Here is a 115,330-nt window from a genome sequence, read left to right as displayed (position 1 = left end):
CGTCTTTGTCTTTTCCGCTACCACGCACGTACGAATGGACTCTAGACCATCACTGACGCGCAATTCACTGATTGCCCCTGGAAGCCGGCTTCTTACAGAAACACAGCTTCCCTATCATCAAACGTCACGGCACACCACTGTTCCGAAGGAATGCGGTATGCGTATTTAGGGACTGGTTCAGCCCCCACCTAGAGTCTAGACCAGGAGTGGCCAACCTTTTTGGGAAGAGTGCCACTATCTGAAAGAAAAGAATTATGCGTGTCACTTCCAACTTTTTCAACATACTAAACATTTTTTCACCTTTATATATTTTTATGTATTGACCGTGTCTATAAGTAAACAAAGCCTGAGGCGAGTCACGTGTTTGGACCTTCTTTAACTTCGGTAGAAGGTGGAAGTTGTGTTAATAGTTAATGCGAAAAACATCGTGTGTATCGTTTCTTTAAATAACTATATTGTCTCATAAAATTATTGTTAGGATATATTATTGTTTATACATAAAACTGAATTTAATTCGACTTTCTTCTCCATTTCTTTGACGCTTTTTTTTTTAGAGAAGAAATGCAACATTCCTTTCTGCTTTGTTTACTCAATGCTCTCCGGAAGTGTCTATAATTACTCAAAAAACTCTTATTTATATTTAAATTAAATATTTTCAATTTTTTAAAAATTTTCTTTAGGGTATATGCCGATTTTATACGCCTTCTCCCCCGATAAAGGTGTACTTTAGATTACCACCTATGAAATTTCGGGACTTTGAGTATATATTTGAACTCAGAGGACCGAGACGAGTTCAACAGTACTCTACTTTTGGGCCGGAGGCAAAAAATAAGAAAGTTATCATACTTTTTTCGGCGATCGCGCGATGATCGGGAATCGCATCGCTCTCTCCGCTAAGCCTATTGCGCAGTGGCGTGCCGTCATTGGAAGCGATGGAAGCGCCGCTTCCACCTTCCAATGACCTTCCCTTGTATTTTATAAAATATAAATTTTCATATTTTAACGTATTTTGAATTAATTAAAATTAATATTTTATTATAACTGCATTATGTATCTTTTACAAATTTCTATACTACATGTGAAAAAAAACGATAAAATTGCTATTGTATATTCGAATAATTCGGTGGCGGAAGTAATGTCGAAACCGGGTCAGTTTCTAATCAGCCAGATTATATAGGCATTAGCACATGCGGTTTACAGTGCACCAACCTCACCCGGTTTAGCTGGTAGAAGCAACACACGCATAAAGAGTCCGACTTTATATCCCGGAGCGGTTGTGGGCTGTTAGCCGCCTGCTAGATATTCGGCCACCCTCGCCTGATTATGTGAATCACGAGCAGACTAGATCAACGGCAGGCAACCCGCGGGCCAGCTACGGCTGGCGAAAAGTTTCTATCAGGCCCGCGAGATCTTTAATAGATTATTAAATTGGAAAAATAACTAATTAATAGTTATTTTTCCAATTCTTTGTAATTTTCGAAAACGATAAGAGAAATAAATGTAGTAATTAACTTTTTATTTATTTATTTCATATTTGCAGACTAAAAAAATTACGAGTCGCAAGAAGGCGTTAATTAACTACTACGGCCCGCGGAAAAAAACGTAAAATTTATTCTGGCCCATGTTATAAAAAGGTTGCCCACCCTAGACTAGATTTATAACTTAACCCAACCGATAGGAGTTTACTGGCATGTTTTAATGATAGTTCTGTATAGTTTTTTTTTTTTTTTTTAACTCTTTTCGCCCAGTGGGCACTAAGAGGGCCTCTTATAGCAAGCCCATTATGGGTTCGGCCAAGCCCACAATGGGGCGGCCGGGTGGTGAGGGACGGGGACCGACATATCCGGACGGACCACCCCCCGAAAAATTCCTGTTGACAGGAGTTTTAAAAAAATCCATTAAAATATTTGATATATTTATTCTGCGTTTATTCTGCTTTCCCATCTTATATTACTTACGGATTTCAATGTTAAACCGGTGATATTACGATTTAGTACGTCCCATCTGTAAGGGAATGCAGAAAAAACGTGTACAATTCTAGTACAGTGTTAAAAAATTAACTGTTACTTTGGCAGCATCATTTACAACCAAATTTAATGAATGAGACGTACAATGGTACAAAAAAAGCTCTAGAATTTATTTTCCTTAAATTTACGATTTATGTATCGGTTGTCATAAAAATTTCTATCCACTTCTTTCCCAAGACTACAGATATTCGAGTACAAAGTAACCGGTTTCGACTTATTTCTACTTAAGAAGTAGTTAAATAATTAAGCGATTAAGGAACTAGAAACATAAATAAAACCCCGATGAAAGAGCCGAAATTTTACTTAAACAGAAGCTTAACCGAACCAATCTCTTGCCGAGTACAGTGGGGTCTGTTCTCTTCATAATATTAGATGTAATAAAGACAGAAATTTTTCCACTTCAAGGAGAGTGACCGAAAAGTTGTAAATTTTGGAGATTTCCGTGAACACTTGTTCCTAAAACGAATTCGTTAGAAAACGAACGACGGACAATCTGTTAAGTTTAACATATTTAGGTTTTTACAGCTATGGTGAGAAACGTTTAAAATCTACAACAACCCTGTCGCGTCCTTTGATATGTACTAGTGATGCGACAAAAGAGGCATTTGACATTGACCGGTATCGGCACCCTCGGGATTTGGCACGCACACACCTACCTGGACCGGCTCCGATTCCATTCATTAGCCACTCGTACGGAGCTATTTCACTAAGTGGATTGTTTTAAGATTTAAAAAGTAAAGAATATTTTGTTATTTTTACATACGTTTCTTCACACAGTTATATTTAATTATAAGTTTCATTAAAAGTATATTCATACAATTGAAGAATTTTTTGTACTAGGTATGTATATTTGTCACACATTTTGTTTTACCAAGTAAGTTTTTCTGATAATTTTAATTTTAGCCCTTATATCGTGGCTAGTGATTCAAAAATTTATTTTAAAAAAGTTTTGGCTCGAGACCGTATAATGAAAAAGAAAACATTATTAAAAGAGAACGACCAATGCCTAAATTAAATATAAATACGTCAACAAAAAATTTCGACATTTTGACCATAAAATTTATGACGAATGACGATTCTTTCGTAAAATTGAAGCAATTTGGAATCAAAGCGGAATAGAATTTAACATTGGTAGACAATATAAAATAAATATTGAAAATTATAACGAGATAATTACGATTAATAGGTATATCTAAATTAATAGATGTTATATGTTTTTTCTCAAAGCAAGAATTGGCATTTAGAGGGCGTAGGAAATTTATTGAATCTAATACGGAGGTAATTATATTGAACTTTCTTATTTATTAAGTACGTCAGATAGTCTATAAAAAATACATTTAAAGAAGTATACGGTTTTTACTAGCTTATCGAACAAACGAATACGAACGGGCCCTGACGCGCAATTAATTGATTGCCCCTGAAAGTCGGCTTCTTACAGAAACACAGCTTCCCTATCATCAAATGTCACAGCACGCCACTGGATCTTAGTGCTAACAGGGCGAAAAGAGTTTTAAAAAATCCTCATCGAGAGTTCGGCTATATCCGGAATGAACCACTGAAGAAAAATTTCAGGGATTATCTGCCTGGATTCGATCCTATTATGAGGTCGTAATCGCTTTGGCATTTTGCAATAGTTGGCCACCATTTTAAGATTAGACGTAATCTGGCATTAGTAACTAATCCACCAAATTCGGGCAATTACTGTACTAATCTCGGCAAACATGGCGGAAGATTTGTGTTACTTTGCAGAGTACGTGTATACGTTGTTTTAATTCTTTAATGCCCACGCGTTAAACAATTGATATGTTTAAGGTGTAACTAGGATAGTAATTGTAACTAGTTATCTTTGTAAGCCTGGCCGAACCTATAATGAGCTTGAAAAAGACCCTCTTAATACTCTATGGGCGATAAAAAGAGTCTGTTTTTACGCTACATTTTTACACGAAGAAACTGTTATGCCGTGAAATGTTAAAATTATTTGTATCTGAAAAATATTTAAAAATTAAAAACACGTTTTTCCCCTCTCAAAAAATATATCCCTTAATATGATAAACAATTTGGCAAACCTATTATGAGTTCGGCCAGGCTTACAACGGGGAGAGCGGGTGGTGAAAACGGGCCCGATACATCCAGACGGAGCACTCCCTGAAAAATTAGACTAATCAGGATCAGTCCCGGGAACCCTAGAGCAGTAGACTGACATCGTAACCTCTCGGCCATCCGGCCGTCGAAACTTTTAATATTATGATATATAAATAAAATGTATTGCAATATATAAAAATAATTTTTTAATTTTATTTTTAAAAAATCAACAGAATATTTATGATCTGGATGTCATTGACTTTTTTAGAAGTTTTTATTATTTCTTCGTTTGAATTTTGTTCGGGCACGATTGTTTTGGGACCGCATTTTTTGAATATGCAAATATTAGAGCCATGTTGTATTAGAGCGAGTTTTCTTTAAACTTTTTTATATTCCAATCGTAAATCCTGTCAAATTGGTTACCATTCTGTTCAAAGGCACTTTGTAAAAGCCTTTTCAGGTACTGGTAATCAGGTTTATCTTCGAAACTTAATCCACGACAGTATTTCATGTATGTTGCAATTTGTTCCGGGTGGTTCTTACATAATTCTTCGATGGAACAAACTTTCTTTAAGTGAGCAATCTCTTCGTACTTCTGTTGTTTAGTAGGTTTTTTCACACTCTGCCAAGGAAGAGTACCTGTCAGAAAGTAGATGATGACGTATCCGAGAGATTCCATGTCATCTCTTCGACTTTGTTCTATTCCTTCGTGAGTATTAATGCTGGCATATCTCGCAGTACCTGTTAATCCTTTGCCATCTTGGCACAGTATATGCCTCTTTGTATGAGGATCGATGTATTTCTTGGCTAAACCAAAATCAATCATGTAAACAGTTTTACTTTTTCTTCCCCAACCCATAAGAAAATTTTCCGGTTTGATGTCTCGATGAATATAATGTTTACTGTGTAAATATTCGATTCTATTAAGCATGTCTACCGCCAGCATTAATGTCGTTTTTAGCGTGAATTGGCGACCGCAATATTCGAATAACTCTTCCAAACTTGGACCCAATAAGTCGGTTATCAAAAAACTGTAATTTCGATCTGTTCCATAACAAATTAATTTCGGAAATCCGTCTGTTTCTTTGATTGCATCGTAGACTTGCTTTTCATTTTGCAATTGTGGTCGCATCGTGTTGATATCCTCCACTTTTATGGCTACGTCTTCGCCCGTAATTCTATCACTGGCTTCAATTACTCGACCGAACGAACCGAGACCGATTATTCTTTTTATCTGATAAAGACGTTCGATGTCCATAATCATTTTATTTTTTCAACATACACGGCCAGTGAATTTCTGTGAAACAATGGACCCGTCTATTAATTTCAATTGTTTTCAATATACCGTATTATCATTCAAGATCCATTATTACAACAAAAATTACCGAAATTAAACGAAACAATTTAATTCAATATTTAAATCAAAAAGTCTCTTGAATTGTACTATGAATTAATAAATATCTTTCCGAAATGAATTCAAGAGTTCCAGTAGGGAGAATTGAAGAGCCGCCTTATCTGTCTTTTGGCCAAAATATTCTAACCAAAGTGCTCTCTCCCAAATTATCCGAATTGAAAGCATCAGCGAGTTGAGCCACCGGCTGCACATTCTTCTTTTCCGTGGAATCTTCGGTCATCAGACAAGCCTCGGAAGCAGGGGCGGACTGGCCACGTGGAAAATGTGGAAAATTCCACATGGCCGTAAACATGGGCCGTTTTTCTAAATATGTATGTACTGTACATAATATACTGTTTTGTTCGATTTTATTTTTAAAAAATTTCGTTTATTTATTTTTTCGTTAAGTAAGATAAATTTCAATTTTTAGGTGTAATATAGATATATGTGTAGGCCTTTATCGTTTTACCCGGCCCTACCCGAGTCCGAAGTTAAATTAATCCAGCCGACCCGAGTCCAACACTACATTGGCCCGACTCGGCCCAAATACAAAGCATCCTAGGAAAAAAATAATAAAAACTGACAAAATTAGTCATTTGTTTACGTTGCTAGAAACTATTGACCACTCCTGTTAATCTTAATGCTAAACTTTGAAAGCCCGAGTTATTAGTTTTCCACCCAGCCACCACAACGCTGGTTGTAGTAATAACAGATTTAATGGCCAATTATATCATTTCCTTTATTTTAAGTAAGTAAAAAATGTTATTCAGTAATAATTTCTCTATATTCCAAACGATTTAATTAAAAATAATATATTTTTTAGATTCGGCTAACTAATTTTTAGTTTGCCATTCACTTACGATGGCGTTGATTGTAGATGAGCAACCTGCGGCGTCGCACAGTATATTACAAAACAATATAACGCTATATAAAATAAAAATTTTAAATACTGACATCTAGTCGTTCGTTTGTAATCGTACTAAATACCAAGTGCCCGCTTCGTATATATATATATATATATATATATTGGATACAACTAGAGTTGGCCCTTGGGTTGGTTCATTTTTGCGTCTTTAAAGGACGATAGAATTGCGTACAAATGCACATATACTTTCGAAAACTGTCCATACGCACTTGACCCCTTTTCAAGACTAAATGCAGCCCGAGAGAGTATATGCACATTCGTAAACAATTCTATCATTCATTGAATTTTCGTCCGATGGAGAAAAAATTTTTTTAAAAATTAGAATAAAGACTAAGTCTGCCCAAAATGGGATCACCTTTTTTATTTTGTGTTCCAAGACAAACACTTTTCGGCGACTGACCTTCCTTTTTAGGTTACTTGTCGCCGGAAGGTTATTAAAAAGTTTTTTTAAAACACATAAACGTCCAATTAAAATTACAAAGAATTTCTTAAAAAGAAACTGGTGACATAAAATGACGAAAACTCTACAAATATCGTCGCCAGGGGTCAGCTGTCTCATCTACATTTTTCAGCGCCTGTTCCCAGTGGATAAAAGCAGCCAAGACACCCAAAAAAAGGCAAGATGGATGTAAGCAAGACGTCTGTTTTATGTCACCAGTTCCTTTTTAAGAAATTTTTTGTAATTTTAATTGGACGTTTATGTGTTTTAAAAGGACTTTTTAATAACCTTCCGGCGACAAGTAACCTAAAAAGGAAGGTCAGTCGCCGAAAAGTGTTTGTCTTGGAACACAAAATAAAAAAGGTGATCGTATTTTGGGCAGACTTAGTCATTGATAGAATTTTTAAAAAAATTAGAATATTCTTTAATTAAAGACGCAAAAATAAACCAACCCAACGGCCAACCCTAATTGCAAGGACTATCTGGTAATTTAACCCGACTTTGCTGCACATTTGATATAGAGCTGTAAAATCCAATACAACTGTAAAGTTTTACCAACGCTTTATATCGTCGCATTCACTTTTTTTGTTTTTTGTTTTTTTGCAAATTTTTACTATTAATCTACTGTGGTTTGTCCAAATTATAGAAAAAGGTATGGTAAATATTTGAAATTTTGCGGAAATAGAATTTTTAATGTAGAAATTCGAATTTTAAATATTTAAGTTAGAATTTCTGTTTAACAGTGGTGTGCCGTCATTGGAAGCGATGGAAGCGCCGCTTCCCTTGTATTTTCTAAAATATAAATTTTCATATTTTAACGTACTTTGAATTAATTAAAATTAATATTTTATTATAACTGCATTATGTATCTTATTAAAAAATTCTATACTACATGTGAAAAAACGATAAGATTGCTATTGTATATTCGAATGTCAGTGGCGGAATGGAAGCGCTTACGAGACAGCTTTCAAGGCGAGAATAACTGAATGGTGTAAAGCAGCCAGAGGGCATTGGCGCATGCGCTTTACAGAGCACCAACCTCAGTCGGTTTAGCTGGTGGAAGCTACACACGTGTAACGCTTTCAACGATTGTATCCCTTATCCACTGGTAGGAGCTATCTGACTGAGTGAATTGTTTTAAGATTTAAAAAGTAAGGAGTATTCAATGTTATTTTTATGTACAGTACGTTTCTTTGCAAAGTTATATTTAATTATAATTTTCTTTTAATTATACTGTAATTATATTGACAGATTTTCAGGCATAAAATCTTTAGAATTTTTATCACTTTTAGATGTTAATAATTTTAATATTATGAAAAACAATTTTTTCAAGCGTGTTTTAATTCTATAAATTAAGTAAATTTTATGAAAAATTTTTTGATTTATCTAAATTACGTAGCGAATCGCAATATTTATATTCGTGGCCGGACTATATTAACAAGTAACTCTTAGACATAAAACATATAATTAATGTCGATCCGAACAAAGACGTACTAAAAGAATTATATGATTTAATATCATTAATTTTTATGGTACCATCTACCAGTGCCTCTGTTGAGCGCAGTTTTTCGACCACGAAGGGAATTCATACATTGGCCAGGAACACTCGGTCGGAGGAAAAATTGTGGTCGCTAGCGTTGCTTTCGATAGAAAAAGAGCTTTTAAAAACGTCGATGGAGTCGACGACCAGCGACTTTTACGATAAAGTAATTAACGACTTGGCGGAAAAAATCGCCGAATAGAGTTAGTTTATAAAAAATTAATAAAACAAGTTTTTCTGTCATTGTTTGTATCGTATCAATTTGTATCATGTATGTATTATTTGTATTTTAGAACTAAAATACATAAATTGTTTATTTTTATCATTTCCAGTATTTTTTTAAAACTTTTACGGAAATGTGAGGTACCGGACGGGTCTGACCCGTCACGAAAGACGCGAAAAAACGGATAATTTAGAGAAAAATGTATTAGTTTAAAAAAACATAGGTAAAAGTCGTTTGTAGTCGGACACCCATTGTTTATATCAAACTGCCAGGTAGAAACCATAAATCGCGGAAGGAAGTCCTCCTATGATCGGTGGAAGGTCGAATTCGTCTTCGATTTTGACTTTTCTCGCGCTCCAGGTAAGAGTCTCGTTACGTTTAGTAACGAGGGACCAACCACTCGGGAAGCATGATTCAGGGGAACGACCAATTGAAATGGATGAAAGAAAGAACGGAGATTGATATACTCTCCGACAATCGAGGACACCTGACACTCGGTTAACGTTCTGAATAACCAAAACGTCGTGTGTAAATGCGCAAAAAAAAAAAAAAAAAAAAAAAAAACAATTTCTCGTCTATTGTGCCAACCTGTAACCCGTGCCACTCCGGACTTACTCGACGAAGGCTCCCCGTGCCTTACAGACTTGTCGACGTCACTGTCCCGGGGCCACTTTCGATCGACCATCGAAGAACCACATCGTTGCCCAGGACGTCCGAACAGTTGATTGTCCTAAAGCACACAATTTCGTACATAGTGTATGTTTATTTATGTTAAAATAAACGGTTTTTGTCAGATACTTGTCGTCTTTGTCTCTTCCGCCACCACGCACGTACGAATGGACCCTAGACCATTACTGACGCGCAATTAACCGATTGTCCCTGGAAGTCGGCTTTTTACAAAAACACAGCTTCCCTATCATCACATGTTACGGCACGCCACTGCTATCGCGTGTTTAAACAGGCAGTCCGGCAAGTCGGCCATATATACCTTCAACAAAGGCAGATGTTGATCCACGAGCACACTGATCGTCTACAATTCGAGTTAAGTCCTTTTTGCACACCCTCGCGCTCGTCGACCTCGGGGGCTACGGCTCCTCAGTCTCGCTATCGCACGCGGTCGGCTAGTACTACGAGTCGACTGCGCTATCGCGATCGGGAGTCGCGATGCTTTAACAAAAGGAAAAAAAGGAACTGGCGTTCGACTGTTCGTGCTCCCGACGGACTCCCACGGGAGGGGAGCCGCCAATTGTTTAACGTCACTAGTTATTGCTTCTCGGTAGTTCTTGAACAAAAGGGAAGAAAAGGAAGTGCGTTCGACTGTTCGTACAATTTCTTGCCTTTCAGAGTGCTTTTTTTAAAAATTTGTTTGCAGACTTTACCGCGAGATGGCAGCACTAGCAACTACGGTGCCGTCTGTATGAAAGCATTAAAGTATATAACTTTAAAACTATGATAACTTTCTTATTTTTCGTCTCCGGTCTAAAAGTAGGGTATCGTTGCACTCGTCTCGGTCCCCTCAGTTCAGATATATACTCAAACTCTCGAAATTTCATAAGTGGTAATCTATAGTATCCCCGAAGAATAATATCTCCATACAAAATAATTTTGAAATATATTTTATATATATAACCTATATTCTAAAGAGATCCTATGTATAGAATTTTATAAAGGGAAAAAAACTTATAAAATTGTTTTAAAATAATTTATTTAAACTTTAAATGGTTCTAGAAAATTATACAGTGAATGGCTAGCCAAAGATGGAATTACTGCTCCTAAAAAATTAATTTTAATTAAAAAAAATGAAAAATGAACAAAAACAACTTTATCATCAATTTTAATTTAAATATAACACTGTTTTAAACTAATATTTACTCTAAAAATCTTAATGTCAGTCAAATATAACAACATTTATGCCACTGAAAGAAGCCATATTGCATGTTTACATCTTCAATACACTATTATACAGTATACATGTACAGTACAGTACATAACAAAATTATAACCTACAAAGCAAGAATAAGACAGGAATGTTGCACTTTCTTCTCTAAAAAAGGCGTCAAAGAAATGGAGGAAAAAGTCGAATTAAATTCAGTTTTATGTATAAACAATAATATATCCTAACAATAATTTTATGAGACAATATAGTTATTTAAAGAAACGATACACACGATGTTTTTCGCATTAACTATTAACACAACTTCCACGTTCTACCGGAAGTTGAAGAAGATCCAATCACGTGACTTGCGTCAGGTTTTGTTTACTTTTAGGCACGGCCAACTGAGCCAGACAGCCAGTGTGTCCACTCGCTCTCGCTCGAAAACGGACAACTGTAGCCAAGGTCTGTATAAGAAGGTCAGGACACGCGTGACCTACTTCTCGAGCCGCCATTTTGGGGTATTTTGGGTCGCATGTTTTAAGCAAACTTGTACGAGCAGTCAGTTTTATACGACATTAATTAAATTAAAATTGCATAAATCCAGTGATTTCCAGTCAAAATTATAATAATAATTTCGGATGATTATGCATCCCCAATTTTATGTAACTTTTCGATCAAATAGTTTAAAAGAAACAATCATCCACATCACTCGCTGTCGTGAATGAAACTAATTAAATAGGTGCTAAAACTGATGCAATTACGTATATAAGCGCTTGGTTAAGTAATGCAATAACATAAGTTATCCAAAATTTTATTTTAAGGCATTTACCAATGCAATATTAATGCATTAAAAAATAAATACTGGACTAACGTTTAATTAATGAACATTTTTGGCTTTACAAAGGCTTAAACGTCATATTTTCCTAATTATATAAAATTTAATCAGAAAGGATAATATTAAACACAATTTGATGATATTTTTAACAGAGCTTATCTGAGACATAACTTCTTTCTCTGTAAACACACAATACAAATATAATAAAATACCATTTTCGGAAGTCGGCAGAAGTACGCATAAATGAGTTTTTGCTTCCATACAGCTTTTTTACATTCAAAGTACAGTCAAACCTGTTTTTATGCGGGGGATAGGGACCGCATTAAAAAAAACGCATATAAAAAAATCTCACGAAACTTCACGAATGGCTGTAAATAATAGTTTTCGCGACACAATTAAAAAATATTTTTTATGCGGTCCCTGTTGACCGCATAAAAAAAGTCTCACATAGAAAATAACTCAAAACCGTACGAAATAGAATTTATTGACAACAGATGTCAGCACTTGACTGCATCGTCTGGTCTATCGTCTGTTTTACATATTTTTGTCCAGGTGGTGTTTTGTTGACTTAAAAAGTAAATTATTTCATTTTTCGCATATTCATGCAATAATATTACTATAATAAGTGCATTTATGCTATAATAAGTTTATTTAGCTATAATAAGTCAACGTGAGACATGACGAATCGCACGAGACTAGTCGCCAACTATACCGCACAAATTAAAAATTCGCATTAAAAAAATCGCACAAATAAAAATCGCACATAAAAAGAGCGCATAAAAACAGGTTTGACTGTACTGTTCATATCTCTGGCAAAAATATGTAATCTCACTGACAGAAAAGTTGAGATTAACAGTTCTAACTGAGATTCTTCGAAATGAAGCTGAACAACAAATAATTTAATGTGAGCTCACGTATACACTCAAACCTGTTTTTGTGCGATTTTATTGCGATTTTGTGCGGTATATGAAAATTTCAATCAAATTGGAACATAATTGACTCCTGTAAAATTTTTTAAAACTCTATTGGATGTTTTCTATGACATCAGCAGGTTTTTTCATTTTTTATTCAGTAAAATTTTTTTCTCATACGTTTTTTTCATTTTAATAGCATAAAAATCATAAATATTATGTTATATTAGAACAGATGGGGCAAGTTAGCTCCCCTCCAGCTTTAGACTGCACGTGTGAAATTTCACGCCTTGTTAAGTGAAATAACACTTTCTGCAGCTATATTTATCAAATAAAATCATTTTTTAACGATTATTTTTAACTTTTTAATGTTAGATTGGTATTTAAGTGGAAATAATTAATTAACATAAAAAATAAAATTCTTAGAGGATTTTTTCCCATTAGGGATTGCAGAAAAAGGCCCAAGGAGTTAATATTTTTGCATTTTCAAAGCATTCCAATGTAATGGGTCTGTGATAATTCGGCACTTCAGGTTCCCATTTTAGAGTGGTTCCAGATTCGGTGGCCGAAAACGGAAGACAGAAAAAGAAGTAAGTATAGGAAGTTCGTAATTAGAGTTTACCTTTCGAAAAAATGTAACTGGAGATGTAATCGACGAAATGACGTCACGTTTCGCATGTTACAGTAATGGAATTTCATTGAAACAAAAAAGTTAGTTACAAAAATATCTTCTAGGGCAGTAAATGGCCACAACACCGTAGTGGATAACTGGGAATGTTTGGAAACTTACGGCACGCACTGTACACTGCTATGTTTTATCGGTTACACCCAAAATGGATCGTTGTGTAGCCTATATATTATCAGGCACAATAGGTAGACTGGGTTTTAATTATTACTTTTCCGGCCCTATTACAATGGCGTAGCTAGGGGGTGCCGTAGGTGCGGTGCCCACCGGGTCCCTAGAAAGCGATAGGCCCATGGGGACACAAAATCACAGGGAAAAAAGACTTGAAAATTTTTTTACGTCAACCACAACAAAGCAAAATTTGGCATTTGACTGCTCGAGCTGCTGGGGCCCCTATTACATAGAAAAAACAGCAATTCAACTCTACTCTAGTTATACACAATAGGCCTATAAACCACTTCACAAAAATAATTTAGTCCGTTTACGTAAAGAAAACAAAAAAATACCTAACGCATCATTCATCAAACGAAATAAATACGCCTTCTTAACGCCCGCAATTTTGCTGGATCCTGTTTCGAAGTGGACCTTGAAATCGCTCCGGAAGAAATCGACAAAAAAGAATTTGCTCTTGAACGAAAACTGCTTCAAGACTTCGTTGCTTATCTTCGGAACTTAACTTGATTTGTCAAGGTGGACCAATGGAGCTTGTGAATTTTATTCATCGATACAAATTGATCGATTCGGTACCGATTATAGAAATCGATCTCCGAATCTTCTTAACGAGCGGAGTTAGTGTTGCAATTTGTGAGATTCAAGCTTTTCCAATGAGCAACCTGAGATTGACGAACCTTGGCATTTTATCCATTGAACGTGAAGTTACTGATTCCGTCGATTTCGATTCTGTTATTTCTGATTTTGCTTGTCAGAGAGCTCGTAAAGTGAGTTTTTAAAATTTAAATGTATCCTAATATTATTTGTTTTACCTCGCACATAACGGAATAAATAAATTCAAAAGCCGAAATTTACAGAAAAAAATTACTTGTTTTTGTTTGGACGTTTGCGATTACCATTACCGAAAAAGGACACCGCTGCCGAAATTTTTTTTCGGGGACCCACAAATCTGGTTCCGCACCGGGACCGGAGAACCCTAGCTACGCCGCTGCCCTATTATATATAACAGAGAGAAAGTATGGCCCTCGGTAGAAAAATCACACCCAAGATTTTTACATTTTTTGGACACAGGCCTAAAACGTCGAGGAGTGCAAAAAATTCGGGTTTTTTTCCTGTATGTATGGATGTTAGTGTGGGGGCACGATTTTCTTCATCCACTTTGAAGCTTAATAACTCCCGTGTTTTTTGTCGAAAATTTCTGAAATTTTGCAGGTAGGTTTGTGTATTAGGCGGATCGATGCTATTAAATTTTGGTAGTTAAAGGTCGAGAGGGTGGTAATCTTGTGTCGTATCTCCAGTAGGGTCGGACTTGATGACGGTTTTACTAGTTATTAGCATTTACAACTTTCTATAAAACTCATCCCTACCCTCGAAATTAAGCTTCTTGGCATTTTATAATAATTAAAAATATAAAAAGTTTTAACAATAAAATATGATAACAGATGGCGCCACCAAAATTTTAAACGTTGCCTGGAAAGTTGAGTAACTCGTTGCTGCTTTCCTTTCACGTAAATTTGACGTAGTTATTTAGAATTTCTTATTGTAAAACCGAAGAGATGGCGTCAAATCGACGTAAAAAAGTGAATTAATTTGAAAAGTTATTATGTTCAAATTTTGGGCCGAAACAAAATGGAAATTTTTCAAGTTATATCAACGCTTTAAGGGATTAAATTTTGAGATTTATTAGTCTTTTTATTGTTGTTTTTTCAATTACCGGGTCATTTGCCGATCGGAGGGGAGGAAAATGACTGGAGAATTGCAAGAATTGGAGAAAGGATTTGTCATAATCATAAATGATGGATACAGAATTGCCCAAACATTTGCATCTTTACGTCGCGAGTGGACGTAAACCAAAATGGCCTCTCATAAATTTCGCTTTCTCTTTTACTTTTCACTTAAATTTCGCTCGATTTCCTTTGTTTTACGTGTTACAAAATTTCGTTTTAATAAAACTTGGCTTAATCGAAATTTGTGTTATCGATTTTTAATAAGATAACTTAGATTAATCATTCTTCTCAAAGTCGGTGACGTCAGATTTTTCGGGGAATTTCCGATTAGGGAAAGGAATCGATTTTTCCACGTGCAGACATTTAATGTCGCATTTTTCTTTATTTTTCCCCTCTGTTGTCTGGTATTGTTTTCTGTTAGTTTTTAAAACTGGAATTGTTACGTGTGTCGTGACGTCATACGTGGAGAAGTGGAGATTGGAGGCGCTGCGTGCGTTCGCTCACAGATTGATCAGAGATAGACAGATCAAGATGGCGGTGGATTTTGCTGCAACCTACAAGATTCTAGTTTTAGGTGATAGCAACGTAGGTAAAACGTGTATTGTACATCGGTTCTGTGACGAAAGATTTTACGACACTTACATTTCCACGATCGGTGAGTTTACACGCCTTTATATACGGTCTATAATATCTTAAAAAACGATTAACACTATTATCTGATGTATAGAAATACGAAAGGAAGATCTTCCTATCCGTATTATTATAACAAGCTGCTATATAAAAACCTTTAAAGTGAAGGTTTCATTGAGCATTTTCTTCCTAAATCTTCCCTTGAAAGAATTATATTCTCGTAGTTAATTACATAAACGACTCTTAATTATTAAAAATTGCTTATACTTTTAATTATAACAGAGATTATTATTAGATTTATGGTAATTTTTCGACGAATTGCCTGTAAAGGGTACTTCTCCGCACGACATTATGCATTGAGGTGAAGACGAACTTCGTAATTGCTTGTCAGTAAAACGTCATCGCACTCGTGTGTCGCTTCGAATATTGCATCTTAACGCTTAAAATAATTCATATTAACTCTAATTTTTTAAAAATTAAGCTGATTTACCACGGAAATTTTGTTAAAATGATAAATTGCTTCCTCTTCTAATGAAAATGTATCCATCTAATGGATTAGTGTATCAAAGTTTTATCGAGTATACTTAATATTCTAGCTGTATACATACGAGTAAGTGCGGTTATTTATTTAAAGATAGGACCCGAGTAATAATTAAATTGGGAATTTCTCAAGTACAAAGAACTCGTGGAAGTATTTTTGGAATCAATGGGAAATTATGAGATGCTTAGAATTCTCTCATTGTTTTTGTCCCATTTTATTACCGAAAAGAAAGGGACAAAACCGTTCATTCACACGAATGATAAGTCAATTATTCCATTATTCAAGATGATGCACTTTGAACCGGGTTTTATATTAATATTCTGCAATTGCAGTGCATCGAACTAGATTTAATTTCTTAACTTTGTTCTCGGTAAAATTAATTAAAATCCTCCAGAGAACGACTCCAAGACAAATTTCGGACCCTAAAGAAATGCCATCAAATGAAAGAATTTATATATTTTATTATTATTATTATTATTATTATTATTATTTTGTGAATTAATTTTAAATTGGAAAGTTCGAAATGCTGGAAATTTGTTTCCATTAATTTATTCAATTATGTCCGAAAAGAAAAAAAAATTAATTTAGTTAAATGCGATGTAAAAATATGACTTTTCTTTTGTGTTTTTTTCTCTTCAAAAAGTAAAGATAATTACGGATTTTTTCCCCAATAAATTAATTTTTGAATTTTACAGGAATCGATTTTAAACAGAAAATAATCAACTTGGATGGAATGCCCGTTAAATTGCAAATTTGGTAAGTAAATTAAATTAAATATCCATAATTAGAAAATAGAGAGACCATTGAGGAATTTCCTATCAGAATTTGAACGTTTTAATACGATCGATGGGCAATTTTTGTGGATTTATTTCGAGTTTCGGGCAGAGAATAATTGATTCAAACACCACTTTACATACATCATTTACAACTTTAACGATTTATCCATTAATTTAACTTTTATTGACGTTCGTGTCATCGTTCGTTGGAGTAAATTTCCCGTTAATTGTTTCCATTATTAAAAATATTGTAATATCTTGAAAAATTTATAAGCAGATCGATTGTTTGAATGTGGGTCAACAAAACAAATTTCGAGTGACTACAAGACGTGGAAACTGAGGAAAAAATCACTTACTATACAATTTTCGGATCAAACAATAAATATAATTTAAACACGATGGATCGATCGAAAGTTCAAATTTGGGAAGCAATTTTTGTTACCATCCTCTAAGATAATAATATCATTTGTTTGTGGTCGTTGAAATTTATATTCAGAAATATTTGTCTGTATAATTAAATTACGAGATAAAAGACATTTTCTACGTTAAAAAAAATATATTGAAATGCCAAAATCGGTGACAGAATAACTAAAGTAGTAATATAAATTACCGAACTAAAAGAAAAAATAACAATAATTTGCTGATTTTTGGTTCCGATTCAATTGTAAGAGTCAATATCCTATATTAATCTATGGGCAAAAAGGGCAATCGGCTGGGGTCCCCGTCAGCAGGGGGCCCAAATAAATCTTTTATAAGAAAACATTAACCCCAAAAAATGTCTGAAATCAACAGTATATGTGGGGTTCCTAATTTAAATTCGCCAGGGTCCCACGAAGCTATTACTGGCATTACTCTTTCTTTTTTAAACGATTAAGTACAAAACTTACGTCAAATCGTGGCCTAGCGATTCCTAAATCGATTCGTAAATACGCACGTAAGTAAATAAAATTTTCAAGTGTGTAGTAAACAATGCGTACACGTCAACACTTGTAGTTTTCTCAACAGTCATCGATGCCTGCCGGTGGTCGTTGGTTCGAGCCCCGGGAACTGGCCAACCACGTGGCGTTTCCCGGCTTTTCTTTACATTAGTAACGCCTAAATAGAGGGCCAGCTTTCCTTAGAAAGTCCTCCCCCGTGGAGAAAGTTCGATCACGTGTTCAGTTGCCGTATACAAACAAACTAGAGTCATTGATAAATATAACAAATAACTCGACTCTTTCGGGACGTTATCCTACAGGCAAAATGGGGGCCCACACTAACGGGGGGACCCAAACCATTCTTTTATAATAAAACATTTTCCCCAAAAAAATTCCTCCGAAGAAAAATCGACACTGTACGTAGGGCCCCCAATTCAGATTCGCCCGGGCCCCGCTAAGCTATAAAGCACCACCGTTTTGGGAGGGCCCGATCCGGAGTTTTCTTCGGGGCCCCAAATTAAATTTCGCGTTTGGAACTCGTCTCCGTTGAGAGTAGGCCCCCAATGACGTTGGTGAGGAAAACAGGACACGCGAATTAAGGCCTTAACTCATACTAAAATTCGAATAGTTAATTTTAATAAAATATACGAATGAAAGTACCATTCTACACTCATTTAATAAATATAAAATTGCTTAATAAACCGAAATTGGTACGTCAAAGTCCATCCGGGAATAGGAGAGGGATAGTTCTTTATTTAATAAACGTCAATTTTAAACACTGGAATCGATCGCCCTCGGCTGGCTTATTTACACACAAACAGGGAAATTTAATCAGATATTTCTATATTAATTATTACGTACGTTCTGTAGTTCTGTACGTTATTTTAATCTGGTATCCGCCTTCCGTTGGATCGATAACGGTTGTGGGACGTCACGTGATTTTCCGTCAACCGCGAAAATTAGCGAAATTTATTTAGGAATTTAATTAATCCCCCCATTCGAATTTTTTTTTAATTTTGTCGGTTTAACTCGAACGACGTCCGCCTGTCTGTCCTTAATCTCGAGAAGGGTTTAAGACAAACTAGAGTCGAGATCGGATGCAGGAAAGGAGGTTCCGGTTAACTGTATACGAACTTCCGGTTTGCACCGGAAGACACGTGATTTCAATTCAAAATCATCTAAATAAAATTTTAATTATTATCCTGATAGTTGTAGGAAATTCTGGAATTCTCTTCTCACTCACTCTTAAACACATGATTCAATCGTCTTAGTCTACGCTGTTTACCTAACTATTTATAACCGGGGTTATTCCCGTTCCCTTAATTTAGTACGTTTCCGTTCGTTAATCCGGCAGTTTTACATCAATCTCTTCTAGAGCTTTTTTGATTGTGTTCTTACGTGAAATAGCCAAGAGTTTCTTTAGTTTTTATATTAAATTTCCTACCTGAAATCTATATAATTGATTTAAATACCTACGTCGCCATATTTTAAGACAGGTTGGGTTTACTCGTTTACGGCCACGCGACAGGTGAGCGATCTATCGAAAGGGGGTGCCACTCGGGAGGAATTTCTATGAGAAATTGGCCCTGTATTTAGGTATTACTAACGTAAAGAAAACCCGAAAAACGCTACGTGGAAGGCCGTTGGCCGGGTGCGAACCCACGACATCACCAGTTTTGGGTGTTTTTATCCACTCGGTTACTTTGTGGGCTATTTTAAGGTGTATTATACGGTAATTTTAATTTCGTTGCGGCAATATTTAGCAAAGATCTATAATAAAATCTTTACTTTGTAAGTAATTTACGTCGATTGTTTTGCAGTCTTCTCTCATTTTGCACGTCATTATTATTTTCTAGGGACACGGCCGGGCAGGAAAGATTTCGAACTCTGACGACGGCTTATTATCGTGGTGCTATGGTAATGTTAAATATGTCTACAGGTTTACGTGTATACGGTACTTAAGATAACGTTACACAGTTTAATATTTTCGAATAGGGTATACTCCTCATGTACGATGTCACTAACATGGACTCCTTTAATCACCTATCTTATTGGTTTCGTAACGTTAAAGAGGTGAATTTTAACACCGAGTTTTAATTATTCTTTTGTCTTTTCTTTTTTTAGTCTGAATGACACTTATACAAATTTGTATTATAGAATGCAGCTCCGGATGTGGTTCGTGTTTTGGCTGGAAACAAATGCGATGCCGAACATCTTAGGGTCGTCGATTACGAACAAGGAAAAAAGGTTAATTCTCTGTTATTTTCGTGTGTTTTTGTTGATAGTAGTGTGTTTAGGAGTGGATTGTAACGGCCTGATGGCCGAGCGGTCAAGGTGACAAACTACCGCTCTGGGGGCCTGGTTTCGTAATCCGAACGGGTCGGAACATCCCCAGGAATTTTTAGGGGGGTCCCAGTGGCGTAGCTAGGGTTCTCTGGGCCCCGAAAAAAGTTTTTCGGCAGGGGTGTCCTTTTTCCGTAATCAGGAACGTCCAAACAAAAACAAGTAATTTTTTCTGTAAATTTCAGCTTTTGAATTTATTTATTCCGTTAAAAACATTGCGTTTAGACGTTCAATTTCTTTTGTTTGATAAATGATGCGTTAGGTATTTTTTTTGTTTTGTTACGTAAACGGACTAAAATATTTTTGTATAGTGATTTATATAGTGTATAACTAGATTACAGTTGAGTTGCTGGTTTTCCTGTGTAATAGGGGCCCCAGCAGCTCGAGCAGCCAAATGCCAAATTTTGCTTTGTTCTGAAATTTTGCGGTGAAAAATTTTTCGGGTCTTTTTTTCCTGCGATTTTGGGCCCCCATGAGCCTATCGCTTTCCAGGGGCCCGGTTAGGACCGCACCTTCCGCACCCCTAGCTACGCCAGTGGGTGGTCCGTTCGGATACGTCTGGCCTGTCCCTCGCCTCACGGCCACCTCATTGTGGACCGGGCCGAACCCATAATAGGCTTGCAAAAAGAGGCCCTCTTAGTGCCCACAGGGCGGAAAGAGTTAGAAAAAAAAGATAGTGTATTATCTATCACCCCACGCGTGGGAAAGTTCGAAGACTAATACGTAAAATCTACTCTAAAACGGTGCAAATTATTGATGCGTGTAAAGGTTATCTCAAAAGTCCGGTTCCTTGAGCGAAAATGTTTAGCCACACTCGCTGATACCAGACCATTGAACGTTTCTTAACGTAACACAAGTACTTTTGTTACGTTCGGAGACGATTTTCTTCTTTAATTCGACAGTTGTTTTGGGTCTATTCCGATAGACGACTTTATTGACCACAAAGAAAAAAAAATCTAGCAACGAGTTGCTCAACTTTCCGGGAAACGTTTGGTGCGTCATCTGTTATCATAACTTTTATATTTTTAACTATTATAAAATGCCAAAAAGCTTAATTTCGAGGGTAGGGATGGGTTTTATAGAAAGTTATAAATGCTAATAACCAATAAAATCGTCATTAAGTCCGACCCTACTGGAGATATACACGACCCCCGTTATCTCCTCAACCCGTTAACCATCAAAATTTAATAGCATCGATTCCTCTAATATACAAACCTCCCTGTAAAATTTCAGAAAATTTCGACAAAAAGCACGGGAGTTATTAAGCTTCGAAAATGGTGAACAAAATCGTGTCTTCCCACACTAACATCCATACATACAGAAAAAAAAATCGAATTTTTTGCATTTCTCGACGTTTTGAGGCCCCCGGGTCCAAAAATGTAAGAATCTTGGGGGGGGGGGTCATTTTTTGACCGATGGCCATACTTTCTGTTATATATAACAGCCAAGAAAGCAATACATTACTTTATGCACTGTAGACAAAAAGAGCAATTGCCTGGGGTACCCACCGACGGGGTGCTCCAAACCTATCTTTTATAAGAAAATATCCCCCGAAGTCAGCACTGTACGTGGGGTCTCCTAATTCAAATCCGCCCGGGCCCCACGAAGCTATGACGCCCCACTGGTAAAGAAATCGTGTGGTGTTTCGCCATTGTACAGTACACTGTAACGACCTAAGGAAAATTGCAATTAAATATATGCTTTACGAAAGTTAAATATATAAACGCGTGTAAATTAAACTCACATAATATATTGAAATGCAAATTAATTTTTAATGTCGATGCAATTCACTCGCCACTCTCGTATAATTATTAAGGAAAGGCGAATTAATCGCTCCGCTGATCTCCAAATAAACGAGAATTTTAAATTATAATTATTAATACAATTTAGTACTTTTTTATTTTTGTGTTAGAAGCACTTCCTCTTCCGACTTCATTAATACCTTAAGTATCGAATTGATTGGCTGCGGTTTGAATTAAGGTTTAAATCAATGATGCATTTACCTTTTTCTAAATTAATAAATAAATACTGTAAGTTATTTTTCAGATTGCAGACAGCTTCGAAATTCCTTTCTTCGAATGCAGTTGTAAGCAAAATATCAATATTAACGAGGCCTTCATAGCTCTAGCTCGTAAAATAAGAGAACAAAGAGAAAGAAGAGTAAGTATACAAGACTTATTTTTTCTTCATACCAGGCAGTTCTAACCACTAACAATTAATGGAAATTCCCTCAGGCTAGCAGATTCGACGAGATCGAACGTCAGGAATGGGAAAAGACGGTGCTTCATCAGACACAACAAGTAGCAGCAGGCAGCTATCGCTGTAACTGTTAGCCCCTCTTTTATCCGGGAATAACGGAAAAGAAATTTATCTAAAATTTAACTAAAAACTAAAAAAAACCACACAAAAAAAATAAACATTAAAAATCTATAAGGCATGTGTGAACTACTAGATTTGTTTTCACCGGGGTCAAAAGCAATTTCTGCATGCATTATTTAAAGGCGCCATTTTGAATGCACTCCGATGCATACAACACTGCTTGTGTTGGTGGCTAAATTATGTTGCCTTTCTCCTAATTATTCTGGCGGCGTGGACCAGTCGGGAGGGACGAAAGAAAAAAAAAAGGAAAAATAACGAACGCTTAAAACTGTTTTTTTATAACATTTGCTAAGTTGTCCAAAGGGGCCATGACCCCCAAGAGGTCGCAAGCGCTTGAGAAGCTATCTCCAAAGTCTGTGATTTCCAGGTATTAATACTTGTAAAAATATACATATTATATATAACTGTGCATATGTTTGGATCGTAGCTTCGAATGCATACTTTTGCTAAAAATAGTGATATTTCCCCGTTTTCTTCCTTTCAAACTAAGCTCGTGACCCGCGTTAAGTCATACAATTGTATATACATATGTTACCGGCAAAACTCGATTTTACGCCAAACTAGTTTTGCCTAGGCCAAACTAGTTTGGCGTAAGCGTGTCAGGCCAAACTAGTTTAGAATTATTATTCAAGTATATTAATGGTTAATTTATGTTCATCATAAAACACAAATAAGTTCATTTTTAATTTTAGTTTGATTTTAAAAGTTATTTTTATTATTTCGTTTGAATTTTTGAAAATATTTTCGAAAGTTAATTACTTTTAAAAGTGCATGGCTTAATAAAAAAAAAAAATACAAACTGATAAGTACTGATTAGCTTATTTTTATTTTATAGTTTTGTACAAGTGTTGTGTCACTCCTAATCAATACCATTTTTGGTTAATGTTACCCTAGGTATCTAAGATGGCAGCTCGTCTCCTATTCGAGCAATCAGAAGACAGGGAACAGTGGGGACGCGCCTAACCTAACCTAACCTATTCTAATAAATTACCATAATTATTAGAATAGGTTAGGTTAGGTTAGAACGTGCGTCCCCACTGTTCCCTGTCTTCTGATTGCTGGAATTGGAGACGAGCCGCCACCTTCGATATCTAGAGTGTACATTAACCCCGTTTTTTATAATTAAGTAGACTATGTTTGAATAAATATTGTTCATCTAATTGATTGCCTTTTAATTTTATTTTAACCATTAATATACTTGAATAATAATTCTAAACTAGTTTGGCCTGACACGCTTACGCCAAACTAGTTTGGCCTAGGCAAAACTAGTTTGGCGTAAAATCGGGTTTTGCCGGTAACATATACAAACACACACACAGACACACATACACACACATATATAAATATATATTGTGAGAGTAATATCCGAACTTTCAGTCTTTAATTCGAATAATTGAAAATGAACCAAAGTAAATTTGTCAAAAACGTGTCTATCGAACGTCCTACTGTCAGTTCTTATGTATTTTTCTTTTGTTAATAAAGTCTAACTAACAATGATTGTTTTCTGTTGATACTAATTTTTGACGTCACACTGATATTCGGTGCGTGTAACACTACCGATATTCTACCGGATAATGAATGTTTTATGTTTTATTTTCAAGAACAAATGGGAAATTTTGAATATAACAAAACTTATTTACAGTAAAAACAGTACGTAAAACACAAAAAAAGTTATTTTGGGGACCAAAAATTGCCTCTTTTAAAAAAGTGTGCACTATAATTGGGCTGCAATTTGAAAAAAAATTGTAGACCTTACCGTTTGTCTGTCTTTCCTTAATCTCGAGAACTGTGCTAGATAGATGAAAGTCGAGAATGAATATGGAAACCTTAGGGGCAGGAGACCCCGATTAACTATATAATAGAGCGGAAGTCACGTGATTTTTCATTACAGATTATTCTCGTAAGCTCTAACAGTAGCGTGTTATGTCCCTTTGAGGCCATAGGCACAGTTTTTTTAAAGACTCTTTATGTAAAAGTGTTCTATTTTTATATTAAAAAGACAATATAATCCATAAATAACAACAATTTTGTAGAGGCATACTAGCTTTATGCTATGTAATTTTTGAGGCCTATCGAGACGAGGATGCCTTATTACTCCTTATTACGTAATCCGCTACTGAGTTCTACCGAGTAATATGGAAATTATATTAATACATGTATATTGAACTTCGTGTTATCCATAGCTCTGATCAGTCTTGCTCTCCAAATACAGTACTTTTTATTATATATACAAAAAAGAATGGAACATGAATTTTTATATAAAATACTCTGTTAAAATTAATTAACTAATTAACATACAAATAAATTCAATTAATTTAGCTATTTAAGAATCTTTTCCGATAAAGATATTACAAATGGCAGGGTTCACTTAATTAATGAAGAATCAAGTTGTTATTACTCATTGCATCTTATGCTGTGGATTCGATTCCTCCCTTAAAGACATTTATCTATTTATAGCATGCATTTATTATTAAGAAATGTCCATGACAGAGTCTCCGTTGTGCCCATAATTATGAAAGAACACGGAAGCCGCACGAAGAAGAGCTTTCACGATTATGCTTCTTCCTTCCTTTTCGGGCTGGCATTTATTTTTATACTTTAATTACTTTTACTGTTAATTAATTGAACAAGTAAACATTTTTTTTTTTAAATTTTAAACTATTTTCTATGAAATTAAACTGGGAGGGAAACATTGTTCGTAAGCCGCCATTTTTGATAACCGGCACATTAAATTTTCGGAAAAATTCGAAAGTTTCTTGGTTAATTTTTAGATAAAACAACTGGAAAGGCCAAAAACGCGTGGTGACTGAAGTAAGTCGCCTACTAGTCTGCACCTCGACTGACTTAATTAGTTTAATGGACGACATCCTGTCAATAAAAACAGCTTCCATGTTGGTTGTCGACCTTCTTCCGTGACGTCCATGCATTCGCTTATTCCGAATATCGCTCCTTCACGTGAATCGCACGTATTTACGAAGGTAAGTGTCGTTTGTTGGACCGATTCGTCGCATTTACCGATTGAATTTTATGCAAATGAGTTTTTCGATCCTTAATAAATGAAACTTTTAAACGTTTATTAACCGCGACGATCCGTGAAGCAGTCCGATCGAAGGGATGACTCACCAAAAAATTGACTCGTTAATCTATTAAATCATTTTCTAGTTTAACTTTTGTTTATTTTATAAAAATATATAATGTATATTTTATAATTTAACCCCAAAAAACTGATTTTGCGCCGCCGTTTTTCGGTACAGCCATTAAAAATCGGGCGGAATTCGAACCACGTGCGTGATTGTTTTTGTTTTTAAATTTATAAGTCAAAATTAAAATAAATAAATTTTAAAATTTTTAAAATTAAATTAGTAGAATAAATATAAACAAATTAATTAAGAAGCAATTACGATTTTAATATTTAATTAATGGGAAATTTAAAAAAAATTAAAATAGAAACAAGAATTTAGTCACTGTGGGGCGCTGTTTTCTCTCCCCGAAGTCAAGTAGGAATATGTACGAGCATATTTTAAATATAGAAATATCTTAGTAGTAACTTTACTTGAGGAAATATGAGATTTGGAAACCACCTGTAGCAAGATTATCTGTTTTATATAATAAGATGTGAGTAATATTAACCGGTTTGTAAGTTTATCACGGTTAAATGCTTAGACGAAATCGTTAATTTCATATTTACATGTGATGAATGTGATTTTCATAACATTCTTCCAGTTGTGTAAGGCAATGTCATTGGTATCAAACGTTAATTATATAAGAATTTGTACTTTATAAGTCATATTGTGGACGCTTTTATCTTACTATAAAGTTATGAATTATGCCAAGTGATAATAAACATCAATGGATGAATCAGATAAAAGGGAAAACTCCATCAACAATGGTCCATTCCAAAATGCGTTAATAGACTCCTAAAGGTGCAATTGGAGCTCTGAATGAGGAGGTTGGGACTCCAATAAGGTCCCAACCACCTCGTTCCTGTAATTACTCCTATAAATTATACTTCCATAAATATGCAGATCATAGTTATGGGAGTAAAAAGGTTAGAAGGAACTATTGATATGCACGTGACTCTTTGCAAGATATAGTCTTCTGAAATCTGTCTGTCTGGAATATTGGGGACCCTCAAAAATGCAGTAAGAAAATCTAGAACTATTTCTCAAAACTATGAAAAATCTACCATTTTCCACTTTGTTAGAGATGGCTAAAAATATGAAAATATTCCATCGTGATGAGTACTTCCGTAGCGTGATTGGAGAAATGCCGAATCTATCGCGTATTTAACGGAGGTTCGGTCAGTAGGCTATGTCTCGTAATGAGTGGCGTGTAGCTCGGTACTGTACCTTTGACTTTTTTACTTCTATATGTATGGTCTGTAACTCTGATAACGTTTTGACACCTGATTCGTAGCTGCAATTGTGCTAGTTCTGAAGTCTAAGTCTTGAATCCTGGGTCCTGTTGTATAAAAATTTTGTTAAAAGTATCAAGATTTATAATATGTAAAACCTGCCAAACCAGAAAAAATATTTGGTACCATATGAGTCCAGTTTACACAGGTTTTAGTGTATTTGAAGCTTTTTACAGATTATAAGTAATTTTACACAATCAAAAATGCTTATGAATAGTAGCTTGTAACTTGTTACAAAACTTTATTCAACACATTTTTCTTGTAACAACTAGAAGTGTTTTATGCAACAATGTCTTGTCAAGACCTGAAGGCAAAAAGATTTATTTTTGGCTTTGATAGGACTGTAATCAGATAAGTTAAACTAATTACTTCAGTTCCTGGTACTTAAATAAATGAATTAAAACAGTTCTATTTAGTTTTGTCAAAGTTGAATGTGTATTTTCTAATTATGATCTCTCAAAATCCATTTTGCGAGATTGTACCTGTCTTGAATAGAAAACTATCTTGGATAGAGGGCCAGCTAAAAAAAACAACTGAAATGGCCCTATAATCAAGATGAGAACAATATGTGTCTATCTGTCACTCTGGAGTACACTGGAATCTGATTCAGATCCAGGCCTGACTTAAACGTGTAATAACTTACAGTAGAGCATCGATTATCCGACCCCCGATCAACCGTCACATCGGTTAACCGACCGTGTTTTAGTCGGCAAATTCAAATGTCTGCTAGTGATGTGGCGCTACAATATTTGACTATGTCTTGGCTACTTTAATATTATTTTTGCGTGTTTTAGCTGGAAACACTGGCTCGACCATGAAAGGGAGACCAGTATTTAAACCAGGCTTAAGTTTCAATTTTTTCCTTTAGTTTTGTATTTATTTTGTGCAAAATAAAGAAATCATTTTTAACAATACAATAGCGATGATCATTGTTTAAAAAAATTTGTTAGGCTTAACATTGATGAAAATGCAACACGAAGTAGGTTAATAACAATATACTAATATACTAATTAAATGGGATATACTAATATACTATACTTATAATGTATTTTTTAATACTTTTTGGTTATCCGACCAACCCCAGTCCCCAATTGAGTCAGATAATCGATGCTCAACTGCAGTGTTTTGCAACCGGTGTGCCGTCACGAGGTGAAAGGTGTAACGTGAACTTTTACATATTCTATTAATTGTCGAGTTTTATTTATATATTTTTATCACAGTTGCTGTGTTTCTTATGCTTGTATTTCATTCTCTGATGCATCACTGGTGAAATATGATGATATTTGTTTATTCTTTATTACAAACCACTCATTTTTATGTATTCTAAGAAATTAAATATAAAATAAATTTGCTCACAGGTGTTTTGTTACCCTTGCCAATTGTTCTGTGTATGTGCTTCTCCCAAAAGTGCTGGGATTAGCCCTGTCCTTTATTACTTTATTTTGGTACTTGTCCCTGTTTGTTAGTGCTTCCTCAACTTTATTACATTCCTATACCGATTCACCAACCCATTGTTAGACTTTCCTTTGAAGAATATAGGTCCCGCGTCTTGCAAATATTTCAGTTATATCTTAGCTGTGCTCTGTAGTAGTCCAAAAATTGTGATTGCTAGTCAGTCTTATTTTTTTCTATTATTTTTAGACTATTTAATTTTTTCTAAGATGGACAAATTCCTTGTACGGAGTCTTCTTTCGACGAGTAGAAGTAGTGATAGCATTGAGTCCGCAAAAAAGAAACAAAAATTAGTGCGCCAGCAGTATAGTGATAATTATTTATCTTGCGGTTTTTTCTTGGTATGGTGATAAAACATGCCCAATCCCCGAGTGTATTGTTTGTGGTGAAAAACTTACTAATGCTGCTATGGTGCCCAGTAAATTGAAACAACATTTGTCAACAAAACATTCTTCTCTGTTAAACGAAGATGTCAATTATTTTCGTCGGTTGTTGGAACAAAACCGAAAACAAGCAGCATTCATGACTACAACAGTATGTGTTTCGGACAAAGTACAGGAAGCTAGCTATAAGGTAGCCGAACTTATCGTAAAGGCCAAAAAACCACATACAATAGCTGAAACGTTATTAATGCCTGCTTGTAAAGAGATGGTGAAAATAGTCCTGGGTTCAGAAGCTGCTAGTGAAATATCAAAAATTCCTCTTTCTGATGACACGATCAGTCGCCCAGTTATTGAGATGTCCGGTGACATTGAAGACATTATGAAGGAGAAAATCAACAGCAGTCAAAAGTTCTCACTTCAGATCGACGAGTCCACCGATATTAGCAGCCACGCACAACTTCTTTCTTATATTCGGCACATCGATGGTAATGTAATTGCAACTAATTTCTTTTTTTGCAAACAACTTCCTGAGCGAGCCACTGGTGAAGAAATATTTCGTGTAACTAACGAATATGTGCTCCAAAATGAATTAAAATGGAAGGACTGTGTTAGTGTTTGTACAGACAGAGCCGCAGCTATGACAGGCCGAGTGAAAGGATTTGTAGCTCAAGTACGTGGAATTAATCCTAACATACGATGCGATCATTGTCTTATTCACCGCGAAGCCATTGTTGCTAAATCTTTGTCACCTTCTCTGAAAGCTGTGCTGGACAAAGTAGTAAAAGTCGTAAACCTTGTCAAATCGCGACCCCTAAATTCGTGTCTATTTTCCGTTTTGTGTCAGGAAATGGAATCAGAACACACCACACTCCTGCTACATACAGAAGTATGGTGGTTATCAAGAGGAAAAGTGTTAACGCAAATATTGGAACTTAAAGGCGAGGTACATGTATTTTTGACTGTCGAGGGGCACGAGTACGCGAATTTATTTGCAGATGATGAATGGGTATGTAAGTTGGCCTATCTTTCTGATATTTTCGTACAATTGAATGAGCTGAACAGAAAAATGCAAGGTAGGAACGAAAATATTCTTACTAGTATGGATAAGATTCAAGGATTTGTGAATAAGCTAAATTTGTGGATACAGAGAATTGAAAATGGTTCGTTTGAAACGTTCTTGACTGTATGGTCACTTGCTTCCGGTAATAAAATGATAATGATCTAATTAAAGAACATTTACAAATCCTGCAGCAGAGGTTCAAGAAGTATTTTGGAGACAGTGTTGAAGATATCGACTGGGTTCGTAACCCATTCGTTGCGATTTTAGAGTCTCTACCTATTCATTTACAAGAGGAACTCGCGGAATTAAAAGCAGACAGAACATTGAAATTAAAACTCCTCGAAGTGCCTTTGGATACATTTTGGTTGACAATAAAAAGTGAATACCCGGCTATATCCGAGATGGCAGTTAATATGTTGCCATTTTCAACTAAGTATTCGTGTAAACTGGGCTTCTCGACGTTGACTGAAATTAAAACATCAAATAATAATAATAATAATAATAACTCTCCCATGGTCACCACCTGGTCGTGGTGGGAGAGCCCAGTAATTTTACTGATCCATAGGGCAATGCAGGCTGGAGCACAAGCTCCTGGTAGGGACACCCATGCCAGTAAGGTCTATGGGGAGAAATGAAGCTAAGAGTGACCACACACCCACATTCTGTGGAGATATGTATCATGGTAGTAACCAGATCTAAATGTGATACCGGCTCGGACGTCGCCCGGGTTAACAAGGTCCGTGTTCGTGAGTTAGGCAGAGGCTCACGTTCGAAAAATAGGCCACAGTCTCCCTTGGTTACCGGTGGCGAAAGCAGCACCGGCCCAAGCATGGCTACTGCAATGCCCTCAACAGATGTGAGGAACCAACCCAGCCTTGGTGTTTCTGTGGCAATGCATCCACAGACCACAAAGGCTGGAAAACCACGCCAACGGATAAAATGGACGGTAGAAATGAATGAGTTTATCATCCGTACTTACTACACGATCACAAAACTCGAAACAAACATGACAGCATACAGACAACAACTACACCTTAGATTCACACAACAGTATCCTCATCTCACTGTCACCGAACAAAGGGTTGTTGATCAAAAAAGAACAATTATACACAACAACCTTATTCCACAAACAACACTTGAACTTATCAAACAACAAGTTGCTGATCAAATACATCAACAGACAGAAACATCTAACATTAATGAAGATCATGTAACCTGTCAGGATAATCCAGGAACAAGCATTGATAATAACACACACACAACAATTACCACTAATGATACTACAGACACTTCCTCATCCATCACTGATAACATAGACATGGATTTAGTTAATACGCTCTCACTTATATTTCAGGAAACACTCACTAAATATACAGGTACAGATCCCACACAAAGACCACGAATACCAAAAATCAACACGTTGAAGGAAGTAGGAAAAACACTAAATTATGTAAACACTCACTTACTACCACACTACATTCATTCAATTTCTACACTCTCAGACATTCATACATTAGTTTATGCTGGGGCAGTCACAGTAGTGACACAACATGGACTGAAAGTACAATCACAGACAAATACACAGAAAACACAATTCTATCACAAACTTGCCTGGCAGAGAAGAATAGAAACACAAATAAATGACATAAGACAGCAATTAGGCAGGCTGACACAATACACTAAAAACAACATAACACCCAAATTAAGGAAACAACTCAAAAACATTTTCAAGAAAATAAAAACACACACAAAACATGAACATCACAACACACACATTACAGAATACATTGATACACTAAAACAAAAACTTGCTGCCAAAGCACGTAGACTCAAACGATACAAAACATGTACACTACGAAAACAACAAAATAAATTATTTACAAACAATGAAAAACTCTTTTACAGACAAATTAATAACAAAGCAAACACTGATACACAGCACAGTGGCACACCAACAGAAGAAGAACTCACAACATATTGGTCTTCTCTTTGGTCCAGTGCTGTCACGCACAATGCTGATGCAGGCTGGATCGAGGAGGAGAACAGAAACTTGCACAACATACCAACTATGCCCTGTGTTGAAATAAACATACATGATTTCCAATACACTGTTAACAGAACACACAACTGGAAGACACCTGGTGTAGACAACATTCACAATTTCTGGTACAAAAAGTTTACATCACTGCACCAGGAACTAGCTAAACACCTAACACACATCATCATCAATCCACAAGACATGCCAAATTTTCTTACTCAGGGCATCACCTACATGAAACCTAAAAACAACAATACCACAGACCCCACACAATACAGACCAATTACATGTCTTCCAACACTCTACAAATTATTGACATCCTGTATTGCAAACAAAATATACAAACATGTTGAAGAACACGACATTCTAACAGAACAACAAAAAGGTTGTCGTAGAAATCACAGGGGATGCAAAGAACAGTTACTCATAGATTCAGTCATTGTACGGCAAGCACACAGACAACACAGAAACATACACATGGCATATATAGACTACAGAAAAGCATTCGACAGTGTTCCACACAGTTGGCTGCTACATATCCTACACATGTACAAAATACATCCATCACTCATTGCATTCTTTCAAAACACTATGCAGCACTGGAGAACAACACTACATCTCAGGGTTCATAACACTTCCATACAAACAAACCAAATCTTTATTAGGCGAGGAATTTTTCAAGGAGATTCCTTGAGTCCTCTCTGGTTCTGCCTAGCCTTGAATCCATTATTCAACATGTTAAACAACACACAATATGGCTACAATATCAGGCATGAAAAAACAACACAGTATACACTGTCACATCTCATGTACTGTATGTACATGGATGACATAAAACTTTATGCATTCACACAAAAACAACTTCATCAACTCCTACAAATCACACATTCATACACCAAGGACATACAAATGGAATTTGGCCTAGATAAATGCAAAACACTTCACATAGAAAAAGGAATCCTGAAGAAAGAAGATTTTGCACTTGGAAATGGAGACATTATTGAATCCATGGAAGAGGGCGAGTTCTACAAGTATTTAGGATTCCAACAGGCCAAACTAACAGAACATGCACAAATAAAGCAAAGATTAATTAAAGAATACCAAAGTAGGTTAAATGCTATTCTCAGAACACAGTTAAATGCAAAACACACAGTTAAAGCAATAAACACGTATGTCATCCCAGTACTCACATATTCTTTTGGAGTTATACATTGGACTCACACAGATCTTGAGCAACTCCAAAGGAAAACAAGAACTACACTTACTAAGCATAAACAACATCATCCTAAATCTGCCACAGAAAGATTAACCCTTCCACGTAAAGATGGCGGACGTGGCCTGATTGACATAGTTAACCTTCACTACAAACAAATACAGTCACTGCAAGAGTTTTTCTACAAAAAACAAGAAACATCACAATTACATAAAGCAGTAACTCTAGCAGACTCGAATAACACACCATTAAACTTACACTCACATCATATGGACGCAACACAACATATAAAAAGCATAGATACCATTAAGCAATCGTGGGCTCGAAAGGCACTCCATGGCAGGCATCCTTACGACCTGGCCCAGGATTTTGTTGACAAAACTGCGTCAAACAGCTGGTTAGCTCGGGGATGCCTCTTTGGGGAGACGGAAGGATTCATGATTGCCATACAGGATCAGGTCATAAATACTAAAAACTACAGAAAACACATACTCAAAGATGCAACACTCACAAATGACACATGCAGAAAATGTCACATCATGCCAGAAACTATACAACACATCACCTCTGGTTGCAAGCTCTTGGCACAGACAGATTATTTACACAGACATAATCAAGTAGCAAATATAATACACCAAGAGCTTGCAAAGAAACACAAATTAGTAGACATCCACGAACCATATTACAAATACATTCCACAGACAGTATTGGAAAACAACACGCACAAAATGTACTATGACAGAGCCATAATCACAGATAAAACAATTTACCACAACAGACCAGACATCACACTCATTGACAAACACAATAAAATCACATACATTATAGACATATCCATTCCAAACACTCACAATATACAAAACGCATGCACTGAAAAAATTAGCAAGTACACAGAACTCGCCCAGGAAATAAGTCATCTTTGGAAGATGGATGGGTGCTTATTGTACCTGTTGTTCTCTCCTCTACAGGTGTGATACCACACACACTACACAAAAGCCTGGGCACATTACAATTGAGTAGAAACACATACATCACACTACAGAAGGCCACTATATTGAATACATGTCATATTGTGAGAAAGTTCCTGAACACAGACGCGCACACTGATACACTTCTTTAATTTCTGTCTTGGTTACTATGCCTTGACTTTGGTCCGGCATAGTACACAGCCACCGGTGTTAACCGAGTATATCTCACTTAACACAACAATAATAATAATAATAGGTTAGTGGCATAACGTAATTCTATTAATAGTATAATATATACGTTTTTAAGGGGAATAACATTTTGGTGTGCTGTGTTGAGTCGTGTTGAGTCATAGGTGTGTTGCGAGTAGAAAAAGGTTGCAAAACACTGCTCTACTATATTTATTGTTATTAAGCTATATCTATTGTCAGCATAGCCAAAACTGCAATAAATATAAAGGCTCTATTGGTGTGTATATTAGGAGAAATTTTTATAAAAATAAATATAGATAGATTCTTCAGATCTGAAAGCATTACTATTGTATTCTAGAAGGTCTTACCATTAAAGTATTTAGGAATGGATTGTTCATTATTTTAATACCATTAATTGTTTTGATATTCTCATTATTAATACTGTGTTTCCCTGAAAATAAGACTAGGTCTTATATTAGTTTTTGCTTCAAAAGATGCATTAGGTCTTATTATATAATATTTAGTTCATTGTAATAAATAGAGTTTTTATCAAAAATTTATTATTTTGCAAAAAACCTATACGTGATGAAATGTTACAGAAGTCATTTTTAGAATCTCCAATCTTTAAAACATATAATTCAGCAAAAATATCCCATGCAGCTGGAAAAAAATTTTTTTGCAGGCCTGTGTTATAATTCTAAATACAGTAGGACTCAGCCATATGTGGAGTTGCCATGCTTGGTTTTAGGTTTACACTTTTGGCAATCCAGAAAAATTGGAAAATATATAAAATAAAACTTCTCAATTGAACTTCTCAATTGCATGCTAAATTCATGCCACTTTTTTAAGGTACACATAGTTAAATGTTGACTCATTTCTAAGGTGACCAACTATTTTTTGTTCAAAAAGAGTACACTTTGCAAGTATTTCATAGGTGAAAAAAAAGAAGAAAAAACGATAAAAACTTTATTTTCTTTTAAAAACATATTTTTCTTCGGAGTGGATTTTTTTTGCTAAATGAGGATGTTCATCTAATAATGTAGCCGCATCCGAACAACTTTCATTTTGCATATTAAATTTGACTGTTAAGACAGCAGATAATGTTTTTACAGAAAGTTGCGACTTCTCACTGCTCCAATAATCATTCCCTAGTGAAAATACCCTTTCAACAGCAGCATTAGTGCCTGGACAACATAAGGAAATTTCTATTAAAACTTTTAAATTTTCATGTGGGATATGTTCTACTCTAAAATGCCGAAAGATTTCTACCCATCTTTTGTCAAGTTCTATTTTCTCATCGTTCCATTTCTTCAATTTTTCTTCATTTAAATATAAATTTACTCTTCGAATTTCTTCAAAGAGAAAATTGTCATTAATAACAATATCTTTTACTTCCTTCATTACAAATTCGACTGCTGAAGAAACTTCTTTCCATTCAATTTTACTATTTAGAAGGGTCCATTTGAAACAATTTAATGCTCTAAAGTTCACTATCCATTCTTTGATATATTCATAGCAAATTTTATAAAAATTTTTAACTTCTTTTAAAAATTCATTTTTTATTCCGGGATTGGAATCTTCCAAAACGGTCAGTTTATTCTTTAGAATTAGTGGTAAAAATCCATCATTAAATCTTGATTTACATTGCAGTATGAAATCGTTTAATATAATACAAACTTCTGCTGCTGAAATTTTATCTCCTTCAATTTGTAGAGTAATTTTATGAAACAACGACGCCTGACTGTGAATAAAATAAAGCATAGGTTCTGACATATCGTTTTGAAAGAATTTCTCCAAAATTGTAGGACATTTGTCAAGGCTTAAAAAATATGAACGTAGTGGATCATATAACTGCAAAACGCGTTCTAATGCTGGAGTTAAAGCAAGCCATCTGACTTTGGAATAACCAAGCAGTTTTTTGTATTGAACACCAGCCTCTTCACAAAATTCTTTCAAACTTGCTACCCGTACTGTAAACCGATTGAAATATAAATATATATTTGTAATAATTACTTTCACATCTATTGACATTGAACTTGATGCTGTATTGATGGCATTTGATATAATGTGAGCATTACAACCAATTCCCAAAATATTTTGTTTCAGAAGATCTTGTAATTTTGTGTACACATTATTGACACCTTTACGGGTGCGTCCTCCAAAATTAGTATTTGTGTTATCAGCCGAGAGCGCCAAAATTTTCTTATTCAAATTGTTGTCTGTTATAACTCGAAATAAGTGATTAGACAAAATGTCTGATGTTTCCCCTTCGATTGATTCCAAATTTAAAATCTTAATTTGAATACCGTTCTTAATATCGAAATACCTTACTAAAATTGGATAAAGTTTTATTTCATTGTGATTCGATGCGTCTGATAGAATAGATATATATGATACAGAATCCAGATTTTCTGATAGCATTTTCTTGCAGTATTCATTAAATACGCTGGTTACGATAGACTCACATTTTGTTCGCGCACAAGAAAATTTTTCGTCACAAAATTTTTTTAATAATTTAGTAGTGCAGTCCATGCTGCGAAAACTTTGATTATGGATTATTGTGTGAAAAGCGAAAGTACCCTCCATAACTGCCAATTTTTTTTCATTAGTTCCAAAAGTATTCCCTTTAAAAAATGTTGTCAGTTTGGATGTTGACGCTGCTGTGTCATGAGACGTTTTATGTACTTTAGTTTCAATGTGTGCCGTTATTGCACTACGTCCATGAATTGCAATTGAAAATTCCCTATTGCAGATTGTGCATTTAACCAAGGAGTCATCATTTCGATTTTTAACTACAATGAACGGAAACTCTTTTTTTAAATTTTCGTTTAAACGATTTTTCCTTCTTTTGTTATCGCTCATATTTGAATTAATAATCTAAAAATTATATTAGTAATATATTTTTTATTTTGATTTTAAATAAATATTATAATCTGATATTATTTAAGTAAAATGAAAATGAAACTATAATATTAATACTTACATGCAACTTCACCTTCACTAGATAAATAAAATAAAATTTTATTTTGTTTTGTACCCCTCAAATCTTGTTAACTTGAACAAAAAGTACGAAATTGTTGGTTTTCTCTAACCTCAAATTAATTAAACAGAAAGGGAATTCCCATAAAACTTTGCCGTACATACTACGCATGCTCGTGTCTGGTGTTTGCCCTGTCCTCTGACGTGCCGGAAACGGCAAGCAATATGCGCGCGTGAAATTCAAATCACTGTCAAAATAATTTTAAATATTTAATTAATAAAATTGAAATAAAATAATCTAAAAAAATGTTTTAGAAATACAAATGAGTATAAAATTATACAAATGAGTACTTTCAGAGTACAGGATTTGAAAAGAGTACGGTTTGCGAAAAAAGAGTACAAAACTCAGTAAATGAGTATAGTTGGTCACCTTACTCATTTCTTTGTTTTGCACTAAAGACTAGGACTCTCATCATTCTTTGTCTGGAGTTCTTGCTTGTAACATGTCCATCAGTGTTTCTATTGTTTCACTTATGTTAATTACTTTGCAGACTGGCTCCAAAATACAAGTGTTGTGATGCTTGTAGCTCTGATAAGACAAAGAAAAGCCATAAATTAGAGGAAAAAATAAGATTTTAGATGTAGTGCGAAAAGAAAAAAATCTGCTTTCAAAAATTTTTGAAGTTTTTATGATTTATGGTATCATGCTATTCATTTTTAATTGTGTTTATTTGCTTTATTTACACTGAATAATTCAATTATTCAACATGGGTGTGCACAGAAAAGAGGGATAATCCAATAGCCCTCTAAACTATATATATATAAAACTAGAGGTCTTAAATAAACTACAGTATATATACAGTTTAACTTTGATAGATGCAAGTGAAAGTTCCAAGTTTCATAAGCTGAAATGTATATTTAGTCTGTAAACATAAAATGTAGATATCTTCTATTTTCAAAAATATCATGTAGAAATTTAAATTTTACATTTCTACATATAATTCTTGCATTTTTTTCCCAAATTACTGTGTTATTATTTTAGAACTAGTCAGATATTTTTTCAAATCTGTTGCATATAGTACCAACTTTGCTTACTGCAAAATTACATTCCAGGGCTAATGAATCTACTCACTTCTATCCCTTAGAATTGACAGTTGAGGGAGGAAAGAAAAGCTGAATGTTGCTTATGATACTTTGTCATTTTACAATAATTCCGATATTTTGATGATGTGTGGATAATTGGGAGTTTGGTGTGTATAAAAGAGATGGGTGATAAGTATGTTAGTAGAGGAAATACCTAATTATTAATGGAGCTTGCTATTTTAAATGAATTTTTACTTATGCAGGGGATCTTGGAACATATTGGTCACTTATGGCAGGGCTCTACTGTATTCATTACATTAATAGGTATTATTCATCATAATTAGCAGTTTATATAATAACAATAATAATCAGTTAAAAGATACAGCAGATTACACACACACACACAAATTGATTGATTTAGGTTAAAATCCTTTATTCTGTATTTAAAAAAAAAAGAAAAAAATTGGCAAATAATAATAAACATAAAAAAGTATTTACTAAAATTACTGTTAAAAAGAAAATACAGTAGAGCATCGATTATCCGACCCCCGATTAACCGACTTATCGGTTAACCAACCGTGTTCTAGTCGGCAAATTCAAATGTTCGCTAGTGATGTGGCGCTACAATATTTGGTTATGTCTTGGCTACTTTAATATTATTTTTGTTAAATTTTTGCATGTTTTAGCTGGCAGCACTGGCTCGACCATGAAAGGGAGGCTAGTATTTAAACCAGGCCTAATACACTATACTAATAATGTATTTTTTCATACTTTTCGGTTATCCGACTTTTCAGTTATCCGACCAACCCCAGTCCCCAATTGAGTCGGATAATCAATGCTCTACTGTATTGTTAAGTCTTGATTTCACAGACCAAAATACAACAGATATTGAGGACAATGGACCAAATCCATTTGTTCCAAGGCAGTTGTCACAGTGTAAATACATTGTAGAGAATATCAGACTGACTGTTGCATGTGTAATCTTAGCTAGGCAATGCATTGACAGCTATTGTTTACATTCTTCCTTAGAAGTATAGTGTTTGTTTCCCTCATATTCACCACAATACAGGGTAACAATAATTAACCCGTACAAAGTTTGTAGCAATGCTGCACCTGAACTTTTTTACTGTCACCAATTTACATAATATTGTTTAATTCTCCATGATTTCCTGCCCGTGTAGATATACTTTCGATGTAATAAGGGTTAGTTCTTTATTTTTTTAATGGTGTCGAACAAATGTTGTGCAATTTTGGAGCTATTCCGGCAAGGAAAGCATCAATGTGAAATTGTTCGTCTGCTCGGTGTTCCAAAAATGACAGTCTCAGATGCAGTTTGGCGATTCAAGGAGCTTGGCCACAATGGTGACCGTCCCGGACGTGGAAGAAAGCGCACTGTCAACACGTCTAGGAACCGCAAGATCATCACAAAGTGAGTTGACTGACATGCGAAGGTCTCCATGAGAAAAATTGCTCGTGAGATCAGAATCAATCGCAAATCGGTGCGGTTAATGGCGAAAAAGGAACTCGTACTCAAGCCCTACAAGTTCCAAAAGATTCAGCTCCTCACCGATGAAAACAAGTGCGTGAGACTCCAAAGATCCCGTTAACTCAAGCGTCGGGCCGCAGGTCGACAATGGGAGTGCATTCTCTTCACAGACGAGAAGCTTTTCTCCGTACAACCATCAAAACGACAGGAACTGGTCCGCGGGGGCTCCTGGACGCTCAGCCGTCATCGAACATCACAAAATCCAATGTCAGTCATGGTTTGGGGCGGAATTTGTGCGAGCGGCAAGACACCCCTTGTTTTCGTCGATCAAGGGGCCAAAGTCAATCAAGATGTGTACCACCATGACATTCTCGAGGCTGTGGTACTTCTGTGGGCTCAGCAGCATTTTGGCAGTGCGAAATGGACGTTTCAGCAGGACTCGGCGCCGACACACAGGGCGAAGAAGACTCAGGAGTGTGCAAGGCTCATTTTCCCGATTTCATCTCGTCTGCGGAATGGCCACCGTACTCGCCGAATCTGAACCCAATGGACTACAGTGTGTGGTCCATTTTGGAGGCCAGGGTCTGTTCTAAGCGCCATGAAAGTTTGGAGTCGCTGAAGCAATCCTTGCGCTGGGAGTGAGACAAACTGTCTCCAGAAGAGCGCGGCCCATCGCTGAGAATTTCAAAACGCGTTTGGGGCTCTGCATCAAAGCAAAAGGAGGCCACTTTGAAACTGGCTGAATATCTGATTAATACGTAAAGTATTGTCACTGTTATATGCTGTTGTTTTGCTAATTTTCATTTCTTTAATAAATTTATGATACAAAAACTTGTACGGGTTAATTATTGTCACCCTGTATATACTGTTTGTGTCTTATTGTATCTCATATAAAGTTCGTTTTGTAATTGACTATGATGAATGCAAGACACAATTCCCCCATTAATCTGTTAGTTCAAGAGTCAACAATAATTACAAAATTTTAAAAAGTTTTATATGAATTAATTTCAATAAACATTTTTTGTGAAAAATTATCATGAAATTTCTGTTTAAAGAATTTCAATAAGTGATTTATATAAATTAAAAATTATACTTAGTATGAGTAGACTTCGAGTGTTGTTGGTAATTTCTAAACACTATATTATAAAATTAAATAAGTAATTTTTTAGTATTAAAATATTTAAGCTTGCATTTTATTTGTTTGATTCTTTAAATATTGTTTTTATTCAATGAACATTCAAACAGATTCATATAACAATAAGAATGAGTCAGTTAAGTTTATTATTGGACTGCCTTTGTAATAATAATTTTATCATTGTGACAAAATTAATTTGTTCTGCTTTGAACAAAAATTAACATATTTTATTAAATCATAATATCGAAAGATTCAATTTCTCTTCATGTTCTCCTTTTAAAAATATTTACAAAAATAAAAAGTAATATAGAAATGAGAAAGTGGAAGAATTTAATTGTTGCAAATAGATAAAAATATGAAATATTAAAAATTAAATATACTAAAAATGTTTTGTAGATGGCCAAGTGACTAAAGCATCTAAGATGATCTGTTTTGCCCATCTAGACAAGTAGCATCTCGGATTTGAATTTGGGTCCTTGGCTTTGTAGAATTTGAGTTGGATCCTAAGAAATTTTTACCAGAAGTCTGACCTTGGTAAATTGGATGTGAGATGGCCCCAGTTTCTCCACACTTGGCTGTGCCATCGTGGGTCTGGTCAAAATCATGACAAGGAAGGAAAAGACTCTCTTAATGCCCACAGGAAAAAAAATAATAAAGAAAAAGTTATAAAATTTTGATGTTTTTACGATATGAGTGATAAAAATTAATTTAATGATGAAAATAATAGTTGTGTTGATGTCCGAGCAGTTGAGACAAGCAGGATCACTGGGAAACTCGGGATTGAATCTGGATGGGTCAAAAAATCTCAGAATTTTTTGGAAGGTGGACAGTCAGGATATGTCAGGCCCTGTTTCTCATCACCTGTCTACCCCATTGTGGACCTGGTCTAATCCATAATGGGCTTGCTAAAAAAGGCTCAAATATTTTCATTACAAAAGTCTAGTTGTAATACCTTTGAAAAAAAATTTCATTTTAAATAGAATTGCACAAATGGAATATTTTTAAATTTACTAAAATTCAAAACAAAATGTTACATTGTATTTTAATGAATTATTTCCTGAAGATGAAATTGTTATAACAGAAATAGTATTGAACCATTAAAATCTGTTCTTATTTTGGATGTAATACGATGATGATGAACACAGTAAGAGAGGTTATTTTCACTAGCTTATGATTCACAAAAAAATCAATTTATTAGAATGTACTAAAATTAGTTTTCAATGGCTTTGGCCTATCTAAGTTTCTTGGACATTATCAAAATGAACTGATTTTTAAAAAGTCCTTAAACAGTTTAATAAAGGATCTGTTTTGTACAAATGTAAGATGTTAAACTGCATTCAAGCATCAATTCATATTTTAAGGAGAGCTAAGAAATTAATGCAGAAAAATCAATGTTGTCAAAGCATAATTTTAGCAGTTTTGTGGATAATCTTCTGAAAGTTTAATTTTTAGACAAAAATTAAATTTAAACTTGTTTCATAAAATGAATTTTGACACTAATTATCTGACATTATCTTCCTGAATGTCATCAATGCCTGCTACCACTCTTTCTTCTCTCAGAACTATTCTCTTGTTTGCCAACCTTCTATGCTGTAAGAGAATGCTTTGAATTTTGCTAATTTAGTGAAGAAATTTTTTCTTTGTAAAATAAATTACTTAAAAACTCCAAATATTTGATTTGATTTCATTGTATTTTTATAAGTAGATTAATAATAGATTAATCTACACAAAAATATGAATTTATTTGTGAAATTATTAAAATTAATTTTATGAAATATATTATTTAGATAACATTACAAAAAATTCAAATTTATTTTATTCAAGAATAATAAGTGTCTTGTAATTCAAGTTATTAATTAGAAAACTATTAAATAGTATGATTAATATGGAAAAATTAGATTATTGTGACAATTGATTGCCAATATTTTCTATATTTATTCTCCTCAGTAAAATACAAACTAGGCCTAGCATGTCACATTTTTATTTTAAATGTTTAAAAAATTAACATTTTAACTTGAAAAATTTAGTTTGTAACCAAAGTATATGCACAATGACAAAGGACATTCACAATGACATGATGAATTCCTGCTAGGTTGCCCTTTTTTCCTCCCCATTCTGCCCTATGGGCACTAAAAGGGCTTGTTTTAATCATACCCGTTGTGGGTATGATTAAATTTGAATTTTGTAATATTCATTGTTGAACACATGCACATTCTGATATAGAATGTAAAGTTGTAGCATTGACCTTTTGCTGGTCTATTAATAGATCAAAAATGTTTTTCTTATACATTAAATGTTCTGCTGATTTCAGAGTAAGATTGTTGTGATTATTTGTTTCATCCAGTTTCAAATGAGTAGTATTCTTATGGCGAACCCATTGTGGATTTGGCCAGGAGCACATGGGGCTACAGGGTAGTGAGGGACATTCCTGAAGTATCGAATACATTGCCCGTGAAAAATTCCCAGAGTTGTTTGCTCAGATTTTATTGCAGGTCTCGAGAGCAATAACCTGACTCCTTAACTGTCTCGGCCATCTGGCTGTCTCGTCATCATCATGAAAGAAAGGAAAAAATGTTCTCAAGTCTGTAGGAGGGAGATTTTCTTGTGCTCATTGTCTACAAGTGACCGAGTAGATAAAACCACCGAACACTGGTAGATGGTCATGAGTTTGCATCTTACCAACAAGTTAGCCGTGTAGAATTTTCCAGGTTTTGTTTATGTGACTAACACCTATGTAGGAGTCAGTTTTTTTTTATAAAAATCCTTCCGGGAGTATCCCCTCAAGGCAGATCACCCACATGTTGCCTTGTTGTATCCTACCAAATCAAAACTAAAATATTTTGCTCATCGCTTTTTTCAAGGTTGGTTCTTTTTACACCCCTGAAAATTGTTGCTTTGAAAGTTAACAACCCTATTTTAAGTTGTTTGTAATTTTTATTTTCCTATATTAGTAAGTTGTAGCAGTGGCGTGCCGTCATTGGAAGCAGTGGAAGCGCCGCATCCACCTTCCAATGACCTTCCCTTGTATTTTCTAAAATATAAATTTTCATATTTTAACATACTTTGGATTAATTAAAATTAATATTTTATTATAACTGCATTATGTATCTTATTAAAAAATTCTATACTACATGTGAAAAAACGATAAGATTGCTATTGTATATTCGAATGTCAGTGGCGGAATAAAAGCACTTCCGAGACAGCTTTCACGGCGAGAATAACTGAATGGTGTAAAGCAGCCAGAGGGCATTGGCGCATGCGCTTTACAGAGCACCAACCTCAGCTGGGTTAGCTGGTGGAACCTACACACGCGTAACGCTTCCAACGATTCTATCCCTTATCCACTGGTAGGAGCTATCTGACTAAGTGAATTGTTTAAGATTTAAAAAGTAGAGAGTATTCAATGTTATTTTTATGTACTTTTTTTGCAAAGTTATATTTAATTACAGTATAATTAAAAGAAAATTATAATTATATTGACAGATTTTCAGATATAAAATCTTTAGAATTTTATATCTAATGATATAAACAGTATTCATTTCCAGACTTCAACAGCGGAAAATATCATACTGATAGTCAATTATTCAGTAATATCAAACATCACTAGTCCAGATTGTAATTTCAGAAATTTTTGTAAGTTATTTCACATGAATAAGTTGGACCCTAACTGTCCCATTGTGTGTCCAATTGAACCTATTTTAAGCACAAAATTAAGGCCCTCTTAATACTTACGGGATGGCAAGAGCTTATTAAAACAAAAGAATTAATAAAAAAGATATAAAAGCATTAAAACTGCTTTTGGTTACCAAAGATTATTTATTTAAAAAGTTTTTGGTTATACTTGAGCTATCGTCAGTTAATTAATTTGATTAAAATTAAAAATTCGCTATTCTTTTCGGAATAACTTTTAGAACAAATTTTCAAATATAAGTTTTGAAAATCTGTTCTAAGTTGCTCTAAAAGAGCAAATTTGTAAGTTTAAACTGATAATGGCTCAAGTAGAGCCAAAAATGTTATTTAAATAAATAAATCTTTGGTATTTTTAAAAAAACGTTTAAAATGTATTTGAGATATAATGTATTACTATTTTTGTCCGTTCGTTTTATAATCTTTGGTAACCAAAGAAACAGTTATAGTCTATTTAAATGTCAATATGGTAGACCTACCAACTTTCATTAATTTAAAAGCAACATTCAAATTCTCTGATTCGGCTTATTTATAAACTTATGTATTACTTTAAGACAAATTATTGCATATTTTTTAATTTAAAAAATTTTTTAAACTTAATTTTGATATTAGATTTAATAGAAATGTTTTAAAATATATCGTATAAATGAAAAATTTCCCATATGAGTTTGAAAATGTATTTTTTGGTTAATTTTGCAAATATTTTAAAATGAAATTATTTAAATAATGAACTGAATAGATATTTATGATTAATTTAATAATGGATCCGTTCATTTGCTGATATATAAAATTTTCACGATGAACCCGAGATGATAGCAACTCGACATTTTGAAAATAAATTTTAGATTAAATTTCAATCCCAAAAATAAAGAGTTTTCTTCGGGAAAAATTATATAAGTAAAATTTCGTCGTAATCAATGCTTACAGATTATCGAGGAAGACATTATCTAATCAGTGATAAATTAATACTGTGACATGCACGACTTTCCGTGTTGCTGCTTAATTAACACTTAATTAGCAGGAAGAGAATATTATTAAAAAATTAAAATGAAAAATAATGTTCTAAAATTAAATATTTATTTTATTTGAAAATATATTGGAAATGACTTCACACATTATGTGACAATGTATGTTTTTAGAAAAGATTTTATTATTATTATATACAGATGATGTCACTAGGATAATAATTGCTACCCCCAATAAAACAAACAAATGAATTTCATTAAAATATATACTGAAATACAAGATGATAGTATTAAATATAAAAAAAATAGTAGATTACCGTATATCTCGGCAGATAAGACGATAGTTGAATCATAAAAAAAGGCCCCCAAAATCCGGGGTCGTCTTATAGGACAGATACAAAAAAATTATATTGAAATTTATATAAATTAAAAATCATTATAAAAAAGCGGACAAACCGTAATTATTTACTAATAGAGAGTAGAGTATGTCCACAACATAGAATAGGCCATATGATGTTTTTGTGAATAGTCAAGGTCATTACTCGAATGTCCGAATCAGTGTGAATGTTTGCAACAATCACAAGGCAGTGCTGCCAGATGCAAGGAAATAAAATTTGATGTCCTTTCAAAAAATTACGAATAGGACATAATTCCGTGTACGCTATACAGTGTTGTTATTCAGTGATGATCGTTGCTCTAAACGAAATTCACAGGCCATTGATAGTTTGGGGGTCGTCTTATAGGACAGATATATGCTAAAACTATAAAACTTTGACGAAAATTTATACCTCGTCTTATCTGAAGGTCGTCTTATCCACCGAGATATACGGTAATTAAAATATGGGGTAATGAATTAAGCAGAATAAAGCATTTTTTACAAATTGATTTATATATGTAGTAACTTGTTCTCTACTTTGCTGACCGATTTGTAACTACTAAAGAAAAGTTCTAGAACTATATTAAAGTATAGAAATCATTTAAAATATTATCATTTTATCTATAAATACCTTGTTTTTTATATGTAGTTTTGTAGTCAGTTAAAGGGGGAAAAAATTAAGTTTTATTCTGAGTATAATCATCACGTTAGCATTATTGAAAAGTTAGTTTATCAACTTACTTTTACTGTATAAAAAATTTAATTAATATTAATATTAAAATTTGAATATATTATGTGATATTACAAAATATAAATGTGGTATTTATTTATATGTTACATACCAAAATAAAACAATAGAATAATTGAAAGTACTTCAGACTTGTGGAGAATGCTGAAACTCTACGTGGATCGTTGCCAAAGTGTTTATATTGTTCCATTTAGTGTTAGATACGTTCGGTGCTTTCATTTTAAGGTGTTGTCGAGCTTTAATTATCTCTGATCAAAACTTTTTATTTATACGATAACTTCATTACTTAATTAACCTATTTTATCATTTGGTTTAAAGCAAAAGACTCAATTTTACTTACAGATGCATTAATGCAGCATAAAAAAAAGTGATACAGATAATAGCTTTAATCATAACACATTTATTATTTATCTAATAAATCAATGTATGCATGAATATAAAAGAACAAATTACTTTAATGTTTGATGACAACATTTTCAGTTTGTAATTATAATAATTCATATATTGTAAATTTATTCACATTTAAAAATGCATTTTTTTAAAATTAGATTGTAGAAAAAAACTTTTCTAAGAGATTTGATCTAGATAAATTAGATTATTTTCCTTCCTGTTAAGAATAGTGCGTGTGAATTCTTGGAAATATGTTCCTTCAAAATGGAAATTATTGTAATTTATACATTTCTAAATATTTAAAAATGTATGCTGTTTAAGCTTAAACTAAAGAAGTGTTTAATATTTTATATAAGAAATTTGATATTTCACATTCCTATAAATTTTAATACACCGAATTTGTAGTGACTGTTTTTTTTTTTCTATTTGTTTTGCTATTAAGCTGGATTTTTTAAGGTTTTTATTATTATTTTGGTTATTTGTTTTGTGTTGTTACATACAACAACTTTTTAATGTTGTTAATGTTGAGTTTTGTATTTACTTATTGGTTGTTTTAATGTGTTGCTTTGTATATTTTTGTTTTTTCCCATTCATATGGGCTTCTACCTTGTATTACTAAATAAATAAATATGTATAACTTGCATGTAGCTTATTCAAATATTGAATTTATTTTTTTATAAATTTGTTAAATGAGTAATTATAGAACATTTTATAGTATAGATAAAATCAAGGATATTTTTGTGTGATGAATAAAATATGAGAGACGATTTATTTGGAAGTTGATATGACAATAAACTAATATAGGTAAAATAGTTCTTTGGTAAATTTTTATAATCAATTTGAAAAATTTTTATAGTTGCGTCAAAATATATTAATTTTATTGGACTGCAATTTGAAAAAAATTAGATCTATCAATTCCCCTGTCATCTGTCTGTCCTTAATCTCAAGAATGGAGTCAGATGAATGAAAATCAAGACCAGATATGGATTAGTTGTGGAAGGCCCAATTAACTATATAAAAATCTTTTGATCTATACCAAAAGTCATGTTATTTTAATTCAAAAATTTTCCCAGGATGGAGTTAGTTAGACGACTGGCATGAGTATACTGTTATCAGCAATAGTATGATGGATAGGGGTCCTTGGATAATGAGTATTCATTATCCGAGTCTTCATAGTTATGTGGTTAAAAAATTGCAGAACATAATTTAAAAATTCCCTGCACTTATGAGGTTTTCCTGACAGATGGTAACTTTCTCTTGCACCACACGATCTACGTGTGCATTGATACGTATCAACATACTCAAAATGCATTAGTATGCATGCATTTGTCATTTCAGTTTCAGTTCTGGTCAGTTTTTCTGTTTTGTTTTTTGATTTTCTTATCGAAATTATGTCAATGAAGCTTAGCAAAACTGATAATGGAGTTCCTAAAAGGAAACGTGCTTCATACAGTCTAGATGATAAAATAGACATAATCAAAAGAAGGAAGGAGAACATATAATTGATATTTCTCATGCCTTTAACATTTCTAAGACTACAGTTCACACAATTGATAAGGAAGCCTCGGATTTGGAAGCCAAAGCTAAAACTAGCCTATCGCATTTTGAAGTGAAATGAACACAACTGGGAAATGATGTAATGGAAATAATGGAAAAGCATCTAGTAACATTAGGGTTTCTAAAATTTGATCCCAGGATCCCAGTTGTTCTTCTAACCAGGAAATATCCTAGGAAATTCTTCTCATCCTGGGAAATCCCGCAAGTTCACTTTTTTCTTATTTTATGTTAAGGTTGTGGAAATTTTGCCAATAGAAAGTATAATAAACTCATAAACTGTCAGAATACATTTGTATTGATTAATTTTAAACCTACTTATTAGTTTTTTTTTTAATTTTTCCTCGTTATGGCATGTCATAGATTGTCAATCAATACATAGTCTATTTGTGACAGGACTCTGAAAATTCTTTACTTGTCAGAACCTGTAATATCTGGAATAATTGTGCTTACGCTGTCTTAATTTTAAACCGTGCCCAGTAGCTTCAATAACTGCGTAGCTGTAACGCCAGGTTGGGTAAATTGGGCAAGGATACAAACGAGTATAAAGTCTGCAAGTATGAAGTTTTTTTTCATAAACGTAATTATTAAAGCCAAACCAATTGCCGAATTATCGGGCTGTAAGCTCGATGCAGCTATTAAAGCAGCTGAAGCAGACAAATCAAGAATACTAGAGAGCAAAAGAATCTTCACAGGATCCCGGGAAACCGTTCACTTTTATCCCAGAATCCCGGGACAAGCAAAGGACCAGGAAATGAGAAACCCTAAATAACATGGATTGAAGATCTCTATCAACAACATATACCTATATGCTTAACCCTAATCTACAAAAAAGCTGTATCTTTGTATGAAGATATTCGAAAGGAGGTGGAAAAGGAAGAGGAAGAGGCAGCAAAAGCTAAGAATTTTTTGGCATCAAAAGGCTGGTTTTTCTGTTTTCAAAAATGTTGTGGATTTAAGAATGACTTTAGATTTGTTTTTCATATATAAAAACTCAGCAATCAGCAAAAATGAAACACAACCAGGCCCTTCTAAACTTCAGTTATAAATAATTTCTAATATTTTAAGCAGGTGTAAATAGGGATAATAAAGATTTCTTTTACATTTTTCATTTGGTTTTGCTTTATTGAAGTCCCAATTAAACATTTTTGATGTGATTTTCTATGAATTTATGATTCCTGCACTTTATGTAGATTCACTTAAAGTGGTAACTTTTTGATCCTAGTTAGTCATGTTAAACGAGGACTCCTGTACAGGGGCAAGGCTTTACTAAAATGGAAAGAGCATGTATTTTAAATTTAAACAAATTTAAAAAATTGCAGCCCGGTGTTGTGATGATGTCATAATAAATAATTGTTTATGATATTTAGATTATTAAAGTTTTAAAACTATCTATTATGTACGTTGTGTAAGTAATCAATCTTAGTATTTGTAAGACTGAATCAAATTATACAAAATAATGTTTGGATATTTATTTCATTCAATTTGTTGTTAAATATTGATGTCATAATATAAATTTCAACCAGTAATGAAATTTAAGTAATTAATTTTTATATTATCTTGTTATAGTGGAACCTCGCTTAACGAGCATAATTCATTCCAGAATCGTACTCGTAATGCAAAACACTCGTTAAGCAAAACAATTTTTCCCATATAAATGAATGTAAAATATGATAATGCGTTTCACGCCAAAAAAAATACTTAAATATTTTATGTATAATGTTTATTCAAAGAAAATTATACAATATACGTTGTTAAGGAGCGTGAATCGTCATCTTTTCTTCTAGCGTGGAATGAACCAACCTGGAATGTGAATTTGATTTGCAGAAAACAAAAAAAAGAGAAAAAACATGTCTCATAAACAGCCAAACGATATGCCAAATTTTTGGGCTATGTAAATGCTATAATTAAATATTAGAAATTAATTAATTTGACTAGAGGTAGGCAGTTATGTTTCCATCTCGTATTAAATTTAATAATTATAAATAAATAATTTTTAATTTAGACATTTCTAAAATTTAATTTACCCCCAAATTGTTCTTTTACATGCAAAATTTAGACCTTTGTACGTTTCAACCAATAAACAAAATTTGACCTGTCACGTGATAATTCTTTTTTTACAAGTTTTGGTTTCGGCAACAGCAGAAACATATCCAAAAAGCAAATTTTTGTTTTCCATTTTCTGTTTGTTTAAAATGATAAAATTATAAATTAATGTTTTATACATTGTTATATTCACTGTAAACGAGCAATATTTATCGTGACCATGTCACGATACCAGACTGCAATTTTTAATCATATTTTTAATTAATTTCATTGAAAATATATGCTCTCCACCTCAAATTAGTAGTGGCTTGCTCCCATACGTCATACTTTACCTTTAACAATAGAGTTGTGCCTAACACCTTACGGGGGAAAATTTTTGAATTGAAATAATGTAACTTCCAGTTTGCGTTGGAAGTTCGTATATAGTTAATCGAGGCCTCCTGCTTCTAAAGTTTCCGTATCTGGTCTCGTCTTTCACCTATCTAATTCCATTCTTGAGATTGAGGAAAGATGGACAGATGGACAAACGACAATGGGAATTTATAGGTCTACAAATTTTCAAATTGCAGCCCAAGTAAAATTTTTCTGTCTTAACAAGTAATTTTACAATTTCTTTTCATCACACTCTTAGAACCGCACTCCTTTATAACATGCAACTCTTATTACTTTTGGCCATTTGACTTCTGTGTGCAATTTTAGGAATGTGTTATTTCTGAAAGTCAGAGATTTCCTATATATAATTTTGGAATTTGAAGGATGGGTAAAAATAATACAAGATATAAGTACAGTAGACCCCCGTATAACACAGTAGATACATTTTGTGTTGTACGAGTCACTTAAATACATGAGCCAATCACAGCCCGGCACTTGTGCAGTTTAGGGGCTATGGCTGTTTGAAAGGTTTTCTTCCATAAAATTAACAGATTCTAGACTAATTTGACTCAACATTTCCAAATCACGTATAATTTTTTGGGAATAATCCATATAGACTATGCTATAAACAAAAAATTGTAGAATTACTTACTGAGTGTGCACCGTTCAATGTTGCCATTGCTTAAGCTTGCTTAAGACTCATCGAACAGCGGGCATGTGTTTCCTGATAAGTTATTTTTCTATGAAAAATTTGCTGAACTTTGGAGACATCATTAATAGAAATATAATTTTTATGGCTGTTGAATAATAAATAGTTTTTAATAGGTCCTCTGCTCATTTAAACTCAACAGTTTGTGCAATATCTGCTATTGGTCCATATTCGACCAATCCTGTCGCGACACGAATCGGCAATGACGTTTTACCGTGTTATACGAGTCTCTTTTAGCGTGTTATGCAAACAAAATCGCAAGTTTTTTGCCGTGTTAGATGAATCCGTGTTATACGAACCCATGTTATACGAACCCGTGTTATAGGGGAGTCTACTGTAATGTCCATTTTATAAATTTTTCATCTTGTAATTTGCTTGTTTTGTAAATGACAACTTTGATCCAATAACCTGGATAATAAGGACTTTCTGAGGAAACAAATCAAACCACAAAAATGTTTTTTATTTATTTAAAAAATTTTATAATGAAAATTTATCTGAGTTTTCAAGTAAATAAAGGAAGTTATTTAATTAAAGATGCATTTATTCATTATTACTATTTGGTAGGAGTAGCATTCTCTAATTTCAGTTCAAAGCATTTACTAGATTATCAGAACACAGAAGTAGTTTAAAAATAAGAAAACATTGCATTAAAATACAATGATTACTTGGTTTACAGAATTTATTGATCTCGCATGTGATTATTATTACAGGTATACCTCGAGTTACGTCGTTCCCGATTATACGTCATTTGTCGGAAAAATAAAAATCAAGTTTAAGTCAGTTTATTCGACTTTAAATCTGTCCGCCATAAACATTGAAGTCATAATATCACTAGAAAAGCGTTGAAAGCACATAAAATCATATTAAAATATGTACATTTACAGTAAATGTTAATATAATCATCATAAATCCTAGGGAACGAACCATGAAAACATCTGTGTTTCTGTGTTGTCATCTTATTTAGCAGTCTTTAAGTGCTCATTATTGGCGTTTAGTTACGACGTAAGTCGAAACTACGACTTACGTCGTAACTACACAAGTAAATTCGACTTACGTCGTTTTTCGACTTACATCGCCTCTCCTGGAACCAATTACCGACGTAAGACGAGGTATACCTGTATAAGGAGATGATGGTTTAGCTTAAGTTCTTCACATTGTCCTTGTAAAGTCTCCTATCTCAACATAAAAAAGGATTTAAACACATACAAGACACCTACACCAGCATACCTGGAATTACTAATGTTTACTAATGTTTTCATCTGTATATAAGAGAGATCTTCAGGTGCATATAATGCAGAACAAAATGGACAGAAAACAAATTAAAAATAGATTTTAATGTGTGTGTTTTGTTCTGCATTATATACACCTGAAGATGTCTGTTATATACAAATGAAAACATTAGTAAAAATTAGTAATTTGTGGTATGCTAGTATAAGTGTCTTGTATATGTTTACATTAATATATACCAGTTTTTGATAGTTATTTAGAAAGTTATTGAATAAAAAGGGATATTTACAGTTTGGGGAATTGTAATTAATAATTGAAAAATTTTGGTGGTTTGATGGTGGCACAAATATCTACCTTTTGGTCAAATACTGATTATTAATTAATTAAATTAGCCTTAATATAGCTCAAAAACAACTTTGCAGTTTAGTGTCATGTTGGCGGATTGTTAATCCTGTTCAAAATCACCAAAATTCAGTTCGGAAAATAGATTTTATATGGAAAAAATGAAAATTAAACATTGAAAGAATAGTTTCAAATATCTTTAATTGTCTTTAGGAGAAAATATACTCATAATATTTATGCATGTATTCAACTATTATTTGATATTTTCTCCTGAAGAAGAGCCAAAAGAGAAGGCAATCTCAGGTTTTTCTTATGCTTTATATTTTAACACACTAAAATCGCACCTTTCACACACTTTCTGGCTTATTAAACATTTATTGCTGGAAAGTGTGGACGGCTTAATTTTCGTGCATTATACATAAATTCCAGCTTATTTGGTAAGTTCAACTTTACATTTTCTTTAAATGTGGTATATTGTGAATCAAATTACTGGCATAAATGCATTTATTAATATATTTAATATAATTTTAATTTGAATAAGCTGCTATAAAATAATTACAAATAATTAAATTAATTTAATTTCAGATGTGGTAACCCTGGTAGCCTGACTCTTGCCAAATTGCTTAATAATTATTTATTCTTAATAGTCCAATAAAGAGTCCAGCTGTTTTTGTTGTTTGAAATAATTATTTGGTTAAGTTGTATCACACGTTGTGCTGGGTTAAAACAAGCCAACTGAGAGCCACGGAAAGCCATGGGTGCTAAGTTGCCCCTTTCGGCACCGTGAGTGATTGATATGATTAATTTAAATGATTTAATTAGACCGGACGTGAAGATCAGATGGAGGTGCAGTTAGTGTAACTGGCAATGCATCTGCACAATAAGGCCACGACTCCACTAGCGTAAAAACGACCGTAAAACCCCTCGCCGTAAAAGCTTTTAATCACGTGACCACGATATTTTACGCCTGAGCAGATCGTAAAACCAACGTAAAAGCGAGTTGAGCAGTGTTCAACTTTCGAAGCGAATACGGTTGTAAAACGGTACCATCCACCAATCAGAAGTCAGTGAAATCTAGGTCATTGTGACACGGTGTGAAAATGGCAGAAAACAAGCTTTTGTGTACGTTCTCTCGTGGCTACTTGGAAAAGAACTAGAATAGATCCGGAAAGAATTATCAAAAACATCCAAAAGTATTCATATATCTATGACAAGAGGTATCCCAATTATAATAATGAATGCCTAAAACACGAGATATGGACGGCCAAAGGAAAATCGTTCATTTAGAGGAGTATATAATAAAAAAGCTAAGCTTATAAGTGCTGTATGTTATCTTAATAATATAATAATAAAAGTTAATATATGAAAGTAAAGATATTATTTGTACTACATTTGTAATTATTGTACAGAAAAAACTCGTAGAATATAATCATTCATTGTCTTTATATCGATATATCACGTATACAATCGTAATAGTACCGTCGCCGTAAAAAGCTCCGCTAGCCGGACTTCCACTGTAATCCGAGCGCAAACGCAAATAGGTCACGTGATTAAAAGTTTTTACGACGAGGGGTTCTATGGTCGTTTTTACGCTAGTGGAGTCGCGGCCTAAGCAGGAATTATGGCTTTGAGTCTCGCTCCAGGCCAATCTTTTCTTCTAGAATATTCTAAAATTAAGTTATTGTAATTTACAATAATAATTAAGTTTGTAATTTAAAATTTTATAATAAATTACAAAACTTTTTATATTTTCAGAATCTCCGTAGAATTGTACTTTAATAAATATGATGTCTTGTTTTAAATGCACTGATTTTTGGCATGATACTAACTTTGGGTAATTATGAATGTTTGATTTAACTTTAAATTAAAAATTTTTAACAATTGCATGTGTATTTTTATTGACAAATAAAACTATTAATTTTTATGTAAATAAAATGTTTCAGTTTGAAATTTATTTTGATTCGAATGGAAATTAGCACAGTTTTTTCAGGAACGAAGAGAAATATTTAAGAAAACAAATACTTTTTATTCAATTTTTCAAAATAAATTATTTGGGAGAGTAAATGTACAGGGAATTATCCCTAGATGAATATGATTTAAATATATTTAAACAAGTTAAGATTTAAAAAAATCCAGACAAAACTGATAAATTGTTCATAAGAATCCACAATTTAGTCGGCTTTTTCTAACACAAACAGAAAACATCATCAAGATTATGATTATTAAAAAAATAAAATGGCGGAACTAACTATAATTTACTAAAGTTCTAGAACTGATAGAAATTTCCGATTGTTTGCCATTTAATATTTATAGAACATTCAATGGTTAAAAATATTTCACATATTGAATTTATAAGAAGAGTTTTATTTTAAAAAAGAAGTTACAACTTCTGTAATTTGAATTTAGCTAATTAATTTCAATAAGGAAGTTGGAAGTGAAACTTTTATTACTAATTGTTAATTTAGTGTATTCTTAAGAGTTTATGAACTTACACCTCATGAGAAAAGTAATGTTAAAATTAAAGTAAGTAACATTTAAATTCTGTAATAAGTTCTACAAATAATTTCTTTAAAAAAAGTGTGTTTTTTAAAAAAGTTATATAAGAATTAACGATTAAAATTTACAAATTGTCTTTTTCTATTTTTACGAGAAATTCAGACTTTGCAAAACAATTTTGTGTACCGTACACATTATGCCGAATTTGGGAACGTTGCTCATTTCGTGAAATAGGCGAAAAAATTGTGAAAATTTAATTAATGGCAGAATATTAAATGAATATTTAAATAATGGAAATACATTGGAAAACAAGTTTAAGGACCAATTTAGTAGATTGTAAATATTTTTTTCGAATTCCAAAAATTGACAGTTGTGTCCAGTGATATTCGCGCAGCATTGTGGTAAATCTGTACAAATTTTTTGCGTATTTCACGAAATGTGCAACATTCCTGGATTTCATCTAACACACACAAATATATATATAAAATTGTAACTCTGTTAACATACAAAATTATTTGTTTATAAGATTTGATGTATTTCAAATTTTACAGTATTATTTCAGACTGTTTGCTTGCTTGAACAACTAGAACCAGGTTACATTTGGGCTATAATAAGATTAATTAACAAATGATTAAACAGCATAATTTGGTCTAAACATATGTAGTTATTCACTGTCTTGTATTAAATTTGAATTAAATGAATTAATACAGATGGATTCAGAAGAAAAGATTGGCCAAAAACAACTTACATTATCAGCTCTGCTACCCAGACCTTCACTGACTATATTAAATTAGATCAGTGATTCCCAAAGTGGGTGCTATCACTCCTTTGAGGGCAGTAGAAGGTTCAAGAGATCTTGGATAGAGGGGAGACAAAAATTTGTATTGAGATGAAAAAATTTGTGTGTATGTATGTATATATACAGTCGAGTCTCGCATAAGTCAACATAGGTATAACTCGACACTGTCAGTTAAGTAGTCAGTTTTCTGTGGTCCCGGCCGACTTACATAGGCATTAATATCAAAAAACTCTGGTTTACTCTACACCGTTTAACTCGTCACCACTGGATAAGCTGACATACTTTTGCCGTCTCAAACTCGTTTAGACATCCGATAAGATCCCCTCTTGAAAAAAATGAGTTCACACCGCACTGTGCGGTGTAAACTCATTTTTTTCAGGCGGGAAGTCAACTTATTTATTAATATATACATATTAATAAAAATGCCTTTAAAATTTTATGTATTTTTATATATAAAACAATAACAGATAAACAAAATATACAATTTATATCAACGTCACAGCAGATCTGATTTTGCATTTTCTCATGTAGGCATTATTTGTAGCACGTGTTTTACATTTCTGTTAGAAATGAGTGTCCAAAAGCTAACAATGCTTCCGCTAAAGGAAAAATATGAACTTGTTTCTGAATTTGAATGTAAGAAAACTTTGCAATCCGAATTTGCAAAACAAAGAAAACCTTCCAAAAACAACATTGGTGGGAATTCTCAAGAAAAAAGAGGAAATTAAGAAACTTTTTCTTGGATTTTCGTCGCGGCTGTCTTGAAAACGCCAGAGAGAATTGCTGTACAAAGATGTCAAAGAGTTTCTCGTACATTGGTTAAGAAAATTCATTCATCGAATCTTCCTGTTTCGGGCCCAATACTGAAACAAAAGGCAATGGAAATTGCTGGGGTATTTGGAGTAGAAACCAACTTTAGTGCCAGTGATGGATGGTCAGGAAGATACATTGCGCTACTGTATTTTCCTAATTGTAGTATTGTGGTTTTTTTCAACTTTGCTTTAGTCGTCATATCGGATAACTCGACACATTTTCACTTCCCCTTGGGGTGTCGACTTATGCGGATTTGACTGTGTATTATTTAACGAGCACCTCGCATAATGAACAAAAATAAATTAAATGACTCACTTAATGAGCGATGTTTCGCATAACGAGTGACGAGGAGAGGGAAAGTCCCGGATTGTTTGCATGCTCATCAGTCTGTGTTTAGCACTTGTTCTGCTAGCATCTTAGTGTTGCTCGTGATCACACATTTTTCCAACCTGGACTTCACACACATTATGTATAAATATCAACAACCATAGCTTGTTATATAATAAACATGCCAAACAATATGCCAAATTCTTGATCTATGTAAAAGTTATAATTAAATATTAGAATTGATTAATTTGACTAGAGATAGGCATTTAGGCTGCCATTTTGTACTAAATTTAATGACCAATTCCAAATTAAATTTTAAAAATGTCTAAATTATAAATTAATTATTTATAATTATTAAATTTAATACAAGATGGCATACAAACATGTACCTCTAGTCAAATTAATTAATTATAGCCTTTACATAGCCTAAGAATTTGGCATATCATTCGGCATCTTCATCAGTCATATTACCTGTAATTTTTTTTTTTTTTTTTTGTTTCTGCAAATTGAATTTGCATTTTAGGTTGGTTCATTGTATGCTAAAAGAAAAATGATGATGATTCATGCTCCTTAACAATGTATATTGTATAATTTTCTTTGAATAAACATTATACAGTACATAAAATATTTGAGTATTTTTCTCGGCATAGAACACATTATCGTATTTTACATTAATTTATATGGGAAAAACTGTTTCGCTTAACAAGTGTTTTGCATTACGAGTAAGATTCTGGAACAAATTATGCTCATTAAGCGAGGTTAAAAGGCAGTAGTCCTGAAAAGTTGTAACAAGGAAATGATGATGGCTTAATCGTCATCTTAAGGACAAAATGCATTGTTTAATCAAATATTAATTAACCTTGTTACTGTCTGAATGTAATCTGGTTCTAGTTTTAGTAATTTTAATTTATCAAATAAATTTTATGATTTTTATTCATTTATCTTGAGCATAAAATTGCTTGCCTGAAAATTTGAATAATTTTTTATTAAAGATACTTAAGTGTAAGGCTTTTGGCTTTATATATTTTCTTTGATTATATTTATCTAATATTAAAGCATGCTTACGAAAAGTGCATCAATTTTAGGATGTTAAATTACTCTGCATGTTGCTGGCATGGCCTTTTTCATTGTAAGAATAATACATGCTTAAATATTGGCATATGGTACAAACTGAGAGATAAAATTAAGTGATGTTCGTAATGAAAAAAGTAAGTTGTATACGTTTGTTAATAACTTTAATATACTTAATTATCTTCTTGACCTGTATGTGGCATGTTTATTGCTTTTCTTTATGTCTAATTATATTTAAAGTGCATAAGGCTAATTTGAACTTAAAAGGATTGAAATGACTTATGTATGCTATTTAACGTAGAGCCATGGGTTTCGGAAGCGACGTTCGTACCAAATCTTCTCACGAAGCTTTAGTCACACTGCAGGATGCAGAAATTCGTCTTCTGGAGAACATGAAGAGGTGCCTCGCTCTTCGAATAAAATGCGATCGAGAGTATGCGATAGGTCTGAATTCTGTCTATATTCATACTCAAAAAATAGATAAAACATCTGAAATGCTTGGAAACAGCATGATAACAAGGGTAAGTTATTAAATAATGTATAGAGTTCTTCACTGAATAATTATTTATATACAGGGAAGCTATGCAAAATATACAATAAAATACAAATGTTTCACAAGATAAAATATGTATAGAAATATAATACATTATCAAGTAGTCAAATGAAAATTGTACTCAATAGAAGGTGGCTTACCCAGCACCATGAGATAGCCATGCTTGTTATGACACATTGCAGTAAATGCTTAAATAATGAACATTTATTTACTACAGACTTAACACTTGTATCTCCAAATCTACTTTTCACAAGGAAACTTTTCATTTGATCACTTTGTATGAGGTGTGTGTATATGTAATATTGTGTGTCTAACTTGTCTAATCCATTATTATGTTCAGACTACTATAAAAGGGTGACACAAGGGAAGTCAAAAAATTTATGTTGAAGATGTGTTCACAAGTATATCTTCCTTCAACTATTGTAAATTAAGAATGTGTTAGCTATAAAATTATAAAAAACAAGGAAATTAAATTAATAGCAATTGTTAAATTTGTGTAAAATTATTGTAAATTTTTAAAGTTCTTTAAACTTTTTTATATATAGTGCAGTAGAACTCCAATTATCCAAGGTTTCACATTATATGAGCCAAATCTGTGAGTGAATATGCTACTATTCTTACAACTTATAAAAACTTTGCTGTGAATGAACCAAGTGTATAAATATGTAATAAATATTTGAACCTCATATAAATATTTGAACCTCAAATGTGTGGAGTTAGTGACTTTTTTAAAACTCTGCCCTGTGGCACTAAGAGGGCCTTTTTTCATGCCCATTGCAGATTCAGCAAGACTTGAAATGAGGGTGGTTAGGTGGCGAGGTACAGCCTTCAATATATTTGGGAAAGACTGCCTATGAGAAATAATGTTGAGATGACTACAGAACATTGCGGCAAAGAAGAGAGGAACAAAAAATCTAAAGGACTTTTTAAAGGAAGTTTGAAACAAAAGTGTGTATTACAAAATGATTTGTTTCTGCTATCTTTTATCATTTGACTTCAATGTGAGTCAAATGATTTGTATTAAAATTTAACTACAGTAATACACGTTTTTTTCTTAAAACTATTTTATGTATTAACTGCATAATAAATGATGTAAAAAATGATGTTCTTATATGTATGTGATTAAATTCACTAAGGTATAAAAAGATGCTCAAAAGTGATACCATATAAATCTTTTATGATCTTTTGTAATTTTTACTCTAAAATGACTGGCCATCCATTTTACCCAAGTTTTAGGTTATTCAAAGTTAGCATTGGTTCACTTTACCTCAGATAATCAGGGTTCTACTGCATTTATTTGAAAAAATATACCGTATTTTACGGACTATAAGACGCACTTTTTTCTTTGAAAAATTGCCTCCAAAATTCAGGTGTGTCTGTAGCGTCTTACAGTCTGTAAAATACGGTAAATTATTTGGGAATTGTGTTTGAATGAGTCTGCTGTCAGAACCTTTGTCAAACACTATGAAAAAACTGGTTTTATCATGCAATGGCAGATTGCCAATGACTACTATCAGGAAAAACCAAATTTCAAATTGGCTTGTCGTGAAATATTACCCTAGTACATTTTTGGAAGCTGCAGAACTATGGAGCGAACAAATAGGTCAACTTGTGTCTTGACAAACTGCTAGCAAGAGGTTACGTGATAGGTTATGGTTTGTACAAGAGTAAGTGAAAGCCTGTGTTGACACCAGTGCAGTGAAAGAAGTAGTTTGTATGGGCTAGGGACCACCTATCTTAGACAGAAACTCAATGGCAGAGGGTTATTTAGTCTGAAGAGTTGTCCTTTCCAGTTCTATATGGAAATATCAGACTGTCATCTGCTGGCTGAATGAAGAACTCATTCAAAACTCTGTGAAGCAGGAAGTCAACTTTTCAAGCATGGTTCAAGGGTGAGGATATTTTGGGTATTCTGGCATTTGTGATTTGATTTCTTTTTGATGGGATTGTCAATATGCAATGCTACCAGACAATTTTTCAACAGCATTTACTGCCTTCCATAGCCTGTCTTTGGCTGCAGGGACATACAAGAATGCTTTCAGGAAAATATGGAGACACCTGTTACAATGGCTGAGCCAATTTTTTTTGTAAACTGGCTCAAGTAGAGTAATTTATTTATTAAACAAATTTTGTTTCAAATGCAAATGACAATCACTTTCCAGTTTTCCTACCATTTATGACAATCACTAATGGGGTGCACATACTGTATATTTATTGGCATTGGGAAGGTGTATAATATAATAATATACAGTATATATATATATATCATGGAATGTTAATACAGGATGTTTTAAAATTGTCATTACAACTTTGTAGGAGAATAAAAATTTATTCAAAGGACATGCACAAATTTAATCATATACATCAAGTTTCATTTACATAAACTTCTACACCAAAAACTCCACTGCAGCGTGATCAGCCAGTATGAAGATGGCTGCTTTCACAGGTATGGAGTGAGCTTGTATATTTTGGTTTGAAGAAAAAAGTCTACTACACAAGTTCAAAAGAATTTCTGTACAAGGATTGCATAATGAAGATGCCGTGGAACACATTGAGCCATAAATAAACTGATGGATGTGAAACGTGAACTGTTTGACTACATTTCAATGTTTTAAAATTATGTTTCTTCTATCAGTTCACCAATATTTTGTCTTCAAGTTGTAAAGCTATTTTTGAAACATCCTATATAAGTAGACAGAATTTACATACTATTTTAAATGTTAGCAGTTGCATTTCTTTGTCTTTAACTAATGTATAAAACTATTAGGAGATATTTTTTTATTAATCTGCTTATAGTTTTTGTTATAAATTATGATTTTAAAATATTATAAAAAAATAGTTCTGATGATATTCAAAATTCTTTGAAGACTTGGAATGTTATAGCAGAAGAAACTGGAGCCTTAAGTAGACTGATGAAACTGAATGCCGACTATTTAGCATCGAATACAACCGAAGCATTAAATAATTTCATTACAGAAAAACAAGCTTTGAAAAAATTGTATGTCGACGAACACTCGCGAATGCACGGCGAACTTCAAAGAGTGAGGTTTTCTTTGATAAAGATTTTTATCAGAAAGATTCATATAATATCTATTAAATTATGAATTCAATGTATTTTTACAGATGCAAGATGGAGTTATCAAAACCAAGAACAACTATGAAAAGTATATAGATTTATGGAGAATTGCTAAGAAGAAGTATGAAGAACAATTTTCAAAAAGTAAATAAAATAATGTTTATATTTAATATTTGATGAAGTAAAATTAATCGAAAGTATGGTAATTTTTTAACGAATAATGTAATACTTAGCATTGGTATGTATGTACATTCCAGTATGCATCAGTCTTGCCCACAACTGACGTACTGGTGAATAATTTGATAAACTTTTATCAGAATATCTGGAAACCTAACAACATGGTGGAAGCAAAGATGCTATATTGGCATTTGCAGACTTATTTTGTCAAAATAACTTTGGGTTGATATGGATGAGTAGTAAAAATGGTGTTAAAAATGTAATCATGGATGAGGCCTTATGCCTCATCAGAGATTACCATATCTGCAGCCTTACGAGCGGAATGTGCATTGGTTGCTGCACTGACAAACTCGTCAGTGAATATTGGAACAAACTTTTGTACGTTGCAGTTCACCGATACGCTGTTTGATGCATACTGGAATGTACCCATTACCATTTCCATCAGTATATCATTTGCTTTTTTAATATACTTTAATATAAATTATACAAATTTTTTCTGTCAGAATGAAAATAGTTGCATATTTTAATATAATTATGTATTAAACACACCAATTGGTAAGAGGATAAGGAATCTTTTCATTAGATAAGATAAAATGTTTTTTGAGACTCTTGAATGTTTTAAAATTTTTGTTATGCCAGGAATAGCTATGGAATATATGTTTAAGTTAAAACATTTTAAGAGATCCAACGACGAGACTGTCTCGGAAAACATTTATCTTAAAAGGGCTCTTAGTCATTAGTATGTTTAATTTTTTCCCTGTGGAGTCAGTAGATGAGCCTAGAGCAGTAATAGCTAAAAGGAGGCATAAAATAGCTTTTTAAATAATTATACATTTACACAGAATTGACAAAAAATTTGTAAAACATTTTTTTCATAACATCATTTAGTTTTTTGTAATATTTACACTTTTTTAGTTCTTGATTTATGTAAGTTAACTGGAAAAAGTATAAATACAAACAGGACATTCCAATTCTCAACTTGAGTGTCGAGTGTTGAAACTGACAATTTGACGTCATCAATGACGTTTCAACTTGAGTACGAAGTGCTTAGTTCCCATAATTCCATTCTTAGCAAGATGGATTCCATTCAAATGTTGCACCAATTACCTACAATTCATTAGAAAGTAGTGGTCAACACATCTGTTGAGTGCTGAGTGTCTTGAGTCAGCACTGACAACAGTGCCACTTCGACGTTGAAAAAAGGAACGATTTTTAACGAACGTTGAGATCAGTACTGAGTTAGCATTGAAAATTGGAATGTCCCAAAACTAAAGCATTTTATATTTAAGTATTAATTATTATACAAATTTATATATAAATGTTGTGATAATGAAAGTATACTGCAAACGAAATTCTTATTACTAGTACAGTATTATAGCAATAACATAATGGTTAAAATTAACAAATATTAGATTATACAATGAAGAGTCTTCTATGTCCTTGTTTAAACCTGTTATATTCTTGAGCTGTGAACAAGGAGATAAGATTCTTCATTGTATAGTCTAATATTTGTTAATTTTTACAATTTTATTTGTCCTGGCATTTTTTTTTTTATCAAATAACTTAATGATTGTTAAAATGTGAATTATTTTTAAATAAAAAAAAAAAAACACATTTATTTCTCTTATACCCTATTCACATTGTATATTTTAAGCCAGCAAAAACGAGTCAGCTTAAGCAACACAATGTGTATGAAACTGACTTAAAGGTTAATTCAACTTGAATTTGAAAAAGTGAATCAGTTTAATTTGCTTTCCAGAATGAGCTTAATTAACTTGATTTTTGACATCATGTTAGATAAAACATCAATTAGAAATTATTTGTATTTTAAATTACTTAAAGTGAATTAATCTATAATAATTTTTCAAAAATAAGCAAAACTTATTTAAAATGTAATGTAGAGCGCGACTACTCTTGACAGCTGTGCAAAACGAGTCTCTTTAAGTGTGAACAAATAGTTAATCTTGTTACTAACTCACAGCCGCTGTGTAAAGTAACAAACACACTCAATCAAACAACCTTAAAACACAGCAAAAGTTTTAATAACTGAAACATTTTCAATCGTTAATCTTGCTTTCGGTAATGCAGCTTAATTTAATTCTGCTTAAATATTAATCCTACATAAAGTTTACAGTGTGAATAGTATTCACTCATTTGTCATTTTTAAAAATGACAAACGAGTAAGAGAATTTTGCAAATGTTTAATTTGTTAATTTTGAAAATAAAGTTTTATTTACTGATTTCTTTTTTATGAAGTTGCAAACGAGGATTTTTAAAATGGTAAGATATTTGTTTATTTGTAGTTAGATTGTAATACTAAACTAATCTAGTTTAGTAAGAAAACACAAGTTGTCATTATACACAAATTTAAAAATTATTTTCTTTAAATATAACATATTAGATGATTTTAAAAGTTCCTATAGATAGATCATTATAATTAATTTGTGTATGCTTTTAATTTTATTGGAACAAAATCAATTCATTGTATTAGAATGTTTGAGAAAGAATATGATTTTCTTTTGTTACCTGTTGTATAGTCAAAATGGTCAAGGTTGTGTACGCTTTTGTACGAGTTTACATTTTGATGTACAATACAGTACACCACTGTTTTCTTTGGTATCCATTGCCAATTGGCTTTAGATCTTCGTTTGGTTTTTTCCATTGAATTTCTGAGATTATGCCCCTCAAAAGATACCACACTTTATTTATTTTAATTATTCACATATATTTTATTAAAATAAAGTTTTTCTAATTTAAAAATAAAGTTGTAGCATCATTTTCAAATTATATATTGATATTTAAATGCGATGTCTTGAAAAGCATGTATAGTTTTTGCTGACTTAATCACACAATATTTGGTTACAGAAGCCAAACTTAAGACAACTAGATTTATTTTTTGAAGTAAATAAAAATTATTACAATTTTACTTTATGGTTAAAAGTTTTAAAAAATTTCTTACTAAGTATTCATAAGACTATTTGATATGACTTTCTCGTACAGTCTCGATATTTAAATGGAAATGTAAGAAAAACTTCAAAGGAGTAAAAAATTGGTAAAATTAACTAACTAAATAATCAAATTTCAAATTGAGCTTACAAACGTATAAAGCTTATATATGTATGTATGTATATATATATATATCTATACTATATATATATATATATATATATATAGGGGTCAGCATGGCATTTTTATAGCAGTCGTCAATCTATTCAATAAAATAAGAAGTCACATTTGTATATATATATTTAAAACTAGTAAAACGGCGAAGCCATTCTTGGGACGAGACTGTCTTGGAGAGCACGTGCAACGCATGCGCAAATCTCGCACTCGTGCCTGTTTGTAGAAACAGTCTCAGCATTTTGTATTTTATTTTGATCCTGTTCTCCATCCCCTGACTGCCTACAAATCTGGTTTATTTTATGTGCGCATGATTTGGACACCAAATACTCTGTGCCAAATTGCAACTCCTGACATGTACTCCTTCATACCTCTAAGGCAGTGATTCTTAACCTTTTTATACTCGCAGCCCACCAAATATTTCGTAATTTTTTGTGACCCCCATTTTTTTTTAATAATAATTTATATTTGTTAAATTATCTATAATAAATTGATTTTTTTTGTTATTGCTTTATTTTTTATATAATAAATGTAAATCATAACTTTATTATTTCATTATCTATTTAAATAACATTCAAACTTCACAATTAAACATGAAAAATCGTTAATTTCTAACAAAAAATAAAATAAGAAACATGTCGATAAATCGATCCAGAGTCGATGCTAAAACTAAACTAAAACTAAAACACCCACAACTTGTGGTAAGGATTTTGCAAATCTTTTGCAAAAATATTTAAATTTTCAAAGCCTACTATTTTTCCTAATTATTTTTAAAATTCCAAGCATTAATAGTTTGTTAGAATTGCTTTGGAATAAAAAAAAGTAAATACTGCGGTGTAAGTAGCATATTTGCATTTATTTCTTCTGTATTAACCAAGTTGTATGTAAGAAGAACTAAAAAATAAATAAAAAAACTAAATAGGAAAACTTTATCTTTCTTATTTTGCTTTTCAATATGATATTTGGTTATACATCAATTTTCTTTTTATTATATTCCGAAGGAAATTTTGCATAATTTGGTGGCCCCCGACAAACTTCTTATGGACCCCAGGGAGCCGCGGCCCCCCTGTTAAGAATCACTGCTCTAAGGTGTGCAGCCGTTGACAGCAGTGCAATTTTAGAGATGAGATACAGTCTCGTCAACAAAATTTCCTTTAAAAATATTACTGAAAGCTGTATGTATTAATTACAGTTAATATAAAATACAATGAACATATACAAATAATATAAAATTTTTCTTGTACTTGGAAATGTTAATAGTTTCTTAACACTTAATTTTAATTTAGCATAATTTTAAATTAGAAAATATGCTTAAATTTAGATACTTAAGTTTAAAATCCAAATCAAAGTTATTTTAAATGTATATTTGAGGAATGTGGCATCTTTCGTAATACAGTAAACTTTTGTCAGATTAATTTGTTTATTATTATTATTATTATTATTCTACATAGGTAAAGTGGGTAAAAAATTGGATGAAGCTCGTGAAAGATATTACAAAATTGCCAAAGAGCTGCATCGCCTGCATAACGATTACGTTTTGATGATACGTGAAGGGATAGAGTACGAACGGCAACTAAAAACAGTTTTGCTTCCCAGTTTATTTGAATATCATTATACTGTATTGCAAGAATCTGTAGATACATGGTAAGTTTCTGTTTAGGTTGCAATTAATAATCATAAAAATTATTTATAAAATGTTTTTATTCTTTTATATAGGAAAAATATTTTAATGGAATTTGCTCAATACACAGATTTTTCCAATGAAACTTTCCAATCTATTCACATCAAAATTCAAAAATCCATTGAGTCGTTATCAGGAGAGGATGAATATAAAGATCTTGGAAATAAATTACAGTAAGTTCCTGCTTCTTTTTTTTCTGTAAAAAAAAAAATTGTAAGTAAATGTAATGAAATGTAATTTGATATATTTTTTCTCAAATTATTATAGAAAACATCTAAAAATAAGTTGATTCTGATGGTTATTTAGCTTTGAAGATCTGTCACTTGTGTCTGTATACTGTGAGGATGGATATGTTTACAGTTAAAAGTGTTAATTATTTGTTATAATGTGACTTCCAAATCTTGTTAGTAATCTTGTTAATCATGTCTATCCTTGACATGACAGTCCTTCATGTATATTTTCCGTCAAATTACTGATTGATATGCACTCTTTACTTATCTGCTTTGATACGATATTCAATTATGACTTATTCTGTTATGACTTATAATTAAACACTATATGATACTGATAATTTTCCATTCAATGTGATAACTTTATCTATCTATACACTATAGTTGACAACAATAAGTGAAGACAGCTCATTGGTTTAGAGAATAGACTTTGTGAACGGTCTGTTTTTATTTATATTTCTCTGGATTATTAAAGACCCTTATTAGGCCATTAAAAACTCATATCACTTTTATGTTTTGGTTTAAAAGCACAAGCATTTCTAGTTTTTTCTCTGATTAAATGAGTGTGTTGTCTATGATAATGATAATTTTCCTATAACAATAGCAATAGGGAACATTTTGTTCCCTATTGCTAAATAACCACTCTGGTGGGGATACTAGAGGTGGCATAGACAGGTATTTTCTTTCCTGCACTTTAATTGGATTATCTTTGTGAGTGCCATTTCTTTTTCTGAAACAGTATATTGGAAGCAGGTTTCCTCATGCAATCCTTTACTATCTCTAGTTTCTCACAAAGCAGCACCCACCAAAAGCAACAACAGCTATACGTCACGTGGCCATGAGTAGCAAACGATGTGGAAAGATGTTCTGTCCACTTAGGGTTACTTCTACAGCCCAGTATGACCAGTGCTCTGTTTGAATGTCTGCCAGAAGATCAATGTGAAAGATGCATATTAAAAAAAAAGATTAGAGCATTAGTTTGTAAAGCAAACTGATTCTGATGTATCAGTTGTCTTGACTTCTTACAACAGTGCTTCAATAACTTGAGTTTTATGAATATTCCTCTAGTGAAGTTACTAATGTTGAGAGCATTTTTATCCATTTTATATGAGTCCATTGATGGCAAACATTAATGATATATTGTAATTCTAGTTTTCTGTGTATATTGTCAATGCTTTATACAGTGGTGTCTTGTATTTCAAATTTAATTAATTTCAGAAGGCTGTTTAAACTCTGAATTGATTGAAGTCTGAAGCAATTTTTCCCATTAGAAATAATGGAAAGTGAATTATCTATTTTCAGATCATAAACAATAAATATTTTGACAAACTTAAATAGCAAATATACATAATTTAAAGTAAAAATAACAGTTTAATGGCCTAAATAATAAAGTAAACATGAAGAATAAATAAAATACATAAATACTGTATTAGTAAAATGAAAATTGCATTTAATGGTCACACACCATCAACTTTGACATCTTAAACATCGCTGCCAGATCTGTCATACATGTAGTACTACTATTGTGCTTTGTAATAAGTTCCTTAATTGTCAATAATATAACCTTCTCATTAGGCTATGTTTCTTCCACAGTTTTTTGGATGCCATGATTAATGGGGTTATCTACACAAACGCACCAAAAATAAAGCAAGAAAAGCATTGAAAATACTTTAGCATAATGCAAGAGATGCTTTGACAGCAAGCACAGGAGACATCTTGGGTACAGAATAGATGGCATTTACACAGTGAGTGCATTTTTTCACTGTGCACACAATTCAAACATAGAAGCATCGTTCAAACTCTGGATCAAATTTCTCTCAAAGTTAGCACTTGAACTCTGGAACATTTGAAGTATAAGGAACCACCATATATTATTTTCATGAGTTTTATATCATATGCTCTGAGGAATAGTAAATTTTCTAATTTTTTGTAAAAATCAGAAAATGTACCATTTCTCAGAAAATTGTATATTCAATACTGAAGTTAAATTAGTAAAATTGTAATTGAAGGGCCTAATTTAAAAAAACTACACTAAGTTACATTTTCCTATTTTCGAGACGATTGATTTGAAATGTTTCCCGAAATAATTCCATTGTAGATTTTAAAACAGCGAAGATAAAAGTTATAGAATGTGTTTTTGTTCTTTATTTTGTACTGTTGAACATTAGTTAATCATACATAATTGTTTTGTATACAAAAAAAAAAATGTGATTTAAGAATTTTTTTTCAGTTCAGCAGTTCATTAAAGTTTACATTCTGTTGTTTTAATAAATGAAACTAATAAAGAAAATGTGTTACATGTATATTTTTCTCAAATACGGATGCCTACGAGTGTTGACAATCATTACAAGTACTACTGTCACCCATCATCCATTACATGGGTATCTGCATTTTTGTCCGATGTTTCTTGCAGTACACTGTAATACCGTCTTTCAGATTCTAGTACATACTGTAATAAGTAACTTGAAGATAGAGTAAGAAGGCTGTCTGCAGACTTTGCCTTGAATGGAAGAGGAGGGGTTACGAAGTAAGGATTGGGGTGAGGGGAAGAGGTGGGAGGATAGTTGATAGGGATAGAGTGTGAAGGGAAGATAGTGTAGTGGGAACACATTGGCGTCTTGCACCGCAATTATTAAGTAATAAAAACAAATAGAAGATAATACAGCATGCCAATTTGGCGACGATGAGTACAATATACAAGGTGAAAATATACATGAAAGGCAGTGAATGGAAATACAATAAGCAGTTTACAATAAATAATAACAGAAGCAGAACCCGTGGTTCTGGAGCCTTACGTTGTAAGGCTATTCTTGAGGATGTCACAATTGGACGCAAAAGTCATTAGGTGTTTAAAGCAGTCCTTATTGGAGCAGAACACCTTCCAGTCAGGTGGCCAAGCATGTCCATTAGATAGACAGTAGAGGATCAGTTGCCTGCGTTCTATGTCATAGGTCTTGCAATCCAGTAGAATATGCTGGGCGTTGCCTATAGCAGCGCTATCGCAGTTGCACACATCGTCATTTCGCTTTTTTATTCTGTTCAGGTAACTAGGGAAATTCCCATGGCCGGTGAGCAGTTGCGTAAGATTGAATGAAGGAGTAAGGTAGTTCATTTTTTGGCGTTCGACTATGGATGGTAAGAAAAGGTACGTGAGTCTGCCCGTGGTGGACGAAGACCATTCGGTCTGCCACAGGTTAGTTGCCATGACGTAGGTGAGATTGTGGATGTAGGTGAAGGGAAGTGAGTTGAAAGCCGTTTCAAGATTACTGCCGGCAGCACGTTTGGCTAATTCGTCCGCTCTCTCGTTTCCGCCGACTCCCTGATGACCTGGCACCCAGCAAAACGAGACGGCCTTTCTTTTGCTAAGACTGTTGGCCAGATGAACAACTTTTACACCTGTGGCGGTGCTCTTTCTGCTGCCGCTGATGATCCGGAGAACGTAGCGGCTATCCGTGAAGAAGGTAGCTGACCCTTTGAGTTTCTGATTGTTAGTTGTAAAGTAAACAAGGGCCTTATACATGGCCCATAATTCAGCCTGGTTATTAGTACATTTGGAATTAAGTTTATAGTACTCTTCGTGTACCACAGAATTATCGACACCGTTGTAGACCACCAGGGCCGCACCAGTTCCCTTCTCATTTCTGGCACCATCAGTGTAAATATGCCAGTTTGTGCTTGGATTAGTAGTATCTCTCTCAAATTTGATCAAGACATTGTTCCTTTCAGCTGGGTGGAAGTTCTTAGTCGGGTCATTGTAGTAATTGTCTATATCATAGGATTTGATTTGCTTTAGCGTTTGGATTCCATCTGGAGGATATTTGTTTTCTGCAGCTATAGTCTTCAAATCGTCCTCACTACAGTTTTGCAGGTCGGTTGTTGTAAGATTCCAAGTCCAGACCAGATTTTTAATTTTGATGTGAATAGGCATTAGATTAGCGACTGTCAGAAGAGCATCTGTAGGGGCCGTGCGGTACGCCCTGCAAATGCGAATAGCGAAGGTACGCTGGACAGACAGGATTTTTCGCTTATTATGGACAATGTCCACCCGATGTCCCCAGATTTGAGCCGCATACAGCAAAGCCGGCTCAATTGCACCTTTGTAGATAAGTCTACAGTGCTTCGGGCCTAGACCCCATGTGTTCCTAGCAATGTGGTAAATCATGTTTGCCTTCTGGCTTACCTTTTTGCACAGTTCATCAATATGAGTTGACCAACTCAGAGTTGGGTCCAGTATTACACCAAGATACTTCATATGCGACGTTATCTTGATTTTATGGTTATTAATGTACAAACACAGGGGCCTCTGTAATTGTTTTCTATTAGACTTTTTCGTGCACACGAGTGCCTCACATTTTTGATGGTTTATTGGGAGTTTGTTGTCTATACTCCATTGGTTGATGTCGTTGAGGACCTCATTGCCTATCCTTTGAAGGACATTACAGTTCTGGTGTTGTATCATGACAATGGTGTCGTCTGCGAATCCTTGTATCTTAACATGATCAGTTGTTGGAAGCAGGTTGAGTAGGTTGTTATACATTAGGTTCCACAGCCCAGGCCCGCTGCGTGAACCTTGGGGGCAACCTCTTTCTATATTTTTAATAATATTTATATTGTTGGATAGGCAGCCAGCTTTCCTATTGGTCAGGTAATTATCCAGCAGCTGATAGATATTTTGCGGACATTTCATTTCCCTTAAACTATATTTAAGCACCGGCCACCAGAGGTGGTCGAACGCCTTCTTGAAGTCGATGCTAATGAGGAGTGCGTGACGGTCTTTATCCCATGCAGTTTTTATGAAAGTTGTTACGTTTCCAATAGCAGTAATTGTGGATCTACCTGGTCTGAACCCATGCTGGTTGGTATTTAGTATATTATTTTTTTCAACATGCCAATTGATTCTATCTATCATCAGCCCGTCGAGTACTTTACCCATAACTGGGAGCAGGCTTATTGGCCTATAGTCTTTTCTTTCCACTGGGTTAACTGTTTTCGGGATGAATTTTACGTTAGCTATTTTCCATGAATCGGGAAAGTAGCCCACCCTTAGGCACCCATTGTAAAGAATGACGAAAGCTATTGGGATTTCAGCAAACGCCTCTTTTACCACCTCCGCAGTAATACCGTCATGCCCTGGGGCTTTTTTATTAGCCAGGGAGCGGATCGCTTGTTGCACCTCTTTAAAAGAAAACCATTTATCGTTGGTTTCGCTGTAAATGTCCTCGAGATTTATACGTATTCGTTGGTGAGTAGGTGAGTCATCTGTTTGACTGTCGTTGGGGAAATGGAAATCAAGAAGCTTCTGTAGATTACTGCTAATTGAATAGTTATTGGTTTGAGGATTGGTGTCAGTAACATTCGGCAGGGTTGCCTTCCTTTTATTTTTGAACGCGATCTTATAGGGCTCGCCCCAGGGGTCCACCGTTGATCTTCCGCAAAATTCCCGCCACGCCGTCGTTCTTGCTTTGTTAATATTAGCTTTGTAAGTCCGTAGAGCATTGGCATAATCCCTACTTTGCTGTTCTCTTCGTTCTGTGTTTCGTTCTTTTAACCATTTCTTTCTTAATCTTTTGATTTTCCTCTTTTCACGGTCTAAATCATCGTTCCACCAGTGCGTACGGTTTTTCTTTAATTTCTGTCTGGAAGAAATCTTGAGGGCTTCGACAATAGATTGTGTCATATGGTTCACATAATTGTCAATCCTTTCATGGGTGTTTAGTTCTGTAAATTGAAAGTTCCTCCATTTTTCTGCGAAAGAGGCCCGGAAGTATTCCCAGTTAGTTATAGTGCTATAATAGTTAGTGACATGATCCTTAATTTGCTGGTGATGTTGTAGAGTAGTCAGAATATATCGGTGATCACTCGCCGAATCTTTCGATAAAGTTGTACAATCTTTCACGATACTACCCACTTCCGTGGGCGCCAAACAAACGTCGGTCCAGCCTCTCGCCCTTGTCGTTTGGAAGGTTGGTAAATCTGAGGTGTTCAGCGATATACCGTCAATCTCATTAAGGAGTTCCTGTATGAGCCTTCCCCTCTTGTCCTCAGTCTCGTGGTACCAGAGGGGGGATTTGGCATTGCAGTCACCTGCAATGAGATACGATTTGTCTCCTAGTTTCCTTATAACACTAGATAGCTCGTCTATGCAGTCCTCGTCATTATCAAATGGCGAGAAATATATACAGAGAATAAAGTCTATGGGGCCTTGGTCAATCGTGACGGTTGTGACTCGATTAGAGCTTAGCTCAGGAATTAATGCAGCATTAACATTGGGATTCCTTATTATTATACCACATTTGGAACGTTCATCTGGGGTTGTTTTATTCAGAACTTGCCACGAGCCAAATCTAACAATGTTATTTTTGACAGTATACGGTTCCTGTATAAGGATTACATCCACGTCCAGATCGTTCGCTGTCTTAATAACAAGCGACGAGGCAGCTTGGCTTTTCTGGGCGTTGAGTTGAAGAATTTTGAACGTTGTGTTTGCCATTATGAAGGTTTTATTACACAGGAATATGAGGACATACAGACTATTATTCGTATATGGTTTGCCTTACCAAGAGTCTCTTGTAATTTTTTAAGACTGGGCATTGTGCAGAGAATGCATTGTGGTCTGTTTGATACTTTGGGCCATCGGGTTGTTCCTTATTTATTTTGGTGCAGTTAGTGCATTTAGGGGTTTCATTGGTGTTAGTGCACTCTTTATATTTGTGTCTTTTGGTGCAGTGGCTGCACCTTTCCCTATGATCACAGGAGGCCGCCTTATGGCCGAAGCCCGTACACCGAAAGCATCTAATAATGGGAATATAATCGTCAGCTATCAAAGTACCCCATTCATAACTTATCCGTTTCGTGGTTATTATCAGATTTCGGATTGCAGGAGAGACTGACATCACCACGTGTCGGCAGTCAGGCTTAGTTTTTGAAGGTATCATATGAGTGATTCTTGTTTCTCTGTGGAAAGCTTCCTTCGTAAGTTTCCTATTAATCTCGCTGTTTTGATCGTAGATTTTCTCGACAAGTTCCACCTTCTCCTCCTCCTGAGGCACGTTAAGCAGTATAACTCGAGGTTTCCGGCGTTTTGGTCGTATCATTTTAACTCTTTCGTTTAATTCCGGCAATTTCCCAATTGCCTCCTGTAAGTTCTGAACATCTTGCTCAGTTTTAAGTCTAATTTTTACACCTTTTCCCGGCACCGCTGTTATATTGCGTGTGCCTATTTTCAAGCTTGCAGGATCTATCTTAGTTTGGATCTCATTGAGCATTTCCTCTGGACAGAGGGTTTCACCATCCTCTGTAGTCGTAGTCTCAATAATGAGGTCCTGTGGTTTCACTTGTGTTTTATTATCAGCTATAGCTTCGGCTATAATATGTGTGGTACGACTCCCGCTGATCCTTCCCTTCCTTACTGCATCGGCGTAGGTACCCTTCCCTTCCTGCTCAGTTGAGCGGAGTGCTAATACTATTCCAAATAAGTTATTCGCAGCTGCGTGCATGTCAAGCGCCGCCTGTCTCACACTTTTCCTATTAGCAACCGAAACCGAGCCATAGGAATTTGCTGGGAGAGCTTGCATAATACAGTCAAGTCCTCTGGAAATTACAGCTAGTAACTTCCTTTCCGGCACGTCCGCCAAGGTATCCATGAGAACGATTGACAGAAGAGTATAGAGTCCAAGAAACCAAGTTTGTAGCCCGCACAGACGCGCACACACGAAAACAAGTAAAAACGCCGAACAGCGCAAAAACACGCTACCCGGCTACAGCTCGCCAAACGGCTCGGATACGCCGAACGGCTGAGACCAGAAAAACACGTGGAGAACAGTTCTTTGTTACAGAGATGACAACTAAGTAGCGATAACTTAATAACTAACAGAGTAATATTAACTAAATTTATACAGTATACAGAGCGCGTAATGGGCTAACAAAGCCCGTCGAAGAAAAGTCCGATTACACAAGGGGGGGCCGATGGGGCCCGAGAAAGAACGTAACTACAGACGGCTGTAACTCGCCAACCGCGAGACGTAGAACAAAATTAAAACACTCACGGCTTCCTTACAATTAGTTCTTCCCAACGGTGTATAATATCCATAGGAGAAATCACTAAATCCAAAGTTACAGCAGTCGGAAAGCAGAGCACACTTACTTCACGACTATAAGGATTGGCGACTTTTCTCGATCCATCTGTAATAAGTAACTGATATCCTTCAGTTCTATATTGTCAAAGTGAGTAGTAAATTTGAACCAATTTTATCAATGATTTTTTGAAATTAAATGTATGAATGACTGCCAACATGAAAGTGTTAAATGTAGGGCTTGAATGTTTTCTGGTCAATAAACCATTGTTAATACAATGACTATCAAAAACTATGTAAGATGGTGTAGTTATTGCAGAAATCATAAAAATGGAATTTCTTAAGTTGGGTCCTTTAACTGTTTTTCTTTACAGAACAAACTATTTTAATAATAATAATAAAAAATAGCAATAAAATTGCATAAAAATTTCATATAATTAAGAAATTTACTCAATTTATATTATTTCAAAACTAGTAAATATTTGTTACTCAAACATTTTCATTATTACATTGCAATATAATTAAAGATTTTACAGAAAAACCTTTGTTAACTATATTTTTGAATTTTGTCTTTGCTTAAACTGTAAAACTATATAATATCAAATGAACAATTATTCATTTGATATATCAAATGAACAATAATTCATTTGATATTATCATCTAATTTTAGAATTTACTTGAATTTAGTAGAAAAATTTAATGGTTATTTTAATCTTTTGCATGTATTTTAGATCGCATGTAATATTTCCAACCGATTTTAATTTTGATGTAAAATTATTAGAAGATTACAATGGAACACTGCAAACAGATAAAATTGCCGTCGACGATCTAACATTAGAAATATTAAATAAAAAGTGAGTCTGTTAGAATAATTATTTTTGTGTTTTAATTTAACATTTACTTATTTGAAATAACAAGAAAATTTATTGTCAGATTGGAAGATCTTAGGTCTAAATTATTACAATGTCAAACCGAACTCAAGGAAAAATACTTGGAACTCGAACAGTATGAATCCGAGACTGCAGTTCTGAGGAGCACGGGAGAAACTAAATTGTAATAATATAACAAATGCATTTTGATCGGTATATATTTCTATCCGCATTGAATATTTTGCTAACATCTTTGATTTAGACTTCTGGTAAAAAAACGAGCAATGGACATTCTCAAGAAGTCTATTGGCGAATTAAATTGTCGACAGAAGAGACTGCAAGAAATGTGTCAGTTGTTAGATGCCCCGTTGTCTATGGTTGGTTCAGCAGGACCCATGCCTGGAATAGAATTAGACGAAAAGGTGACGATTGAAGAACATTCTGTAAGTATCAAATTTTTTATTTTTATCAAATTGACATGTTCATTGATTCATGAAAGATTGAATTTTCCTGATATTACCTGTCTGTCTAGGCTGAAATTTTAAATTTTTTTATTTAAAAAAAAGAATTATTTTATAAAAAAGTAACAAATAAGCCTCTTTTTTTTCTTTCTAATATGATTGTGAAAGTAAGAACAAATATTTATAAGTTTTTGATTCGTAGTTTCATTTTCAAATATCCTAGACCTGATTGGATTAATTTGATGACTATTCGATCTCCACTAAATTACTGGTATACAACAAAATAAAACATGTAATTACCAATAACCAGCAAGAAATTAGATTTAACTAATCCCAAACAAACAATTTCGCCTGTTTTCAACAGTCAACCTCGGGTTTCGAAATAATGGAATGCTTGTTAAAAGAACGCAAATTTCAAAAATTTTTTAAAAATTTGCATGTTATGAAAATATGTACGTGCTCAATGTTGTATTTAACAAGGTTCTTCAAACTGGATTACAATTTTAAAAATAATAGGTTTATATAAAACGTAAAATCCAAACTTAAACTCAAGATTTATTGTACGTCAAATCACGCCTTCCATGTGGTTGCTAATGAGTCCATCTTTTAAAAATTAATTGCTGTCCCTCTCTTAAATGCTTTGAATATTTCCAGTCATCAAGATATTTCAGTTTGGCCAGGTCATCGCAATGCTGTAGTAAATGGGTGTCATCAAATTTAACCTGGACATCGCTATCAACAGCGAAAGAAGTTAATGCAGTAGTGGTTCTGTAGTGGTTAGACCTTTCTGAATTGTGTATTTAGACTCCCTGATCCTCATTCTTAGACCACATGCAGTAGCTCCAATGTATTCATGTGGACAGTTGACCCTATGATCGTTTAGAGCCGTGGTTCTCAATCTGTGATCCACAGAACACGGGTGCTCCATGAAGCCACTTCAAGTGTTCCACGAAAAATCAAATATACAATTAAAAATTGTTGCAAAAGGAAAATCAATACAATGTAAAATAATTTTTGTATGGGAATGTAATCAGCAAATGTCAATGTTGTCATCTACTGGACTGAGTGTGCTTTATTTCAAAAAGATTTGCCACCCTGCTTTAAAGCTGATGTATTGCAAGTGTTCTGCAGAAAAAAAATTTCAAAGTTTAGTGTTTCCCAACTTCAAAAAGATTGAGAACCACTGGTTTAGAGGGATAGTATAGACTCCTGGGATACAATTTCAGTCCAATTAGTTGTTATTGTTTCTAATACTAGAAAAAACAGTAGGAGATCTTATATAAGCGATCCTGTTACTCGTAAAGCAGGATATTTCCTCATAGATGTTGGCAAGGACCTTATTATAAATAACAGGTACAAAGGATCTGTTCTTTGATTGTAATGTTTCTGTTAGATGCTCCTGGCATACAAGAGCAGTGAGAAGGTATGCAGGAAATCCATGCTGCCTGGATACACTTGAAATGTAATCCAGTTCTATTTTCTCATCTTCTGCCATTGAACAATGGGTGTAAGCCCTTCTTACAAGGTCCTTAAAAGCAGAGATCTTATAATTGAAAGGATCATGTGATTTTGCATGGATGAAGAGCATAGCATATGAGGTCTTGTAGAACACCTCATTCTCAACTGGCCTTGTTGTAATGTGATGTCTATGTCAAGAAAGTGTACTCGGGTGCAATTTTGTTGTTCTACCCGCAAAGAGAGGCCATAAGTGTTGTCATTGAAAGCCTTGATGAATGCAGACAAGTTCGGTTTTTTCTTCAAAATATTCAACACATCATCAACATATCTCACGTATAACATAATGTTACTGCTATCATCAAGTAAGACACGTTGCTGAAGGCACCTGACCACCAATTCACAAAGCATTTCTGAGATGGGACTACCCATAGGTACTCCTCTTCCCTGGAGGAAAGTATCCTTTTTAAATACGAAAAAGGCTGAGTGACATATAAGGTATGCTAACTCCAAAATGTTGGAAATGTGTTTAGGGAGGCCACGATGATGGGCCATCATGACCAATACAATGTCCTGGAAACATTGCATTAAGCCTCTCCCAAACAGATAAGGCAGAGTGTAATTACCCCCATTTGACAAGCAACTTTTTGGACACACTGTGTACATGACTTGCAAATTGTTTGTACAGATACATTTGTCTGTCTTGCTTCATATCTATTTGCAATATAATTTTGTTTGAAGTAAAACTTAGGTTTAATTTTTAGTAAGTTTTTTTTAATTGTTAATAACAATATTGAAAAATATATTCAATAAAATTGGTTTTCCTAAAAATAAGATTTTTATTTGATAGAAAATAAAAGAAAGCAGCACTTCTAGTTTGAATATTATTGGAAAGAAATCGGCCAAGTTATTCGTCGAGAAATTAAAGCAACCATTTCATTCCTTCCATAAAAAATCTGTGAGAATCTTTTTGCTTTTAATGTATTAATTAATAAAATTAATTTTACTGAATAATTTATTAGTAAAAATTCTAAGTAGATATTTCCTTGGTCTTTATGACTTTATATTATGTATATATCTTATGATTATATCAAATTCTATAACAAAGATATGTCTTTCCTTTAAGGTAGTCAAAAATCTTCCTATTTTATAGAAGTTTTTAATTTAAAAACTAATTGCTGAGAGCCTCAAAGTACTGTATGTTCCTACTAATTTAGAAGAAGAAATATTAGACATTTAACTTATTTGTTAGAACATTTTATAGAATTTTTAGTTTATACAGGTATACCTCGAGTTACATCTTTCTTGATTATATGTTGATTTTTATTTTTCCATATACTTTTTTGACAAACAAGTTTTAGTCATTTTATTCGACTTATTTTATTGACATCCGTCTGCCACAAATATTGAAGTCATAATATCACTCACTAGAAAAGTGTTAAAAGCACATAAAATCGTATTAAAATATGTACATTTATAGTAAATGTTAATATAATCATCATAAATCCTAGAGAACAAAACATGAAAACATCTGTATATCTGTGTCATCTTATTTAGCAGTCTTATTATTGGCATTTTTCACAGTAGTTCCAATATCTACCATTTGGCGTTGTTGTCAGCGCCACTTGATATTGGTAAATTTAACATAAATTAGTTTATTTTCTACTATTGCAAAATAATTTTAATAACTGTATTTGTTATTTAACCTTAAAAAATCATCTTATTTTATAATGTCTTAGAGAAACCACATTCACAAATAAAGAGTCTGCGATGTACTGTAAACATCACCAAATTGTAAACATGTACTGTACATACAGGTATTTGTAAATTTAGATTACTTTTTTTCCTGTACTGTATTAAAAACTAAAATTTATTTGTTTGTAAGCTTAAAATAGATTCTTATTAACCATATATTATTAAAAATGCATTTATAAATAAAATACAGAACTGGGAATGGTAATTTGTGGTTTAGCCTAGTGACAAGTAAATTCGACTTACGTCGCCTCACCTGGAACCAATTACCGATGTAAGGTGAGGTTTACCTGTACACATAATATAAAGAACAAATTTAGATTTCTTAAAAGACAGTTAAGAAATCTAAATCATAAAAAATTAGATAAGAAAAGGTGTACCATAAAAAGGAAGTACTTGGAAGTAGATAGTGTCTCATATTGTCATAGTATTTCATACTAGTAGCCCGGGACACCCCCTAGTGGGCATTCTAGCAGTGTTACAAATTCCTATGAGGCACTTAATATATGAAAGTTTTATGCGCTTAATTTTGAAAAGTTTGATGCACTTAATATATATAAATGTATGCAATTCTTCATCTTAAAAACTAAACTTTATATTGTTGATTTAAATGTTTGAAATATGACACACGATAGGGGCACCTCTAGTGCTCGTTTTTGGCATACAGTTACGCGGACGGATGGCCGACACACGTTCCATGGGTTATATAGATAGAAAATGGCTCAATAAACCTCTGTTATTAACTCAGCAGAATGGCCACAAAGCTCTTCAGACATTTTCGGCCTACACTGAAGGTCGTCTTTGGGAAACCAAAGAGTTATAAATGGAATGCTTGGAACATGCACTTCAAAATTTGAACGTATGGAATTCAACGTTTGAATGTGATTGTGCCTTACAAATGCAAACATCAAATCCATACAATCAAATTTTGAAGTACGTGTTTCAAACATTCCAATTTAGAACTCTTTGGTTTCCCGAGGAAGGCCTTCGATTTAGGCCAAAAATGTTTGAAGATCTTTGCTGCTTTCTGCTGAATTGACAGTGAGGTTTATTGACTTATTATATAATTCAAGTGTTCAAGTGCATTCAAATTACTATGACTCATTAGCAGGAATGTCAACAAACATTTAAATAATATGTCATTGTTAGAGGTTATTCAAACATTTTTTATTTATTATTATTTTTGACTCTTTCTGCCTTGTAGACACTAAGATTTTTAATTAAGCCCATCATGAGTTTAGCCTTGCTCGCAATTAGATGGCCGGGTGGCGAGGGATGGGACCGATGTATTCGAGATGGACCACTCCTGAAAATTTTCCAGGTTTTTCGACCCAATTGAATTCATTTTTGGGTTCTCGGAGCAGTAGACCAACACCCTAACCACTTGGCTTTTCAGCTGTCATTCAAACATTTGTCAACATTACCAATAACAAGTCACTAATTCTGAAGCATTTTTATATTTTCTTATTAGGTTTTTTCCCCATTCAAGCATTTTTTCTTATTTTTGTTTTATTTGCGAAGTTATCCATTAATTAATTATCTTCTGGTATGTTTTGTTATGAGAAAATTGAAGAAAATTAGTTTTAATGCTTTGTTATCTCAAAAGATAACAAATCATTAGAAAACTGGAAATTTTTGTTCAAAATTGTATAAAATTATAACATTGCATACTATTAATCATAATCATAATGATCTTAATGACAAACAAGATGCTATTGAACACATTAGTTGTTACTTTTAATGCCAAGTTAAAAATCAAGAATTGATTTGTCAAGTTGTTGTGTTCTATAAAAGTGAGGCAGTACAGTCCACGAATGAAACGTACAGAAAGGACTCTGCAACGACTACAATAATAGACAATGTCCCTTTATTCCACTTAGAATAAATAAGGTTTTTTGATAAGGAATCCCAAGTGATTTTTTTTATGACTTACAAATCGAGGTGTTTCACACAGGGGACTCTCTGTCCCTAAACAAAGCACAATGGTGTGTTATTTTTCTAGCGCGTAACAATCAGTCCCTCGTAATTGCATGACTAACCTAACTTAAATCTAGCTTAAATCTAACTTAATATTAAGGAAAAATAAGAAAGATAGGATAGCGGGAAGGTAGAAGAAATGAAGGGATGATTCACCCGGGGTTTCCTCTTTCTTCGGCGGATACGTACTTTGTGTATGATCTGGGTTCGACGATAGTGGCTTTCTTATCTCAATTATCGGGGTTCTCCAATATGCCGGTCTCTATATTTCGGTTCCTCACTAGACTATCGCAAACTTCTTTCCTCTCTTGGAAATCACGATCGAGCCTCTCTCTTTTCGTCCTTCTCTCTTCGTGTCTAGTCGAAAAGTGATCCCTCTCTTAGCCACTTTTTCCCCAGGCCACACTACCTGCTATTGTCTCTACCGATTCTCAGAATGGCTAATCCAGCCCCACAGCGATAACGGTCATCTTGGAAAGTTTAAGAAAGAATAGAGAAAGGAAAAAAGAGGAAATTGCAAAAATAAGATAGGATTATAACTATATACAATAAGATATATATATACAATAAGATATATATATACAATATGGCCAACGGTCACAAAGTTTTAATGTCAAGTTAAAAATCAAGAATTGATTTGTCAAATCTATCTTACACCATTTGCTTTCCTTCTATATGAGTTCTTGAAAAAATTTTTTTCTGAGAAATTATCATATTTATTCACGTATAAGGCAATCTCGCATATAAGACGAGGTATGACTTTAAAGATCAAAATAAAGAAAATTAGATTTATTAATATAATTCTGATTTTATTTTGTTTAATCACAAATAAAATATTATCAAATGCATGTAAATGCACACATTGTCCCGCAAAAATTACTGGCATTTTAAACTTTAAGAAAAAAATCTTGTAAAATAGACAACGTAATTTGTTTATGTAAAGCTGGACAATCTGGAACTTTTTTTGCCAATTCTTAACAGTTGAATCCACTCTAGCTCGATTAAACTTATGAGTTTCTCCGAATTCTGATTTCCAAATAATCATATTTCACGTGGGAATGGATTAAAGCTTATATCGGGCTCCCATATGATTTTGGAATTACATCTTTCATCTTTACGCCTGTCATACACAAGAACGATTCAAATGACCCAGATAAAATAGTTTTGTTTTTAAACACCAGAGAGTGAGCATCCAGTAAAAAATGCGAATGTACAGTTCACAAAAATTATTGCAAAAATGCAAAGAATCCTTCACTCGTGCATATAGGACAACCTAAGTTTTTGAAGCAGTGAAAAATGAATAAAAACCTCATCTTATATGCAAGTAAATTCAGTATGTACTTTCAAAATTAAAATGGTGTGAAAAATTAGATTATTTGATTCCCAATGCTTACTTTTAATTTTATAAGAACTGGACATTTTAGCATCCTTGCTTCCATTTGATTCTTGTGTCGGATTGCCCGAGAGGCAAGGCCAGATAGTATTTTAATTTAGAAAAGTTAAAACACTACTAAATGATCTGCTAAATCATCTTTCAAGCTGTTTTAGGGCTAGTAAATAATTAAATACAAATAAATTTGGCTAGAGATAGGTGGTTATGCAACCATGTCTCATGATAAATTTAATAATTAGAAATAATTTGATTTTTTTATTTTAATTTAGAATATTGTGGAAGAAAAGAATTGGCTTGGAGTGGGACTCAAACCCATAACTCCTGTTTACTGTGCAGATATGTTACCAGCTATGCTATCCAGACTTCTCTCCAATCTTTGCTTTCAGGCCTATTAATTAATTTAGTACAACCATACTGGCTACTCATGACACCAGTGAGGACAATTTAGTGTCCATGGTCCTCTGTGACTCTTACTCAACTGGCACTTTAACCCCAGCATACTATCCAGACTTCTGACCAATCTTCACCTCCAGAGTGGGGGTGAAGATTGGTCAGAAGTCTGGATAGCATATCTAACAATAGCTCTGCATGATAAGTTGGAGTTGTGGGTTTAAATCCCATTCCAGACCAATTTTTTTCCCAGAATCTGTATTCTAAATTAAAATTAAAGATTAATTTAGTTCTAATTACTAATTTACCATGAGATGATGGCATAACTGCCTACCTCTAGCCAAATTAATTTGTATTTAATTATTTACTTTCCTTAAAATAGCCCAATTGTTTCACCAGTGACTTACCCTAAGGGCGAACAAGGCAATTACCTGCAGGCCCTTACCCAATGGGACTGCTTCAAACCAATCGTTTATAAATTCATTATTGTACTAAGAATATCAAAATTTAAATTTTGGCCATATCTGGGATTCTATATTGTAGGTGTAGTGCAGGCACAGTGCAGATGTCATGTTTAAAAAATGAGCGTGGATACTAGGGGATTCCCTGAACAAAAAATGTTTGAAGTCAACACTGTACTGTACATGGGGCCTCGTGATTCTATAATGCACCACTGTGTTTCATAATACAAATAAGTCAGATGATTGTTTCTTATATATTTAACATAACGTTTAAGTACTTTGCATTAATTTCTAATTTTGTTTTTGTTCTGATAGGTAAGTAAAGATCAATTATAAAATTTCAATTAAAAAAAAATATTAATTTTAATGACAATCTGTTGATATTTAGCTAAACAAATTTAATTGAAAAATATGAATTATCTTTATTTCTTAGAGTAGCATCGAGATCTTATCCAAACAAAAGACAAATTATAATTCAATAAATATTCCTACTACATCTAATGAGATAAACGTAAGGTTTTTTTTTAAATTGTTATTTTAATGAAAATAACTTTAGTCAATATTTTAACAAATTTTATAATTTTTACTTAATTTTTAGTTAGATTTGGATTATCTGAAAGGTCTTCAGGATGAAGAATGGTTTCACGGCGTGTTGCCCCGTGAAGAGGTGATTCGATTATTAGTTAATGAAGGAGATTTTCTAGTGAGAGAGACATTACGAAATGAAGAAAGGCAGATAGTTTTGTCTGTCTGTTGGCAAGGCCATAAACATTTTATCATTCAAAATACATCAGATGTAAGTTATTTAAAATGTAGAATACAAATTCTATATAGCAAAATATGTTTAGGATGTAATGAATATTTTTTAGATGGTAAATATATTTTAGTTTTATGTGATAATGTAATTCATTGCAAGGTTGATCTTCCAGGAAAACAGTTATGGGAAACCATTCCCTATTTAGGTGTTAGATATGTAAAGAAAACCAGAGAAACTCTGTGCAGCCGGCTGTCAGTTGGGTGTAAAACGTGGAGCAACTACCAGTGTGTGATGGTTTTGCCACTTGGACAGTGGTGGGCTTAAATAGACATAAGGCAGCTTCACAATTTTTACAAACAAAAGTTTTTGTTGATCATTTTTTGAGATAATAAAATCCTTTAAAAGATAGGATTATATTTCGGTATGCACCAAACAGAGCATTGATGAACTGCAACGTACAAAAACACATTACCGTATTTGGCGACGAGTTCATCGGTGCATTGACCGATGCATATTGTACTTATCAGGCTGCAAATATGGTGAGCTCTAATGAAGCAATAAGGCCACTTCCACGATTATATTATTAACACCATTTTTACAACTCATCTGTATTAACCCCAAAGTTATTTTGATGAAATAAAAGTGCAAATGCCAGTATAGGTCTGTTTGCTTCCACCATCTTGTTAGGTTGTCAGACATTCCAGTAAAAGATAAAATTTTTTAAATAGTACACAAGAAATTTTTCCATATTGTAAAAATATAGTTAATGCTTGACTGTACTACTGCTAATAAGATATAAAATTCAGAATTTCTTAATGAAATTTCAACTTGATATTTTGAATACAGCAATATACTATTTGATTAAAAATATTGGTTGAATATGAATTTTCAAATTGTTTTTTGGATACTATTTGATATAGTTATTAAAAATTGGAGGAAAAAAAATGCATTTTTTAAAAAAGAAATGATTAATTTTGGATTATACATTATTGTAAAGGTTTAACTGGAGTAAATCATGATCTATTGTGGGGGGATTTTCAGAAAACATTGTTTCATGGCTGCATGTGTATGAAAGTGTGATGAAGATCTCTTGCAATATTATCCACTTTCATTTGTGTTTAAACTAAGATTTTATTATCTGAGACAAGTTACAGTCAAAGAATTTTCAAAATGGCATTTTTAACTAAAAATCTGTCCAAAATAACTTTTGTCAAGGTCTCAGTTTACTCTGAATTAAGTATATTTTCATTCGATTACTCTCTGTCCTGAAATAATGTTCCACTTTATTGATCTTGTATAATGATTTTGAGCTTGTAATACTACAAACAAGAAAAAATTTAATGTATTCTACTCTAGATTAGCCATGTTTACTTATTAAAATTTGCTTTTGAATGATCAATTTATTTTTATCTTACATACTGTACTTGTTGTTTGAGTATATAAGTTTATTTTCCTTTTAAACAAAGAAATTTTATTAAAAATCGAGCAGTATTTAAAGAAAAGTTCACCTTTGTACAAGTATGTTGCTATTATGTACTTAAATTTATGTAGTTTGTTGTTTACATAAAAGATTTAACATATCAATACTGGAAAAATACTAAGTTAATTTTTGTCTCCATTTAATCTAATAATAAAAGATTTACTATTAGATTAAATTAGCTGTACATAATTTCACATATATTAATTGAAATAAATTTGCATTTAGGGAAAATATAGGTTTGAAGGTCCTGTATTTTCAACGGTTCAAGAATTAATAATGTTTCAGCTTCACTCTAACACTCCCGTAACGAATCGATCCGGAGCAATGATAAAAAACCCAGTGTTGAGAGAACAGTGGCAACTAAATAATGAGGATGTAGAACTAGTCGAGAAGATCGGAAGGGTGATTATAATCATGTATTGTGTAATCGATGCAGATTAATTGGGATGAATGGTAAATTATTAAATGTTTCAGCTTTTTTCAGTAGAAGTTGTTTGGATTTTTTGCCAAACTGTCATGCTACAAGCATAATATAGCCAATTTGACTAATGTTACTTTTCCAATAAATTTGTCCATTTATCCTGATTAATCAGTACATTACTGTAATTTGATGTTATTAATCCTTGTAATCATTAAATTGCAGGGAAATTTTGGAGACGTTTATAAAGGTTTCATCCGTAAAACAAAAGTTCCGGTCGCAATTAAGACATGCAGGATTAATCTGCCAGACGAGCAGAAGAAAAGATTTCTTCAAGAAGGTCGAATTCTCAGGCAGTATGACCATCCAAACATCGTCAAACTTATCGGGATCTGTGTCCAAAAGCAACCGATTATGATAGTCATGGAATTAGTACCAGGTAAGACATTTTTAAATGAATTGACGCATTAATGTCGCACAAATAAACTTTCCGATTACAAATAAACTACTCATAAAACCTTTTTAAACTGCAGCCATTTTTATTACTATTCAAATGTTTTCGGTCATCTTTAATGATCTTTTCCAAGAAAAAACTAAATTGAATGCTAAATTTGAAAAAGGTCATTAAAGATGACCGAAAACGTTTGAATAGTAATAAAAATGGCTGCAGTTTAGAAAGATTTTATGAGTAGTTTATTTTTAATGCAATGCAGTCAATGAAGAGTTTACTTTCCGATTACTTCAGGAGGTTCGTTATTAAATTATTTAAGGAAAAATGGGCCTAAAATATCTTTGCCGGAACAGCTGAGAATGTGTTTGGATTCAGCTTTAGGGATGGAATATTTGGAGAGTAAAAATTGTATTCACAGGTGAGCATGACCAATTTGAAGATTAATACATAAAAATTATTTAATATTTATATATTTAGAAAATAGCAATCAAAATGTGATGGTGAAGCTTAAAATTTTCATTAATAGAATATTTTCATGATAAAAATGCATAATTTGATCATATTTATGTTCAATTATAAAGTTAATTTTAAAAAATTTTGTTTAGGGATTTGGCAGCTAGAAACTGTTTGGTTGGAAAAAATAATATGGTGAAGATATCCGATTTTGGAATGTCTCGCGAAGAAGAAGAATACACCGTTTCAGACGGGATGAAGCAAATTCCAATTAAGTGGACTGCACCGGAAGCCCTTAATTATGGTATTCTTTAAAATTAATATTTTTTGTTTTAGATTTTCTTGAAAAAAATAAATAACAAGTTTTTCATTGAGTATCAGTCATTGACGATTATTTTTAGAGAGTTTTGTTATCTCGAAAATTTATGTTATGAAATAAATTAGTAATTTTAAGTTCAGAAAATATTAAAATCTTGATCTTTACTACTAGTAAAATGTATTTTGGGGGTAATGTTTTTGGTATTGCAATTCTTTATACTGCCAGATTGCAATACTTGAACAATATTACATTTATTGTATCAAATGGATGGTTCAGGCACGTATTTTGATGGATATTGTTTTCTTCAGTTCCACTTATCTCTGGCTCGTGATTCCACAGAGTTAAACACCACAAGTAGCAGCATAGTGCTTGTTTGTGTTGGCTCTCAATAAACAAATCAGTCTAAGTTATCTGCGCACACATTTTCACTTCTCATATGTAAAATGAAACCTAATTATAAGTTCAAATTCTGCTTCTGGTAAATTCTTTTGGTCATATTGAAATTAAAACCGAAATACATAACGTTCTTTCTTGTAATAGAAATATTTTTGCGGCAGTATTTTTTGTTATTTTATTTTTATTTTTATTCTTACTACGATATTTAGCGCATGCGCTGTTTGTTAGTTTCTAATATACGACGGCGTTTTTGCTTTGGAATTTTTTTTGAATTTTTAAATATTTGTATTGCTTGAGTTCTTTTTTCTGCATTCTTTTGTTTAAGTTCGTTTTTAACTGATGATGGCTGTTTAAAACAGTCGAAAACGTTATTATTATTAAATATTTTTTTGCTGGAATTATCAAGGTTTTTTGTTTTTAATAGTTATTTTCCAGTAGCTATATTTGTTTATTGTCTTATTGAAATTAAATTAATAAATTTTTATTAAATGTAAAAGCTAGATGGATATTACCTATAGTTTAAATTTGTAGCTCTTTAGTTAGTATAATTAATCTAATTCTATATGAAAAATTTTCAGCATTTATTTGAGACACTGTAGGATCTATCCAGGATGTAATATGGCTCCTTTGATATGTAAACTAATAGTCTGCTTTAGATAAAAATGGATAAATGTTGTAATGAACATTACTAATTTTAATTAAAATCTCATAGATATTTAGATTGTTGTATTTATTCTAATAAACAGTAGAGCTACACCACGAAATTAGACGGCACCTCGTAACGGTAAACATATTTCTATTGGTGGGAGATATAGCTTATTGTAGACTGAAAAATCAAACATTTTGTGTTGTTACTCTTACCATATGTTGAAATAAAGCACATGCGTGCCCAGTGTTTGTTGTTCAAATAATAATAAAATGGGAAAAATTACCAGATTTATCCCATTATAGTTTCACTTAATTCCTAAAGAACAGAAATAACAGTACATCTGCAAGATGAAAAAAGTTATAGACGGCACGAGGTTTATTACAATAAATACAGTATTTAGAATTTTTGTAAATATTTTAAACAAAATTTTGCGTACGAGCAAAGAATTTATAAAATAATTGTAACGAGAATGCTACATTTTAGGAAGATATACATCGCTCTGCGACGTTTGGAGTTACGGAGTACTGTTATGGGAGGTATTTTCGTTCGGCAGTACTCCCTACAGCGGTATGACTAACAACAAAGCCCGAGAATTAATCGATTCCGGTAAGTCTACTTTATATATCTAATTGCTCTCAACGCAATTTCCAGTAACTCCTTCGCATTCCTAATATCGAAGGTTATCGGTTACCTTCCCCCGAGAACACTCCAGAGTGCATCTATGAGTTGATGTTACGTTGCTGGGAGTATGATCCGGAGAGAAGACCGCACTTTCAAGAAATACGTGAAATTCTTCAGAATATTTCTGTTTCTTACAAATGAGTCAGCCAGCTATTGAAATAAAAGGTTTTTTGTAAATGAAATGAGATGGCATTTGTAATAGGCAGTTTTTATGGTTAATGTGAAGCTCTTAACTAAACATTGTTCTGTACATTGTAGTCATTTTGGAGTTTTAATAATTTGAATGTTTCGACTTTATTATCATTGTAAAAATTGATTTTACTCTTGTTAATACTTAAGATTTACCAGAAAATTATTTTAATTATGCGAGCAAACAAACTTTTGTATTCTGAAGAGATTTCTTTTTGTTTGTTCTTTAGAAACTGTAATTTGATTTTTCTCCTTACATATTTGTGTATTTCCTACACCAGCACCTAATACTACACAGACAAATTGGCTTATCTAAAACTCACTTTAAAATAATTTTGTAAGTTTTTCTGATGCAAATGCAGATTAAATATTGTAAAAATTTTTATTCTTATTCTTAATGCATAAAATATCTTCAGACTTTTTTTATACAAAAATCTAGGTACGGTAATCAAAAGAATAATTTATTTTTATAGCGTACGTCTTATAAGAATCGGCCATACCGGTTATTGCGTTCGAACATAGAAATACCAAATCGTTTATCTTGTCGGTAATAAGTTTTGAGTGGTTTGTTTGCTTTAAAGGGAATGTTTCTAAGACAACGAGAGCGGTCGTGTTATCTAAATGATAATCCTTTCACATTTGCTGGTCGATACTGTGAAAGATTACTTTTGTGTATTCAGCCAATTTTAAAACGATTTTACATTTTAATTATAATGTAAAATGAAATCAATACTTATGTAGAATAATCAGAAAATAAAATTGTAATATAAAATTTGTGATTTTATTATTATTATTATTATTAGTTTTTAATCTATAAACATTGAAGTTGCCATATATCTACATCCTTGACGTTTTGAATTTAACAGAATAGATAAGATGTGTTTATTTTATCCAATACACAGTATAAATATACACAAATATGCTTATCTAAAGTTTGTAATTACAATACTCATGACATAGATATATTAATATATATTACTTCATAGAGGTGACATTGCTATATAAGAAAAATAAAAGTATTTTTGAAAATACAGTTACTTATTTAAGAATTTATATTCAAATACATATGTAAAAAGATAGAGATAAAAATGTGAATAAATATTTACACCATGATGGAATATTAATAGGTATTAATCAATCTAAATTACATGCCTTTCACATATAATAATAATAATTCTTTCTTGTCAGGTAAGTAGGCTGATATTTCTAATACGTTTTTGTATATGATATCGAGGAAGTAAGGAAAATTGTCTGGATAGAATGCGGATGATATCACGTAGGTGACGGCAATTATAATTACAAAACTAATGCACTTAAACGCGACAAGCTTTAAAAATTACATTTATCGACAAAACATAGGAATAAATGGGAGACCATTTTTATATCTACGCTAGACGGTTCGTCCTTCCCATTTCTTTACTGTCCTTTCCAACAACATGTGTGATAAAGTATTTAATTTCGATCTTGAAGCTGCCAGAGTGCACCAAAGAACAAATTTCCATTTACAAAAAATGTCTACGATAATTTTCAACCTGTCTGAAAGCTGCAAACTCGTCTTACAGTTCTGTAGCTTTGGGATGCATTTTACATTGCCTTAAAGAATATTTTGGCTGTTATCATCTGATAATTAGTCGTCATGGCATACTACAAATTATTAGGATCTTCCATTAAGTTAGTAGTTCTGGCTGAATATAAGCCTGTACTTAGATATGTTTTGATGGTGATAGCAAAAATTGCCATTCTGATAAGGAACAAAATGATATTTTAAAAATTATCACTAAACACATTTGATAACGGGTTTATCAAGTTTTATCCTTACTTAATAGTCAAAATTGATAAAAATGATAGTGAAGCTAGAATGAAACTCAATTAGAAAAATATATTAAAAAAAAATCTTTCTGCTTTATTAGATACGCGATTATGCACAATACAAGTTACATTTACGAAATATAACGTCACGAAACTATTATATACGATGAAATTTCAACAAAACTTAACATTCCGCATTCACGTGACACACAACCGCTTCCGCCATTTTGTTTGCATCACACGTTTGCGTAATTTTGACACGTCTGCACAAAAATTAACAAGTAATTGTTAAGTATTATTATTACTAATCGAGGTTAATAAAATATCTTCGTTTTTTATTAAGCAATTTAGATAAATATTAAAAAAAATAATAATTTCGTAACGACTTTCTACCGCTAGGGAACGCTTATTGACGTCAGAGGTGACGTCGTTTGTTCAACCGTTCCGTTGGGACGGGATGAGTTTATTAAGTTTACTTAATTTACATAATACAAAATATAAAGCAAGTTTAGTTAAGATGCCCGCTATAAGTAGTGTTATGCCTACTATGGAGTACGTATTCAGTTTTATTACTTTTAAAATAATTACAATTTTAAAGTAATTTGTATGAAAGTTAGGCCTACCTTAAGCCTAAATAAACAAAAATGGTGAATTTTTAATTGAGATGACCGATAAATTCTCTAGTGTAATTAAATGTTTTTGCAATTACGGGCTTAATTTACTTACATTTAGCATTTGTTTACGTATTTTCTGCTCTAATTAGTAATTTGCATTTTTATTATAAGGCTGGCTTATATATATATGTATATATGTGATACGTCAACGTAAACGTGTGTTAATTTTCTCATTTACTTGAATTACGATGTAGTTTTGATTCTGGTGGGTCTCGATTGTCTTGCCACCTTGCTCGGTAGATAACGAGAGGACGCGGTTGCCTGCCATGTTAATACGTCGAGTTATTGCGGAATCGTCTCGCAGTTGGCCGGGCTGTGCTCGGCGGGAGAGGTCTCCGAGCTGCCGAGCGAGTGTGTTGCAAGTTTGCTGGGAACCGACTGCATCATCGTCTATTGTGCTCGATACCAAAGCCTGATTGTGTTGCGTGAATTGCAGAGCAGGTGCAAACTGCCAGTTTGTTGGGAGTTGAGAATATTTCTGTTTTTTCATAAGTAAGTAAAATGTGGACTGTTTTGCAAGTGGAGTGAAGGCATAAAGCTGATTAGTAGCGATGTCGTTGTGTTAAGACAATGTTTTGTCGTAAGGCAATGTTGTTGCTACTAATTGGCTTATGTCGTTGTGCCGCTTGTCAAATAGTCTGTATTTTACGTTCTTGTGAAAAAATAGAAATATTCTTTTAGGTGGGTAAACAGCATGTGTTTAACTACCAAATAAATTTTAGTACAAAGTATTATGTGACTTGCATGTAGCGATGTTCTTTTTAGTTTGTGTCGTGTATTATGATGCAAAGAGTGTTTGGTTTGTTCGTATGATGATGTAAACCAAGCTTAGTCTGTCCTGCTCAGTAACAAAGCAACTTAATATTGCCGATTAGCCCTGCAGGCTGAGTTATGTTTGTAAACAAACCAAATACAGTAAAACTTCTCTAACTTGAAGCTCCAAGGGGCAGGAAAAATCTTAAGAGTTATAGACTATTTGAGTCAGAGAACAATAGAGAAAAAATGTCTATTCTGAATAGATTTGTATTTTTACTTCTCTTGCATTATATAAAGACTCTTTGATAGTTTTTTTTAAACAACCTTTCAGAAAATGTTTAATGTAACTAATGGAATCGAACAGTTTTGCAGGTACATCTTGTTGAAATAAAGTGAGAAGACATCTTGCTTTGGACTGAAAATTGATGTTGGAGAGTAGATACAACTGTCTATCTGAAAATTTCATAAAAATTGATAATTAGGATCACTTTGCATAGAATAAATATTAAAATTTGAGTCAGGGAAGTTGAAAGTAACATAAATCAGTGCCGAGGACCATGAAAAACTTTAACTTTGAGAAAATTAGAGTTAAGAAATTCAAATTGGAGACGTTAAATCCCTATGCTATTCTGTTGAGACCTAGTAGTGCTTTGTTATCTTCAAGTTACAGACATTTGAGTAGAAAAGTTTTACTGTACTTATTTGCTATCCAAGTCAAACTTGTGCTTGTTATGCTTATGTTTGTAGATTTAAAAAAAACCTGATTAAATAGTAGATTGGAGGAAATGTGATTAAGCAGTTGTTGCACTTGCACAATATATTGTTTAGATTGCAAGATTAAAATTATATTCAAACAGAATTGTGAAAAGTTAATTGCAAAATAAAGTTGTCTGCGTGTTTATGTAACAGTTGAGTGCATAGTGCAGTAATAAAATGATTTGAGGAAGTGGCATGGACTTAACGTCCTTTGTCGGGGAAAAGTGACTTATTGCGTATAGCTCGAAGCAGGTGAGCTGCAAAATTGAGATCTGTATGGTTTAGATTTTACAGTTATAAACAAGGCTGTGAAGTCGTGTAAAAATCTACTGACTCCGACCAGGGGTGGACTTGTTAACAAAATAGGCCCAGGAATTTGATGTCATCATGTGATCTCAGAACAAAAGCTTCAATATATAGAATTCTAATAAAGATAGAACATAGAGGAGTTTTTTGCCTTGGAATGAAAAAGTTTCTAAGTAATGAGATTGTCAATATATCAGTGACATTTGACAATAGGGAAGCTGTGTTTCCATAAAAATTTTAAACAAATACTGGAAATGACAAAAATAAACAGTTTGTTTATTTAATTATAAAATAGATAATTGACACAAAACAAAGATATAAGAACTTGTTTTTATTATTTTTTATAAACTAACTGTATTCAGAAATTTTTTCTGCAAAGTTGTTAATTACATTACCATAAAAATTGCTGGTCATTGATTTCATTAAAGTATTTAAAAGCTCTCTTTCTATCGAAAGCAACGCTAATGATGACAATCTTTCCTCTAACTGAGTGTTACTTGCCAATGTATGAATTTGCTTCGTGGTTGAAAAACTGTGCTCAACAGATGCACTGGTAGATGGTACCATAAAAACTAATGATATTAAATCATATAATTTTAGTACTTCTTTGTTCAGATTATCATTAATTATTATATTTTTTATGTCTAAGTGTGATGTGACAATATAGTCTGGACACTAATATAAATATTGCAATTCACTATGTAATTTAGATAAATTGAAATATTCTCCATAAAATTTACTTAATTTAAAGGATTAAAACTTGCTTTGGAAAATTGTTTTTCCATAATATTGAAAATTATTAACATCTAAAAGTGATAAAAATTCTAAAGATTTTGTCTGAAAATCTGTCAATATAATTATAATTAAAAGAAAATTGTTATTAAATATAGCTTTGTAAAGAAATGTACATAAAAATAACATAAAATATTCTTTACTTTTTAAATCTTAAAACTAATGCACTTAGTCAAATAGATCCCTATGAGTGGCTAATAGATAGAATTGTTGGAAGCGTTATACGATATTTTGGTATGTAACATCCATCAGCTGAACCGCCAGAGGTTGGTGCTCTGTAAAGTGCACGCGCCTGTAATCTGGCTGTTTTACATCATTCAAATATTTTTGCCGTGGAAGCTATCCCCATATTTGACAATACAGCGCTTCCATTGGAAATATGCATGTACAAATTTATATTCAAATATACAATAGCAATCTTGTCATTGTTTTTCACGTGTATAGAAATTTGTAATAAAATACATAAAATTAATATTTTATTATAACTGCATTAAGTAATTCAAAGCACAGTAGAGCATCGATTATCCAACTTAATTGGGGACTGGGGTTGGTCGGATAACTGAAAAGTCGGATAACCGAAAAGTATGAAAAAATACATTATTAGTATAGTGTATTAGGCCTGGTTTAAATACTAGCTTCCCTTTCATGGTCGAGCCAGTCTGCCAGCTAAAACATGCAAAAATTGAACAAAAATAATATTAAAGTAGCCAAGACATAACTAAATATTGTAGGGCCACATCACCAGCGGACATTTGAATTTGCCGACTAGAACGCGATCGGTTAATCGGGGGTCGGATAATTGATGCTCTACTGTATGTTAAAATATAAAAATAATCGTACAATATGTATTTATATTTTAGAAAATACAAGATAAGCTTCCATGGACTGCAATATATAGATACGTATTCAATAATTTTTACTTTCCCGGCTGTTATATATAACAGAGGGAAAGTGTAGTGATTGGTCAAATGACTACCCCAAATTTTTACATTTTTTGGACTCGGGACACCTCAAAATGTTGAGATATGCAAAAGTTTCGGGTTGTTTTTCCCTGTATGCATGGATGTTAGATCGTGTGTGTAGGGCAAGATTTTGTTCACACTGTTTGAAGCTTAACTTCTGTGGTTTTTGAATTGGAGTCTAATGGTTTAACACAAGAGTTATTAAGCTTCAAAGTGGTAGGACTAAATCGTGCCCCCCACATTCTAACATCCGTGCATACAGAAAAAACCCTGAAATGTTTTTGCACTTCTTTGTTTCTAGGCTTCCTGAGTCCAAAACAGTAAAAATCTGGAGAAGTCATTTTTTTGACTGATTGTCATTCTTTGTTATATGCCCATACTGTATAACAGCCAGGAAGGTAATAATGATGACAATTCTGATTACTTTGTATTTTTAAAAAAAAGTAAACGATTTAAAAAAATTAAACATTAAAATTTAACACATCTACTTAATATATAAATTCATATTTATTGACTTGTTTGATGATGGCAATGGTATTTGGTAAGCATGTATAAATAAAAACAGTAAATACATTTGTACACAAACAAATTAGTTTAATAAAAAATGTTGTGCATAATGAGTATATTAGGTAATATATAAGTGTGCACATACATTAAACTAAGTCAAGAATAAGAAACACAGAAGACCCCCCCTGTAACACGGTAGATACATTCCGTGTTGTATGAGTCACTTAGATTTTACAAATACATGAGCCGTTCACAGCCCGGCACTTGTGCAGTTTAGGGGGTACGGCTGTTTGAAAGGTTTTCTTCAGTAAAATTAATCGATTCTAGACTAATTTGACTCGAACATTTCCAAAACATGTATAATTTTTTGAGAATAATCCTCATAAACTATACTATAAACAAAAAATTGTAGGAATGCTTACCGAGTGCACACCGTTCAAAGACGCTATTGCTTCAGCTTGTTTTCGTTGCGTTTTCATTTCCTGGTAAGTTATTCTTTCTGCAAAAAATTTGCTGAACTTTGAAGACATCATTAATAGAAATATAATTTTTATGGCCGTTAAATAATAAATGATTTTTAGTAGATCCGCTGCTTGTTTAAACTCAGTGGTTTGTGCAATGTCCACTATTGGTTCAGATTTGACCAATCTTGTCGAGACACGAGTCGGCCATGACAATCTGTCTCATTCTTTTACCGTTTTACCGTGAACACGAATGCAATTTTTCCGCCGTGTTATACAAATCCATCTCATATGAACCTGTGTTATAGGGGGGTCTACTGTATAATATTTAGACTGGTAAAAAAAAAAAAAGGTTTTATTTTGCTATGTTTTCAAAAAATTTACATACCCAGAACTTTTTAAGGTGTGATCACTTAAAAAAATATCGACCAACAATGTTTTTGAACCCCTTCTGGGCTCTGCTTCAGGTTCCAATAAGTTTCTAAACGGATGTTCAATGCCTGTTAAATAACAGTTTGTTACGCACGTCATTTAAATTTTAGTTCGATCGTATGTTATTTAATGGACATCGAACATCTATTTAGAAACTTATTGGAACCTGAAGCAGAGCCCAGAAGGGGTTTGAAAACGTTTGTTGGTCGATATTTTTTTAAAGTGATCACACCTTAAAAGGTTCTGGGTATGTAAATTTTTTGAAGTAATTCTGGTGTGATGAGTAGTGAGTTATTTATTTATTTTCCATTGCTGTTATAAACTGAATTACAGAAAGAATCACTTCTATTAAGTCAGCACTTGTGGAAGTTCTTAAATCAGATTTAATAATTTTAAGAGTGGGAAAAAAATGCTCTCCTGAAACTTGGGTTTGTGGCAATGCTGTATCTTGGATAATGTCTGGATAGTGCAGTATTGCCATTTTAACATTCAAATTTGAAGAACGGTCAATATGATTTAATTTTTCCAGCGCATTGTAAAAATCATCTTTAAATTTTGTAAGATTTTGTTTTCTGTCTGTGTTCATATTAGAACTCAAGCTTAATTTTGAGAGTAGAAACAAATTTTATTAAAAAAAAATTCTGAACAACACATACCTGAACCAGTTACCGGTGTTGGAGAAAAGACGAATAAATATTGTAAATGTTTTCAAACCTTAATAGTTGTTCTTCTTTCTTCCTAACCTCATTTTATATAAAAGATACATTGACATCATCATCATCCTATGGAAAAATGTACCGGATCTGACGGCATTTGTGGAATCGGTTAATGACAACCCTTATGGCTTAACCGTAGAAATAGAACAGGGTAACAATACAGAGGTCCACTTCTTGGATCTAAACATCAAGATTGAAGGGTCGTCTGTCCACTCCTCAGTCTATCGTAAACCAGGTACAGCCTCTTTACATCCCGGTTGGGTCATGTGACCCATTCTAATACAAGACCACCGCATTCAACACGTTAATCAGGAGGGCGTTTTCTCATTCGTCCACTCCAGCAGCACTAGCCACCGAATTAGCTCATATTAAACACCTAGCAACTGTCCACCGTTACCATAAGCTAATCAATAGATTAATCAATCATTACCACCACTCCACACGTGTGTCCGCCATACACTCACGTGACAACAACCCTCCGGAAGATGAGACATGGATACCCATCACATATGATCCGTACATTGCTTCATTATATAAGGAGATTGCCAACAAATGCGACATTAAGATCACATACAGAAGATGTCCTACCATCTTGGACATCCTCCTCAATGGGAAGGATTTCCCCGATCCCAACAGACTCCCGGGCGTTTACTCTATACCTCTTAAGGATGACAGGTGTGACAGGAACCTTGTTTACATCAGTTCAACCAAACGATCATTGGGAATCAGAATACGTGAGCACAATGCAGACATTCTTCATGGGAGGAACTCTACGGCTCTTGTGGTTTACACGGCCAATCCTGACATCGAGGCGGCCTTCAACCAAGCGAGGCTCATCGTCTCTTCATCTCTTCATCTCACTCTGAGCACCTGAGGTGGTTGGAGGCCATCTTCATTTACAAATCTAGCTGCGCCACCATGTGCATAACTTATAAAAAAGAACTTAATTTGTCCGTCATCTGGTAGGCCCTCATCGACACAGACCTTTAATTGCCGTCTACCCGCATTGTATGCGCATGTCCAATCCAACAATTTTAAACAAGACATGGGTTTGATTTCTGTTTAAATATCGATGTTCTATTTTTGTTCTGCGTTACATCGCTTCTCTTTTTTATTGTCTGAAGAACTATTAAGGTTCGAAAATGTTTAAGATATTTATTTTTCTTTTCTCCAACACTGGTAACTGGTTCAGGTACGTGTTGATTTCATCTCAGTGTTTTGTGAATGTAGAAGTTTATCAAAAATTGTGAACGCTAATAATGAGTAAAATATTTATTAAGTCCGACCACACTGGAGATATGACACGACCCCTTCTATGGGGTCGTGTCATATCGCCAGTGTGAAGAACCAAAATTTAATAGCATTAATGCCCCTTTATACACAAGCTACCATCCCAGATTTTGTTTCTTAAACTTTATACCCATTCTGAGATGATGTTGAATATCTCGGAACAGAGAATGAAGAAATTAAACAAATTAGATGCCAACACATAGGCGAATTTTCCCCATTTATTTGACTTTGTTTGGGTTCGGGAAGTCTCCAAACGTGTAGATTTGCAAAAAAACTCACAGGGTCAAATTTGACACGATTCCAATACTTTTCCGTAAACATTCAACAATCTCTTAAATGATCGGGCTACAATTTGGTTAATTTAAATAATACAAAGTAATTTGCCACTAGAGGTAGGTGCTAGGTATCATCCTCTAGTGGCAAATTACTTTTTTCTGTTTTATATACATAACAAGTTGGGAAAGTAAAAACTTCGACTCCAACATACTGACTCCACAGCCCTAGTTATAAATATTATAGATCAGAATTAATACTTTTGAAAAGTAAGATTATAAAAATATGTTGATAATAAATAGGAATTGTATAAGGATAAAAATTTATTAGAATTTTATAAACTTGTAAACAATCATTGTCAATTGTTTATTATATTCTCTGAAAGCAATAACTGTATCCTCCTTTAGTTTTACTAATATCAGTTATAATATTTTATAAGTCAGCTTCTTGAGATCAATCTGCTATATTAAACCATCTTGAGGACAAGAAATTTACATACATATTATATATCAATATTTCTTAAGCTTTTAACTCTGTGATCCTTCTCTGCTAACAGACATTCTTTCTTATTACTTTGATGTTTATCCTTTATCATCACATGGCTCAATTATATTTTGCTTTGCTCTTTTAGTCTGTTCTTTGCTGCTTATCTTAATTTTATCATTCCATGCTTAAAAATTGAACATTTTTGCTTATGCTGTTGATCTTAAAATTCTAAATCAATTATTTTACAGCAAGATTTCAATATTTCTGTTTCTGAAAGAATAATTTTGTTTTTTTTTTTATGCAGTCCTCCCATTTATTAATAAATGTGCTGTCAACTATGTAAGATCTATCAACAATTTGTGAGTTCTCTTTGATCAAAAATTCACTTTCAAGCCCCAACTGGATACAATCTCAAAGCCTTACAATTCATAGAGGCATTCTATGGCATATCATCAAGAACTGTCTTATGAATGTTACTTTCTGCCAACTTTCAATCTGTTGTTGACAACTATCTTCCTGTTTGGGCTTCAGCTGCATGCATACTTTTTCTCTATCTGAACTCAAAAAAGGTTTGGCTTAATTTGTTGAATAAATCTTCTTGCCACTGATTCAAAAGTAACTTTTACTAGACAGCGTTTTCTTTCTTTTAGTTGTCGTATTTTATATTTCAATCACATTCTGTTTTTTAAATTTTCTAATGGTTATCTTAATCTTAGTAAATTCTGTTTGCATCACACTTCCTGATTACAGACAACATTTCAAGGCAATTGCTTTCTTATCAAGCTGTATCATCTATTTCTGGGTTCAAAGTCCTTGTATTTTCTTCAAAAATTTAAATAAGCAAAATTGTAAAAAGTTTTTATAGTCTATTTCTTTTATAGTTCTTTTAAGTCCTACTTCATGTATTTTATCTTGATGTGTTTGCCTTTTTTAATGTTTATAATATTTGCTGTGTGTTTTTTTTTTTTTTTGCTTTGTAGTTTAATAAGTGTAATAGGATATATTAATAGGTTGTATATAGGTGTATTTTAATAGGTAGCTCCTGCTCAGTGGCATTACTTATGTTGATGTAATGTAATAAACTGACACACAGATCAATGGCTTATATTATCTGTAATGGTATGCCTAGAATGGCCACTAGGGGCACCCCTAGCTATTATTTAAATTAACAATTAAACAAATTTAGATTTTTCGTAACAATATAAAAAACAACAATAAATGCGGTTTTTTGCGTTTTTGACTGCGTTTTAGCAGGATATGCCATGAGAAATTGAGTATATTATTATTTTTATTTGTAATAAATTCATATCAATAATAAATTTCTATCATTTATACCACAGAATGACACTGCTGCTGCTAGAGAGCCCACTAGGAGGCGTCATGGGCTACTAGTAATAAATAAATAAAAATCTTTCTTTGGTTCGTGAATTGTTTTTAAAGTATATCTCTTTTCCATTTTATACTTCAAATTAATTTATATACAGGTGTTTCACGTAAGATGACCCTTGGAAATATCAAACTTTTGTTCTTACCTTTTTTAATGCTGTAAAAACAGCTTTGCCCATCCTTTTTTTGAGTGGAGATGAGATGACTTCAAAATTTCAAATCGAATCCCCAGTTTTTTTTATATTTTTGGATTCTATATTAAAAACAAACTTGTGGAGAATTTTTTTCAAAAAATGGTAACTTGCAAATAAATATACTTGTACCTTTTCATGTTTTGAAAGATAATTTTCTAACAAAAGTCCAAATCCTACAGGACTTTATAAAGGATCAAGTTTTGTTTCAACCATCAACCATGATTCAAAATATGAAGCAAAGAATAAGTGATGTGTTTGCTAAAATAAATACATAGCCAAGCATTCGCCCTAAATACTCGGGCTATAAATTTGCTAATTTTTGCCAATCATCTACCTTCAGTAGCAGTATATGTATATATTGGGCTTTGGGTTGTCTAATGTGCTAAAATAAACCAGAAATGTTGCAGTACATTCAGTAAAACTTTATTTTACTGCTGAAATGTTTAGATGAAAATGGACATCTGTTTGAACATTTGTTAAATAACTGGAAAAATAAAGAAATGGAAATGAATTACCTTATTTTTTGCATATAAGACACACCTGCATTTCAGCACAAACTACATTAAAACTTCTCTAACTCTGTCTGTAACTTGAATGTGTAACTCAAATGCCTCTAACTCTAAGCACTCAGTAGATCTCAATGGAATAGCATAAGGATTTAACATCTCCAACTTGAATCTCTTAACTCTAATTTTCTCATAGTTCCCCACACTGATTTATGTTACTTTCAACTTCCCTGACTTGAATTTTAATATTTATTCTATCCAAAGTGAGCCTAATTATCGGATTTTCATGATATTTTCAGACAGTTGTATCTACTCCAACACCAATTTTCAGATTATGTCCAAAGCAGGAGGTTCTCTTGCTTTAGCAGGTACGTCTTGTTGAGATAAACTGTTTGATTCCATTAGTTACATTGAACATTTTGCTGAAAGGTGTTACATGGGCTGTTTAAAACAAACTATCAAAAGATTCTTTATATAATCAATACAAGAGAGGTAAAAATTACAGATCTATTTCAGAATAGGCATTTCTTTTACTCTATTGTTTTCTGACTGAAATCATCCGTAACTTGAAGATTTTTCTTCTTCCTTGGAGTTTCCAGTTAGATAAGTTTTATTGTATTATTGTAAAAAAGTAATATTAGAATGCACACTTTTATTTATCACATAAAAAAAAGAGGAGTTTAAAAGTAGTCATTTACCATTAAAATTTTTTACATGAATACGTGCAAAAATGCTGTCAGAGTCAAAAGTGAACAGACACCTTCAATTTTCAAGAATTAAATCATGGCAAATAAGGTAAATTTATTTATGAGAAAAGAAATAATAATTATTTATACTTAAACATGTCATGTTCAAATATTTTATAAAATTTTTCTGTTGTTCTTAACAGGAAAAACTGAGTCAAAAGTCTCTGTACACTTGAATTTAACAGAAAATTGACAAACTTTATCATCAAAACTCAACAATTAATATTTTGTCAATCCACTTTGATCTTTTAGAATGCTTCTAACTTCTTGGCATACAAAAAGAACTAATTCATTCTATCTGTAACTGCAATAGAATTCCACATCTCTCAATTTATACTTCATTGTCTTCATAAATGTTCAATTGGATCTAAATCTGGTGACTGGTGATAGATGTTGCTTCACAATCTGAGCTGTATTTTTGGATTGTCATCTTGCTGAAAGACCCAGCAGTTTCACAGACCTAATTAATTATGCTTTTGTTTAAATTTGTTCTTGGTATGTTTAAATATCCAAAATGATTTGTTTTGGAGTCTATAAAAGCAAGTTCTCCTACACCTGAAGCTGACGTACATCCCCAAACCATTTGGGCTCCTCTACCATGCTTTACAGTAAACACTAAATTCTTCAGTTGAAGTTCTCTAAACTTTTGAATGTTTTTGAGATGTGAATATCTTAGATTTACAATCATCAGTAAATAATACATTTTCCCAATATTCTAAAGAACATCTTTGAATCTTTTTGCAAATAAAAAATGTTTATGACAATTTCTTTTACTTATTATTGGCTGTTTTGTTAATACTCTGCCATGAAATTCCTGGAAATTGTATTCTTCTGATGATAATTGCACTTACTGGTGATCCTTTCACACTAGGGATTTAATGTGCAGGTTTAACAGCAGCAATGTTGGGATTTTGTTTAATATCTTGAACTACAGCATGTCTGCATTTGATAGCTTCTGGGTTATCCCGAACAAGATTTTTTAAAAATAATATGTTAAAATATGCTATCTTGTCAATACTTTGAATTGTTGTTGGACTTTTCTTGAAAATTCTTCCAATTTCTCTTAGTAACTTATCTTCATTTTTAAACTGTATAATCAGTTTGTGTGTTTTCCCAGAAGTTTCTTTATGACCAGTACTTTATGATGATGATAAGGGTTATAACTTAATAAAATACAACCTTGCAGTTAACATATTATTTTCAACGAAATTATCACTCTTTGAACAACAATGCAATTTCCGAACACAAATTGGCGAGTGCACAGTCACTTTTGACTCGTAGATTTCTACCTTTAATCACAAATATGCAAGAAATTTGTTTGCAAATCATGACATGCAATGTTTAGTGATGTGGATTTTAAGAAAATATACAATTAGATTTGGAATTTTTATTCTAAATGTAAGTCATGCAAAAAATCTGACATGTTAAAGTATATTAACTTTTGACTCTGTGTGATTGTGTGTGTGTGTGTGTATGTATATACAGTAGAGCGTCGAAAATTGGAACGTCGGTAATTGAAATGGCCGGAAACTGGAACGATTTTCAGTCGGACTGTGTCGTGCTGAATCGAACGTTTTTGATACTAAATTTACTTCTAAAGTATAATTTTCATGTTTTTTATATTTTTCAATATATTTATTTTGTTTGTACAAAATAAAGAAATAATTTTTAACGATACGATAGCCTCGATTATTATTATAAAAATTTTCGTTAGGCTTAAAATCGACGAAAATTCAACACGAAGCGACACGCAACGGAGAAAAATTTGAACATCGGACAGGTTAATATATTTTTTCGTACATAATCGGAAATTGGAAAAAATCACTACTTGGAACGACCCCAGTCCCCAATTGGTTCCAGTTATCGACGCTCTACTGTATATTTATACACATTCGAAGCCAAAGGAACATAAAAAATTGGCACTTTGCATTAAGTGAGCTTTACAGTCAACAGTCAAATTTTCTCTTAGTTATCCAAAGAAGATAAAACAGTGAAATATGTTTTAAAAAATAAACAAACTTGGGTGTTACTCCAAACGTGCATTATTGAGATACAATGGCTTAAAGATTATGATGTCAAAAATTGAGCAGTTACAGTTGGTATAGAGTGATGATTAAAGCTACTGGACCTAAATTCACTCATATTTCTGAAAAAATTTTATAGAGTAAAGGTATTTAATTTGTAGAATAGTTTTTTTACTTGAGAGCAAAACTATGATTAGAAAGAATAAAAATTTGAGATTTGAAGTGAATCTGTTTGTATAATCTGTAAGTAAAATTTACAGATATTTCTTTAGTATACAGTACACATTTATTAATTGAAACCAAGTTTACTTTGCTGCTATTGTTCCTACCAAAAAGAAAGTGTTGCATAATATTTTTTTTAAATATGAAGAATTTGTAAAATCAATATGTACTACACATTTAATATAATGTATACATAGCAAACACAGTATCAAAATTCTAAATATGTATTAAACAGAACATTAGTAGCTTCTTAGAATTTTCGTCGATTTTAAGCCTAACGAAAATTTTTATAATAATAATCGAGGCTATCGTATCGTTAAAAATTATTTCTTTATTTTGTACAAACAAATTTGCATTTGTAAAACAAAATGATGTTAATAAAAGTTCTATTCCTTCTTCCTTCTTCCTAAAATTATTTGATCAAAAGGACTACAGGCAATTTATTAATTTTCATTTATAACCCTGCAAATCTAAATTTTAATTAATTAGGATTTGCAGAAGGGCACTGTATATAAATTATATTTTAATCTGCTCAGTTATGATGATGATGGCTTAAAAAAATATTACATTTTAGGATGACAAAAATTGTCATTATGTAATTTTGATTCTTCTTCCACATTCAGTAAATATACTGTTTATGAATATCTGCTTTGTATGTGTTTGAAAGATCAAATAGGAAGTTGCAAATTACATTCATATCCTGTTATTGTTTAGGTCTGTCACCTTTAAACCACTTTCCTGTATTCTACATTTGTTTGTTTATAATAAAAATATTCTCTAGAATGAAAGGTAACATAGAGATTCTTGTTTATGTTAGGTCACCTTCATAAGTAAGAAAAAAATCACCAATCTTTGATTACTGTATACTTGCAAGAAGGATTGTTTTTAAATGGTTAAAATAGTAGCTATATTAAATTTTGTAGTGACAACTGTTAACAAAACTTTATGCAAATTTTGGACTTTAGCATAAAAAAAATGTAAATGTCCATAATTCATTATATGCTATTGACAACAATATGGAAGGTTTTAGAAGCAAAAGCATTTTAAAACATTAGTATGTAAATGTTGTCACTGTCTATGTAATATAAATGTTTGGCAACTTGCCAATGTTAATAAGCCTAGTGGTTTTGACCTTTAAATTTGTAAGAAAATGGATCTAAACATAAGAATTTTCAAGAGTTTTCGTTATTTAATTTGCGATTCTTTTAACAGGGATATTATAAAATCAAACTAATTCATTTTAACGTTTCTAGGCAAAAATAGTTAAATCTATATACATACTGTACCTGTATAAACTTAAATTACTTACAGACAACATCACTAAAACTTGATAATTATAAAACTACAAGCCATCCAATGGGCTAGAAGACAGCCATAATACTAATAAATTATGAAACAATTTGGTACTAGAGATGGCACCTAATGCCTCATTAGGTGCCATCTTGTAATAAATTTAGTAATTATAATTTTAATAATTTAGTACTACTGGAGGAAAAGAATTGGCCCAGAGTGGGACTCAAACTCGCAACTCCTGCTTACCATGCAGGTACATTGCCAATTACACTACCTGGACCTCTGGTCTGATCGTTTTTCAGTATATATAACATTACATTACATTATAACCATCGACGATTATTATGGTATTATAGCTCTTTTAGCCCGATAACATATGGCATTGGTTGGCTTGTAGTTTTGAATTATCTATAAAACTTTATTATTTTGAATGAACAAACATTGCAAACCTTCCAGAAAAGTGCTGACAGTATCAATAAATTTGTTTCTTAATCATGATCAGTTCATTTAAAATTCTATAAAAAATAAATCTCAAACAAATTTAATTAATAATATAATCATTATACTGATGATAAGATGATTTTTTTTTTTATTAATTGAAAAATTATCTGTTGTATTTGTACTTTGCTTGGTATAATGGGGTGTTGTCAGCAATTCCTGTAAATAAGTAATAATTTTGAATAGATAAACTGGAAACTTGTTATCATCCAAAGGGATGTCTATTTTCTGTTTTTTAAGATCAGTTTGATATAATTTGAACCAATAAAACAGTTCATTGATAATTTGATGATAAAGTTATAAATTGTAGCATTAATTTCAAGTAAATAATGCACGGATCTGTTTTTCAGTGTAACCTAACCCTTAATTTTTGTACATGTAGATTGGTTCTGTAAAAGTCATATGAATTAGATGTAAACTGAGACTAAAAACTTTGGAACATATCCTTATACAGTGGGTGATCGGTTAATGAACATAAACTGTTCCAAGACTTTATTCGTTAACCAATTATCGATTACCATAGGTTTTTTTTTATGGAAATTTTATTCATCTGGAAACTCCAAAAAATATATACTTTCTTACTATGTTTATTTGTATATAATAATAAAAATACAGTAATAAAAATGTAAGACTGGGTACATGTCATGTTTTTTCTGTTTGTGGGGGTTAAAGAATCTGTCTAATGTTGATTGCATTTCTCTTCAGGATTTTTCAGAAATAATTAATAGCATTGTAATTGTAGAGATCCCTAAGCCTATTAATCTCAACCTGGTTTGTATGCCATTCTAAGATTGTTGTTCTGACATCCTCCCACTTCTTCAAAAGATTTTTAATAGCAGATGTCGACATGAATCCTCTTTTTCAGAAGAAAACATATCTCGCCGAGTTTCTTGGTGTTTTTCATTCAAGAGTTCTTGGCTTTCTTCTGTCGTCAGATCAGTTTCAGTTCCATTATGTTCTTCGATGTAATTTTTGTTACTCCTTAAGATGCTTGAGTCTTCTTGATTATACAGTATCTTTCTTAGATAAAGATTAAACTGTGGCCTATTGTAGACCTGTTCAAGCCATTCTGCCCACTCTCTATCTTTGTATTATACTCTCACCTTTCAAAAATAAAAACAGATGCAAAACTTAACAAGTCTCACAAATACTATAAAAAGAATTGTTTCTGTCAGAAAAATAAAAGGCTGGAATTACAAGGGAGAGTTTCAAAGTTCGGAGGAATACTATCCGGTCAGTATATACTGGGTTGAGTGTCGATGTCGACGTCTCCTGCACTCCGAAAAGTTTTGAATTGTTACCTGAAGATAGTGTTACCACCCGGACAGTCTGGGAATTGATTCACTGTTCGTGTGAACTATTAATTTTGTCCGGGAATTTCATAGAAATTGTGAAATTACAATGAAACAAAGTTCTTGCAAATATTGTTATAAATTTACACCATTTGAACAATGAAAGACCTCACACTCACTGAAACTCATCTGCCATTCTGCCATGTTACCCTGTTTATGTTGACGTGTGACCTGCCTCTCAACCTGTTTTTTGTTTTGCTTGTATGTTACTCTTATGCAAGTCCCTAGTTTCTAACTGTAACTGATTTAGAACCAGCATGCAAGTTATTCCTTACACTGTAAAATGACATTGCGCATGCATCAGGAACTTCTGTTCAAACAAACCTGACCTGCCGTCCAGGTCGGCAATTTTGTAAAGGTGGCAACACTACCTGAAGACAAGGGAAAACCAATCAGTATTCATTATTTTACGTCGCTTCTTCTTGTGTTTGTTCTGTGAAGTGTTCATTATCCGATTTGTTTGTTAACCGATCACCCACTGTATTTTCTTAGAAATATTACAGTCTGTTACAAAAGTATAGGAACACCACAAATTTTGTAATTTTTCAAAATTTAAAACTGTTTTAAAACAATTACAAAAATATAATTTTCAAGCTTATCTTTTAATAATAATATAAGTTATCACAGTTTTCACTTTTTACTTGTTATAAAAGTATAGGCACACTTTCTAATATTACATTAAATTTTAAATATATTTTTAACACAATATTTGGTTTCACCCCCTATGGCTACAATTACTTGAAAAATTCTGTTAGGCATGGAGTTTATTAATTTTTTTTAATTATTCACTCTTAATTTCATCCCATGTATCCATTATTGCAATTTTCAATTGATTTAATATTGTTTCCTATTTTGATAAATAATGGCTGCTAAAATCCCCCATAAATTTTCAATGGGATTTAAATCTGGAGTACATGAAAGCCAGTCAATTACATCAATATTTTTTTTTTAAACCAATTTTTTTGTTGACATTGAGGGCATTATCTTGTTGAAACTACATTTGGTGCATGAATACCATTTATGACCTCCAATTAATCTTTTTGTCAACAAATACTAAATCGGTTTTACCTCTCCATCCATCCCATTTACCTCCAAAACCACCCCAAATCATTACAGACCCAGTCCCTTGTTGCCGGCTTATTTTAACTCTTTCTCTTCTTAAATCATGCCAATAATATGAAACCCATCAGGGCCATCTAAATTAAACTTCTTCTCATCACTAAACATTATTTCTCGCCATTCTTCAGTTCATCCCATCTTGTCTTTAGCCCAGTTTAAATGCATTGATTTGTGTTTGACAGTTAAAGGTGGTTTCAGCTTCATTTTTAAATATTTTACATTGGAGAACTTTAAAAAACAATGACAAACAGTTGCACGAGATACATCTATTGGTAATCCGGCAGCAGCTTGCCTAGTTGACATGTTTTTATTAGTTATAAGATTCAAAACTTCTCTCTCATTCCTGGATGTTAAAACATTTAGGCCGTCCAGACTTCCTTTTTTGCCCATAATTTTTACCTTGTTGAAAAACATTTTGAATAGCATTCGTAGATCTATTTACAGCAGCAGCAATTTGCCACAGAGACTTGCCTGAACCACTCAAATAATAAATTTTACATATTTCTTGCTCCTGAAGTACAGTTCCATGAGGCATTGTTGAAAATGTTTATATAACATTCAAAAAAGAAACCATGACATCTCACTTTAGTCATAATAATAATGATAAAATGTCTTAAAAGATGTACAGGTATCTTATGTCTTAATTTAAGTGGTGTACCTATACTTTTGTAACATATCAAAAAATAAATTTTTTTCTTCACAAATATTCATGCTGCTTTATGAAATGTAAAAAACCTGATGATAAAATAATACTTTTTATCATTATTTTAATTATTTCCAGTACTAATTTCAAAATAAATTTTGAAAACACAAAATTTATGATGTTCCTATACTTTTGTAACAGACTGGTTTCTGTGAAAGTTTCATGTAAACCAAAACTAGAGTTTGTTGTGTAAATTAAGACTCATGTATAATTTATTATACTGTATTTGTAAAAGTTGATCCAAATTGAATTGCAATTATTGTTTAAAAAAGTTTGCTTTTGCCACCATAAATTACTAGAAATTGCCAATTTAAAATACAAAATATTATACGTTTAACATAATAATGTTCCTGATAACTGTATAAAAAGATATTTAGTAGTAACAAGTTCATACAGAAATATTTGTGTATTATTATGGTAAAAAGTCGGTGTTAAAATAAAAATTATTATTTAATGAAAAAAAAAAGGTTGAAATATTACGTTCTCAATTATAAAATTTGGATTGGATAAAAGAATTGTTCCAATTAGAAATTTCTGTCTATAATTCAATTTAGCAAGATATAGAACACTATAATTTCTATTTGTAGTATATTTTATAAATTGAGAGGTTTTTGTTTATAACACATACTTTCAAGAGCATGATAGAATTTTTAATTTATAATCTATCAAATAATTTTGGATCTATAATTTTTAATGTCCTCTTTGCTGCCTTCCTTATAGATGAGTATTATATTTGCACTGTTCCAATGATCTGATATGCATCTTGACCTTAGCATTCTGCGTATATGTTACCGGCAAAACCGATTTTACGCCAAACTAGCTTGGCGTAAGCGTGTCAGGCCAAACTAGTTTAGAATTATTATTCAAGTATATTAATAGTTAAAATAAAATTAAAAGGCAATCAATTAGATCAGGGCTTCTTAAACTATGGGTCGCCGCTTAGCGAAATCTTGGGGTTGCGAGATTTTAATGAAAAAATATTGAAAATAATTTGTGAGAGTTTGAAAATGGTACGCTTTGTGTCATAGGTTTCGTGAGTTGCGCTTTGTGTCAAACATTGCACCAAGATTTAGTTTGTTATGCAGTCAGGGCTGGATTTACCAATCCAGGGGCCCTGGGCACAAATTCGGTGGGGCCCCCCTTTAAGAGTAGGCAAATTTGATGATTTAGAAAATTTTACAGAAAATACTGTACTTTCAACTAGATTTCAATTAGGAAGTTGTAAATTTCATTTAAAAATATTGTAAACCTACATATATTTTATTGTGTAAAACTAATTATTTTACATAGGTATTTTTCAATTAAATTAAAATTTTTTTCCCGAAATTTTCCGATGTTTCATAGGTTTTTTTCCCAGGGGCCCTCATGATTAGGCCACACTAGGCTGTCGCAGTAGTAGGGGGAAAAAAATTATGTTTAAACATAGTTTTGTGGGGGCCCTGGTTACCAGCCCCAAATGTCCCTATGTAAATCCGGCCCTGTATACAGTAAAAAGCAAGCACATCCATCTCATTAAAAAACAATTTTTCCTTTAATTTTTGTATACTTAATATATTTTTTTCGTACATAATCGGTTATCTGAACGACCCCAGTCCCCAATTGATTTGGATAAATGACACTCTACTGTATAATAAATACAATTTTACAACTTTTTGTGCAATTTTTAATTTTATATTGTTACCTAATCAATAAATCATCACAAAATATTTATATTACTTTATTTTATTTGTGATTTTTTTCATGACCCCCCAAAAAAATAAATTATAAATGGGGTCATGAATAAAAAAAGTTTAAGAAGCCCCGAATTAGATGAACAATATTTATTCAAACATAATCTACTTAATTATAAAAAATAGGGTTAATGTTACCCTAGGTATCGAAGGTGGCGGCTCGTCTCCGATTCCAGCGATCAGAAGACAGGGAACAGTGGGGACGCCCGTTCTAACCTAACCTATTCTAATGAATTACCTATTAGAATAGGTTAGGTTAGAACGGGCGTCCCCACTGTTCCCTGTCTTCTGATCGCTGGAATCGGAGACGAGCCGCCACCTTCGATACCTAGGGTAACATTAACCAAAAATGGTATTGATTAGAAGTCACACAACACTTGTACAAAAGTATGAAATAAAAATAAGCTAATCAGTACTTATCAATTCGTATTTTTTTATTAAGCCATGCACTTTTAAAGGTAATTAACTTTCGAAAATATTTTCAAAAATTCAAACGAAATAATAAAAATAACTTTTAAATGTCTTTCTGCCAGCATATTTCGACATTTCAGCTGTTATTCCGTCATTACCAGCTGCCTTACCATTTTTCATACTTTTGAGTGCTGATTCTATTTCTTTCGTTAGAACTTCTGGGGCTTCTTCTCCAAGTGTTTCTAGGGCTTTATATAATTCACTGTAAAACTTGGTTACTTGTTGAATTATTTCATTTCTGTTTGTGGACTTGGTGTTTTTGTTTACCAGTGCAATTATTTGTTTCTTCCCCATGATTAATGCTCTTTTTATAACTTTCTATTTTCAATTGCATTTCCTAATATCTTACATAATTCTAACCTTGTATATATGAATTTAATATTACATAATGAATTGTTTGCTCCATCTTTGACATGTACTAAATATAAAATTGCAGAATTCTTTGGATTTTGTAGTATTAGTTTTAAAAGTCTGAATTCAATGTTTTTATGAAATAAATTTTGTAATTAATGAATAAAATAAAGTAAAATGAGATTGATTTTGATATAAATTTAACAACAAACAATTGATGAGTGCTTGTATCCAGTTCTTTATCTGTATGTGCATGGGTTTCTACTTAAATATTTCAGATCATCTTTGAATTTAATTTTCATTAAGGATGCACCGATTAATCAGTTTGAATGATTGGATTTTTTTGCATTTTAATATTTTTGTTAGAATGTCACGTATAAGGCTAGTAATAAAAAAGAATAAATATGTGTTATATATTTATTATATATCACATGACAAAATTTTTTTAATATTCAGTTTAAGTTATAATATGTATTGATAAAAGATATAATTTAAGGTATAGTATGACCTATTCAAAGCTCTCTCTTTTAAAGCTTAAACTTTATATATTTTAAGCCAATAAAAATTTAATATTCAAACTTTAAAACCCTTAAAATTGTGATGCAAAAACATGAGAATTTCATCATTTTCAGGGCATAGCCTATTTCTTGCCAGCTCATAAATGTTACTTCCAGTGCTGAAAATTCTTTCACTTTCAATGGAAGATGCTGGGGCCCTTAAATATTTCATAGCTATTTTGCTAAAATTAGGAAAAAGTTCTTTTGAACGTCACCACAAAAATGGGTCACCATGTCTTTGTATAAGAGGTAAATGTAAATACAGTAGAGCATCGAATATCTGTCACATCGGTTAACCGACCGCATTCTAGTCGGCAAATTCAAATGTGCGCTACAATATTTGGCTATGTCTTGGCTATTTTAATATTATTTTTGTTAAATTTCTGTGTGTTTTAGCTGGAAACACTGGCTCGACCATGAAAGGGAGGCCAGTGTTTATTTAAACCAGGCTTAATTTTCTATTTTTGCTTTATTTTTGTATGTATTGTGTGCAAAATAAAGAAATAATTTTTAACGATACAATAGTGACGATTATTATTTTAAAAAATTTGTTAGGCTTAACATCGATGAAAATTCAGCACAAAGTAGGTTAATAGCAATATACTAATATACAAATTACATGGAATATACTAATCATGTATTTTTTCATACTTTTTAGTTATCCGTTTTTTCAGTTATCTAACCAACCTCAGTCCCCAATTGAGTCGGATAATCGATGCTCTATTGTATTTTTCTAATTCTTAATCGAAATGTTTGTTCGTTTCTTTCGTTTTTCTTCCTTTTTAAAAACATGCTCATATTCATTTTTTCTTTTACCAGAAGCTAATTCATCAAATAAATTAGAAAAACTTAGAGACTCTCCTCCATCTTGATCATCTTCAGAAATGGAAGCTTCAGGATTTAATTCTTCTTGAGATTTTGAATTATCAACGTTATCTAAGCAATCGATTGTCCATCTTTTTATTTCTTCTACCATAAAAAAAAAGATATTTCGAATCTTGAATCTAATAAAGATGACAAGCATAAAGACTTGTTTTCTATATATGCTGAAAATCTTTTTTTTTTATTGAATTTTCTAATCCTATTGTGGTATTAATGCCACCAAAGGAACTAATGCCCTTTGAAATTATTCTTATCATCAAAAGCAGAGTCTCTATTGTGTGAATTATTGAAGATGAGGTGGTTTCTCGGTTGCTGGCTTCCACAGTAATTTTTTTGAATGGTTTTAAAAGTAGAACAATTATTTCAACATGGAAATTTTATTATGTATATCATACATGACAAGGACTTTTTGCTGTTCCAAGTTTTTTTGTAGAATTCCAGTGAGTAGAAACATCTTGAATTAATTTGTGTTTCTGCAAACCTAACTTGTCTTGCAAATCTTCCAATTTTGCTTATAGCTCTAGCTGAATGAATAGAAATATTGTCACACATTTTAATAACTGTGATTATAGTTTTCACATCTTGTTGAGAAAATATGCATTAGTTTAGTATCAGTTGCAGTGAATGTATAAAGCATGATAATGCTTCTAAGTTGCAATTCCTGATTCCAGCTACCATATTTACTCCAGAATCTCTCGGTACTAAGAATATCTTCTCACTTTTCAACTTATACTGTTCAAGAACAATGTTTATCTGTTCACTGATTCGTGTAGCTTGTGGGAACCTTCAAAGGTAATAATTTGCAAAACAGCTCTTTCTTGCTGAAAATCATCCTTCAACCAGTGGGGCTGTTACATTTAAAAATGGAGAATTA

The 115,330-nt window shown here is 32.8% G+C and overlaps 4 protein-coding genes across 7 annotated transcripts; 3 read left to right on the top strand and 1 right to left on the bottom strand.

Moving 5' to 3' along the window:
* Positions 1-4,470: 4,470 nt before the first annotated feature.
* LOC136987056 (uncharacterized) lies at positions 4,471-5,367 on the bottom strand. Its single transcript, XM_067284693.1, has one exon. It carries the CDS (start codon positions 5,365-5,367, stop codon positions 4,471-4,473), a length of 897 nt encoding a protein of 298 aa, XP_067140794.1.
* A 9,940-nt stretch (positions 5,368-15,307) lies between these two features.
* LOC136987117 (ras-related protein Rab-8A-like) lies at positions 15,308-22,943 on the top strand. Its single transcript, XM_067284783.1, has 7 exons — positions 15,308-15,489; positions 16,701-16,761; positions 19,555-19,615; positions 19,694-19,771; positions 19,856-19,945; positions 22,088-22,201; positions 22,276-22,943. The coding sequence occupies exons 1-7, from the start codon at positions 15,366-15,368 to the stop codon at positions 22,372-22,374; spliced, it is 627 nt and encodes a 208-aa protein (XP_067140884.1). The 5' UTR covers positions 15,308-15,365; the 3' UTR covers positions 22,375-22,943.
* A 2,377-nt stretch (positions 22,944-25,320) lies between these two features.
* LOC136987079 (tyrosine-protein kinase Fer-like) lies at positions 25,321-90,974 on the top strand. Of its 4 annotated transcripts, XM_067284738.1 has the most exons (20): positions 25,899-26,035; positions 54,992-55,070; positions 58,757-58,879; positions 59,044-59,263; positions 62,163-62,336; positions 62,419-62,515; positions 67,120-67,312; positions 67,385-67,522; positions 76,383-76,505; positions 76,585-76,704; positions 76,783-76,963; positions 79,287-79,394; positions 84,843-84,920; positions 85,008-85,205; positions 86,872-87,048; positions 87,290-87,503; positions 87,810-87,933; positions 88,121-88,272; positions 89,816-89,938; positions 90,012-90,974. In XM_067284738.1, the coding sequence occupies exons 4-20, from the start codon at positions 59,048-59,050 to the stop codon at positions 90,152-90,154; spliced, it is 2,559 nt and encodes an 852-aa protein (XP_067140839.1). In that variant the 5' UTR covers positions 25,899-26,035; positions 54,992-55,070; positions 58,757-58,879; positions 59,044-59,047; the 3' UTR covers positions 90,155-90,974. The 4 variants fall into 4 exon arrangements, with proteins under 4 accessions (XP_067140838.1, XP_067140837.1, XP_067140840.1 ...); XM_067284737.1 differs by lacking the exons at positions 25,899-26,035; positions 58,757-58,879 and adding an exon at positions 25,321-25,398; XM_067284736.1 differs by lacking the exon at positions 58,757-58,879 and having other exon boundaries at positions 25,897-26,035.
* Positions 28,695-29,894, top strand: LOC136987055 (zinc finger BED domain-containing protein 5-like). Its single transcript, XM_067284691.1, has one exon. It carries the CDS (start codon positions 28,695-28,697, stop codon positions 29,892-29,894), a length of 1,200 nt encoding a protein of 399 aa, XP_067140792.1.
* Positions 90,975-115,330: the final 24,356 nt, after the last annotated feature.

The sequence above is a fragment of the Centruroides vittatus genome, unplaced genomic scaffold (assembly GCF_030686945.1).
Source record: "Centruroides vittatus isolate TY-2023 unplaced genomic scaffold, ASM3068694v2 scaffold_1444, whole genome shotgun sequence".
In the NCBI taxonomy this organism is placed as follows: Eukaryota; Metazoa; Arthropoda; class Arachnida; order Scorpiones; family Buthidae; genus Centruroides; species Centruroides vittatus.
This window is presented reverse-complemented; position numbering and strand designations above follow the sequence as displayed.

Excerpts from the sequence above, each read along its gene's own strand:
- LOC136987117 (XM_067284783.1), top strand. The coding sequence starts at position 15,366 with ATGGCGGTGGATTTTGCTGCAACCTACAAGATTCTAGTTTTAGGTGAT. Across the intron at positions 19,616-19,693 it reads CTTATTATCGTGGTGCTATG|GGTATACTCCTCATGTACGA; the intron begins GTAATGTTAAAT and ends ATTTTCGAATAG. Across the intron at positions 19,772-19,855 it reads GGTTTCGTAACGTTAAAGAG|AATGCAGCTCCGGATGTGGT; the intron begins GTGAATTTTAAC and ends TTTGTATTATAG.
- LOC136987079 (XM_067284737.1), top strand. The coding sequence starts at position 55,021 with ATGATGTCTTGTTTTAAATGCACTGATTTTTGGCATGATACTAACTTT. Across the intron at positions 79,395-84,842 it reads ATTCCTTCCATAAAAAATCT|AGTAGCATCGAGATCTTATC; the intron begins GTGAGAATCTTT and ends TTTATTTCTTAG. Across the intron at positions 84,921-85,007 it reads CTACATCTAATGAGATAAAC|TTAGATTTGGATTATCTGAA; the intron begins GTAAGGTTTTTT and ends CTTAATTTTTAG.
- LOC136987055 (XM_067284691.1), top strand. The coding sequence starts at position 28,695 with ATGGTGCCCAGTAAATTGAAACAACATTTGTCAACAAAACATTCTTCT.
- LOC136987056 (XM_067284693.1), bottom strand. The coding sequence starts at position 5,367 with ATGGACATCGAACGTCTTTATCAGATAAAAAGAATAATCGGTCTCGGT.